General features: G+C 53.7%; 1 protein-coding gene and 1 non-coding gene across 11 annotated transcripts; both read right to left on the bottom strand.

The window, feature by feature from the left end:
- Nucleotides 1-1,924: 1,924 nt before the first annotated feature.
- LOC118757917 (U6 spliceosomal RNA) lies at nt 1,925-2,028 on the bottom strand. Its single transcript, XR_004995428.2, has one exon. It is a non-coding gene; the product is annotated as a U6 spliceosomal RNA (small nuclear RNA).
- Nucleotides 2,029-9,157: 7,129 nt separating this feature from the next.
- On the bottom strand, nt 9,158-51,574 carry BIN1 (bridging integrator 1). Of its 10 annotated transcripts, XM_058664345.1 has the most exons (19): nt 51,173-51,574; nt 30,184-30,264; nt 26,599-26,653; nt 26,416-26,510; nt 26,030-26,125; nt 25,262-25,369; nt 24,672-24,764; nt 23,052-23,137; nt 22,824-22,899; nt 22,475-22,557; nt 18,785-18,932; nt 17,981-18,109; nt 13,746-13,853; nt 13,401-13,424; nt 12,157-12,264; nt 11,351-11,440; nt 11,005-11,115; nt 10,723-10,824; nt 9,158-9,694 (listed from the first exon to the last, which is right to left on the bottom strand). In XM_058664345.1, exons 1-19 carry the CDS (start codon nt 51,254-51,256, stop codon nt 9,587-9,589), a joined length of 1,785 nt encoding a protein of 594 aa, XP_058520328.1. In that variant the 5' UTR covers nt 51,257-51,574; the 3' UTR covers nt 9,158-9,586. The 10 variants fall into 10 exon arrangements, with proteins under 10 accessions (XP_058520328.1, XP_058520329.1, XP_058520320.1 ...); XM_058664346.1 differs by lacking the exon at nt 24,672-24,764 and having other exon boundaries at nt 51,173-51,570; XM_058664337.1 differs by lacking the exons at nt 12,157-12,264; nt 13,401-13,424; nt 13,746-13,853 and having other exon boundaries at nt 51,173-51,569.
- Nucleotides 51,575-122,005: the final 70,431 nt, after the last annotated feature.

Genomic DNA, 122,005 nt, shown 5'->3' on the forward strand with positions numbered 1-122,005 from the left:
TTAGCTGTGTTTGTTGTCAACTCTTTTCCTTGAGCACCCGTGACTGTTTCTTAGGCTCAGCCCTTCTCGAACAACTCCTGATTTTTTTTTCTTCTTGGGGTCAGATCCTAAGTATAGAAACCCCATTACAAAATTAAAAAAAAAAAAAGAAAGCCTTTTTTACCCTGAAAACGTTCTTTGACACTCCCCAAGTGTGCCTGGAAAGTCACAAGGTTTGTTCTTTCCCCTTGAGGGAGCATGAGCAGGAGGTGTTGGGTGCGACTTGGCTGATGCTTCCGGATCAGGGCTGCCTGGACAGAGCTGGCCCATTCAGACACGCTCAGTGCAGGGAGGCCCCGCAGGTTTGTCTGAGTCCCCTCCATGAGAATGCTCACAACTAGTGATTTCCAGGAGAGACTAGCACTGTCTGGGACTTCAGTGTTGCTGCTTGCTGAGCAGTTAGCCACAGTCCTCAGCGTCTACAAAGAGTCTTCATTCACTCTGTGAGTCTGGTACTGAGGCAACAGGCCTGAATGGGCCTCCATGTGGGGCTGGACTCCATGTTAGTTGAAGCACCTGGCCCCTCTCAATCTGTAAGACTGTAACTCAGCTGGGGAAACCATGCCCTGTTAGGCAAGAGTGCTCAAACCCCTGGCTGGGCTGTTCAGGCATGACCAGGAGAAAAATCAGTTTCACCTGGTACAGCAACAAGGTTATAACCTAAGGTTCCAGGTGTGCTCCAGGGGATGAGCTCCAGGGGAGGGTGACAAGTTATTGGGCTCAACATCCTAGCAAATGAAAAAGACATTCAGAAATGCCAGCTGAGGTCCCTCACGCAAATGACCCAAGAGAAGCAAATTCCAGGCCCTTGGCGACTGCACAGATGCTTGGTTCTCTGAAAACTGAATCAAGCAGGCTGTGAGGCAGCAAACGTGCCCACCACATCCCCATCCACTCTCGGGCCAAACCTACTGGCAGCCATCATTTTGAGGTCCAGGATGTTTTTGGTAGATGATTACAGTCCTGGGTGGGAGAGAAGACTGTTCAAAACAATTGTGGGAGGTTTGCTTGTAAAGATTTATTTCATTTATTTGAAAGGCAGGACAACAGAGAGGGGTTATGAGGAGGGAAAAGAAAGAGAGAGACCACTGGCTCATTCCCCCACATAGCTGCAACAGCTAAAGGTTTGGATCCAGCTGCAGCCAGCTGCCAAGACCTCCCCTGGGTCTCACCCAGGAGCAGCAAGGACCTGAGAACTTGGGTCATCATTTGTCAATTCCTCTGCATCACGATAGTGGTCCCTGTGGGCAAAGACTTGGCCAGCATCCTCCCAGTGCCATTCTGGTACAGCTTGTCTCATTCTGTGGGAACACCTGCCTCGGCTAACCTGGGGCTGGGCTGTCCCCTATCTCTGCTTGGCCAGCAGTGCAGATGCTTCGAGCCCCTCACCTGTCCAAGGCAATACATTTGAGTCTCACTCAGGAAAGCATACGAGCCTCTCTAAACTCCATTCTCAGTCAAACCAACTCTGGCAACCTGCTGGTCCCTCATTAATCAGATAAAAATGTTAGGTGTTTCTGTTTGCACAAAATGTGTGCATGCTGAATACCTGACCTCCTTTTTCAAAGATTTCTTTCTTTCTTTGAAATGCAGACTCACAGTGGGAGAGGCAGAGACACAGAAAGAGAAAGACAGAGACAGAGGTCTTCCAGCTGCTGGCTGACTCAAACATTCTAATAGCCACAGCTGGACCAGGCCACAGCCAGGAGCTTCTTCGGGTCTCCCAAATAGGTGCAGGGGCCCAGGGACCTGAGCCATTCTCTGCTGCTTTCCCAGACCATAAGCAGCGGAACTGTATGGCAAAGTGAAACAGCCAAAATTTGAAATGATGCCTATATGGGACGCTGGCACTGTAGGCCATGACTTAACTTGCTACACCACAATGAAAAATATGAAACACTTCCCAAATGTGTGTGTCATCCTTGCACAGGGGCAATGCTAATCTACTTGGTTTCATTCCAGTTTTAGTGTACGTCCTGCAAAGCGAGCAAATAATTTCACCTTTTAAAAAAAAACTGTCCTAGTGTGGGTGTTTAAGCAAGCAGTGAAGACCCCCAGCATTCTCAGTCCCAGAACCTCACTTCCATTCCCAGCTCCAGCCCTAGCCTCTAGCTTCCCACCAGTGCAAACTCCGGGAGGCAGTGGAGAAGACTTGGGTAACTGAGAGACCTCGTGTGAGTTCCCCGGGGTGGAGTGAGGGGATTCTGGCTCACTTATGTCCAGCTTTCAGGTTGACAGTTTTCGTGGCTCCTGTGACCAGCATTGGGCAGTCATGTGGCAGAGATGGGCACAGTCCTCACTCCCACTCATTAATGGTCTCCAGGCAGGCAGAGACCCTAACATGGCACCCAGGGACTGCACAGGAGTCAGCCTGGTCCACAAATCATGGCAAGTGCCAAGACATGTGGGCAGATTGGAGTGGACTCAGAGTGGGCAGCTTAGCCCCAGGCTGGACATTTGGGTCCTGTGATGGGTGTGGGCTTGGCTGGGAGAGTGAGTGGACACTGCCCTGAGCGGGGCTCAGCCACAGCACAGGCGAGAAAAACCAGCAAGAGAAAGTGGGCACAGGGCTCACCTGTGTTACTAGGACAGCTCTTCCAGGCAGGGGTGATGATCAAGGCGGCCAAGGTCAGAGCATGAGACCCTGCTTAAGGGACATGGCCTTGTGTCGGATGTGGAGACCATGAAGGGTGGAGACTCGGAGTAACATGGTAGGAAGTATCAGAAGTTTTACCCTGGTATCAACATAGTAGCACAGCAAATTAAGCTGCTGCCTGCAATGCCAGCGTTCCACATGGATCCACTGGTTCAAATCCCGGCTGCTCCACTTCCAATGCAGCTCTCTGCTAATGCACCAGGGAAAGCCATGGAAGATGGCCCAAGCTTGAGCTCCTGCCATGCACATGGAAGACCCAGATGGAGTTCCTGACTCCTGACTTCAGCCTGGCCCAGCCCCAGCCGTTGAGGGCACCAAGAAGTGAACCAGCAGATCAAAGATACATATCTCTCTCTCTCCCTGACATTCGAATAAATACATACATAAATAAATATTTTTTAAAAAAACAAGCAGCTTCACCCTGGCAACCAGGCCCACTCTGGATGGGCCAGAGTGCTGGCTCCCCTGTGGCCTTGCAGCAGCAGTGTGGACGGCAAGGTCTGATCCAGGGGGATGCAGGTGGGAGGAGGAAACGGACACAGAGCTGCATTTTTGAAGAATTGTTTATAAAACACAATGCCAGGGAGAAACAGAGATGTTCCAGCTTCTGGCCCACTCCCCAGATGTCTGCAATAGTCAGGGCTGGGCCAAGTCAGGAGCTGGGAATTTTATCCAAATATCCTCCACATGGGTGGCAGGAGCCCAAGAACTTGGAGCATCCTCTGCTGATTTCCGGGTATGTTAGCAGAGTGCTACACAGAGTAGCCAGGCCTGGAACTGAGCCTTGCTGAATAGGACATGGGTACCCCTAGCAGCAGCTTAACTCACCACACTGAAGTGTGCCCGCAAAACTCCTTAGGAAATGGAACTAGAGGACTTGGGACTTGAAGTTACAGAGCTATGACGGGGTTGTCAGAAGGATGTTCTCAGGCCAAGCTGAGCCCTCTCTGTAATGCTGACCCTCACCTTTGCCCTCCGGCAACCTCAAGGACTTGATCTTTGTCCGCTCGTGTGATCTCAAGGTCACAAGATGGCTGCTGCCCCTCCAGGCATGTGCCAGGGCCAATGGCTGCAAAGAAGGACTCCGGTGGTACACAGGGGTCCCCTGAGCAAAGTCAGCATCCAGTTAGGAAGGAGACGGGGACTGTGCTGGACTGTGCACCTGTGCCTTGAAGTGTCTGCCCTGGGGAAATTACAGAGGAGAAGTCCAGGGGTGGCCAGGCCAGTTCATGAACATCAAAGAGTTGAGACATCTGTGGACATTGTAGGGGATGGGCAGTGAGGCGGCTGAGGTGTGGGTGAGGACGCTGCCCTGAGCCATGGAGTTGCAGCCGGCAACCCACAGTGGGGTGACCTTCAGAAGCTTCCTGGAACTTCTGCGATCCTGCTGTCCAGAAACTTCCTGTCCTTTGCCAGCATTTGGACAAATGCTTGCTGGCTCTTCTTTCTTTCTTCCTTTCTTTCCATTCTCTCTCTCTTTCTTTCTTTCTAAGACTTATTTTAATTGGAAAGGCAGATTTACAGAAAGATCTTCCATCCGCTGGTTCGTTCCCCAAACTGTCACAATGGCCAGACCTGAGCTGATCCAAAGCCAGGAGCCAGAAGCTTCTTTCAGGTCTCCCAAATGGGGGCAGGGCTCCTAGGACTTGGGCCTCCTCAACTGCTTTCCCAGACCACAGGCAGGGAGCTGGAAGGGAGGTGGTAGCAATTGGGGCAAGAACAAGCACCCATATGGAATCCCAGTGCATGGGATGAGTTTAGCCACTAGGCTACCATGCTGGGTCCCTCTTTAAAGATTTCTTTATTTATGTATTTATTTGAAATGTGGAATTTCAAAAAAGGAGAGTAGATGCAGAGCGAGAGAAAGAGAGAGAGAGAATCTCAATTTGCTGATTCACTTCCCAAATGGCCACCATGACCCAGGTTGAACTAGGCCAAAGCTAGTAGCTAGGGGCTTCTTCCAGGTCTCCCATGTGAGTATTGGGGCCCAAGCATTTGGACCATCCTCTTCTGCTTTCTCAGGTGCGTTTGCAGCAAGCTGGATGGGAAATGGAGCAGCCGGGACACAAACTACTGCCTATATAGAATGCTGGTGCCACAGGCAACAGCTTAACACACTGCACCACAATGCCGGCCCCAACAAGTGTTTCTTATGGATGACAACTAAATGGTGTTCCCAGTACTTTTAATCACACAGAGGATCTCTTCAATTCACTATGACTTCCTGAGCTGTCCACAGGCAAGCACATGCCTTCCATCTTCTGTGCCATTTCCTGTATATTTGCTGTGAAAATGCATTAAACTGTTTAACAAAACAAAACCTAGGTGTCAAAATAAGAATGGGGGGTGTCAACTTGCCTACTGGTGGCTTAGCTCTGGGAGCTATTGGGGTCAAGCTCAGGACACCAGGGGCTCATCCTGTTTCTAGCAGAGAGCTGTGCCTCCTTCCTCATTGCCTCTGCAGCTCACACAGGAAGGAGGCCCTAGATGGCAGAGCCACTTGCATCAGCAACGCTCCAGGTGCACGGACCTCAGCCAGCTGGGATGAGGGACGTGACTCGTCCCCTCCCCGCTCTGCCCCATAGCCTGGATGCTCATCTGTGGCCAGGGACTCTCACTGTGCCGTTTACTCTCCATTATACAGAGAAGGGCCTGAGCTCAGGAGTCTGCTCTCCTGCATGACCAGCTTCAGCGCTGGGATGATGCAGGTGCGTACAGCTCGTGCTCCCCATAGTCACCAAGCCCTAGGGACCCCAGAGCAGACAGGTGAGGCCAAGGTCTGGGCTGACTTTCCCTTTCCATTGGCCTAAAGGAAGGCACCCAGCATTTCCTCAGTAGCACATGACCTAAAACTTCCTCCTCCTCTCCCTGTAGTGCTCGTGGTCCCTGGCCACCCCTGAGACACTCTCTTCCCATCCCTGTTAGCTCTCCTGCAGCCCCTCACCTCTTCTCTGCTCCCCCTGCCTCCAGGGAGACTGTGAACCCCGCAGGCTTCTTCACCTTGCCCACTTTTGCTCTAGCCACTCATGAGTCCACCACACACACACACACACACACAACATGCTGCCTCGCCTACTGCACTGGTCCCTCAGAATGCCAGTGATTCAGTCTGTTTTCTGTCACTGGAATATCAGAGCCTGGGTGACCTAGAAAAGAGGTATGCTAGTACTCATGTCTGGAGCTGGTAACTCGGAGAGCATGACACTTCCATCTGTGTGGCTTCTTGTCAGGGCCTCCAGCTGCATGACCACCTGTAGAGGAATGGCAGGGATCCTAGAGCAGGGCAGGAAGCAGCAGAGAGCCCAATGGGTACTCACTCCCACGAGAATGAACCCTCGGCCTGGACAGCGTCATTGATCTGTGCCTGCGTGTGGAGCTCTTAAAGCCCCACCGCCTCTCAAAACAGTTCATTGCAAACCAAATATCAACACAACTTCTGGCAGGGCCAAATCAAATTCAACCAGAGCTTCCTGATAACCCTACAGGCTAAGCTGGGCCAGCCTCCTGCATGAAGGAAGGTGGCAGCTCCTGCTTTTTGTCCCTAGGGCCTTGGACACAACATCAAGCAGCACCTGTTATGGCTGTACGTGCCCTTGGGCTGCTTCTCTTCCATCATCAGGTTTAAGAATCACAGCTTGATCTTGTCTGTAACCTCAGTACCTACCAGGGAAATGGTGAGTGAGAGTTCGTGAATAAATGAGTGACTGGGTGAATGAGTGGATCAGTAAGTGGATGAGTAAATGAGTGAATGAACCAGCAAGTGGACAGGTCAGTGAATGAATAGGTGGGTGAAGGAGTGACTCTGGAACAAATGAATGTATTAATGATTAAATGCAAGAGTAAATGAGTGAATACCTGATGGGAGGAGTGAATGAGTGGGTGAGTGAGGGAAGTTTAGAAGACTGGACTTTCACAGGGACAGAGCTTGCGTGGCAAGAAAGTCCAGGCTGTCTCTCCTGTCCATGAACGCCACAGGGCAGGTGTTGGGCAGGAGGCCAAGGTGTCAGGTGCATTTCCCTTCTGAAACATGAAGGCTCAGACCTGTAGGAATAATGGTCAGTCTTGGGCTGCACTTGAGGCTACCCCACAGACTGGAGGAGTGAACACTCTGTCACACACTCACCTCTGTTATGCTCCCCGGTCCCATGACCCTTTCTGGAAACCACCATAGAATGAACTGTCACCAGTCTGAGCTCCTAGTACCTATCTCCCACCTCTCCTTGGAAGCCATACCCTAACTTTGGCCCAGGGTCCCCCCTCCTGCCACAAAGCCAAGGCCCTCCTTTGTTTGTAGTCTGTTCATCGTGGGCCCACCACTAGACCCCACTCTCAGCCCAGCACGATTCAGTACTGGGAACCAACCCAAGTCAGAGACCAGTGACACAAGGCCTGCTGGGGGCTGCCACTGGGGAACCAACAAAAAGACCATTGCTCAGGGGACACGGGTACATGACTCCTAGCCTGAACATGCATCTGGCACTGAGGGCAACAGGCTGACTTGGCAAAGGTACCCAAGTTGGCTCACCTCCATGGAGGCTGGCATTTGGGGGGTGGGTGAAGCAGGGGCACAGATTCTCCTAAGTATCTGAGACAGAATTGAGATGCCCACCTGAGCCTGCTTGCCAACTGCAGCCAGACGAGGGGCACAAGCTGAGCTGGACAGAGTGCCTTTCTGAGCTAGGGGGAACAGATAAGAGGTAGAGCTGTGGGTCCTTAAATCCCTGTTTCTCAGTGTCCAACACAAGCCAACAGGTCCATAAGATACAGAGGAGTAAGCAGTAAGTAGCTTTCCTGGGGTTCCTGTGGGTTTCCACAGGGATGTCATCACTAGGTCTGGTTGGGATCCAGGAACAGGCAGCAACCTGTGGCCAAGCTTCTCAGCCTGCAAGCCCTCCTGCTCCCACCCCCGCCCCAGGGCATGGGTAGCAACTGTGAGGGCCACCAGCCTTGATGTGAGTCCCAGAACCCACAAACCCAGCCTGCATCCTGTATGTGACCCCTGCCCAGGGGACTGGGCTTGGCCAATGCAGTGAGGATGTTGTGCGTGCATGGCAGACACCACCCACACCTGCCTGCTGCCCTCCTCAGCCCTGGTCTCTTTTTGGCCCAGCTCTTGAGCCCCTCAATCTCTTCAGGCTGCTGAGCCCAAGCTCCCCATCCACGCTGCGCCACCCATCTCAGGTTGTTCCTCTGGGAGCTGAGTCCAGAGCTCCTTCCCTCAAGGAGGTCCTAACTTGGAGCACAGGGCTGGCGTTCTCCTGCCCAAACACCCCAGCTCCCCAGGTCAGAACCCCCATGAGGGTCAGGCGGTGAAGCTCAAAACCACCTGTAGGTCCTTCTGAGAGTGTTGTGGGAAAGGAGCTGGCACTGTGGCTTTAAGCCGTCACCTGCGAGGCCTACATGAATTCAGCTGCTCCACCTCCCATTCAACTGCCTGCTACTTTGTCTGGGAAAGGAAGCAAAACATGACCTAAGTGCTTGGACCCCTGCACCTACACGGGAGACCTGGATGGAGTTCCAGGAGCCTGTCCTTGACTTGGCCCAGCCCTGGCCACTGCACACATTTGGGGACCAAAGTAGCAGACAGATCTCTCTCTGCAGCTCTGCTTTCCAATAAATACATCCATTTAAAAAATTTTTTGTTATGGGAAAGCGAAATTAACTATGAGTTTAACACGTGCAAAAAAAAAACAGGGATGCTAAGTGTGTGTGTGTGTGTGTGTGTGTGTTTTACTATATATCTCCTATTACAAAAGTCTGCACTTGGATTTCTGATTGCTTTGCAGCAAATAAGCTCAGCCTTCTTTCCGGGCAACCTCTGTGAAGCGTCCTTGTACCTCTGCCTCCCACTGAAGGAGAATGTCATTGTCATCCTGGATAACGTGCACTCCACATTTTCATGCTGGAAGTGAAGTAGAGCTTCCTGCTCTGGGCAGCGGGGTGACTAAGGGTCACCCCCAGCCCAGAGCACAGGCTCCCTGAGTTCTGTCCAGCAACAGGAAAAGCCAGGAGGCCCGGGCAGGAAGGCCAAGTCCAAGTCTTAGAAGCAGAGGCAACAGCAAACAGGTTCCCTGGACCCAGCAGCTGTTGTGACGGCTGTGGGCAGCAGAGTTGGCATGACAGATCACCTCAAGGATGAAGAAGGGGCCCAGGAAGCCCACTCCTGCCAGGGACGTCCAGGCCAGGTAGCTGCCATTCACCTGCTCCCACTCTCAGAGCAAGTGTACATACACTGAGCCACATTCTTTCTGCGGGGAAGTCCAAGCTCACCCTGTGCCCTAGAACACTACCCCTGCTACCCTGCCAAGCTCTCATCATAGCTGCCCAGTCAGGGCCAGGACTACATGCCCTGGAGCTGGAAGAAGAGGGAGGAGCAGAGCCAGCTGAGCCCACTTGGACGCTGGCATTGGCCATGGTCTGGCGGACAAGAGTAGGGAGGCCAAAGAAACATACACAGACACGTCCAGGGCTTTGTCGGTTTTGTTTGTTTCCTCTTGTTTTAAACACTGGGGTTTATTTTCAAACAGCACACGGTGGTCTGCGGGGCGGGGCCAGGCTAGGCCGACGTCTGGACCCCATTCAGCAGCCCCCAGCTCTGCCCAGCGGCCGGGCACACATGCGGGCATAGGCGGGGACGCTGGGAGTTCAATGACCAGGGACAGGGATTGGGAGGACACAGCAGCTTCGGGGACTCCGACCACCCCACCACCAGGCTGGCTGGGGCCAGGCTCTCAGTAAAACGTGCTCACCTGTGGTGAGAGAGAGACAGAGAGAGAGCACACCTCTGGGCCCAGGCCTAACCTCCCCGGCCATGTTCCTTTGCTTCTTGAGATTTTAAAAACAAAAACAGAAAACAAGGAAAAAGGAACACATATCCTCCCAGGGTCGCGCTCACTGCACCCGCTCTGTGAAATTCTCGGGGAACACGCCCCGGCACTTCTCCAGCTCCTTGTGCTGGTTCCAGTCACTCTCCTTCACGCCCATGAGCCAGCCTTCATCCTGTGGGCAGAGCACAGCGGGCACAGGTGTGAGGCCCTTCCTCCAGGCGGCACTCGCTGATACTCACGGACACCCACAGCCAACTCGTGGGCACCTCCTCCGGTCTGAACTGCTCTCCCAGCCCCAGGGCCAGAGTTTTTACCATTAGGCGCCCACCAAGGTTACAGCCCAAGGAGGCCTTTCCAGGCCCCCTGGCCATGATAAAAAACGCCAGGGACATTCACTAGTTCAGACCTTCTAGAAGGATCCCATGCCTTCTCCATTCAGCCCTCCATTTCTTCCCCGTCCTTTGCTTCAATAACACCCCCAGCTCCTGCTACCCAGGATGGCAGAAGTGACATAACTGGCTTGGGCTGGACATTCGCTGACCCTAAGCCTAGGGGCTGAGAGCCCATGGGTCTCGGTTACTGCACTCATGTCATGATCCATCTTGTCACAGACCCTACTGATGTCCCAACTGGCCCCCTCTGACACCTGGCTGACCTCTGTGGGCTGGAGGCTAGAGTTCTGCTACTTTAAATCCTACTGAAGCAGGCCTGGCCAACAACACTGTTGGGTCCTTGAAAACTAGGCCAGGGTGGGAACTACCCAGCCCTATGGCTTCAGTTCCCAGCCTAGACCCTCACCACCCGGTACGGCTCCTCCCAGAGCCAGCCCAATGTACACCTATGGACGTGCTGGCCAAATGGACTCCCTGGCAACAAGCAGGGTGAGCCCAACCAGGCTGCCTAGCAGGTGAACAGCCCAAGGTATCATCTCCTGATGACCAGGGCGCCCTGTCACAGTGCTGGCCTGGCACTGAGAAGGACAGCCTAGTCTGTGAGGAGGCGCTGAAGCCAGGGCATTGGTGAGAAGAGACAATAGCGGGGTCCCCTGCCTGCCTGGGACCGGGAGGAAACCAGGATGAGAGAAGAGGCAGGTGCAGAGGGCAAAGGCAGCCAGCTACCAGCATGCTCGGGCTGCTTGTGGTGGGCCTCTGCCACCACCTGTGGGGCCATTCCAGCCACAGCCAGCCCCGCCCCACTCACCTGTTCCTCCGGGTTCTGGAAAGGGATCACCAGTACCACGTCGCCCGCCTTCAGCTGCAGCTCGTCGGTGTCAGTGGCCGTGTAGTCATGCTGTGCCTGTACCTGCACGGGTGGGGGAGGTGGGTCAGAGGCCCTGGAGTGCCCCTCCCCCAGCCCTGCCATGGTAGAGACACAGACAGGCATGCAGAAGGCAGAGGGGGGAACCAGGGCTTCAGGACCACCCTGCTGATGGGGAACAGCACCATCAGGACCCAGAGCTGTGAGCCGGTGGGATTCACTCACCTTGAACATGAAGCCTGGGGGCAGGTCCAGGCGTCCAGCTGTGCTGCTGCCCTCCACGGTGCCGTTCACGGTCGCTGAGAAGGTCTCGACCACCACAGCGGGAAGGGAGGTCTAGGCAGAGAAGCACAGGTCAGCTGGGTGTGTGTTGGGGGGGCGATGGAAGGGGGAGGTGAGACAGCAGGTCCGGGGAGGGCAGGGCCACGGGGAGGGGAGCCCCGCTTGTCCCCAGGCTCCTGGACAAACACATCCTGGACAACACGGACAAAGGAGCGCACAGGAGCCACAGACAGGCAGGCGGACAGTGGGGAAGGAGGGAGGACGGGGTCGTGGGTCCCTGCCGTCTTACGGAGGCTGCTTCGCTTGCTGCCGTCTCCCCAGGCTCCTGGGCTCCGGCCGCAGGCTGGGTCCCCCCCTCCACCTCCGAGGCCTCTGCTGGCTGCAAACATAAATGCCGGCATGGGGTCAGACACCGTGACCAGGGACACAGGAACCGGGCCACAGGCAGGATACACCCTCGCACCATCTGGGGAGCCCTGCACAGAGATAGCTGAAGACAAGGCGCTGGCAGCCACAGCAACATGAGTGATGGGGCTTGGAGAAGTCTGGGACCCACCCTGGGGCACCACCCACAGGCCTGAGCCCCAACACAGCCTCCCCACCGTCCACAGCTGGGCAGGGCCTGTGGCACACGCTCCTCCCAGTCTGAGACTCAGAGCAGGAGCACAGCCCTGGGCTCCGCCTTCTCCTTTAGCCAGCGACAGCTGGGCTGACATTGGCTGATCTCAGTCCTGGCTACCTCCAAGGCTTAGACCCCAGTGATTCAACCTCCCTGTAGAAGCAGGAAGTGTGTGGCTGCTAAAGTGACAATGAAGCATTAACGGAAAATTCTGGAATGTGCCCGGCATAAACCAGCAGGTGCTCAAAAGGCTCCTCCCTGGGTGGTGGTGGGTCGAGGTAGGAGGGGGAAGGTCAGGAATGGCAGGTGTGACCCCAGCCAGGTCCCAGCACCTCTGCCCATCCTGGGGCCTCCTGGTTCAAGCCTGCAGTGACCTGGCCCATCCTGCATTCCTGCTCTAGGCTCCTCCTCCATTGCATAGCCCCAGCGACCAGGCCAAGCTGGGTGGGAAGGAGGAAGGACAGGTGGGCACTTACTTGGGCGGGCCCCGGCTCAGCTGTCTGGCTGGGCCAGGCCACAGCAAAGGTACCCTTGGCAGCACTGGGCTCCCTGGAAGGCAAGCTGCCCGCTGGACTCTCTGTGGGCTAGTGACAGGCCACCAGGAGAAAACAAGGTGGGGGAGGAGGTGGTGCGGGGGAGGGGGCACGGGAACAAGAAAGATGGCGTTGAGTAGCCAGTGTTGGTGGAAAGGGAGTGTGGAGCCAACCAGGGGTCGCCTGGCCACCCCTCTCCCACCTCTTCACTCTGGGCGGGTGCCATTAAGGCTTCCCATGAGCCCGGTCCAGCAGCCTGCACCATACTCATTTGCTTTCTGGGGCCTCCTGGGGTCCTGGGACCCTCCTGGTCCTGGGACCAGGGCTGTGGTGTGGGAGCCCAAGGGCCTCCACCCTACCCCTTCACACCTCCCACTTGGATCAGAAGGCTTCAGACCAAGCCCAGGAAACCCAGCTGTAATTCTGGCTTCATTATCACCCATCACAGGACACCCCAGTTCTCCCAAGCTATCGGAAGCAGATGTCATCCATCCTGTGAGCACTCTGTCCCCAGGCCTCGGCCCTGGCAGGCACAGTGAAACAGTGGCTAAGACAACTGCTGGGGCCACACGTATGCCGCACCAGAGCGTCTGGCTCCCAGTCCCGGCTCTGCTTCAGCTCCCTGCTAAAGCACACACTGACAGCAGCAAACCCGGCTGGAGTTTCAGGCTTCTGGCTTCAGCCTGGTCCGGCTTCAGTCACCGTTCCTACATGAATGGGCACTCCCTCACTACCCACCCCACCCACCTGTGTGGGTCTCTGTGTGTTCCTCCATCCCTCTGCTTCCCAATTTCTTTTCAGGCTCTGGCTTCACCGCATCTTCCCTACCTCACCTTCCTTTCCCCAGTTTCCTCGCCCCTCCCTGCACACCCCAACTCTCCCCAAGACCAGACCTTCTGGATTCCCAGGCCTTCGCTGAACACAAGGCTACAGGGCCACCTCCCAGCAGCAGACACTCCCTGGCCCAGAAACCTGGGTGATACCACTGACAACCCTCATCTCAGGTCTAACTGAGGCTCCCCGACCCTTGGGCCTGCTGCAGTGGCAGTATCAGACAAGTGAGACCCTGCAAAGGGAAGGCTCCCACATGAAGGCTCACACTGCATGTGCAACTGAGCAACAAGCCAGGTGGAGGTGGTAGCCAGGGGGTGCAGGCATATGCAAACCTGGGTGTACACAAGGCTTACCTCCCAGAGATCCCACGGGATTGACTGAGCGAAGCAGTGAGGGGAGGAGAGTTAGCACGGAGGTGAGTTAGAGACAGGTGTGCACAAGCGTCCCCCTGGGAGCCCACCCACTCCCACCCACTCCCACCCACTCCCACCCAGGATCCTGCAGCCCCATACTGAGCACTCCTCAGGGGCTGCCAGGAGACCCAGCAGGAAGGTTTGCGCTGGCCTTCTCCTAAGGTGTCTCCAAGGCCAAATGGACTCCCTGGCAACAGGCCTGCATCAGGACTGGATGGAAGTGGGCCTTCATGGGCAGAATCAGGGCCCAGGGTCCAGGAGCCAGCAGGCCCAGGCACAACCAACCTGACCAGAGGGTGTGGGTGCCTTCACAGGGCTGGCCACGGGCGGGAGGGGGTCGAAGTCCAGGTCCAGCAGGCTGGCCTGCTCCGTGAAAGGGCCTGGGGCCTCAAACTTGACAGCAGCAGGCGAGAAAAGCAGTTAGTGAGGGCTGGTAGCTCTTGATGCGCACACAAGGACATGATACACAGATATGACAACACATGGACACGACATACGCCCAGAACTGGTCCATCCGCCTCACATACATGCCCTACCTAGTTCAAGATCCTACCCAAATGAGGGCAGCCCTCAGCACCCAACTAACCCAGCACGCAGCCCACCCTGGAGCAGCCTCCCCAGGCCAGTGCCCAGCTCCTGTGACCTTGCAGCCTGAGGCACTTCTGCCTCCCAGGCCTCCTTCTCACTTCTGCCTCCTACTCCCTATCCAGGATAGCATAGGGTTGGATGGGAGCATCCCTGGGAGTCCCAACTGAGAGGCCCCGAATGCAAACACCTTACACAGATCTTCCCTAGGCACTCCAGATAGGTAAACAGGTCACCATAGGAGCCCCACCCCTGTCCTCAAGGCTGAGTAAACAGGCTGAGCCTGTCTCTGTAGCCTCGGAAATGTGACTGCAAAGTCAGGTCCTTAATACTAGGCAGCTTCAGAGCACCATGGAGCACCTCTGTCCAACACAGACTTGCCCAGCAGCTACATCAATAGACTTGTCATGAGACTGGGTGCATGGCAGCAATGCATGTGGAACAGGCGCTGGAGACCATGCCTAGGAATGTGCATGGAGCAGGCACACATGACAGGGAACTAGAAATATGCATGGAGCAGGCATTGGAGACCAGAGACCTAGGAATACGCATGGTGCAGGCACTGGAGACCAAGGATCTGGGAATATGCACGGAGCAGGCGCTGGAGACCAAGCATCTGGGAATATGCATGGAGCAGGCACTGGAGACCAGGATCCTTGGAGTGTGCATGGAGCAGGCACTGGAAACCAGGATCCTTGGAGTGTGCATGGAGCAGGCACTGGAGACCAGGGACCTGGGAATATGCATGGTGCAGGCGCTGGAGACCAAGGACCTGGGAATGTGCATGGAGCAGGCACTGGAGACGAGGGACCTGGGAATGTGCATGGAGCAGGCGCTGGAGACCAGGGACCTAGGAATATGCATGGTGCAGGCACTGGAGACCAAGGACCTGGGAATGTGCATGGAGCAGGCGCTGGAGACGAGGGACCTGGGAATGTGCATGGAGCAGGCGCTGGAGAACAGGATCTGGGAATGTGCATGGAGCAGGCGCTGGAGACGAGGGACCTGGGAATGTGCATGGAGCAGGCATTGGAGACCAGGGACCTAGGAATACGCATGGTGCAGGCACTGGAGACCAAGGATCTGGGAATATGCACGGAGCAGGCGCTGGAGACCAGGATCCTTGGAGTGTGCATGGAGCAGGCACTGGAAACCAGGATCCTTGGAGTGTGCATGGAGCAGGCACTGGAGACCAGGGACCTAGGAATATGCATGGTGCAGGCGCTGGAGACCAAGGACCTGGGAATGTGCATGGAGCAGGCACTGGAGACGAGGGACCTGGGAATGTGCATGGAGCAGGCGCTGGAGACCAGGGACCTAGGAATATGCATGGTGCAGGCACTGGAGACCAAGGACCTGGGAATGTGCATGGAGCAGGCGCTGGAGACGAGGGACCTGTGAATGTGCATGGAGCAGGCGCTGGAGAACAGGATCTGGGAATGTGCATGGAGCAGGCGCTGGAGACGAGGGACCTGGGAATGTGCATGGAGCAGGCGCTGGAGAACAGGACCTGGGAATGTGCATGGAGCAGGCGCTGGAGACCAGGGACCTGGGAATGTGCATGGAGCAGGCACTGGAGCCCAGGGACCTGGGAATGTGCATGGAGCAGGCGCTGGAGACCAGGGACCTGGGAATATGCATAGAGCAGGCGCTGGAGACCAGGGACCAGGGAGTGTGCACGGAGCAGGTGCTGGAGACGAAGGACCTGGGAATGTGCACAGAGCAGGCGCTGGAGACCAGGATCCTTGGAGTGTGCATGCAACAGGCACTGAGAATCAAACACCTGAAAATGTGCATGGAGCAGGCGCTGGAGACCAGGGACCTGGGAATGTGCATGGAGCAGGCGCTGGAGAACAAGAACCTGGGAATGTGCATGGAGCAGAGGCTGTCCTAGGAGTTCGGGACAAGTGACCTGCCACACCCTGACTGCATGCTTGGCCAGACCCTCTGGCACAGAAGGGTCTTTCCTGGAGCCATCTTGGGGAGAGCCCTGGATGAGGCAGGAAAGAAACACAGTTTAGCACCTCCTGAGGAATGGGCAACAGCCAAGGCTGCAGCAGCCAGAGACAAGTCTGTGTTCAAGCAGAGTTCCTTCCGGTTGTTGTCCCTACCTCACAGCTTGGACCTCCCCATCTTGCAGGTCGGAGAGAACTCTGTTCAGGCTTCTCCCTCTTGCCCGCATGCCCTGCTGGGAGGGTGCCCGGTCTCCCAGGTGCAGATCAGCTGGCTTCCCTAGTCCCCTCTCCAAGACTGACAGATAAGGATTGGGGTAAGGGGTTTCCTCTGGGCCCAGGCCCACACCATACCCTTCATTAGGGCAGGACAGAGACCTGGGAGTGTGGATAGCAGCTCTCCAATGGGACCATCCCAATCCTGGCAATGCCAGGGGCCAGCTGTTCCACAGGTCAGGGGATAGAGATGCTGGCCCAGTCCCAAGCCAACACACCAAGCCCAGTCCTGGGTCTGCCCCAGTCCCAGCATCTCATCCTTCCTCAGATGCAGCCCAGGGTGGGGAGGTGTCTGTCCCCACCCCCATCCTCACCCCCACCACACACCCTCTCAGTGTTTCCAACCCAGCCAGCAGCTCTACCCCAGTCGCCCCTACCCAGCAAAATCCATATTCAGTACCACCCCCTTCTCAGACTCAACATGTCCCCCTGCCTCCTTGCTTCTGGGGGACAGTCAACCTGGCCACCTGCCCCTGTCCTGGGATGTAGGTCCAAGGCCACCACCCGACCCACTCATGAGTAACTTGGGCTACTCACCACGCCACGGCAGGGACTTTGTTGGCAGCAGCATCACAGACTAGCAGGAGGCCCTTCCCTCCCCACCCCATGCAGGAGACACCCCCACCCTGTTCCCTGGAGAAGGTACAAGGGGGAAATGAGAGAGGCATGCGGTGACAGGGATGGCCAGGCGTGCTCAGGGCCTGGGTGTAGGCAGACTCTGGCCACCTCCTGACAGGGCCTAGCTCTGGCTCCCTGGACAGGCTGCTCCCCGCTCTCCCACCTGCCCCCACCTCAGTACCTCTAGACCGCAGGCCACTCATCTTCACACCTGCCCACTTGCTGGCTGCTGGCCAGACTGTCTTGTTCTCCTGGAGGGCCCCAGTAGTAAGCTGCCCTGGTGGACATCCAAACGTCTCTCCCTACCTTCCTCTCTGCCACCTGCTGCAGCGATTGGCTCAACTACCTCTGGGGCCCTATTGGCCTGTCACCTGCCCAGTGGCAGCCTTGGTTCTAACCCCAAGTCCTTCCATGGGGTTTGAAGCCCACCCTCCCTTAGGGGGCAATGCCTGTCCTCAAGTCCCAGCCTGTGGACACATTCCCCCTCGACCCAGCCCAGGAACCTGCAGGTGGAGACTGCACGTAAGCAGGCCCATAGAGCTCCGGCCATGTCCACCACTGTGAGGACAGCAGAAAGCCCTGTAGGCCTGCATGGGTGGCAGCCAAGGAGGTGCTTCTCCCAAACGACGCCTTGCTGCTGCCCTCCTCTTGTCTGCCTGTGATTGCGCATCTCATGCCTCTTAGGGCAAACGCTCTAGGAGCTGATCTCAGTGCCCCTCCACGCACTCACGGCTCCTCCATCATCCGCCCTCCTGAGTCCCTCCACAATGACCCCTGCTGGCCTGTGCAGAAACTGCTGCCTCATCCAGAGTGCCTGTAGCCAACTGGGCTGTGCTCCCAGCTCCCCAGGCCGCACCTCGAGGTCACCTCTGAGCCGGCCACCACGGCCAGGAGGCAGGCAGGCACCTTTCACCTGAGCCCCTGCACCTGGCCACAGGCCATGCTCCAAGACGGACAGTGAGTGATGGGGGATGACAGGCCAGATTCCTGACCGTGGAGACAGAGGTACCGATATGGATGGAGGGCGGAGACCATGCAAACTAAGAGAGAGCAAGTGTGGGAGGACTGGGCCGCGGCGTCGCGGCTGACCTGGGAAGGGGTGGTCACGCTGATCTCGGGGACAAACGTGTCCTCAAACAGGCTGAGGATCTGCTCCTGCTTGATCTCCTTGGACGGGGTGTGTTTGGGAGGCGGAGGGACAGGTGGGCCTTTCCGGAGCTGTGGGTGGGCCACGGGGTGAGGAGGGGGGCGGCGCGTGGGAACAAGGGAAACAGAGACAGACACTTGGTTAGTCACGTCCCAGGCCATGCCCCCACCCCACCCTGGAGGTAGAGGAAGCCCGAGTCCCACTGCCCCTCAACAGATGATGGACAGCGCTAGGGCCACTGGCTGTCCCCACAAGGAAGACCCCAGTAGTGCTGTGGGGGAAGAGAAGAAAAAGAGGGAGCATCAGGGAGAGAGGCCTGTCGGATGACGGTGGGACAGCTGACAGCTGGGTGGGACCCTGCCTTCTTCCCCCACCACCCCCCCCCCCCGCAGACCCTGGCTCCTCCCCTAGCCCAGCCTCCGCCCAGCGCTGAGCCATGCCTGGCAGGACAGGGCTGAGCTGGATGGTCCAGGGCCCCACACCGTGCCCTGCCTCTCTGTGCCCATGCACCTGGCTGAACTCCTCCCTCCGTCCCTGCAAGAGACAGGCTAGAGAGCCAGCAGGGAAGGCAGGCAGAAGAGAGGATAAAGTTGGAACCACACTCGGGGAGAGCCAGCCAGTCACAGACGGCCCATGGAGCTGGACAAAGCCTCTGGCTCCAAACCTGCTCAGGCCAGAGAGGAACAGCAGTGGGGGGAAGGGATAACGAGGAGAAGCAAGAAGAAGGGGAAGAGGAGTACACGCACCTGAGACGGGGACTTGGGGAGGGTGGCCCCGGGGGTGGCCCCGCTGGCTGGCTCTGGCTCGTGGTTGACCGTGATCTCCGGGGTGGCAGCAGGGGAGCCGTCTGGGGGAGGCGACGGACTCTTATTCCCCTTGGCAGGGGTGTTGTCGCTGTGGGGCAGAACAAGAGAGGAGCCTGATGTGGGGGCAGAAGGGGTGAGGTGAGTAGGTGAGTGTTCATGTGTGCCCCTGGCTGCACATGTGACGTCCGTGCACACGCTTGTGTCCTCTGGTCACACATGACACTGTATACATGCATGTGTGTGGGCCCTGTAGATGTACATATGACATGCACATCCCACAGTTGTATATGTGATGTATTGTGGGTGTACATGTGACACGTGTCCTGTGGGTACATGTGTGATGTTGCGTGTGCACGCGTACACCCCACAGATCTGTGTAGAGTTGTATGTGGGCACATGGTGTGTGCCCGGTAGATGCACCCGTGGTATCATGTGCACACGCGCCCAGTAAATGCAGGTGTGGACCCCACCAGTCCTGTGTGTGGAGTTGTGTGTGGGTCCACGTGTGCCTGAGTGGGAGAAGGAAGACACCTCAGCACAGGCATGCAGGAGTTCCCGCAGGGCCTGCTCTGCCGTCAGGACCGTCGGCTGTACGTCCCGAGGAACCGCCTGCCGCTGGATGCCAGCCCAGCTGCCCTGTGAGCTCCACCGGGCTCTCCCTTGACCATGTTAGTGGGTCCAAGATCCACTGCACGAGGAAGCCAGACATCCTAGAGGCCATGTGAGTCTTCACAGCACACAGCAGACCTTCTGCCCAGAGCCCACCCACCAAAAACGATGCCAACCCCAGCCCCATCACAGCACAGCCTCTCAGCCCTGAAGCTCTCTGTGTGCCCAGTCTAGTGAGCTGTCCGGGCCCAGTGCAGGCCGCAGCAGGGCCAGGGGACGGCCCCATGCTGTCGGGGCAACAGTGGAAGAGCAATGGGCTCTCTCAGCTCCGCTGTGACTGAATGAATCAAAACCAAGCGTTCACTCTTTATGACACTGCCCGCAGCCCGAATGCTCAGGAGCTACCAGGGGGTCTGGCCACCCAGGTCGCCTGGGGACAGGACAGTAGTGGGACAGATACTGTTCACCCCCTTCAAAATACCTACAAGGGTAGTTCAAGAAGTTTCTGGGGGGAAAATGGAATGAAAACTATGCATTAATATTTTAATACAAAAAAATTGTATAGAATCCATGGAGAGGCCAGCAAGTTGATTCAATTGGTTAATCCCCCACTTATAAATGCCAGGACCCCATATGGGTGCTGGTTCATATTCTGGCTACTCCACCTCCCATCCAGCTCCCTGCCTGTGGCCTGGGAAAGCAGTAGAGGATAGCCCAAAGCCTTAGGACTCTGCACCCACATGGGAGACTCAGAGGAAGCTCCTGGTTCCTGGTTTCAGCTCAGCTCTGCCCATTATGGCCATCTGAGCAGTAAACCAGTGGATGAGAGATCTTTTTCTCCATCACTCTCTCTTGTAAAAAAAAAAAAAACAATGCCTTTCTAATAAAAATAAATAAATCTTATATTAAAAAAAAAGAATCCATGGAAAATGTATATCGTGAGAAGCTGGGCATAGATCTCAGTTTCTTGAAGCCAGATAGATTCATGTTTACATAGTCAGTTTCCCACAAGCTTTTCTGAAGTGCCCTCAGAGAAGCACAGAAGCCTGTTTTGCAGGCATGATTTACAGTGCACAGATGGGCACAAATGTTGAAACACAGCTGAGGACGTCGTCATCCCAGATCAGAGGGCACAAGCTCAAGTCCAGGCTTGGCCCCCCGATGCCAGATGCTGTTACCCTGCAGCCTGGGAGGCAGCAGGTGTGGGCCCAGGGATTCAGGCTCCATGTTGCAGGCATCTGAGGTATGAAGTGGCAGGTGTGTGTGTGTGTGTCTACCTTTCAAATGAAATTAAATAAATAAAATACAAAACCTACAGTGCCGCAGTGTTCCCCTTCCAAGCCCCCGAAGACTTCCTGCCAGGCTACTTCCCCAACCCCTTCACACTCAGGTGCACAGTGGTGCAGGCCACAGCCTGGGGCCGCTAAGAGGGTCAGGTCCTCAGTCCACCTCCCTGCTGGCCAGGGACGCCTTCCCACACACAGCCTCCCATGCTCCTCTGCCCCACATCCCCCCCCCACATACACACGCAGGACGCAGCCCAGCAGCCCTGGTCCCGCACCCAGCAACACCACACATGGGGCAGGTTAGGGGTTAGTGGCGCCTGGGAGCGCATGCATGGCCATGGGCCAGGACGCAGGCCTCCAAGGCCCCCAGAGCAGCTCCAGTCACCCAGTACCTGTTCTTCTTTCTGCGCAGCCGCGAGAACAGTTTTGTTTTCTTTCTGTGGGGACGGATGGATGTGGATGCCTTCATCTTGGGGAAATGTCAGATGCTGGGCTGGCCTGGCCCCTTCCCCCTTCATCAACTTGGAGATTGCCCAGAGGCAAAACGCACCCCTAAAAAGGCCGGGCCTGCTTTTGCCCACACATCAGGACCCAGCACCTGCCAAGTGCTCCAGATTGGTTGAGCTGGGGCAGGTCCACCTGCCTTGGGGTGGGGGTGAGGAGGCCCAGGCTACACAGTGCCAGGAAGATGTCAGTTGGTCAGGGGATCAAAGAGGCAGGTGCTCAATGGGCCACCTTAGCCACTTCCCTCAGACCCTCTGCCCAAGCGGAACTGCCCGCACTGCCCTGGCCAGCTCCTTGGCTATCCTGGCTGCTGGCCAGGTAAGCTGGGCATGCCTTCTGTGCTGGTCTCGGACTGCCACAGCCCAGCCACAGAGGATGCAGAAAGAAGCACCACTGAGACTCAGCAACACCCCAGTCATCCCAAGAAGCAGATACAATCAGCCCACTTCACAGACAAGGAAAGCAAGGCTTGTCAGCTCCCTCTGTACTCGTGACTCTCGCATGTGCACATTCACACTCATACATGCATATGTTCTCACAGGTGCACACACATACATGTACACAGGCACACATATGTGCATGTACTTACACACACACAGGTGTACACACTTATGGAAACCCCAGACTGATCCCACAGACTGGAGAGCCAGGTCCTACCCCTCCTCCCCAAGGTTTCCCCTCAGGAAACGGGGATCGCCTGGCTCCCCGCAGAGCCAGGACAAGGACAGGAAGTTGAACAGGAAAAGGCAGTGCCAGCTGTTCCCAGCCCTGAAGAGCTAGGATGCCTCGCAGGAGGTGGCCGTCAGGAGTGAGTGAGCGGTCCCTGCCTTTCTGCCCAGCCAGGATGCCCCCCGGGAGATGGCTGCCAGGAGTGACCGGTCCCTGCTTCCCCGCCCAGTCTCTGGTTCCTTCCTCCGATAATACCTCCTGTTCCATGCAAGCGGTCGGGGCTCCAGGCTCAGAGACCTACAGACCCCAGCTTCCAGGAGACAACCCTGGAAGGGCAAGGAGGTCCCAGGACACTGTCCTTCCTCCACTTGCTGCCCATGCAAGAGAAATTGAGCTGGGAAGGTCCCTGGATCCCCAGGGAACCAAGGAGGGTCCCAGGAAGCAGCCCCCTCTCTCCGCTTGGGGCAAGCCAGGGAGCACCAGGGCACCCCTCCCACACCATCGCCACTCCAAGAGGTGGGCATGTGTCTCTCCTCCACACACACACACCCCCAACACCCACCTGGGCTGGGCCTTGACCGTGAAGGTGCTGCTGCCTTGCTGTTTCTCCAGGCTGACCAGCACGTCATTGAGGTTCTGGTTGAGCTGCAGGAGCAGAGTCGGAGGAAGTGTGAGCAAGCAGGCGAGGCCTCTGGGGCACCCAACAGCCACAAAAACTCCTCAAGACCCCTCTGCTCAGCCCCCATCCTGGGCTCCCTCCCCACAGCCAATGTTGAAAACTAGGCCACAGGGCCCTGCGGCGTGGCCTAGCGGCTAGAGTCCTCATCATTAGGCATAGAACACCAGCAGGGATGGGGAGCTGGGGGCTGGCCCCCTACTGCCCTGTGCCTTGCAGTGGGACCTGGGCCTACCTTACTCATCTCTTTGTGGAAGTTCTCCTCTAGGCCAGCGATGCTCTGAAACGTGTTGACATAGAACCCCACACGGCTGCCACAGGATGGGGAGGGGATGTGAGCAGGTGTCCGGGGAGAGCCCAGGAGCCCAGGAGTGCCCACCCAACTACAGACGCAGGCATGAGATGGGGGGCAGGCCCTCAGGACAGCCTGGTGGTCAGGCCCAGGGATGCCCGCGGGCTGCACCTGTTCCACAGCGAGGGCAGCTCCTCCTGCAGGTCCACGTTCATCTCCTCAAACACCTTCTGTGCTTTGACCAGCTCCTCTTCGGCCTGAGGGGTAGGGCAGGTCATTTCCTCCGCTGGGCCTGTGTCCCAGCCACCCACCCCCTCACGCACCCTGCCCAGCACTCTGAAAGATGCTGACCCATGCTTGATTCCTGTGGCCCCAGAGCTAAATGGAATGGGCTGGGAGGGTGGGGAGTGGGCCGCAGGAAGGGGCAAGGGCTTAGCGCGCTCTGGCACCTCCACCTCCTGTACCACTCGGCCAATGCCTAAAGCCTCCCTTTACCTCCCAGTAGCACTTCCCCAACCATCCCTCTCCATCTCTTCCAATCCTTTACCAGCAGAGGGGCCAGGGGCAGTGGCCCAGATCCCTCTCAGGTATGAGACGCGAGGGCAAGGCCATGGGACAGGGCCCCTCCTGTCTGGCCCCTCCTTCATTGCCACTTGGCACAGAAAACCATACACAGCCCCAGGTTGTGCAGATGGCAGGGAGAGTAAAGCCCGAATCTGTCCTGTGGGCTAGCAGGGAGGCTGTGGCCAGTGTGAACAGCAGCCCAGGATGGACCTGAGGGCTGGGGGTGGGGGGCAGGTGAACTCCAGCAGCCTTGCGATAAGGTACCATCTCCCCATAACTGGCCAACCCCAAAGGCATGCCCAGGATCCCAACAGGGGGCTGGGAAGGGGATGACATTCCAGTACACATGGGACCCCAATGGGAAGGTCAGCTCGGCAGAAAGAGACACACTGTGGCTGGATTACAGGGAGGGAGTCTGAGCAGGACCATCCCCCTTGAGCCACACCCACCCCAGACCTTGCAGAAATCCCAGCTGGGACTCAACAATGAGCAGGGCACAGCCCTGGCAGGTGGACAGAGATAGGCACTTCCTGGAGACGCATGCCCAGAGTGCCCCTTGCAGCACCAGGGTCACCCCAGACACACCTGAAACCCCCAGTGCCCGATCCAGGCCTTAGGGGAGGGATGTGGGAGTCCTATTCAGGCTGCTCTACACAAACCTGCATTTACTTTCTGAAGGGTCTCCAGTGGGACAAACCTCACAGCCCAGCATGGGGTACTGGGGCTAGTAGCTGCTGGCCATATTGGAACCCAGGGTGAGCCCGGGACTTTTGGGGCAAAACCTTCCCTCTGAGCATCCCAGATCACCACAGTGCTGAGTGTCCCCAGGCCAGCCTTGCCATGTCCTCCAGCCCCATGGTGCAGCCCTGCCACGTGCCCTCCGGAGTCACCAGGGGCCCCATGGGCAACTGGTACTTGCGGCAAGCCCCACTCGCGCTGAATCCTGAATCCAGAGTCCAGGATAACCCCAGTCCTAAACTGAGGGCCCAGGATAACCCCCAGGGACCTAAGGGAGCCCCAAGTCTGCCACTAGACAGCTCCTGGGGGCATGTCCCGGAGCGCTTTTTCTGGGTGGCTGGAGGGATGCGGGGATCCCTCAGATTCTCCGCCCGCGGCAGCCCTCGCAGGGCACAGACGACCCGAGGCACCCCAGAAGCCCACGCGCGCACGGATAGAAAGGACTGTGGGGTCGCAGGCAGCAAGTGCGAGGTTAGAAGCCGGTGTCACCTGATTTCGGAGCAGGTTAGTTTGGGCTACGAGGTGAGCCTGCAGTTTGCCTTGGCACCACTGGGGGGCGGCCTTCTCAAGCAGCGAGACAGGCTGGGGGCGGGGTGGGTGCGGGAGAGGAGAGGTGGGAGTGGAGGGCGGGAAGGAGAGAGAGAGAGAGAGAGAGACCGTGGACGTTAGAGAGAGAGCAGAGACGCTGGCGTTAGACACCGCGGACACGGCGGCAGTCCCCCTGTGCAAGCAGAACGTGAGGGTGTTAGTGGAGCTGCGGCTGCCCCGGGGCCACACTGAGGGGTCGGTCACACTGTGGGGTCGCTCTGTGGCATCCTGCCACTGTGCCACTTCTGGGGCATGCCAGGCAGGATCGGTTCCCCTCAGGGAACCCGGTCTCCTCCTCCTCTTCAGAGCGGGAAGACAACCCACCACCACCCAGACCCCATTCAGGGTCCACACCCTGAGCCCAGGAAGTGGAGGTCGTAGGACTGGTTAGCTCAGGGAGACGGGACCACCTTGGAGGCTGGGACCCCTACCTGCTTGCCCTGGCTCCCAGTGGGCAGACCAATGCCCTGGCCCGGCCCCCCAGCCCCTACCTTGGCAATCTTGGCCTCATCCTTCTTCTTGGCCGTCTGAAGGGACTCGTAGTGGTGCCGGGCGCTGTCATAGTCCACCAGCTTGCGCCCCCGCTTGGCAATGCGTGACTGGGGGACAGACACGGGGCGGGGCCATGCTGAGTTGGGGGTCAGCCAGAGCTGGGACACAGACACCTAGCCTGGGGAACCCCAGTCCCCTCCCTGGCTTCAGCTTCCCCTCTTGAACAACCCCTAGAGACCACACCGCACCCAGCAGATGGCAGGTCCCTCAGGCCAGTGACCATCCTGTCAGCTCCCAGCATGCACTGTGCCTGGCCCACACAGGCATGCAAACACGCACACACACCCCTGGACACACAGCCCTGATCAGCGGGCATGCACACACACACATACACACGATGCGATCCCCCTCCCCTAGCCTTGGTATTTCGAGGTCTGAGAAGGTCCCAGTTCTGCAGGGCTGCAGTGCCAGGCCTGGCGGGTGCCTACCCACAGCAAGCACCTAGCCAGCCCTGGCCTTCCCCTCCTCTGCACCCCTAAGGCTCATGGGACTGGTCCCAATTCTGCCAGGGGTATGGTGCCAGGCCTCCTCCTCTTCCACCTCTGCCCCCATCACAAGCCTGTCATGGGACTGGCCATAGCTCTGCAGGGTTGCGGTGCCCGGCTCGGAGATGCCTGCCTGCTGCGGGCCCCTGAGCCAGCCCTGAGCTCCCCCTCCACATGTGCCTCTCAAGGCTGCCAGGCCAGATCTGTCCAGAGGATCCTCACCTTGATGTCGGGGAACTGGCCCAGGTAGGTGTCCATGGTCAGCAGCGCCTGGTCCACCAGCTTCTGGTGGTAATCCATCCATAGCAGGTCGTTGTTCTGTGACGGGCCCAGAGCGTGAGAGGCTGAGCCACCCCATCCCACCTGTCGCTTCCCCCAGGGAGCCTGTGGCTCAGCCCCAGTCCCCAAAGCAGTGACCACAAGGGTGAGACACACTGGTGATGAGTGACATCATGGGACAGTTTTGTGAGCGGTCACACGGGGGAGGGGCAGCCACCATGAATGTGTCAGGAGGAGGGGCAGTGGCGTGCCGGGGGCGGGCACAGAGCTTAGGGTCCAGGGAACGCTCCAGACAGGACTGGGGCCACCTGCCCCAGCGCCTGGCTCACCTCGGCGATTTTGTTGGCCTGGTCCCTGCCGGGCCAGTCGGGTTCGTACACCTCCTGCAGACACTCATTCAGCTTCTTGGAGGCCTCGTGCATGGCTATGGGGCAGACAGGAGGCTGAGTGTGGGATGGCAGCCTGCCCTGCCCCCTGACTTGCACTGCCCTGCCCCACAACCCCTTCCTCACCTTTGACAGATGCCAGGTAGGTCCGGAGATCCTTCTGCAGCCGGGTACCCTCGGTCTGCAAAGAGAAAGACAGAGACAGGGTGAGGGTTCCTGACCCTCCCTACCTCCTGCCATTTGCCAGAGACCTAACCAGGCCCCAGAGGGTTCTCACTACAGCCCCCCTACCCGCTGGCCTTAGGGGCCCTGAGCCCGCAGACACATTGGCTCTGGATCTGTTGTGTATCCTTGCCAGCCCTGGAGGGAAGGCGGGAAGACAGATACCCTCCTGCCCCAGGTAACAAGCTGCATTGGCATGGACAGACCTACTATCCCATAGCCGCGGAAACAGCAGGCAGCCGGAAGGCAGCCAGATGGACTGACTGGCGGGCTCATCATTTGCACAAGTGCAATTCGAGAACCGAGGGTTCCATGGTCATGTGACAGGGAGGGAAGGCAGCTCCCTCAGCACCCACAAATCTCAGCTGCCCCCACTTTCCAGTGGGGCCTGTTCCTCCTATGGTGCCGGCACAGCTGGGTGCACCTGCCAGAGCCGACCCCTCCATGTGCCATCTGCCTCAGTACTACCGTGAATGCCCGACGAGCAGGTGCCAGTGATGTGCCCGAGTGCCACAGAGCAGGGAGCCAGGGAAGCCCCCAAGACCCCAGCCCACAGGCCAGTTTACACTTACCCAACTGGTCCCCTGTGAAGACCTCTGGATCTGCCTCTTAATTATGATAAATGCTGTGACTACGTTACAGCAGCCACATCTGGCAAGGGATTTATTATGCCATGCTTGAACAATTAAAGAGGGGCAGTGGCAGGGGAATACTCCCTGAAACAACCCTCAGACACCAAACTGCACATTTGTTTCCCAGATACGTTCAAGCCCTTGTTGGTGAGATTTGTGGTGGTCAGAACCCCTGAACACAAAATCCCCTGCTGTGGAAGACAGAACCCTGTCCACACAGGATCTCAAGGGCATCTGAGCTTGAAGCTTGCTGATTCAAGATTAAAACAAAGTCCTGTGTACTGCCCATCTACCAGTGCACAGGCTTCCTTCAGTGACCAGGACCCAGGGAAGGGTCCATGTCTCGTTTGTCACAGTATCACATGATGTCACAGATGCCTCCACCTCCAGCCTCCCGCTCCGCCACCCCTGAGCCTGCTCCACATCCCTATAGGCTGGGCTACTGGGCTCTGTCGGGTCACGAGCCGTACCAGGGCCCCTTGTGCAGAGCGAACAACCCAGGGCTGTGAGTGGCCACGTGGCACACAGATGTGCTAGGGCCACTGGGAGCTCTGCTTCCCTCCAGCCCCTGCAACTGACCCCAGGATGGAAGATGTATCCCTTCCCCAGCCAGGGGCCCCCATGCAGCTGTTCCCAGACAGCCAGCACCAAACAGGGAGTGTGCACTTGGAAACTTGCCTCCGTCGGTCCGTTCAACAGGCGAGAAACAATTCCTACCATTCTAATTAGCTCCCCCAGAGCCCAGCTCAAGGGGAAGATTCTGGGGTCTTCTGGGCATACAGGCATAAAGAGGGACTCAACCAGCTGATACCAGCTCTACCTCCCTCCACACCAGTCCCCCCAGTAGGGAATCACCTGTAGCCCCAGCCTTGACAATCTTTCACTCCCTAACAGGGAGAGGCCTTGGGGACAAGGAACTGGACTTCGCCACCTGGCTGACAAAGCACCTGAGCCCAACCTCAGATATCCCCAAGGAGGAGGTGGAGCTTGGCCGACCTGAGAGATGTCTGGGCGGCTTCGAAGAGCGCCTGGGTTTGTGGAGCTTTAGGGTGGGGGGCAGCAAGTGTAGAGTACCCAGGGCCTCCCTACACAGAGACAGAAGGCAGGACCCAAGGTGAAGCTGTGCACCTGGGAGATGGGACGGCAGGTGCAGCAGGGCCCGCCCCCACGGGAAGGGCTGGGAGGTGCAGTCCCTGCCATCCCCACCCCTGACCAGCCTGGAAGAAAGGCAGGAAGAAGTTCCACCTCCAGGCTCCCCACACCCCATCTCCACTCTGCCTTTCCGAGAAGGCGTCCTGCCCTCTGCCAGGGTGTCAGGATGTACCCCATAGGCTGACGAAGGCCACACCCACTGCAGCTCTGTTATAGTGGCCTGACCCCTTACTCTCCCTTACTCTGACCCCTTACTCTCCCTCCCACTTCCATTGCATCCCAGGTCCCATGTGCCCCCATCCCACCGACGCCAGTCAAATCCATGCCAGACTCAAACAAGATCTGAAACCACCCAGGGAAAGCCAGTGGCAACACAGCTAGACGTCTAGCCCTTAGCCCCCTCTAGAGCCACCGCCAAACATCCCTAGCCCCAATCCCCAGGGCACAAGGATCTATGGGGGACTCCCTTATGCCCAAAGCCAGGGGACCAAACAGGGCAACTCCGAGGGACTAATGGAGACAGTCACTGGGGCCAGGCCTGGGCTATCCTCACCCTCTGCCCAGCCATCCTGTCCCAGTGCCTCCACTTCAGTCCCCTACTTCCCATACCTGCTGTGTGACCTGAAAAGTGTGGCTTGACCTCTCTGAGTCACAAATGCCTCACTGCAGTTAATGAAGCAAAAACTGCAAGGCTCAGTCTGGAAGAGTCAACGCGTGGCCCAGGGCAAGTGTCCAACGAGCAGCCCCCATCCCGCACGCAGCTGACCGGCTTCCAGGGGGCAGAGGCAGAAGCTAAAACATCAGAGGCTTGCAGGTGAGCAGGGACCCAGGACCCAGGACATGGGCCACAAAGCCAGAGAGGTCCCATCACGGGGTCTGCCTTAGCCTCAACACCTCCCATTCCCACCATGGGAAGCAAGCCCTCATGACAGCCCCACACCTGCCCAGGGGTGCCCACATAATGGCCCCACGCCTGCCCAGGGGTGCCCGCATGACGGCCCCATGCCTGCCCAGGGGTCCCCGCACGATGGCCCCATGCCTACCCAGGGGTGCCTTTGGGTTGAATCCTCTGGTAGCCTCCCGCTAGCAAGGGCCCCCCAGAGGCTAGGCTGTGCTCCCCACCTCTGTCCAAGCACGCACCCCGTGTCTCCCACAATGCTCCATGGTCCTCTCACTGCTGCTGCCATTGCCCCCTCCCAGAATATTCCAAGACCTCTCAAGAATGCTCCCTCGCCATATCCTAGAATACTCTCTCCTGGCCCTACCCCACAATGTTCCTGTGCTGTCTCCCACAATGTTCCCAAGCTCCATTCCAGGATGTGCCCCAGCCCTATCCCAGAATGCCTCCTGGCTCTATCCGAGAATGCCTCCTGGCTCTATCCCAGAATGCCTCCTGGCTCTATCCCAGAATGCTCTCCTCTCCTGACCCTCTCCCATGTGCTCCCTGGCATCTCCAGCCCCTGGCTAATGAACTGTCGGGGTCCCACTCCAGTGGCAGAGGTTTGGGCAGTGGGCGCCCTCACTGCTCGCCACCCAAGACCAATATTCCCACCCAAGACCATGCCCCCTCCTCCAGGAAGCCCTCCAGGGCCTCCTCAGTCCTGACCCTCCCCACAGCCACCACGAGCTCACCTCAAACCATCTCCCACCCGGCAGTCTCAGTTCCCTTCACCTGGACACCCCATGGCCAGACCAGCCCACTCACCAGCTGCTTGTTGAAGTTCTGGACGCACTGTTCAAACTGCTCATCCTTGGTCTCGTCTGCCTTCCCCAGCTTCTGCAGGACCTGCCAGGGAACAGGAAGGGGATGTGACCTGTGACCCAGACAAGCAGCATCACAGAGACCCTGGGCCCAGGTCCAGTCCCACCCAGCCTGGCTGCTGGGATGTCCCCACACAGAGCTCCAGCCCCAGGGAGCAGTGCTGGGCTGTGAGGCCTGGAGCACTAGCTGGGATCACCTGGGGCCCAGGCCAGGGGAGGCCCCATGCCAAGACAGGGCTGAGATCCTCCCCAGCCCAGTGGGTCCTGGCAGGCAGGGTGCCACTGGTCCAAAAGCCACGGCAAGGCCAGATGCACCTAGATTGCTCAGTGTTAGCCATGGGCACTGCTGCCAAGGCAAGCAGGGAGGATTTTCTGTAGCAGGTAGCAATTCAGAAAGAGGGGACAGCTTACAACAAAAGCTAGTGGGAGGTGGGGGTGAGGAGTGGGATTCAAGTCACTCAAGCCCCACAGGTGGCAGGGGACAGGAGGGATGGACACAGCTCAAGGAACAAGCACAGTGGAGTCTCAGGTGACCTGGGGTGGGAGCATGAAACTGAAACAAAACCTGTGTGAGCAAGATAGCACAAGCTACACCCCGACTGTTCCCACCAGAACCCCAGGAAGGGGTGGGCAGTGGGCCCCGAAAGTCAGTGGGGGGTGGGCAGGGCTGGGGTGCAGCAGTTTAATCCGCTGCCTGTGGCATCCCGTATGGGTAACAGTTCATGTGTCAGCTGCTCCACTTCTGATCCATCTGCTCCTTAATGCACCTGGGAAAGCAGCAAAGGCTGGCCTGAGTCCTCGGGCCCCTGCACTCCCAGGAGGGACCCAGAAAAAGTTCCTGGCTCCTGGCTTCTGACTGGCCCAGCTTTGGCTGTTGCAGCCGCTGGGGGAGTGAACCAACAGGTGGAAGATCTCTGTCTCCTCTCTGTAACTCCGTTTTTCAAGCACATGAGTGTTTTGTTTTTTCAAGACAGAAGCAGAGCTGCAGAGCGTAGCACCAGGCTGCCTCAGACTCACTCACACCCAGGGCGGGTAGAGGAAGGAGCGAGAGGGCAGCTCGGCAGCCCAGGCAGCCTTATCTGTACCACTTGTGTCACCACCTCCCATCAGAGCTTCCTGTCACCAGGTCCTCAGCCCAATGTGCAGCCCGGGTGCCTGGAGCGGCAGGTCCCAGGGCAGGGTGGGGAGGGGAGCTGGCACCCAATGCGGTGTTCCAGGCTCTGGCCTCTCTAGGAAGTCCCCAGGGAAGGTCCCCTGAGCCGGCACAGGGTGCAGGGGCCTCGGCTGGGTGCCCTTCATCTGAAACCCTGCTCCTGGGCTCAGGCCTCAAATGGTCTTGTGCAACAGGCAAGGCCATGAGTCCCAGGGCCAGCACCCAGCCTACCATGGCCATGTGCCCCAGACCTGGGGGCTTGGCCTGGGAGCAGCTGGGCACTAACTGCCTACCCCTGGCCCTTCAGGCTCAGCAAGACACTGGGCCTGGGGCTGCCCAGTCAGGGGTGGCAGCAGCCAGGGTCGGGGTAGCAGGTCACTCAGCCAAGCCCTGGTCTCCCAGCAGACCCTCCAGGGATGGGAGGTGGGATCACATCCCTGGAGCCTGGATCTGCCCAGTCCCCTGCACCTGTGTGGGCCATGGGGAACTCTTGCCCAGTCTGACAGCCCATGGAACTTTCTAGAACTCAGGACCAAGCACAGCCAAGCCCAAGGGCTCCTTAGCCAGCCTGGTACAGCCCCTCTCTCACACACACACACACCTGTTCCCAGCTACACACATGGAGCTAGCTGGGAACATCTTGTCTGGGCATCTCCCAGCCAACCACTCACCCAGGTGCTGAGACCCCCAACCCCCTGATGCCAACACCCTCACCTTCCGCATCATCTCCTCCTCCCGGCACCTGCCCACTGGCCAACTCAACAAGAATCTCTGAGCAAGTGCAGGGTGAGAGGAAGGGGGCTGGGCGCCCGCCCTCACTGCTTCCTCCCGGGGGACCACAGGGACAGGATGTACCTCCTCACACCCTCCCACCGAGCCTTCTGGGAGGGCGGACAAGCCAGCCAGGCCCTAGCCAGGCTGCCTCCCTACCCTCACCCCCTTCCTTGATCCAGCTTTCACCCCCCAAAAAGCGACAGAGAGGAGGGGTCCTCAGAAAGGGGCCAACCCCAAGCCCAGGGGTGTGCTCCCTACATCCCTCCCACACACAGCTCCTCAGAGACATGGGTCACCCGTAAGGAAACAAGGGTTATGTGACCCTCCAGATTGGGTGAGGGGATGGACACATCATGTGGGACAGGATGGAGGTGACCTGGCTCCCTCCCAGCCCACAGGACAGCTCCCTCATGAGGGGTCCACACCTGCCCACAGATGCCAGGGTCCGGGGGTGGGGCCATCTAGTGGCCTCTGGCCACCCAGGCACCACAGCCTCAAGTGGGGGTTCAAGGCTGAGGGCCCTGGAGGCTGGAGGCTCCCTTCACATGTCCTTCCCAGGCCAAAGTTAGGAGGGTCCAGGACACTGTCAGCACCAGGTCGCTCAGCTTGGGGTTCTGCTTTGCCAGCACAAGGGAGGCCTCTCACTCAGATGCCCCAGCAAGACCAGGCTCTCACACAGCCGTACTCCACTGAGGACCCAGTGCATCCGCCACCCCCTAGCACGGGGTCCACACTCAGCTGCTCCCTCCCCCTCCGCCCGCCTGGGCCATCTGTGGGGTTTTGAACTCACTCCCAATGGCTGCTTCACACCCTGGCGTGCATTGTTGCATCTTTCTTTCTCTTTAATTCCAGAAAGTTCTTCCACATACCTACTAACTTTATATACATTTTCCAAATACTTGTTGATTTCCATCCTCTTGAAAGGCCGAATGACACAGAGAGAGATCCTCCATCCACTGGTTTACTGCCCCAAATGACCATAATGACCAGGGCTGGCCAGGCTGAAGCTAAGAACCAGGAACTCCAGTTGGGTCTTCCACCTGGGTGCAGGTACCCAAACACCTACTACTTTTCCAGGTGTATCAGCAGGGAGCTGGATCAAAAGTGGAGCAGCCTGGACTTGAACCAGTGCCCAAAAGGGATGCTGCGTAGCAGGTTATCAGCTATACCTGTAATACCACAGTACCTGTTTTTAGGGAACAAATCAGTCACTGGTAGCCTGGCCCACACTCTACAGTCACCCGATCTTCTCCCTAGACTAAGGCAAGGAGCATACAGACCGCAGGACTTCCAAGTCCCGCAACTGTGCTCATGTGGACGACCCCAACTTGTGCCCACCCTGGTCTGAGCTGTGTCTCCAGGTCACCTTCTGAGTGGTCCTCAGCAGGGTGACCACTGTAACCACATGGATGTCCAAAGCCCACACTCGCTGCTCAGAGCCGTGGGTTAGCCCCATGAACACAGAGCTGTCTGTAGCAAACAGCTGCACTGGTGCCCAGAAGGCCTGGCACACAGAGACTGTTTCAGCCCACCCAGGCCTGCCAGACACAAGCGGGTTCCCTTGCCAAGTGCCTGGATAGAACTCTGCAACCATTCCCAGCAGCGCCAGACCCTGTGACACACCACGGCGTTGATGGGGAGCCGGGGTCTCACAGTGCATGCCTGCCTGTTTTGCACTCAGCGGTATCTTAATCCCACCATCATGGTATGCCAGTGTCCCCAGCACAGCCAGGGAGAGGCTGTGTACAGGCACTAGCAGGTGTTCCAGGCCCAGCCATGTCGTCCCTGCCACGTCCCTTCTGGGGGTAAGTGTGCACCTCTCTCATGGACAGTTAACCTTTGCCTGGGGCCCCCAGCCACCAACTATTACCCCGACTGGATCCATTTGCTCTCTTTATGTGAAAGAGAGTGAGAGAGTGTGTCCCACCTGCTGGCTCAGTCCTCAAATGCCTGCAAGGACCAGGGCCAGGAGCTCACTCCAGCTCTCCCACGTGGGTCTGAGTCAGCAGCACCACCTCCCAGGGTCTGCAGGGAGCTGGAACAGGGAGGCGAGGAGGGGACAGATCTGGGACTTGAACCTAAGCATTCCAGCATGGGTTGAGGATATTTTATGGGCTGGGCCCAACACCCAGCCCCCGCTCCCCACTTCAGAAGGGTTGAATGTTCACAGGCCAGTCTACACAGCTAAGAAGGCACATAGCTAGCACCACAGCAGCCAAGAGCAAGCGCCAATTTGGGAAGCACCGCAGACCCACACAGGGCCAACATCTGCCGGCTGGGCTTGTGTGCGTGCAGCCCAGGGCTTGGGCCTGTGGCCAGTGGCTGCACGCACGGCAGCTTCACTATCTCCTACAGTCCAGGCAAGCGGCACTTCTCCCTCCCTCGGAGTCCAAGGCCTCACACATGCAGGTGTGGACAACCCTGCCCCTTCAATACAGCAACACTGAACTCCAGGGCTGGCCACTCTACTGGGGACAGCTGAGCCTGGTGAGCGGAGGATGGGGGCTCAGTGGGGAGGGAGGCTGGGACCTAGGAATGAGGGGCTGCATGGTCCTGGAAGCTGCTGGCCTTACCATGTTCCTGGGCCTTGTCCCAGCCGTGACCACAAAGAGGAGATTGTGCCCATATGCCCAGCTTCTTACCTGGGAGTTCAGTACCTCCCAGAGCAGGGAGTCCCTGCTCAGCACAGCTGGCCGCCCAACCCCCAGAGACACAATGGCTCAGAAGCAAGATAAAGGTTGAAACATCAGTCTTGGGCAAGAGCCAGAGAATGCTCCGGGCCCCTGGCACTGCCAGGCGGGCACCCCCCCAGATGTGCGATGACCTCACACAGGCGCGCGCGCACACACACACACACACACACACACACACACCCTGGCAGAGACCAGAATGCGGAAGGAGGGAGAGGCAGAGAAAGGGAAGCGGAGATCGCCCGCACCACCTACCGGGGTGAGGGGGACTCCCCACTACAGAGCTGCCCCAGGAGACCAGCTGGCCCCTCCCCTGCACTGCTCTGCACCCCGCTTCCTCAGACTCTTCTCAGGCTGACTGCAGAGCATGGCAGGAGGGGCCAGTGGCTCTGGGGACAGGCCACCTGCCTTTCTCCCAGGAGACAACAAGGACCTTCCCCATGGATATCACCTCCCAGCTGAGGGCACAGCATCTGCCCCTTCCCCTGAGCACCAGGAAGTTCACAGGCAAGGCATGGGAGCTCCTGGACTGTGGACCCCACCCAAAGGGAAGCTACCACCCTCGATGAAGTCAGACTCATATCACCTGGTCGCCCTGAGATGGAAGCTGTCAGCCCCATTTTACAGACAGAGAAACAGAGGTTTGTGGTCCGAGACTCTGAGAGAGGACACACTCTTGTGACTGCAGAGTAGCAGCACGCAAAGTTGGCCAGGAGCTTTGCAAAGAAACGCAAAACCAGAAAAGAACATCCCAGCTCAGGCGGCTCCCAGCTGTCCCCTCCCATACAGATTCCCCAGATGAATCTCTGACCAAGGCCCCGGGGCCCCCAGACAATGCAGTCTCCCAACATTTTTCCAGCCCATCGGTGAGAGCTGCGAAAGTCCCCAGGCTTCCCAGAATCTGTCATTCTTCTTCCTCCTTCTTCCTTCCAGCCATCCTGCCTCGTCTCTGTGACTCGCAAGCCAGAGGACAGAAGGGCGGTTGGGTTTCCTTCCTTCCGTCCTTCATTGTCTGAACACAACTGTGGCCGTCCAGGTCAGCCTCAGGTTGCGACGCAGGAGCCCCCGCAGACAGACGGATGGGGTAAAACTCTGCGTGCAGATGGTCCTGCTGCCCTCTCTGCCCTGCCTGGCCCTAGTAGGTGGGGAGGGCCTCTCCCACACAAGGACCCCCTCTTCAGGGCTGAGAGCTGGACTCTGCCCCCTGAGAAAGAAGGCAAGAAGGGGTGGGGGCAGAGAAGCCAGAGGGTCTCCCCTCCCCTCACCGCCTCTCCAGCTGGAAGGAGGCTGAGACCCCCTAGGGCCGGTGTGCGGCTCACTCCCAGCCGTAAGGCCCTGCCCTCTTCTCCCTTCCCTCCTCTCCTCCTCCTTCTGGGGTGCCTGAAATTCCAGCCAGCTTAGCAGATAAGGCTGCAGTCAGCTACCAGGGTGGAGCTTAGAGAAAGCCAAGGTGAGCTGGGCAGGCCAGAGCAGAGGCAGAAAGGAGCTGGGGTGGCAGTGGCGGGGAGGGGAGGGGGGGCATCAAAGCAGCCCCAACCAAAGCCAGAAGACTTATTGAAGGCCTGTGAGGAAACCCCAGGGTCAGGGGTTAGCCAGGAGAAAGCCAGGACCCCAGGGAGGGCTGCCCCTCTGCCCGCCCCCAACACACACATACACATAGACAAGCCCCTTCTTGGTCATTAGCAAAGGGAAGAGGGAGCTTCCAGGGGGGTCTGACTCAGCCAGCCAGCCAGCCAGTCAGCCCTCCACCCGACCCCTCCCCACCCTCTCCAGCCAGCACTTGAGAGAGCAAGCAGCTCTGCATTACAACCCCTCCAAGCAGCCCCCCTCGCAAGTTCAGAGAGGAGCCCACAATGCCGGCCTGGGACTTGGGCCCTGAGCCATGAAGGCTGGGCGGGGGGGGTGGGGTTGTGTCTTTTGGATGCCCCCTCCAGCCCCGCCACACTATGGAGACCCTGGCCAAAGGGTCATGGGTTCCCTTCCCACCTGCTGCCCAGGGAAGGGGCACCAGGAGCCCAAGGTCACCAGGCAGGGCTTCCTCCCAGGCAATTCCACCTCCCGCTGGGCCTGGCAGGGGACGGGGTGGAGCTCCCTGCCTGCCAGGAGCCCAGAAGCAAATCTGAGGACAAGAATGCAGCAAGACACAGGGCTGAGCAGCAGGTCCCAGGGCTGGGCAGCAGGGCACAGGACGGGGCATGCCGAAGGCAGGAGCACAGGCCAGGTGTAAGGAAGAGCGGGTGGGACACAGGGCCCCCTAAGGCTGAGAATGGGCTGGGCACAGCAAGGCCAGAGGAGCCAAAGGGCAGGTGAGGGGGCAGGTGCTGGACAAGAGGGTCCTGGGCTCTGCTCAACCACCATGTGGCAAGAACACTCCTGGGCCATGCAGCCAGCCCCGTGAGGCAGGGGCTCCCCACTGCACACACAGGGGGACACTTACAGGCATAGCCGGTGACAGCTAGGATGTGGCGGGAGTGGGGGGGAGTTCCCTGGCAGATTTCGGGCAGCAAAGAGCTGACTGTGAACAGCTGCTGGAGGAACATCTGCTGGGGGGTGGGCAGGGGGCAGCAGGGGTCATCATGAGGTTGGGATGTCCAGCAAGTTGTCAGGGAGGGAGTCACAGCAGCCAGCCACACTGTCCCCAGCCCTGTGTGACCAACTTAGAAGGTCAGGTCTAGACAACTGCCTGGCCTCCCACTCTGGTCAGAAAGAGGTACAGGGCGCAGGCCCAGGTTGTGTGACCCAGAGCAAGAATCGCACCTCTTAGAACGAGCCAGTCTCAGCAGGGTAACAAACCCCTTTGGCCGGGGCGGATTTCAAGTCTGAAGCAGGGCTGTGTGAACAAGAGGACAGCACAGAGTAGTGGCCACTGTCCTTCCTGTCCCCTTACCCCATCTTGAACTGGGACTGGCCACTCCCATTCTCCTGCGCCTGGACCCAGGCCTGGTTCGCCCCTCCCTGTGCACCTGTTGCCTGACTCACTGAGGCTTACGTGTGGCATTCCTTGCAGAAGACAGACACCACCCACTCCACCCCACCCTACCCCACCCTGTCCCACCATCCTATGGGGATGGAGGGAGGCTTCGTTCACAGCCCCCTCCGCTCCCTGCAAACCACCATCAACCCTGCTAATCCCGGCCCAACCCAGCCGTAACCACCACAGGAAGCCCCTTGCCACTCCACTTCCAATGCCAAGCCCAATGGCTGCCCACGGGGTGGCACAGGGTGACCGCTGCCCTCTAGTCATGCCTGGTGGGTCCAATGAGGACAGCCTGATCCTGCAGGTACCCGCCCCTCATGGCTACAGCCCTCCCTCCACCCACCTGTCCAGAGATGTCAGCAGAGCGGCTGGCTCCACCTGTCCCCTACATACAAGTGTGGCTGCTATTCTGGGCCTCGGATCAAGACGCTGGCCATCAAGAGCGGTTAGAATCTGTTCCTGCAGCCCACCCATCTCCCACCAGCTCCTCAGCTGAGAGGAGCAACTGGGCCTCAGGCCAGGGTAGAGCTCAGGAGAGAGGAGGGCGAAGGTTCTGCCAGCCACTGCCTACCTCAGTGTCAAGCCAGGGGCTGAGCCATGTGGCAGTGTGACCAGCAACCCCTCACCCCAATCCCCATAGTCTTCAGCAAGAAGCTCTGCTTCCCTAGCCAGGATGGGGATGCTCTGTGCCCTTTCCTCCAGGCAGTCTTCCCTGACTGTACCCCAGCTCCCCGCTGTTCTGTCCCAAACCCACAGTTGTTCATTAATCAGTCAGTCAGGATGCCTGCCCATTATTTTGGATGTTCCCGCTGCTGTGCTATTTGTTACTCAAAGGAATCAGTGCCCAGAGCCAGCTTTAAATAGCCCCTATCAGCCTGCCCACCCACATTCTGGCACACCCCATCTAGTGTGGGTGCTGGGTCAGCGGGTGATCGGCTTGGGAGTGGGGCAAGCAGGAGAGAGTCCAAGGCTGAGGGACTCCCACACTGCCCCCAGCCCCTTAATGTGGGAAGAGAATGGGCTTTCCCAGGCTCTGCCCTCTGGCCAATCTTGCACCCCAGTGACTCTGTATCAGCCCACAGGAGGCATCATCTGAACTTGGAGTGAAGGGGTCACGGGAGGCACCCACCAGCTGCAGGAGGTCAGCACCCAGTGCAACAGGCAAACAGGCAAGTGAGGAGATGGCCCAACTCTCTTGCCCTCCACCAATAGCCTGTGCTGTTTCAACCCTCTGTGGGCAAGATCAGGTCCTGAAGGCACAGAGAGGTGATGAGGGCACAGAGAGGCCAGCCCCTGGCCCATCCACTGGCCAGCATGAAGTCAAGCTTTGGGTTCAAGCCATGCATGCCTTCTGCCTCGACCTGGACCACCAAGGTAAGCCCTTGAGGCCAGCCAGGGGCCCCTCAGGGTCCCACAGCTCCGAGCAGGCCACTGTCCCCACTCATAGGCTCTTCCACGCCCAGAGTCCAGGGCTCACACATCACCCAGACACCTCCGCAGGCAAGTGCAGATCCAGCAAACTCTGCTGCCCATGGACCCAAAATCCCAGAGTCACACAGTGCCTGTGCAAGAGGGAACCCCCCCACCAGCCAGATTCCCACTGGCTGTGCAGCCACCGCAGTACAGACCCAGACTCGTGGTCTAAAGCAGTTTGTCCCCAGAGTCCCCCAGCCAGGAATAAAGTGAGTCCAGCACCACAGCTCTGGCCTTGCCACCCTCCCTGCCTGCCATTCCTCCTACCCCGGGGGAGGCCTCTTCTCCAACAATGGGATGTGGACATTCACCACCACCCACCCCCTCCCGGGTCCCAGGCACCAGCCCAGCATCCCTCAGGGAGTAGATCCCCAACAGCCAGTCACCGTCTTCCTCTGTCCTCAACCCCACCCCCTCAGGCCCCAAGTCTGGATCACAAGCTAGAAATTGGAATCTTCAACCATTGCCCTGCAGGACACACAGAGGGCAGGGGGCAGCTGGGTGCACAACCCCCACCGAGGGAGCACGGCTGGGTCTCTAAGCTGGCACTCCCCACCACTACCAGGATCCTCATGTGGGAACCACAGATGCCCATTTCCCTGTGTCAAGTCAAGGTTAGGGAATTCACCCACTTCAGAGACAGGAGCACAGAGGTTCTAGGTAGGTGTGGGCGCTGGGGAGCTGTTTCTTGTTCAAGCTCAAAGGGCTCAGGGAAGGAAGAGCTGGGATTTGACCTTGGGCCTGGGGCTGGACACCAGGCACCAGGCACTGCAGCCATACACAGCAAGACTCGCCTATCCTGCCGGGAAATGGGGGTCTAGCATGGCAGGCCCCATTCTGTGCAGGAGCCAAGGGACGAGTAACTGAGCCTGGGGCTGTCCTCACTGCATTGCTCGGGCATCAGTTTGGAATTTGGAGGTGGCACAGGCCACTCCAGGCTACTACAGACCGTGGGGGTGGCCTCCTGGCCGGGGTGACCCCAAAGTGCAGCAGCTGTGTCGGTCCCACAGAGCTCAGCCCCCGCATATGCTGACTCAACTCTCCGAGCCACTCCTCAGGCAAGCCCCAGACCCCCAGAGAGCCTGGCCAGTGCTGTTCTAATGTCCTCCCCTTGCAAGACGCCCAGGGTGCCCCAGGCTGAGGTCCTTGCCAGGCCAGGCTAGGACACGGGACATTCTGCTGAGCCAAGCCGCACTGCATCCCTAAGTCCTTACAAGGAGGGGACACAAAGGAAGACATTCCTGGCTGAGTTTTGTATTTCAGAACAAGAACAATATTTGGGCCGTGTCCTAGGTTCAGCAAATGCATCCAATTAACTGTGCATTCTGCTTCTCTGTGCGCAACAAGACGCAGTTCTTCACCATGAATATGCCCTCAAGTCCCCTCCCAAGCTGCTATCACCCCTCTCTCTCCCCTCCCTGCTCCAAACCCAGGCTCTCCTGCCCGTCCTCCTGCTCTCCTAATGGGTGCTAGGTGGGCTGGCACGCTGACCCAGCCCTTCCTCCTCCTCCAGGCTCCTAGTCGGATCCCCCACACACACCCCCACCTTCCTCCTAGGGCCACAGGGACCACACAAAAATCTCTGAGCAATGAGCATCCCCGGCTCTGGGGGTTCACTTTCCCTCTGGTGTGCCAGCCTATTATGGCTCCCAAAACAGACTGGGAGCAAAGGCAGCCCCACCAAGAGATGTCTGCTCTTCAGTCACCACTACCAAACACCTACCCTCTCCTGCCAGGATTTGGGGAGCTGGCAGCAGTACCTGGGAAGGACCACCTAAGGGTGGGGAAGTCCTGAGGGTTCCCCTAAGCCTCAGCATTCCCAGTGACTAAATAACCCCCCCTCCCCAGGCACAGAGAGAAACACACAAGGTGGCAGGTGTAGGGGTTTCTCAACAGGGAATGAACGCCTACTCAAGGCCCACATTCTGGGCAGGAGCCAGTTGTCCCGACGCCATTGACCAGGGACATCCACCCTAAGCTTCCTGTAGCAGAGCCAGGGTCCCACTTAGGTCATTCACACCTGCTCGCCTTGCTGCCATCGGGTCCTACAATAAATGAATGAACAAATGAAGTGACTCCGTGCACCTGCCATGGGAGAGGGGCAAGTGCCCCTGGAAAGATGCACCCTTCAGCCCTGCCTCCTTCTTTCAGCCTCCCTCCAGGAGAGGTGATGCCAACACCCCCCAATTTAGCTTTTTCTGCTTTCACAGAAGAAGAAAGGCACCACAGCTCAATGTCAAAAAGAGCTGTCAGCAGCCCAGAAGGGTTCAGAGCACGGCTGTGGGCTGCTGGGGTTTCCCAAGTCCTCCCCCACCAAGGAGCAAGGATTGTACCCCCCTAGGCAGAAAGTCTCATCACCCAGTTACTGTGGAGGAGTTTGGGGCTCTGAGAGGGCAGACGACTGGCCAGGGACCACACAGCCAGAGGATGCCCTCCTTCTACTCCCTGGCTTAACCCCCCTTAACCCTCCCGGGCATGACCCCCAGAAATTCTTCTTCCCCTTTGTCCACTCAATGCTTCCCTCTCCCTGTCCACCTGCCAGGCATTCCTGGGTCCCAATCCGTGCCCCCAAGTCATGCCTTCACCAGATAATTATCCCTGGATGACAGGGATCAAGGGGGCTGAGCTGCCGTAGGCAGCAGAAACAGGAGTGACACAGCTGGTGATGGAAGGGGGTCTCCCAGTCCAGGCCTGGTCTCTCAGTGATAGCTCAGTCCCCAGGGTCCAGTGGCAAGCACAGGCTGGCCCAAGGCTCCGGCCTCTTGGCTGCAGCCCCAGGGAGGAGTCAAGTGGAGCACAGGATCCAAAGAAAGGAGCAACAGCTGTTGGAAAAAGGGGCCGGGCTGGCCTAGGCTGTCCTGGTCCCTCCCCCCACCCCAGCCCTGCTGAGCCAGGAAAGCTCCAACCATGATGGAGATGACACCAGCTCTGATCCCCTTGGCCATCTGGGTGGCTGTAAATATCCCAAAGAGGGGTGAGCAGCCCCAAGCTCAGCCCCTGTGGTCAGCCCCTCGGAGAAGCAGCCCCTGTATGCTGGACACTCACAGGCTAGGCTGGCCCAGATAGGTGGCGCCAGGACAGTGGTTCCTGCCCTGCCCTGGCTGTCTGTGCCATGCTTCTCCTCGCCAAGCTGGGCCTCCCACGGTCAGGACAGTGATGCAGGCTGAGCCCAGGGCAGGTGACAGAAAAGGACTCAGCCAACACCAAGCAAAGCTGAGAGAGCCAGGATGCACCGGGGTCCTGGGCAGAGCTGGTCCCTTCCAGATAGCCACAGGCTATCCCCAACGCTCATCCACTTTTGGGTCATGCCAAGCACTGTTCACACTGATGCCAGAAACATCCCTCCCCACCCAAGACCCACATCCTATGCCCTTTCAATATCAGCATGGGCACCACCTCCTCCAAGGAGCTCTCCCTGACTGCTCAAGCAAAGAACAGAAATACCTCCAAGCTCCAAGGCCCTCCTCAGCCCCAAGATCATCAGGGGAACAACACCTTGTGTAAGGCAGAGAACTGCTTGCAAGCAGGGGGCAAGTCCACCGCCTCTAGGATATGGTTACCACCTCAAGGTCCTGCCCACAACAGCAAGGCTGCCATGGTAGAACAGGTAGGAGGGTGGGCATGCGGTCCGTCTTTGGGGGGTTACTTCAGTAAAAGACATCTAAGGCCCAGCAAGCAGAAGTCATCCCTTGTAACACCAGTATCCGGTATAGAGCTCTTCCTATCCAGCTCCCTGCTGGTGCCCCTGGAAAAGCAACAGCAGATGACCCACGTACTCGGACCACTGTCACCCACATGGGAGTCCCGGATGAAGCTCCTGGTTCCTGGCTTCAGCCTGGCCCAGTCCCTGCAGTGGTGACCATTTGGGGAGTGAACCAGCAGATGCAAGATCTCTGTCTCTCCTTCTCTCCTTTTCTCCTTCTCTCGGTGTCACTCTGCCTTTCAAATCCATAAATCTTTTGCTAAACAAAAAATTAGGGGCTCACTTTGGTACCCAGTAGGCATTCCTTCAACAAAGCTACTTTGGGGGGGAGGTCCTGAAGGTGAAGAGGCCCAGCCCCCACACAGAGGAATCCCTCCTCAGCCAGGGAGCTGGCTGGCCGGCTGTTGCTGTGCCAGCCGCCCACTCACTCCCAGACAGATCCAGGCTCCAGGACACCGCACTGCAGATGGGAGATGCCTGCAGCTCATTGCCCTTGCGAAGGGCGGGCAGAGGCGGCCGTGGGGGCTGGGCCCAGGATGGGGGCCTCAAGGCCGCCGTCCCATGCTGTGACCCCAATCCCACCCCATCTGTCAACACACCCAGGGGATCTGGGTCAGGGAGCAGGGGAGGAGGAGGAGGCTCAGCAGGGAGCTGTGAACCCCGTCTGAGGGCAGCAGCTCGCTGGCCTAACACTGACCTCCTGGGCCCAGCAATCCCTCTCCCTGGGACCTGCCACCCCACAGCAGAGGGCCAAGGCCAAGCCCCTTTTGGCAGCTGGCCCAGAACCAGACAAGACTCCCCAAGAGAGCCCTAGCAGAGCACAGATCCCCACTCTCAGGCCCCCGGATTTCTATGCTGCCCCATGGACAGCCCCATGCGGCTTACCCAGCACAGACAAGGTGGCATGGAGACAGACCCGGGGCACTCAGAGGCCCATGATCACAGCAACCCTTCACTCCCTACAGCCATGATGTCTTGGGGGGGGGGTGGGAATAGGGGGACTGCTGGCCATCAGATCTGTGTTCCTTATATATAACAAGAGTAATTCAGCCATCAGTATCCACAGGGCCTGGCTCTGTGGATTCAAGCAATCAAGGAAGGAAAATAAGTGGTGGGCGGGTGGGGGGTGTGAAAAAATGCCAGCATTTAGGCAACTACCTGGGTATGATACCCGACTCCAGTTCCTTGCTTCAGATTCCTGCAAGACTAGTGGTTCAGCGCTTTGGCTCAATTAGCTAATCCCCCATATCCAAGCACTAGCATCCCATATGAGCACTGGTTCCCGTCCTGGCTACTCCACTTCCCTTCCAGCTCCCTACTTGTGGCCTGGAAAAGCAGTGAAGGATGGCTCAATGCCATGAGACCCTGCACCCACATAGGAAACCCAGAAGAGGCTCTGGGCTCCTGGCTTTGGATTGGCTCAGCTCCGGCCATTGCAGCCACTTGGGGAGTGAACCAGTGGACAGAAGATCTTTCTGTATCTGCTTCTCTCTAAATCTGCCTTTCCAATAAGAATATATATATATATATATATATATATATATTTTTTTTTTTTTAAAAGGTAAGGATCTGGGGAGCAACAGCAAGGGCTCACATGATTGCATTACTGCCAGCCACGTAACGATTGAGCTCCTGGGTCCCGGCTTCAGACCAGGCCAGCCAGGACATTAGGGACATTGGGAAAGTAAGCCAGCACATGGAGTTCAGCTCTCCTCTGCTATCCTCTCGTCTCCTCTCCTTTCTCCCTCCTTCTCAAATAAATAGGCAAAAACATAAACAAAAATAAAGGAAAGGAGAGCATGTATGGGTGACATGCAAATACTGTACTGTTTTAATTTTTTTTAAGGATTTATTATTTATTTTTATTGCAAAGTCAGATATACAGAGAGGAGGAGAGACAGAGAGGAAGATCATTCACCCACTGGTTTACTCCTCAAGTGCTCACAACAGTCAGGACTGAGCCAATCCGAAGACAGGAGCCAGGAGCATCTTCCGGGTCTCCCACATGGGTGCAGGGTCATCCTCTACTGTTTTCCCAGGCTACAATTAGGGAGCTGGATGGCAAGCGGGGCCGCCGGAACACAAACCAGCACCCACATGGGATCCCGGCATGTGCAAGGTGAGGCCTTTAACCACTAGGCTACCACATCGGGCCCTATACTGTTTCATTAAGGCTTAAGCATCCCTGGGAACCACTCCCAGAGCACAGTGGAAGATTATTGCGTGCACACAGCACCCACTCTGTGTCACACTGGAGCATGGGATGCTACAGGGACCATGTGAAGCAACCTCTACCCCACTAGAGCATGTACATGCACGCCAGGAAAGTCTCTCGGTAGTGGTTAAAGTCCTCACCTTGAATGCGCCCGGGATCCCATATGGGCACCAGTTCTAATCCCGGCAGCCCCACTTCCCATCCAGCTCCCTGCCTGAGGCCTGGGAATGCGGTGGAGAACGGCCCAAAGCTTTGGGATCCTGCACTTGCGTGGGAATCCTAGAGGAAGCTCCTGGCTCCTGGCATCGTCAGCTCCTGCCTTTGCGGCCGCTTGGGGAGGGAACCATCGGATGGAAGATCTTCCTCTGTATCTCCTCCTCTGTATATCCACCTTTCCAATAAAAAAATAATAAAATAAATCTTTTTTTTAAAAAAGTCTCCCCTGTGTGTGCATTCAGCACCGTGGCTATTTCCTGTCCAACAGCATTCAATTAGTATTACCACCTTCTCACACCAAAACACTAGCCATGTGACAAAAGCAAAAGCAGACAGGATTGTATCCCAGAGGAAAGAGCTACTCGAGAGCCCAACACCATAGCCTAGTTGCTAAATCCTCACCTTGAACGCACCAGGATCCTATATGGGTGCTGGTTCTAATTCCAGCAGCCCCTCTTCCCATCCAGCTCCCTGCTTGAGGCCTGGGAAAGCAGTAGAGGACGGCCCAAAGCCTTAGGACCCTGCACCTGCGTGAGACCCAGGAAAGGTTCCTGGCTGCTGGCTTCAGATCAGCTCAACTCTGGCCGGTTGTGGTCAATTGGGGAGTGAACCAGCAGATGGAAGATCTTTCTCTATCTCCTTCCCTCTGTATATCTGCCTTGCCAATAAAAATAAATAAATCTTTTTAAAAGAAAGAGCTCCTAGAGATTCAAGGGGTGGGATGCGTTAACTACCTTGCATGTGAAAGACACCCAGGGCATCTTATCTGTGCTCCTGGCTCTAGACCTGTGCCTGGAAAACCCAGGCCTGCATATGCCCCCGGGGTCCACTCAAGTGACACCACCACCCCATGTCCTCCCCAAGGAGGAGAAAGCAGCCTGCGGGGGTGGGAGGTGCCCAAGAGCCCCAGGGGCCAGGCCAGCCTTCCACAGGACAGGCAGCAAGGGGACAGCAAGCAGCTCTGAGTTAACAGCCTCTGCTGTGAGTCTCCCTTTCCCCAGCGGCCCCAGACAGGCTCCACGTGAGGACAGGAAAGCTCCAAGAGGGCCAGGAGAGCTGCTCAGGGGCAGGAGGGCAGCAGGAGAGGATCCAACCGTATCCCGGCCCCCCTACACCCTCTTTACTACACTAAGTCACTGCTTGGCGTGGAAATCGCCCAATCTCCCAGGTACCCCAAATTCCTCCTCCTCACCCTGGCCTCTGCCATCCCCCACCCTGGGCAGCAGCACCTGCCGGCCTGACCTTATACAAACAGCCCCTCAAGGCTGCACATCTGCGTAGGCCTGCCTTCCATCAGGGTCCTTTCCTTGGACCCAAAAGGCAGCAAGCCCAATAGGCAGTTTTAGGAAAACAGCATGCCAGGGCAGCAGCCCACCGGACGCCCTCTATCCTTGCTGCCTTCTCTTCCCTGTAGACCACAGACTTCCATCAGCCTTGCCCTCACTCAACTCTCCCATGGCAGGGGCTCTTCCTATGCAGGGTCCCTAGGAACTGCCCCGCGGCCCTGCTGCCCCGCTGGAGCGTCAGCCTTCCAGGCCAGGGGCCTTGGCCATTTTCACTGTGCACCCTCAGCCTCTAGTATAGTGCCCAGCACACAGCAGGTACTCTACTTCTACAGGACAAATCGACGAAGGAATAGGCAGACCCCATCAAGGCCTCAGCGATGGTGAGAAGGCAAGCCCAGGGAGAGGAGGAAGATGTGGCCAGGGTCACAGAGCCACTGGGCACCACCCAATATGCTCACAGCAGAACTATCTGATGCCTGAGTCCAAGCCCTCTGCCCACCTGCCCGCCCACACAAGCACACATACTGTCCCCGGGCTGTGACCACATCCTAAGCCTAGAGCAGCTCAGAACTCGGCAGGGATTAGCTGTCTATGGAGGCCTGTAATGGACACTCTCAGGAGAGGGGCTAGCAAGGGTGACCATGGAGGAGGACAGGGACTCCCAGGATGGACTCCCCAGCATTTAATGGACACATCTGGCAGAGGAGGGAGAATCTTTGTCAGCCAGGTTTCATAAGGAAGGTCCTGTTTGCCAGGCGGAGCTCCCAGCACCCATGTGTGCTCCATAACCAGAAGGGGGATTCGGAGATTCTAGAAGCTTGGGACAGAAGTCCTCTCCGAATAGGTCCCAATCAGGAGCCTGAAAGTGAAGGAAACCAGCTCACCCTCCACCCCCATAGGGTGTGATCTGTGAAGGAAGGCAGAGGGGTTCTCTCTAACAACCCCTGAAACGTGTGGATTTCCCCAGCAGCCAACCCTTGACAGCTTCCAGCTCACGTCTGACCCACCCATGCCTCCTCTGCAGGAGAGCTGGTGACCTTGCCTCTCTCATTCCCAACTCTGAACCCTGGGGCCTGACTGTGTCTCCTGGAACCCCTTCTGCTCATAGCCCCACACAGGCCGTTTGGCCCTACCTCCTCCGCCCCACCCCTGGAAACCAGCCCTGAGCCAGCAATCTTCCCTAGGCAGAGAGGAAAGAAGAGGGGGGCTCAGGGAGGAGGACTCGGGGTCCCTGCATCTAACCTCCCCACCCACACCCCATTCAGAGCACCTCTCCAGCAGGGAGATGAACCGTCCACCATGAATAACCGAGGGCAGAGGGAAGCAGCTGGCACAGGGTGGTAGCCAAGAGGGGCTCAGGGAGCGGCCTCAGACACCCAAGGGCAGAGGTAGCCAGCAGATGGAGGGGATGACAAGAAGCTGGTGGAGGACAACAGCTGCGGACTGGGGGTTGGGAAAGGGGCCGGGTTCCCACAAACTCAGTGACCCAGGGGAGCAGAGCCCATGTGGCCTGTGCCTGCATTCCAGGGGTCCCTTCCAGGAAAGCTTCTTGCAAGTGTGTCTACTCTTCAGGTTAACTGCAAGGAGAAGGCCCCAGGGCATGGGCTACCGCGGAGCAGACCAACATGGCTATGGCTTGAGACCTCGCGCACCCACATGGGCTTGGTCCAACTCCCAGCAGGTGTCAGGATCCTAAAAATAACCTCCCCTGCACTTTCTTCTAGGAGCACCTGCCAGCCCTCCACCCTCCATGGCCCATGGACTGGCCTGCACCCCCTTCACTCCCATACTAGCACTTTCTTCCCTCCTGTAATCACCTGCCCAGCTCCAGTGTCCCACGCTCCTCCCTCCAGCCCACTCCATGAGGACTCCTACGTGGCAGCCCTCCAGGGGCCAGGGGGTGAGCTCCCGCTCCCTTCCCCTGTTCTGCCCCAGCTGTCCTTCTCAACCTCTAATCCTTTCTGTCATCTGACCCAAGTCCTACCCTAAACTGGCTTTGCCCAGTCATCTTCGGAGGCCCAAAAATGGACACAGTCGTTATACAGAGTTAAACGCAATGGGAAGATGACCTCATGGCACCCATAGGCCCTAGTTCCAGGCACGCACTCTGCACCCCCCACACTGGGGACAGCTGGGAGGCACGGAATGTGAATGAGCCCTTACAGGACAGAGCTCTGTGTGGGCCACAGACACTGCCCCCTGCCTAAGTCAGCATGCAGGGGCTCAGCCCAGGAAGTAGCACACAGCAGATGTCGGGCAGGGAGTGTCAGAGGAGGGAGGATGGAGGGGGCGTTCAGCACGGCCTGGCCCTATCTATAAGCCTGTGCCAGGCCAAGCCCCAATAACTACCCATGATGCACCTGCAGGAGCTGGGTGACTGCCCGAGACACACTCTACTCCATCTGCCCAGGTGGGCCAGGGCGTAGCCACCATCTGGGAGGCCACAGAGACACCCATCAGGCCTGCAGTCCCAAAGGGCAGGCTGCCCTTGACCTCAGAGCCACCCTCTGCGTCTCAGACTGAGAGAGGACAAGTGGGAGAGAAGAGTAGGGGCTGCAAGGTGGGACCCTTCCTTCCACATGAAGGTCCCCCCACTGAGGGCGACAGGGGAGCTGGAATGGTTCCACGGCTCATGCGTGAGGCAGAGGCAAGGTGGGGCCAGTGGCCAGACTGCTTGCAAGGCAGCAGGATGGAGTCCACAGGAGTCAGGCGTAGAAGCAGCACCCCCTCCAGAAGACACTGAGAAAGCAGCCGACTTAGGGGTACCCAGTCTGTGACACGGAAAAAGGCAGAAGAGCCTGCAGCCAAGAAGGCAGTGGGTGCAAGGAACAATGCTTTCAGGGAGAGTCAAGAGGCCTGCTATGCGCGGAGGGTCCCCAACAGTGCACAGGTTCTGGAAGCATCCGCAACTGAGCAGCTGTCAGTCAACTGTGGTCAAGGAACAGGGGCTGCAGAGAGAGGGAGGGAATGCAGCCTACTCTGAGAACCACAGCAAAGACACTGCAGAGAAAAGGCAGCTGGGTGGGAGGTTAGGAGGTGGGGTGTTACACTCAGCAAGAGCAATCCCAGCTCCCCATCCATCTCCCTGTCCTCCCTGCTCCCCAGGCCAGGACTGCAGGCACCCTCAGGATTACCCTGTGGCTAGGGAGTCACACCAGGGTGCCCAAAGCCCTGCAGGTCCGCTGAAGACCATGAGGGATTCCAATCCCTCTTCCTGTCCCGTCCCCACCCCCTCCAAGCAGGGAGGGGGAGTTGAGTATGGCCAGATCTGGAGCTTGGCTGCCGTCCTATCCCTGATCGCACACCCACCCACCCACTCAGCCAAGAACACAAGGATGAGCAGCAGCCCCCTCCCTCCCCGTCACGTGGTTGCACCCCTGGGGGGCCCAGTCCGCCGGTCCCCGCAGCACCAGTCACTGTTTATAAACAGCCTTAGAAACAGACACAGAGCCTGCGCCCCCCCACCCCCCGCCCTTCGACTAGCCCGCAGCGTCAGGGGCCACCCTGTCCAAGGCAGGGACTCTGCAATCTCAGATTTCAGGATCGGGATCAGCAGGGGAAGTGGCGTCAGCAGCTGGCGCGATCCAATTCAACACACCCGAGGATCAGGGGGCTGGCCGGCCCAGACCCCCGCCTTCCCCTCGCCCGGAATCCCTCACAGCTCCTCCAGCACACGCAGCAAGTCGCCCACCCCCAGGCAGCTCCGACTCATCTCCCAGACCCGCAGGGAGTCGCATCCCGTGAACAGGGCTCGGTTCCCCGTGGGCGCTCCACGCCCCTCCCGGCCCCAGTCCCCCGGGGCGTCCGCAACCAGCACCGCTGTGGCCGTCACCGCCACCCGTTCCTGGACCACTGGGGACCACGCGGGTACTCCCGCTCCCTCGGGTGGCTGCAATCCCTCCCGGAGGGGAGCTCGGCCCTAAGCCCCCGGTGGGGCCCTGCGGCAGCTCCCAGGCCGCAGGCACCTCCCAGGAAAGGAAACCAATGGGAAGGAGGCCACCGCAGGCGCTGGCAGCTTTGGCCATCTGGGGCTCTGGTGGCTCCGGGGTCGCATAGACAGGCTGCATGAGCACGGAGCCTCAGGGCGGGGGTCGCTCCTGCGCCTCCCAGACTCCCGGGCTGCGGCCTCCGGAAAGGGGGCAACCCACACCGCGCGCCCGGACTGGAGCCCGGAGCAAAGCCGCCACTTGTCCGCAGGCGAGTGGAGCAGGGACAAAGCGACTGGAGGAGGGGGTGGGGGTGAGGAGACAGCTGCGCCCTCCCGGCTCCTGTCCTGGGCGGGGAGGCGAGCACTAGACACGAAGAGGGTGCGCAGAGAGCCGGTGGGTGCAGGCTGGGGACCCCCGAAGACCCTAGCCCTGGCGGTCCCGAAGGTGACAGCGCCGGACGCCCAGCGAAGGAAAGGGACAGAGAAGGACAGGTGTCCGGGGCCCCCGGCGCGCTCACCTTCTCCTGTGCGCGGGTGAGCTTCTTCTGCACGTTGCTAGCGATCTTCCCCGCCGTCACCCCCTTGCTGCCCATTTCGGCCATCGCGGCGGAGGCCTCAGCCCACGGCGGGCGCCGAAGTCGCGCGGGGAGGCCGTGCGCACCGCGCTCCCAGCCCCCAGCCCTAGCCCCAGCCGCGCGTCCGGCCCCGGCTCCGGCTCCGGCTCCCGCTCCGCGCCGCGCACCACACGGCCCGGCCGACTGACGGGAGGCGGAGCGTGCGCCCGGCGAGCTACGCGGGGACCGAGGGAGGGCCGCGCCGAGGGCGGGGGGAGGGGACGGAGGGGCCGGGCCTCGGGCGCGGGTCAGCGCCCCCCGCCGGACAAGACACTGCCTTTTAAAGGGCCACCCTGGCCGCGGGGCTCGGCACTGAGGCCCTCGGGGCTCTGGAGGAGCGCGGGGCCGTGGTGACGGCGCCCCCGCGCCGGGAGCTGACGCGGCGGTCCGGAGCGCGGCGCCTCCTGGGGCTGGGCGTCTTCGCTCCTCCTCCCGCTGCTGGCACCTCGGGGCAACCAGGTGGAGCAGAGGGAAGTTCTGTGCCGCGGGAGCGCCGAGCCGAGCTCCCAGGCTCCCCGGCTGCGTGGCGAGCGCGGTGCGCGCGGTCAGCCGCCCCGCAGCGCCCTCTGCCTGCCCGGCGCCTCCCCCTGCCCGCCGGCAGCCGCGCAGGTGCGACCTCAGGGCCGCCCGGGCGGTGCCAGTCCTCCAAGTTGCCGCTAGCAAGCGAACGCTCGGCCAAGCGCCAGCTGCGTGCTTGACACGGGGCTGAGCCAGGCTGTAGCGGGCAGGGACACCTGCAATCCACCGGCTAGACGCACCTGCAAGCGGGAAATATCCCTGGTCCCACCTTCCTCGCGGCGACTAGGCGATTCCGGTCAGCCAACGTCGTTTACTCTGTGTTCACAGACACTAACCTGAGCCCACTGATGCCCGCCCCCAAAGCAAGTCATAACTGGGCTGGCTGGGTTTTGTAGAGATGGCTTAGCCCTGTCCAGTGTGTGGACAGGAGCCAAAGCTGGTGGCTGTGACTCCCCCAGGGCAGTCAGGGGGACGGAATTATGGGTGGAGAAGGGGGAGGTAAGGTTCTTTGGGAGACGCCCTGGGTGGAGCACTCACAGGACATTATACAAATGCAGAAGCTGGGAGTCCAGGAGCGAGAAAGATCAGCCTGAGTTCTTGCTGACACTTTCTCTCTCTCTCTCTCTCTCTCTCTCTCTCTCTCTCTCTCTCTCTTCCTTTTAACATTTATTTTATTAATCAAAAGGCAGAGTTACAGATTGAGAAAGAAAGGTCTTGCATCCGTTGGTTCACATGGCCATACAGCTGAAGCTGGGCCAAAGCCAGGAGCCTGGATCCGGATCCCGGTCTCCCACGTGGCTGTAGAGCCCAGGCACTTGGTCCTTTTCCGCTGTTTTCCCAGGCCATTGTCAGAAGTGGAAGAGCTGGGACTGCAATGGGAGCTATCAGGGGATGCTTCAGCAGCAGCTGCCCCACGATACAGGCCCCAGACTGGCTACTCACGTGCTTCCAGATGTTAGTGCTTTGCCGGGGCTTTGCTGGGGATCCACCCCTAGGCCCCCACCCAAAAGCTGGGTGCTGGCTCTCCTGGAAGGCAGGACACTTCGAGGATCTACAGGCCCCACGTCCCACAGCCTGGGGTTCTGAGGCTCCATTCGCTGAGAAGCCCATCAGGCTTTCACCTGGTGATCTCTTCCCTCCTCAGTTTGTCTCTGTGTTTTTCTAGTCATTCTCTCCAAGCCAACACTCCTCCGTGGAAGGGGGAAGCCAGTCGAGTCACACCCCCCACCTCCTTGAACTCTGTTGTTTCAGAATCTTGTGGGTCAGAAAGATGACGGTGTCCACCTCCAGACAGGGGTCAGCTGTGGCTGCTAGGTGATGGCAGGCGCCGGCGGACCAGTGCCAAGACAAGGTAGCAGCATGGACGTAATGCTCATGGGATGTTTTGGAGTGAAAAGGAAGAAGACAGGAAATTACACATACCCTGTCCTTGCAACCACAACGAAATAAATGAGATGCCCATGAGCACAGAGCCTGCTGTGCGTAAAGGAAGGAAGTAGACATTTAGGGCAAGGTGTTGTAATTGGCTTTTTCCCTCGGTTTCCTAGACATTGAGCAAATGCTACATTCAGCCTCTTAGCAATGCTACATTCAGCCACAGTTCTGTTTTTCAGGAATGGGAGTCCTCATCCAACCTCTGGATGCGGCTCTTAGACGTGAAGTTTTTTTTGCCCCCATTTCTTTTTCTTATTTCCCCAATGTTGTACGTGCACTCTTTTTTTTCTTTGCCATCAAAAATAAATCATTTTTAAAATGCAAACGAGGAACCTGGCCCCCAGGACCGGTGCTGGGAAACCGCATTGTGGTGGCAGCAGACAAAGCAGCCAGAGCTGGGGAGAAATGTTGGCTTGCCGGCTCGCTTGTGTTTCAGATTTTTAGAGCAATGCTAGCTTTGCAATGGGACTGAGAGGAAGTTGCAGAGATTTCCTATAGGCCCTGGTCCGCAACAGACCACACACACACACACACACACACACACACACTGTGGTGGGGCACTCCACCGCTGCAATGTCACAGTAGTGACTGCCAAAAAATCTTTGCGCTCTGCCTGCCCATCACCCACCCCCCAGCCCCTCTCAGTCACCTGCCTCCCCCTTGTCAATCACCAACCAAATTCTACACGGTTCTGCCTTTTCCCCGAATGTCAGACTCGGAACCTATAGCAGAGAGACTTTACGGGTTTCTGCTTTTCTGATTGATAACGTGTTTATGGTTCATCCCCCACTGTTCGCAGCTCAAAAGCTCATTTCCTGAAACACAGAGCAATAACCCATCGTCATGGTACAGCGTGGTCTACCCCAGCACCTAAGAGAAGATACCTTGACTGCTCACAGCCTTACGCAGTCGTGAATAAAGAGTGCCCATGTGGACACAAGGACCTGATGCCCTTGGGTAGATGCCTATCAGGGAGAGTGATGGCAGGAACACACAGGAAGGTGTGTTTAGCATAGCCAGGAGCTGCCAACCTGTCCTCCCAAGTGGTGGGCCCCTTCTGGATCCCCCCCCCCGGCTGAAGCAGAGAGACCCTCAGTTCATAGCCCGCTTGACCACCGCACTATCGGTGTTCTAGCTGTTCTGAAAGGCATGGCGTGGTACGTTCTCGCCTGGGGATGAGAAAAAGCCCTGCCCTGAATTCCCTTCTGTAATTCTAGAATTAACTGAGAGGGTCTGGGCTGGCACTGCTCTGTCATTATCAACAGTATCATCATCATACTGTCTTGTAAACCAAGATTACTTTGCTGGAGCAAAGTAGCAAGCTAATCCTATGTCTGCAATACCAGCATCATATATAAACACCCGTTCGTGTCCTGGCCACTGTATTTCCTAATCCAGCTCCCTGCTCATGGTCTAGAAAGGCAACGGAGGATGGCCCAAGTCCTTGGGCCCTTGCACCCACATGGGAGACCTGGAAGAAGCACCAAACTCCCTGACTTGAATCAACTCAGCTTAGATCAGTGTAGACATTTGAGGAGTGAACCAGCAGATGGAAGATCTCTCTTGTTTCTCCCTCTGTAACTCTGCTTTCCATGTAAAATAAATCCTTTTTAAAACAACTACTTCGCTTACACACTTCCACTATCAGAACAACCCTGTATCCCATAGAACTAGGATCTTTTTAGAAAGTAAAAAGTATTTTTACAGATGTAGATACAGAGAATAAGGGTTTACCTGGAGGCACTTGGCAGGTGGGTCCTCTCAGGTCAGGGGACTTTGGGTATCATCCCCTTTAAAAAAGTTCTTTATTTCAATTGGAAAGGCAGATTTTTACAGAAAGAAAGAGAGATGGAGAGAAAAATCTTCCATCTGTTGGTTCACTACCCAGATGGCTGCAATGGCTGAAACTGAGCTGATCCAAACCCAGGAGCCAGGAGTCAGGTCTCCCACATAGGTACAGGGTCCCAAGGTCTTGGGCTATACTTGACTGCTTTCCCAGGCGACAGTCAAGGTGCTAGCTGGGAAGTGGAGCAGCTGAGACTTAAACTGGTGCCCGTGTGGGATGCTGGCGCTTGCAGGGGGGTGAATTAACCAATTGAGCCATTATGCTGGGCCCATGAGCTTCACCTCCTGCAGAGAGCTGACTAGCAGAACCCGTTTCTTCAGGGCAACCTCAGTGTGGTATGGTGGACAAGAAGGGGCCCCTGACTCATGCACGCCCTCCTTGGATGTGTCAGTTACAGGGGGCAAGCTCGATTGTAACATGAGGGCTGGTTTACTAAGGAAATCATGAACAACTCGCGTGAAAGCCCCTGGCATGGGAGGTGTGACTCCGCTCAATGCCAAGGATCTTCTGGGCATCACTTCAGTCCGCCGTGCTGTGTGTTGGTGCTTCTCCACTGTGTCCTGTGCTGTGACTGCACATGATTGGAGTGTGTCCACCAGGGCTCTGTGGGCTGCCAATCTCGGGCTTCACTGAAGCAGTGTAGAGGAGAGGTGGTGATTGGATCCTGGGACCATCACGCTGTAGTTTACAAGAGCAACTTAGTCCTCAGGGTTGGCATAGATGAGGCCACGCCTGTATCTTACCCCTTCTGCATGCTGCCATCCCTCTGTCCCTACCACCCCCTTCTGTTTCTCTGCCATCTTAGGAGACAGCCAAAAGGCCCTCCCCCAGTGGCCAACCCAATGGGTTTCCGGGTTCCAGAGCTGGGGGCTAAGATGAGCCTCTTCCCATTACACACTGTGCAGCCTTGGGTTTCCTGCAACAAGAGTCCAAACACACCTTGGGCTGAAGGAGCAGAATCTCCTTGGGCCTGGCCTGATCCCCCACTCGTAGGATCCAGAAGCTTCTCTTTCCACAGGCCTTGCCAGTGGTGAGGATGGGCATCATGACCTGCCCGCGACTGGTGTGCTCATCTCGTGGAAGATTTGGCTGCAGGGCAAGGCCAGCAAGACTAGCTGCAGGGCAAGGCAGGCAAGAGTGGAGCCAGAAAGCGATGGCAACAGAAACAGAGAGAAAGAATGAGTGACGTCACTCGAAAACCAGGTCTCAGTCTCTCCTAAATCCTGCCCATTCCTACCGGCAATGACCCAGCTGTCCAGGAACCACAGTTGGAAGACACTTGACTATTAAACTGTGATTACACAGGCATCCTTCTGGAGGTATCCATAATGCACCCCAAGTGTTATTTGGTATATTGGAGTAGCCACTACCTGGACCCTGTTTCTGACTATGGGCAGGTTTGAGTGACAGAGGGATAAGAGGCCATTGCTAGTCAGGATGAAGCAAGACTGCCATTGACAACTACACTAAGACAAACACACACCAAGTAAGTGGTGGAAATTAGGAGGGCAGAGTGCACACTGGGTGAGGTGAGCTAACATCTGTCCATCTCTCCTTAGGCTAATCCCCACAGAGACAAAGGGGCCTCCACCCGCCCCCAGAGCCCTCCAAACGGCCCCCTCCTTGGGGCTAACACGCCTGCTGGCACTGCTGTTTCAGTCCATCCGGAGGTGCCTGTGGCATGGGCCAGTGACTGAGTCACAGGCTGCTCCAGGGTAGGGGCGAGGCTTCCGGGGACAGGAAGGCACACGAACACCAGCACAGGAAGTGTGTCCCAGCACCACCGCTTACCAGAGGAGCAGCTTGTAGGTTCTCCTCTGTGTCTCCCAGTCCTGGCGGACCTCCACCTGCCCCATGGTGTGGTCAAAAGAGAAGTCAGTGACAAGGACAGAAAGCAGCCTGCTGATCGTGTGCCCTTGGCCCACTCACTGCCTGAACCTTTCATTTAGTTTTGAAAAGGTGCACTTTTATTTATTTCATTTTTTTAGTTTGAAAAGCAGAGTGACACATGCAGATCGTCCATCCACTGCTTCATTCCCCAAGTGGCAGCAGCAACCAAGACTAGGCCAGGCCAAAAATCCAGGAGCAAGGAATTCCAGTTGGGTTTGCCACATGCGTGCGGGGGCCCAAAGCACTTGGACCATCCTCTGCTGCTTTCACAGACACATTGGCAGGAAGCTGGATTGGGAGCGGAGCCGCCAGGACTCAACCCAGCCATCTGATGTGGGAGATAGACCTCCCATGTCATAGCTTCATTCACCACACCACAACATGGCCCCCGTCTGCTCCTTTTGGATGGAGCCCCGATATTTGCCAGGCACTTGCTTCACAAGGGCAGGCCCAGGCTTGGGGACTACATCCAGTATCTCCATGAAGCTGCTGTGTGGCCTGTATGGCTAGCTAGGACAAGGTTTTGGCAGCTTTACAGGCAGGTAAATAGAGGACCAGGAAAGCAAACAGCCCTTTGCCCACTCTCCTTCCCCAGTAAATCACTGCTTAGCTCCACCTGCCCATTGCCTGACCTTAACTTCTTTGTATTATCAAAAGAGGGGGAAAATGACTTACTAAATAAAGTGGAGAGGTAAAATTTCCCAGGATGATGTGCAGTAAGTCTGTTTATTAGTAAACACACTCAAAGCTGTGGGACTGAAAAGAGGTCTGCCCAATTGCTTGAAAATAGGCTTCATTTGCCAAGTTACTTCCCTTTAGCAAGGTGATATTAGGGTGTGGAACAAAAACCTTACACAGCCTCACATGAGGAGACTTACAAGGATACATCACAAAGTTAATGAGAAATGGTATTTAAAAATAAGAGCTGATGTTCTGGTTCAGTAGGCTAAGCTGCAACCTGCAAAGCCAACTTTCCCTATGAGTGCCAGTTGGAGTTCCAGTTCCACTTCTGACTGAGCTCCCTGAGAAAGCAGCAAAGGATGGCCCTACTGCCAACGGTGAGAGACCTGGAAGAGGCTCCTGGTTTCCACCTGGTCCAAGCCCAGCTGTCAGAGACACTCGGAGAGTGAATTAGCAGATAGATCTCTGCCCCTTGTTCTGTGTCACTCTGCTTTTCAAATAAACAAATCTGAACCCGGCCCAGTAGCCTAGTGGCTAAAGTCCTTGCCTTGCTCCTGGCCGGAATCCCCACTTCCCATCCAGCTCCCTGCTTATGGCCTGGGAAAACAGTCGAGGACGGCCCATGTGGGAGACCTGGAAGAAGATCCTGGCTCCTGGTTTCTGGCTTCTGATCAGCTCAGCTTCAGCTGTTGTGGCTGCTTGGGAAGTGAACCCGCAGATGGAAAATCTTTCTCTTTGTCTTTCCTTCTGTCTGTAACTCTGCCTTTCCAAAAAAAAAATAATAATAATTTTTAAATAAATAAATCTTCTATATATTTTTTAAAAATTAAAAGATTTACTTTTTTTAATTGGAAAACCAAAGTTACAGACAGAAGGAAAGATGGAGTAAGAGAGAGATCTTCCATCATCTGGTTTATTCCTCAAGTGGCAGCAATGGCTAGAGCTGAGCTGATCTGAAGCCAGGAGCCAGGAGTTTCCTTCAGGTCTCCCATGTGGGTGCAGAGTCCCAAGGACTTGGGTCATCTTCCACTGCTTCCCCAGTGCGTAAGCAAGGAGTTGGATTGGAAGTGGAGCAACTGGGATACAAACTGTCATCCAGAGGGGCTGCTGGTGCTAGCAGGGTGAAGATTAGTCTATTGAGCCACAATACCAGCTCAACAAGTTTTTTTTAAACCATACAAACAGTGACAAGCATGGGGGAAGAAGTTCAAATGTCCTTTGTCTTCAGGGAGATGCAAATTGGCACTGCACACTCATAGTTGACATCAAACTTTGGTGAGAACGTGCAGCAGGTAGAAGTCTACCCACACTCGCTCTCCTTCTTCATGATGAATTCTTCCTTTTCTTTTGATCTGTTTCTTCTTCTCCATCTTCCCTAATTCATGCAGACCTAATGGGGACTCATCGACTCATCTACCCTCTGCATGTCCCTGTGGCTACAAATCACTAACCATGGTAAACAGGGCCCCACCTCCAAAGCTCATGCAACCAACCAGCCAGGCCTGGATGGGCCCTGAAACAGGTGGGGCTCCGACTGTGTCTGTCCCCTAACTCTATGGCATTCTCCCACTAGGAGACAGCACAGGTGTTCCCTCATCCCCGGAGCCTTCTGTCACCACCGTCATGCAGCCAAGGATGGAGAGACAAGGCACAAGGACCCAGTCCTTGACTCTGACTGACCCTCAGTGAGTGTGCTGGTCACACTTGCTTGCATAGAAGCAGCACCTCCTGCTAACATCTCAAACTGAGAACGACAACCTTGACGCTGTGTTGGTTGTCCTTGAGTGAATGTGGCACTTGGTTTGAGAGTTGGGAGGGACTGGGTGTGATTGTCCCTGAGCTGGAAGCACAGGGTAAGACCCTGGAGCCGGGGTCTCAGCACTGGCCAAGCTGGAGGTAGCCAAAGTGGCTCACATGCCTGTCTCTTCACATACATCCCACCTGTCACCTCTATCTAATCCTTGAATGTTTACTTATTAAATACCTACTTGAAAGGCAAGACAGTGAAATACAGAGAGCTATTCCTTCCACTGGTACCTTTTTTTTTTTTTAAATTGGAAAGACATATTCACAGAGAGAAGGAGACAGAGAAAGATCCCCTCTGTTGGTTCACTCCCCAGATGGCTGAAAAGGCCAGAACTAAGCTGATCCGAAGCTAGAAGTCAGGAGCTTCTTCCAGGTCTCCCACACAGGTACAGGGGCCCAAAGACTTGGGCCATCCTCCAGTGCTTTCTCAGGCCATAAGCAGAGAGCTGGATTGGAAATGGAGCCGCTAAAACACAAACCAGTGCCCATATGGGATGCTGGTGCTTGAAAGTGGATTAGCCTGTTACGCCACTGCACCAGCACCTGACTGGTTTCTTTTACTACCCACAACAGCCACAGCTGGGCCAAGATAAAACCAGGAACCCCAAAATCCCTCCAAGGTCTCCAGCATGGGTGGAAGGGACCCACATATTTGAGCCACCTGCTGCTTCCCAGGATGCATTTGCAGGAAGTGGGATCAGAAGTGGAGGAGCTAGGACAAGGTCTGGCACTTGGATATCAGATCAGGATACGGATGTAGGTGTCGCAGGCTGCCCTGTAGCTCCAGCCTCCTCGGGTACGGAGTTTTATGAGCCACTGGCCACATTTAGCAGCTTTTCTCCTATTGACATGCATGGCTTCTGAAGCCAGCACCTGCACCCCCACCAGGACCCCGCAGCTGAGTGCTAACTGCCTGGACCCTGGGCAGTGGACAGAGGCATACAGCAGGTGGCTCACATCGCTCTGGCTGGTGACATCATGCTCACGTGTCTCCCGACAGGGAGGGCACAGCACATAATCAGCACTGTGTCCTTCCAAAGTAAACACCCGACAATGTCCAATTCAATGGGTTCCACACGGCCCCAGCGAACACACACACACACACACACAACAATGCTGCCTCCAGTAAGAAGATGAACGCATCTGAAGCCACAGTGCTGGCTGGGCTGGCCACACATGTACAGGCTTCCCCAGCAGGGCCCCCACCCCCTACCACGACCTCACCCAAGCTTTCCCAGACTGTGTTCCAGCACTCCTCCCTGCATGCTGGGACCAGGGACCACTCTCGCCAGCCCCTTCTTGTACCTGCTGCCCAGGGCAGATGTTTCTGAAACCTTGCGTGTGACTGTCAGGACCTCCTGCAGGCAGAATCTGCCTTGTCCCAGGGGCCCCGGTCAGAGCTGGGGTTTCTGTCACCTCCCCATGCCTCTAGGGAAAGACTGGGCCAGGCGTGCTCTCTCTGTATCTCTCTGAACCTAGAAGCAGCTGAATTCTCTCCACTTCCTCTCTGGTTACCCCACCATGCCACCATAAGAATAGCTTTCTTGTCTGACAGAAGGAAGTCTTGCTCTAGGCCCCTCAGTCTGCTGGTTTATAAATAGGCCCAGGCTCTTAAACGTCAAAAGCCAAGAATTTCACCCATATCTGGAGGCAATGAAAGCGGAAAGCTCGTCTGGCTGAACCAGGGAGAGCAGAGGTTACAGGAACTACAGAGGGCAAAGCATGGGTGAACCCTAAACATTGCCCTGTGGTTGTCCTGCCCAGCTATACGGACAAACAAGGGCTTGTTGTAACTTTCGTGAAAAAAAATAGAATGAAAAAGCAAGCTCTTCCGGTACAGAAAGATCTACAATCCATGCAACACATTTTTCAGGAGCTCATTGAAGATGTGTTTTTGCAAGGATTTCAAATTCCTTATATACCAAAATAAATTTATCTTTGTAAAAAGCACACATTTATTAATTTCGAAGATAGAGCCACAGAGAGAAAGGGAGAGAGAACAAGATCTTCCAACCACTAATTCACTCCTCAAATGCCCATAAAAGCCAGGGTTGAACTAGGTCAAAGCCAGGAGCTGGTAACTCAATCTGAGTTTTCCACATGGCTGGCAGGGACTCAAGCACTTGAGACATCAGCTGCTGCCTTGCAGGTTGTACTAATATTAACATGAAGCTGACTCTGAAGAAGACAGGCTCTGAGTTGAGCCGTGGGCGTCACAAGCCATGGTTTAACTGGCTGTACTGCCCTTATCTTATCAAACTTATCTTTCAATTCTGTTTTCTGTTAACATTTTTGGAGTACCTTGCGTATGTGACAGTTTGAGCAAACCCCAGTGAAAACTTGGAGATGTTTTTCAAGTCACGTCATTCCAATCTCTCTCACACACACACATGCACACACACACAAATACACACTTACACATGCACACACGCACAGGCTGCATGCAAATACAGAAACAGGCTGTTTCTGGTGACATCTGCCTCCCAGGCAGTGAGTGCTCCCCAGGCTACAGGGGCTGAGCAAGAGGGAATGTGGGGGACACACACACACAGAGAGAGCACAATGGACCTGGCCAGGCCCACAAGGAGGCCCAGGTCTGGAAGGAAACAGCCTGCACTGTTGGAGTGACTCATAGAGATAATGGGCAGTCACGTAAGAAAGTATGTCCAGGGCTCAGACATTCCCAAGGGACGTGGCAGACACACACACACACACACACACACGGACTGCCTGGGAGGAAAGCGGCTGCCCCGTGTGGGGCCTGCAACAGGGGAAGGAAGGAATGGGTACTCAGCAATTGCATCTGCCTGGGCCTGGGGTGGCCCCTGCAGCCACCCCCAAAGATTTACCCTTTCTGCAATGCAGGCCTCGGCAGACAGCTGCAGGAAGATTCCCAAGCAGTGAGCTTACTGTTGGCCCAGCAGCTGGGAGAGCTGGGAGGCAGCCCCAGGCGAGGCCCACCCTGCCCCAGGGTCCAGGTGGGGTCACAATTTGGCAGTCGGAATCAAGCCCTGTTCCAGGGATCCTTGGAGGAGACCTGGCCAGCGTCTGAGCCACTGCGGTGCTCTGTAATTGTGCAAGCCTGCCGAGTGCTGACACACGTAAGGTGTGTGAAGTGACAATTTATTTACTGGGTGAGAAAATGAAAGCACACATATACACACCCATGATCAAGTGTTGCCCCACACACAGAAATCCCCATCAGGAGTGGGCAGTGGGCCAGGAGACTAAAAGAGAAGAGATGGGGTTACGGGAGACAGAGAGAGCAGCCTTTCCAGCCTTTCCAGCAGTGTTCCAGGGCGTCAGAGAGCAGAGACAAAGCACCTCCCACTGTTGTCTCTTTGATGAGGTTGGGGGAGGGGCCTCCAACCATGCCATATAACTCCACCAAACTCCACATCTGTATTTCCACACATCCTCCCTCAGGGCCCAGATGAGACAAGTGCATCCTAACATAGGGGGCATTTTGATTAATAAGTAAAAAGATAGAGACTAATAAAAGAGAGACTTGTGGAGAGAATCAAGATGGCAGAATAGGGTAAGGACACATTTAAACAGACAGAGAAACATTAGCCAATGTGAAGCAGAGAGGGCACATTCCAGGAAATAGGAGAGGACAGAACAACAGCAGAGGGGTACTTGGAGGCTGGCAGACACAGGAAAGCAGCAGACACAACAGCGTGATGTTGCAGTGACGGATACCCCAGCAGCACTCAGCAAGTCGCAATCTGAATTGCACCAGCAGCTGGAACTCCACCAGCAACCAGGAGGGAAGGGACATCTACCAGGAGCTCAGGAGGTGAACCAAGACAAAGAACTGCCCGTCCTGCTGGTCTGTTTGATTTGACCAGGAACAGAGACAGAGCAGCAGATCCCAGACAGGCAGTGCGGGAACAGGGTGGATTTCACAGTCCAGTCCACCCCCTAGAGCCAAATCAGGCGTCACTGTCTTTAAGGAGGCAAGGGCTATGGAAGTACTGTGCATGCACTGAGCTGGGAGTGAATTTATTTCTAGCTCAGTGAACTGCAACAACGTGGCGTCCTATAGGTTCCACCCAAGATAGGTCCAGGTAGCCCTCAGAGCAGACAGCCAACAGATCAAGAACTCTAGTTGTGGCACATCAGGTGCCATTTCTTATGCTCTGACAAAGATTTTAAGACTGCAAGAATAACAGTGAACTGCGCATGTGCTGAGCTTGGCAAGAACTCACTGAGCTCAGTGCATTGCACTGGTGCCACAGGAAAATACTGATTATGGCATTGTATGGGTCAAAACAGGTCTGTGTGGCGCTCAGAACTAACAGCCAACAGGCTCCAGCAATATCAGCACCACCAACAACCTAGCTATATAGGACTCCTGGTGTCTCCTTAATCCTGGGACCTGCACCAACCGGATGTGGGAAAAAGGCTGTAAAAAAAAACAGTGCAGCCTCAGCACGGGATTACAGGAGATGGAGAGTGGTGAGCCAGGAGCTGGGGCTATGGAGACCATGGTGGAAATCTAACTTAAGAACCCAGACTTGGAACTCGCTGCAGGGAGTGGCACAGGTGACTGCAAACATAGAACTGTGTACCAATTGCAATAAGTAAAATTGAACTGTAGACCTGTGGGTGACACAGCTTAAAAACTTGCCACAAGAAGAAGACTCTGCTAAAGTCCTCACCTTGAAAGCCCCTGGATCCCATATGGGCGCCGGTTCTAATCCCGGCAACTCCACTTCCCATCCAGCTCCATGCTTGTGGCCTGGGAAAGCAGTTGAGGACGGCCCAATGCATTGGAACACTGCACCCGCATGGGAGACCCGGAAGAGGTTCCAGGTTCCTGGCTTCGGATTGGCGCACCACCGGCCCGTTGCGGCTCACTTGGGGAGCGAATCATCGGACGGAAGATCTTCCTCTCTGTCTCTCCTCCTCTGTGTATATCTGGCTGTAATAAAATGAATAAATCTTTTAAAAAAAGAAAAAAAGAAGAAGACTCTGCTAACCAGAAGTACAACGACCAAGAGCAAAAGCAGAGACAAAGGCACAAAGAATATTACTGAAGACACCCCTGCAAAGGAGCAAAACTCTATGCCAACCTCAGAGTTAACTGAGGAAGAAATTGAGAAAATGGGGGATACAGAATTCAAAACACTTCTTACAAAGCTTCTTATCAACGAGAAGCACGTAAAACAGGCATTCAGGAATTTAAGGAATATGTCACACTGGAAATGAATCAAAAGAAAGCCAATACATTAGAAATGAAGAATACAGTGGAGCAAACTAAAAGTACAGTGGAGAGTCTCCAAAATAGAATGAAAGAGGCAGAAGAAAGAATCTCAAAATTAGAAATATTTCCTGGGCCCGGCGGCGTGGCCTAGTGGCTAAAGTCCTCACCTTGAACACCCCGGGATCCCATATGGGCGCCGGTTCTAACTCCGGGCAGCTCCACTTCCCATCCAGCTCCCTGCTTGTGGCCTGGGAAAGCAGTCGAGGATGGCCCAAAGCTTTGGGATCCTGCACCCGGGTGGGAGACCTGGAAGAGGTTCCTGGTTCCTGGCTCCGGATCAGTGCAGCACTGGCCGCTGAGTTCACTTGGGGAGAGAATCATCAGACAGAAGATCTTCCTCTCTGTCTCTCCTCTCTGTATATCTGACTTAGCGATAAAAATAAATAAATCTTTAAAAAAAAAGAGATTTCCTGTCATCGGGGGAAACAAGCGAAAAGCTGGAAGCAGAGCTGGATCAGGCCTAAAAAAGTATTCAAGAACTGAAAGACACTATTATAAGGCCAAAAATAAGAGTTATGGGAGTCCCAGAAGGTACAGAAAGAGCAGCTGGTTTTAAAATGTATTTGATGAAATAATAAAGGAAAATTTCCCTCAAATAGAGAAAATATTGGGAAACAAGATCCAGAAGGGTCACAGAACTCCCAACAGCCTTTACCAAAAGCAGTCTTCACCAAGACACGTGATCATCAAGCTCTCTTCAATCGAACATACTGAAAAGATCCTTAAATGTGCACGTGAAAAAAATCAGTTGACATATAAAGGAATGCCAATTAAACTCACAGGAGATCTCTCACAGGAAACTCTACAGGCAAGAAGAGAATGGAGTGACATATTCCAGATTCTAAAAGAAAAAAATTGTCAGCCCAAGATAATGTACCCAGCAAAATTTTCCTTTGTCTTTGAAAATGAAATAAAATTCTTCCACAGTAAAGTTAAAAGAATATGCCTCTTCCAAATCTACCCTACAAAGGAAACTTAAAGATGTGATCTTGACAGAGAAAAAGAATAGCACCCACCAAATCCAAAGGCAAATGTGAAGAACATCCCAGTAAAATGACAACAGAAGACTAAATCAATGAACAACCCATTGCTAAATGACAAGACCAAATTACAATCCATTCATATTAACCCTGAATGTAAATGGCTTAAACTCATCAATCAATGTTATAGATTAGTCGACGGGATTAAAAAACAAAACCCAGTTATTTGTTGCCTACAGGAGACACATTTCACCAATAAAGATCAGCGGAAACTACATCTCATGAATTTTGAATTGTTGTTGTTGTTAGTTTCACCTCTTCAAAACACTTCTGATTACATTCTTCAATGTCTCATAGATCATAGAATAGCATCATTTTCTTCAAGAAGGTTCTTGATTTTCTTTTTCATTTCTTCAGCAATACATTAGTCATTTGTAGCATGTTATTTTTTTTGTGGGTTTTTTTGGAAGATTTATTTATTTTCATTACAAAGTCAGATATACAGAGAGGAGGAGAGACAGAGAGGAAGATCTTCCGTCTGATGATTCACTCCCCAAGTGAGCCGCAACGGCCGGTGCTACGCCTATCCGAAGCCGGGAACCTGGAACCTCTTCCACGTCTCCCACACGGGTGCAGGATCCCAATGCTTTGGGCCTTCCTCGACTGCTTTCCCAGGCCACAAGCAGGGAGCTGGATGGGAAGTGGAGCTGCCCGGGATTAGAACTGGTGCCCATATATGGGATCCCGGGGTGTTCAAGGTGAGGACTTTAGCCGCTAGGCCATGCCGCCAGGCCCTGTAGCATGTTATTTAACTTCATGGTGTTTTTAATCTCTTTTTTTCTTTCTGTTGTTGATTTTGTTTGTGGCTCTTCATTTAAGGGGATGTATAATAACTGCATAATGGAGACTATCATATCTAGCAGCTTGTAATTTAACTTCATGGCATTGTAGATTTCTATTTTTCTTCCTGTTATTGATTTTGTAATGTGGCTTTTCATTTAAAGGGATGTATAGTAACTGTGTAATGGAGATTTTCATATCCAGATGTGAGGATACAATACAGTATGCACCTTTACTTCCAGACAAAGATGGATTCCCAATGAAACTGTTTACTATATCTTGCCAATAGGATGCTGGACTCTCTGCCATTGTCCATGCCTGCAATGATGGACATATGACTGTGTTTTTTTCTTTAAGATCCATTTATTTTTATTGCAAAGTCAGATATACAGAGAGGAGGAGAGACAGAGAGGAAGATCTTCCGTCCAATGCTTCATTCCCCAAGTGACCACAACGACTGGTTCTGTGCCGATCTGGAGCCAGGAGCCAGGAACTTCCTCCAGATCTCCCACACGGGTACAGGATCCCAAGGCTTTGGGCCATCCTCTTCTGCTTTCCCAGGCCACAAGCAGGGAGCTGGATGGGAAGTGGAGCTGCCGGGGTTAGAACCAGCGCCCATATGGGCTCCTGGCGTGTTCAAGGCGAGGACTTCAGTTGCTAGGCTACCGTGCCTGGGCCAGACATATGGCTGTGTGTGAAGAACTATACTATATAATGATGCAGGGAAACTCAATGAGGGGGGAGGAAACTGGGAGAGAATAAGGGAAATCCCAGGGTCTTTGGAACTGTATCATAAAATGATAATAATAATAAGTAAAATTAAAAAAAAGAGAGAAACTTATAGTAGACTTGCGATGTCCAGCTCAACAGACCTCACTGACTGCACGCCTAGCCCCTATCACCATGATGGCTACAGCTGGCCTGAAAACCTCACCTCCAGCTGCTCCCACCATGTCTGCCTCACTGGTTCTGGCTCATTTTTCCACACCCAGGGACACCGGCTGGGCCAGCACCTGCATTAGGAGGAGGTCCCGGTTTGCTCCACCTGATGGCTCTCTGTGCCCTCTGCATCTTCCTTCCTCATCACACAAGCCCAGCAGCCCCAGAGGCCCAACTGTGCATTGTGAAGGAGATACAGTAGAAAGCAAGCAGGGGAGAGGGCAGGAGCGTGTGAGGCCCGCACTTTCCCAGACAGAGGGAGCATCTTCTGGAACATGCGCAGCTGGAGTTACCTGTGTGCGCTCACGGCAACCAGACTGTGAGCACAGAGGTTTGGGAGGAAGTCCGTGCAACTGAGCAGACTGTTCGCCTGAAGAAGTCCCCTTTGGAAATAATGACAAATACACAGGAAGAGATAACATCGTATAGAGCGGTCCCTGTACCCTTCATCCAGTTCCCCCGATGTGGCATTTTCACGGTTATACCACTATCTACACATCAGGAACTTGGGGGCTGCTGTTGTGGTGCCAGCATCCCCTGTGGATGTCAGTTCCAGTCCCAACTGCTCCCCTTCTAACCCAACTCCTTGCCTGTACACCCGGAAAAGCAAAGGAGGATGGCCCAAGTTGTGGGCCCCATACCCATGTGGGAGAGAGACCCAGAAGGAACTCCTGGTTCCAGTCTTTGGTTAGGCTCAGCTCTGGCCATTGCCGTCCTTTGGGGAGTGAACCAGCAGGTAGAAGATCTATCTCTCTTTCTCTCTCTGACTCTGCCTTTCAAATAATAAAATAAATCTTTTAAAAAATAGGTCAGCAGACTGACGTTGATACGAGCTCTACCCATCTTGGATTCAATCATCTGTGTGGGGGAAAACATCTGGGGGAAGAATCGTATCTGTGCAGAACATGTTGACTTTCTCAGTGCCGTCCCACAACTGGACAGCATCGCAAGCACTGACGGAAGACTGCCATTGGGATATCAGCCATCTAGAGGCTTTTCAAACACACAGGAGAACATGAGTAGATTCTAGCCCATCCTGCACCACTGTGTGTGAGGGATATAACATTTGCAGATTTGGGTTCCCACAGACAAGCCCAGCACCCAGTCCAGGCTGCTACTGAGGGCACCAACACAGCACCCTCTCATTTTATCTATGTGTGGATTTGCAATAACCACCCCCAGGATCATGAAACAAGGACTTTCCCAGTGCTACCTTTTCAGTTCTTTCCTCCCCACACACACCCTCCTGCGACCCCAGCAACCACAGACACAGTCGCCATTCCTGTGACCTTGTCACTTCAAGGATGTTACATAAGTGGAATCATGGAGCATGTGTCATTTTTAAAAAAAAATGATTTTATTTGGGGTTGCACATTGGTGTAGTAAGTTAAGCCTTCATCTGTGTGCTAGCACCTCATATGGGTGCCAGTTTGGGTCCTGTTTGCTGCACTTTCAATCCAGCTCCCTGCTAATGCATCTAAGAAAGCAGTCAAAGATGACCCAAGTTCTTGAGCCCCTGCACTCCCAAGGGAGACCCCGAAGACGATCCAGGCTCTGAGCTCTGGACTAACCCAACTCCAGCTGTCGTAGCCATTTGGGGAGTGAACCAGTGGATGGAAGATCTCCCTCTCATCCCTTCTCTCTCTCTCTCTCTGTAAATCTGCCTTTTAAATACAAATATTTATTTTATTTGAAAGGCAGAGTGACAATGAGATCTTCCATCTGCTGTTTCACTCCCCAAATGCCTGCAACGCTCAGGGCTGTGCCAGGCAGAAACCAGGAGCCAGAAACTCCATCCAGGTCTTCCACGTGGGTGGCAGGGATCCAAGTATTCAGTTTATCTGCTGCTTCTCGGGGTGCATTAGCAGGGAGCTGGAGCAGAAACACAAAGTACTGGGGACTGACGCCTCAGTGTAACAGATAAAGCTGCCGTCTGCAGCACTGGCATCCCATACGGGCTCTAGTTCAAGTCCCAGGCACTGTACTTCTCATACCGGTCCCTGCTAGTGAACCTGGGAAAACAGTGGAAGATGGTCTAAGTGCTTGGGCTCCTGCCAGCCACGTGGGAGACCCAGATGAAGCTCCTGGCTTCAGCCTGATGGCCCCTAGCCATGTAGGGAGTGAGCCAGTGGATGGAAGAGCTGAAGAGCTCTTTCTCTCTCTTTGTTTCCTTCTTTATTACTCTTTCAAAATACATTAAAAAAAAAAAAAAAAGGAAGATAGTCCTCCAGTTCTTCTGCCTTCACACACAAACTTATTATGACACTCTGGTTTATAGATGCAATTTCTTGCTGATTTTGATAGAAATCTCACCGCATTTTGAGGTGAGAATTGACATTTCAAGGCAAGCCTTCTAAATTGTGTCTTCCATGTGTTGAATGCTTCTTGGCCGTCTTTCAGCAGGATTTTCTATGTAGACACCACATCCTCTACAGGTAAGGGAGCTTTATTTGTAACTTACTGGGTCCGATGCTGTGACTCAACTGACTGATCCTTTCCTTGTGAGCACCAGGATCCCAAACGGATGCATGTTCATGTGTCAGCTGTTCCACTTTCCATCCAGCTCCCTCTTTATAGCCTGGAAAAGCAGCAGAAAATGGCCCAAAGCCTTGAAACCTTGTACCTACATGGGAGACCCGGAAGAGGTTCCTGGTTCCTGGCTTTGGATTGTCTCAGCTCTGGCTATTGCAACCATCTTTTTGTCTCATTTGCTATAAAAATCTGCCTTTCCAATAAGAATAGGTAAATCTGTTTCCACTCACTACCTCTATGCCTCAGTGTCCTCTTTTTGGCTTACTGTTGGACAGCAGCGTTGATCTGTTGGTTCTAAAGTGGGCATTTTCTCTCATTTCCCAAAGCTGAGCGGTCAGCCTGTCATCACTACGGAGCGCCATGCCAGCCGAAGGTTTCATACAGATGTTCTGTATCAGGTTGGGGAAGTTCCTCTCCACTCCTGTTGTTCTCTAAGTATTTTTGTAAAAAACATAAGAAACCATAAGGGCCATCCTCCTCTGCTTTCGCAGGTCATAAAGAGGGAGCGGGGTCAGAAGTGGAGCAGCTAGGACTAGAGCCAAAACCCGTATGGGATGCTGGCACTGCAAGGCAGAGGAGTAGCCTGTTGAGCTACCGTGGCCTCTTTCTGAGTATTTTTAATCATGACAGGTGTTACATGTTGCCACATGCTTTTCCTGAACCAATTATTATGATAATAGATTTTTAATCTTTTCAGATAAAAAGTATAGGAGGCATCTGCTCAGCCCATTGGGCTTACCAGTTCCATTCTATGAGATTCAGTGTTGATGAGTTCTGAAATGAAAACTAAAGCCGTCTAAGACCTTTACTCCAAATTGCTACAATTTTGTCCTTTGACAGCTGTTAATATAATAGATCTATCATTATAGATCTATACTAACTTTTTATTTATTTGCAAAGTGTTACACAGAGAAAGGAAGGGAGGGAGAAAGGGAGAGACACCTTCCATCTGTTTGTTCACTCCCCAGATAGCCACAATGTCCAGCTCTGAGTGGGCCAAAGCCAAGAGTCAAGAGCCCACATGGTCTCCCACATGGGTACAAGGGCTCCAACACTTGAGCCATCCTCTGCTGCTTTCTCCAGACCTTTATCATGGAGATAGAATGAAAGCGGAGCATCCAGACCACAAACTGGTACCCATATGGGATGCCAGGTAGTAACAACAGCCCCTGATTTTTTAATATTGAACCAACTCTACATCCATGAGATAAATCCCTCTTGGTCATCACATAGAGTTTTTTTTTGTTTTTGTTTTTGTTTTTTTGTATATTGGGGAATTCTAACTGCTACTCTGTTGTGAAAATTTATTGTATCTGTATTCCTGCCACATGTGGTCATCTAAACATTTAGCATTCACATGTTCTGAGCAGATCTTCTGGGCACATCTATTTGCCAGGGAAGTTGACAAATGTTGGCTTGACCCCTCAGAGTTTGTCTTTCCCATGACACAAGAAGTTAAGGGAAGGGCAGACCAGAGCAGGCGGAGCTGCCCCAAGGGTCCTATTCAGGACAGGTTCCTCTTTCCTCCAGCTTGTCCATTCTGGTTGTAGTTTGTGGGATGCTCATCTTCATGGCCCCAAGCAGGTTGCTGTGTCTCCTGTGTCGACCAGAAGGGGAAGAGCACAGAGGAAAGGCTGAAGTTCCTGGAGCCCTCCCAGTGTGTCCCGCCCCAAAGACCTTTCAGAAGCCCTACCCATAAATGACTTCTGTTTTCATCCTGTGGGCCAGCAATGAGTCACATACTGTGATTAACAGTGTGGGAATTTGGGGGAGTATGCGTTCATGCAGAAGGCACCATGGTCACTGAGCTGACAGTGTGGAGGCAGAATGCTGGCAGAAATGACAGAATGACACAGAGTGGAAGAACACACACACAAATACTGAGGGAAAGAGTGAGAAAATCTCCCATCCACTGATCCATTCCCCAGATGGCTGAAACACCGGGGAGTGGGCCAGACTGGAAGCCAGGAACCTGCAACTCCATCCAGGTCTCTCACTCGGGAGGGGTGAGGATCTTCCACTGCTCTCGCTGCTTGCCCGGACGCATTAGCAGGGAGCTGGATCCAAAGCAGAGCAGCCGGAGCTCACGCCGGTATTCCTTTGGGATGCTGGAATTGTTGCAAACAATGGTTCAACCCTCTAGACCATGATGCAGGGCCCCAGCGTGCTCTTCCCATTGTAAAGGTATATTTTTTCATTGCACTTAGCAGGTGGACTGCAAGGTGATTATATGGCACCATGAGTATCCTGATCAAGCCTTCACGCATGAGCCTTCCCAAATCAGTGAGTTTACTGAGGATCAAAAAATGGGCATTTTCTAATTCTAGCATGTCTTCTACATTTCCCACTGAAAAAGTAAACATGCTTTGATGTTTTCTCTTTCCAGAATAACGAATTGGGGTCATAGTTCTCAATGATGTGTGCCCCAGTAAACCACATCCCATAGAGCCCCCTTCCAGCTTTCTGCCCTGTGAGCTTACAAAGATACCCACTACAAACCAGTGTGATGGGGTGCTGCCAGTCAATGGTTATCACCAACTTGTCAGGCTGACAGCTTGGAAATGGCTTTCGTGGCCCCTCCTACCTCCTACTATGCTGGGTTAGGTTAGTTAACTATAGAAAAACTTAAGACTCCAGCAGTTCCCTTCCTGCCTCCTGCACTTAAGTAATTGAATACATGGAAACTTTGTTCTGTACAGCTCTCAATCTGCTTGGAGGATAAGAGCTTAAAAACCCCTGACTTTGTGGGGTACACTTAAATAAGAGAGTGGTAGAATTATGACCCCATATGAAGGATTACACCATTGTAGTGTAATGGGGAAAAGCTGTCGGGCGATGGGAGTTGGGGGCGGGGGGAAACCCAGCCTATACGAAATTGTACCACATAATTCAACATTCAAAATAAAAAAAAAAAAATATATATATATATATATATATATAAACCCTGTCTTTGGCCACTCATAGCAGTGGCTCCTGGAGTGTAGCAGGCAACAAAGTGTGCTCTAGCTGGCACTCAGCTCTGGCCTCGATGGCTCAGTCTCTAGACTGCGGGTAATAGCATCCAATGACAATCACCCAGGTGCGGTGAGTTCTTAAAACACTCAGTCCTCGCATACCTCCCCTCCCCCGCCCAGGAGCCATCCCCCACTGCTGCTAAGACACACATAAGAAGGAAAATAATTTTTCTGCCATTACTTAATGTATACAGTTGAAGAGTGTGAGACAGAGCACACTTGACAAGTGTTGGATATTAGGAGGAGCCTATATTGGCCAAGCTTGGCCACGGCAGCTCCCACTACACTCCAGGAGCCAACCGCACCCGGCTGCCAAAATGAGGTATTTCTAAGCTCTCACCTTGCAACAGATTGACAGCCGAACAGGACAAAGTTTCCATGGATTAACTGTCCAGAGGTAGGAAGAGAGCAGCTGAAGTTTCCCTATAGTTTTATTAATCTGAGTAGCACACTAGGAGTCAGGAGGGGTCAGGTGCACAGAGCTTTCGGAGCCGTTTCTGTGCTGTCAATGATCTCGAATGGCGGGAGGCAGAAGGGGGCTGGGCACACTGAAGGAGACTCCAAAGTCGGTTTTGCAGATTCAATCAACTTGAATGCCCTGAGACGGGGCAGGAAAGGCAGAGGCAGAACCTCTGTTTAACCTGGAAAGGGGTGCTAGCTATTCAGCCAGCTGTGCCCTATCAGAATATTTCAATGTTTTACACTAGAAAATTCACATTAAAAAGTCATACTTAAAGGCATTTTCAATTCAAATTAAACACTACTATGTTTTCCCCTTTGATTTTATTTTTTTTAATTAAACTAAACATTCTGGTATAGCTAGTATAAACACTTGTTTACTTTTCTGTTAGCATGTAATCCAAATAGCTTTAAAATTATAATGCCTGTGTTACCTGAAGGAATTACATTATTCAGTGAAGATTTGTTACCAATTTTTTCACCATTGAAAATGTGGGCATGGGCCTGGCACAGTAGCCTAGCAGCTAAAGTCATCACCTTGCATGCAATGGATCCCATATGGCCACAGATTCGTATCCCAGCTGCTCCACTTCCCTTCCACCTCCCTGCTTGTGGCCTGGGAAAGCAGCTGAGGGTGGCCCAAAGCCTTGCAACCTTGCACCTGTGGGAGACCCAGAAGAAGCTCCTGGCTTGGAATCAGCTCAGCTCTGGACATTGCGGCCACTTGGGGAGTGAACCAGCAGATGGAAGGTCTGTAAATCTGACTTTCTAATTAAAATAAATAAATCTTAAAAATAAAAAAAGAAAAGAAAGAAATATAGGCATAGGTCCTGAGGACGGCTCAACATCTAAATTCTCCCTTTGCAAAGGCTGGGATCCCATGTGGGTGCAAGTTCATGTCCTAGCTGCTCTACCTCCCATCCATGCTGGAGTTCGCAACTCGAGAAGGGTGCGTGGATGAGGCACAAAGAGAGAGAGAGAGAGACGGACCACTACAAGTCCATGATCATCGTGGACAATGCACAAAAGCTGTCTGCTTTATTTATACAGAACCAAACTTTTTACGTCATGGTCAAGTGGGTGTTTCTAAGGATAATTCTGCCATTTGTTTCACCTTAGAGCAGGATGTTATCCATCCTGACCCTGTGGTCAGGAAGTTCTCAATAGATGGTGCATATCAATCAGAAATACATTCCTACTACAATCCTTATTCTACAACTTAATCTTGAATCAGTTAAGGGAGGAAATGCATCACAGAAGGGAGGACCTAAAGATCAAAGAAAGAGGGAAAGAATAGATTCCCACTACACCTGGGGACTTTACACCCTTGATTAGCATATGGTCTATGGGGACAGCAATAATAAAAGGCCCTTTTGCTAAAACGGTATCAGCAACATCAACTTCCAAGCTCACATTGCTAGTAAACATTAACTTTGCAGAGGCAGACAATGTCTAAATAGATTACAGAATTCTCAGTGGGATTGTCCAGTGCCCATGCAAAGGGAAGTGGAGCTGCATTCAGGTGGTTGTAGAGACATCCAGTGGACCCTGCCATACAGCGGGAAATTCCTTGCTGCAATGGAACAATACTCTTCATACCTTCCTGTCTTCCACACCCATCACACGGACCCCAGCACATCCAGTTCCCTGCTTGTGGCCTGGGAAAGCAATGATGGATGGCCCAAATTCTTGGGACCCTGCACCCATGTGGGAGACCCAGAGGAAGCTCCTGCCTCCTGGTTTCAAATTGGTTCAGCTCTGTTCACTGCAGCCGTTTGGGGAATGAACCAGGAGATGAAGATCTTTCTCTCTGTCTTTCTTCTCTAAATAAATCTTAAGGAAAAAAAGTATCACCGTAAGTCTGGTGTTGCAGCGTGGCTGGTTAGGCCGCTGCGTATTCTGCATATCCTAGGAGCTAGTTTGAGTACCAGCTTCTCCATTCATGATCCAGCCCATGTGCCTGGAAAAACAGCAGAGGATGGTCCAAGCCCCTGAAACCCTGCAACACTTGGGAGACCATGAGGAAGTTCCTGGCTCCTGGCTTTGACTTCACACTGACAACAACCATTTGGGGAACGAATCAGTGGGAAGGTCTTTGTCTCTTCCCCTCTGTGTAACTCTGATTCAAATAATTTAAAATAGATTTTTAAAAAAATCACCCCTCATGTTACTTTTTTGTTGTTGTTCCTATATTTTTTTAGATTTGCTTATTTTCAAAATAGTGTAAGAACTACCAGGTCTTGGGTCCAGCACTGTGGCATAGTAGGTAAAACCAACTCCTGTAGCACCATATGAGCTCAGGTTCAAGTCCTAGTTGCTCTACTTCCTATCCAGCTTCCTGCATATGGCCTGGGAATGCAGCAGCAGATGACCCAAGTGCTGGACCCCTAGACCCAAGTGGGAGACCTGGACGAAGTTCCTGGCTCCTGGCTTCCGACTGGCTTAGCTCTGGCCATTTTGGCCATTTGGAGAATGAACCAGCAGATAATAGATTCTCTCTGTCTTTCAAATAAATACACAAATCTTCCCCCCAAAAGTTACCAGGTCCTATAATATTAAGCATAAAGTCTAAAATTTTATATTTGCATCGAAGAAACATAATCAAAATAGGTCATAACTGATGGCTGCCACAGTAACCAGAGGAGGGCAGAGCTTGCTTCCAGCCCAGTCCCAGGCTGCAACCCGGAACTGACTGCGAAATTGCGAAACTCTGGCGGGCAGCGGAGGCAGTGAAATCAATGCTGCACCAAAGAAGGGCCGAAGCGACCCCCGCACCCCACCAGCTTCCCTGTTGAGGGAGTTTAAAACCCCCTTGCATGACTTTCCTGGCTTTTCTCACCTCTGTAGCTCGCTGCTTCACCTGTGACCGCAGTTCCGTGAAATAAACACTCATTTTATTTGTTGGGCTGATATATTCCTTCCCTGGTGGTGGTCGGCAAATCTTATAATAATTTAAATTGAAGATAATACACTGCAGCTAATTGTAGACTTTTCTTTCTTTAATACTGAGAAACCATGCCAACTGAGCTTTTAAAAAATCCACAAATTGCAGTTTTCAAAATTTCTCCGTAATGAGTGATTTCTTTATATGTTGTGGGATCATCCTGGCAGATTTAAAAATAGCAATTAAAAAAAAAACAAAGCTATTTTAAAAATATAATCTGAACAAGTGACGTGTCATTTCTCTTTTGAGCAACGACAAATACAGCCGGAGGCCTGGAGTGGCTCCCTGGGCCGCCTCCCTGCTGGTGGCCTGAGGGCATGTGACCATGTGTTGCCATGTGGAGATCCTGACATCTCCTGGAGGCAGCTCCTGCGGCTGCTTCAGTTTCTGGGTCACGCTGGTCCGCTGGTCCGGTTTTAGAAAGAGTGCAGACAACCCAGGGAGAGAACAGGTCTTCCACCTGCTGGGGCTGCTAACAACCAGGGGCCTCCCCAGAAAGAACAGGTGAAGCGGAAGGAGCAAGATGCACCCCTCCTCCTCCCCCTGCACCAGTCGGAGCAGCTGGGCCCACCGCACCTGCACAGGATGACCCACAGCCGACTCACATCCATCTGGGCTGACCAGCGTTCCAGCTCCCACGTCTCGGTTCTGCCGCCCGTCACAGATCTCAGCTGTGTATCACACACTTGGACAGACATGTGCTTTCCCACAGCTTTGCCTCACACCTGTTCTTCCTTCATCACTGCCTACACACCGGATAACTGGAAGTCAGGCCCTAAGAGCAGGGAAGGACTCTCCCAGCCGACTCTGCCCTGACAGACATCCATGGTTTGGAGCAGAGCACGGACCAGCCAATGGTCGCACATCGAGGCGGTTCAACCTCCTGCCCAGCCCTGAACTCTGCACTTTCTTGTGTCTGCCAGGCCCTCTCCTGAAAAGACCACTTGATCTTAGCCAAAAGGCCAAGAAGCGATTCTTGAAAAGCTCACAGGCAGAAGGCGGCGAGGCAGCCTACAGCTGCCTCAACTCACTCAGATCCCTGACCCCTGGGCCCTTACCACGTCCCCTCAAGAACCTGGGAAAGTTAAATGCTTACCTGCCCAGCCGCCCCTGCAACTGAGCAAACACCGGATGCAGCTCCGGGCATGAGGCCTAAGTTGCCTACCGTCTGAGTTGCTCTCCTTCATTAAAGGGAAATAGGCAGCTGGCTGCTTCACTTCCTTGAATGCAAATACAATGTCTGGAGCCACAGCAGGTCTTTTGTGATCGTGAGGCAACAAGCAAAAGCAAAACTCTGGGATTTGCCGATGAGATGGCTGGCGCTGACCGGTCTGTATAGTTGCCTGATTTGCAGAATCCTATCACATGACTGAGCCTCTGTAATTAGGAATTTCTACTTCTTGTAGCCAAAACAAACAAACAAAAAAATGATGCATGCACATACTGCTCACAAAACAGGTTCGATTCAACAATTAGCCTAGCCCAGCGGCGTGGCCTAGCGGCTAAAATCCTCACCTTGAACGCCCTGGGATCCCATATGGGCGCCAGTTCTAATCCCGGCAACTCCACTTCCCATCCAGCTCCCTGCTTGTGGCCTGGGAAAGCAGTCGAGGACAGCCCAAAGCCTTGGGATCCTGCACCCATGTGGGAGACCTGGAAGAGATTCCTGGTTCCCGGCATCGGATCGGTGCAGCACCGGCCCGTTGCAGCTCACTTGGGAAGTGAAACATCGGACGGAAGATCTTCCTCTCTGTCTCTCCTCCTCTCTGTATATCTGACTGTAATAAAATGAATAAATCTTTAAAAAAAAGCAATTAGCCTAAAAGACATTGTCCCCAATCTGCAGGAATTCACAGGGAAGGATTTATTTACATTCTTCAAAGGGGCATTACACCCCAGTGGGTTCAGCCATCGCTTATGGTGATATCATTCCATGTCTGGGTGCCAGTTTAAGTCCCAGCTACTCTGATTCAGATTCAGCAGTGTAAGATGGCCCAAGCATTCAGGCCTCTGCCATCCACGTGGGAGACTCAGCTGAAGCTCCTGGCTCCAGGCTTTGGCCTGATCTGCCCTGACATTGTAACCATTTAAGGAGTGAACCTCTAAATGGAGTTTCTCTTCTCTCTCTCTCTCTCTCTCTCTCCCCCTCCTTCTCTATCTCTCTGTCCCTCCCTGCGATCCTTTCAAATAAGTAAATAAACCTTTCTTTACACATTATATTCTTCACTCAATTCTGTGTGAAGATGGGGCGAATAGAGGCTCAGAGAAGTGAAGGTGTTGCATCCCACCCGAGCCTCTCCCCAAGAAGTGCAGCCCAGGCAACTCTGCTAAGCAGCAAAGTTTGTTGAGGAGTCAGATAAACAGAGCAGCTGGCTGGGGTCAGCTCTCCTTCCCTTCGGAGAGTGACTTCAAAGTAAGGGTTAGATGGGTTTTTATGGACAGGGTGAGTTACACAGCCATGGGAACCAGGTGAGTTGGACAGTCACAGGAGGCAGCCATAGGAACAATGGGTGAATCAATCATACCCTGGAACCAAGATTTGCTGGCAGGGCGCGTTGTTCCTTGTGACCTGGCCCGAAAAGCTGGAAGCTGCCGGAGCATTTTGTACAGAAGCATAAAGGGCAGGTTAGCAAGCTTATGCAGGCCTGAACCAAAGTGACTCCATTTTGTGACCAGATTTTACAAAGGGAATAGGTTAAGATCACACAATTTTTTTTTATTTGATAATCTTTACATAGTTGATCAGGGCACAAAGGGTCGAAGACCATTGTTTCCACATTATCATCATTATTATTATTATTTTCTGTATCTGGGGTAGGGGGAGATAAAGGGAGAAGCCCCACTCAGCCTCCCACCCATCCCGGGTCCCCAATTTGGGTCATGCGCCGAGGGTCCTGCTCAAGTGGTTTTGAGAATTCAACAGTTCTGAATTGCTGCCAATCTCAAGCACAATGAAATCTTTCCAGAATCCACAGGCTGACATAGTTCACCTTAGAGTCTCCGTTTACCCAGATTTTCACTGCCAACACATGGCTGGGGTAGTTGATTGACTTGTTCTGTCCTCCATCCTCTGTTGTGGTACCAGGTGTCCTCTGCAGGTTCCGATGGACTGCCATCTCCTCCATGTGCACCTGGGTATGCTGTCCATTGCTCCGTCTGAGCCTCTGAGGAGGCTCAGCTTTGACACTTGCGCTCCACAGTCAGACCGTGGAACCTGCAATTCTCTTCATGGTTGGGGTTCTGAGATCAGCAGTTTAGTTGGAGGGATCCACAAAGAAACTTCGTCTGAGGTGATCCCAGGCCTGATTCTTGGGTCACACAATTCTTACAATGACACCAGACCCAAAGACCACAGCCATGAGACCAATCAGAAGTTCTTTCAGGCTTCTTTCCCTGGGATTCCCTTTCCTCTTTGAATGGGAACCTCATTTGAAAACTGCAGGTTGCAAGGAATGCTGAAGGGAAATGCAGTTAGATGGGAGGAGAGAAATGGGGGGATGGGCAGGGCAACGGGGAGAGACAGAGACAGAAACTCAGAGAAGGGCCCAGCACGATGTCTCAGTGGTTAAATTCTCATCTTGCATGTGCCAGGATGCCATATGGATGACAGTTTGTGTCCTGGCTGCCCCATTTCCCAACCATCTCCCTGCTTGTGGCCTGGGAAAGCAGTAGAGGATCCTGCACCCTTGTGGGAGACCCGGAAGAGGCTCCTGACTTTGGATCACCTCAACTAATTTCCACCACTTGGGGAGTGAACCAGTGGATAGAAGATCTTGCCTTTCGTCTCTCCTTCTTTGTGTAAGTCTGCCTTTCCGACAAAAATAAGCAAATCTAAAATTTTTAAAAAGGAAAGGAAAGGAAAGAAAGGAAAGGAAAGGAAGAAAGGAAGGAAGAAAGGAAGGAAGGAAGGAAGGGAGAGAGAGAGAGAGAGAGAGAGAGAGAAAGAAAGAAAGAAAGAAAGAAAGAAAGAAAGAAAGAAAGAAAGAAAGAGAACAGGCGAGCATGAACAGGAACACAGAATAGCCAGCTCTGACCTGAAGATCTGCACAGTCTGGAGGGTGCCTGGGGCTCTCGCTACCGCCCCCACCCCAGCCAGAGGCAGCTCCTTAAGCCCCAGGACATCTCCTTGAGTAGGCATGGGAGGGGGAGATGCCTGAGAGAAGGAGAACCCAGATCCTGGCCAGCGGTCCCACACTGAAATGATCTTTTTTATTCCCTGCACTTCTCTGAAAAACGAGACTTTCACCTTAAACAGGATGTTTGAAACCCACTCTGTTCTGCTTTTCCAAACTCCCTTTCCTCCTTTGTACTCTCAGCGGAAGCAGCCAAGGAAGAACAGAGATGGGGAGCAAAGGGGAAGAGGGAGGAAATGTCTGGCACTGATTGGGGGCCCCTTCCTCTCCAGGCTAGAGTTGCTGGCCCCTGCCCCTGGAAGATCCTCCCTGGACACTCTGGCCACTGCTTCTGGCCAGGGCAGGCACCTCCCATTCTAAAAACTCTGTTTTGAGCATGGGTTCTGAGCATCTACTGTGCTACCATTTTGCTTACATTTTTAGTGCTGGTCAATGCCCGGCTGGGCTCATCCTGTGCCATGCGTGGCTCTCACCCACTTCACAGAGGAAGTCACTGAGGTAGAGAGTAAAGGAGTGACTTGTTCCCAGGTGACAGGGCAGGCTCCATATCTGACTCCAAAACCGATAACCCAAACCAGGAGCAGGTGGCTCTGGAGTGATTGCAGTCCCTACGCTTATCTTGATTGAATCACACTCTTGGGCCTGCCTAGTGTTTTAATTGTCAACTTCCCAGTTGTAGGCAACTGCCCAAGATGCCTTGTACCTACACAAGTGTTACACTGCTGGGAGAAAAGTATCTAATAGTTGGTGGACATTCTGGGCTTGGTTAGTACCAATATGTGTTCACTAAACCAATGTGCCAACATAGTTGCCTATTCTATTATTATTATTATTATTATTATTATTATTATTATTATTTTAGATTTATTTATTGTTATTGGAAAGTCAGATATACAGAGAGGAGGAGAGACAGAGAGGAAGATCTTCCATCCGAAGATTCTCTCCCCAAGCGGCCACAATGGCCAGTGCTGAGCCAATCCAAAGCCAGGAGCCAGAAGCCTCCTGCAGGTTTCCCATGCAGATGCACAGTCCCAAAGCCTTGGGCCGTCCTCAACTGCTTTCCCAGACCACAAGCAGGGAGCTGGATGGGGATTAGAACCGGCGCCCATATGGGATCCCAGGCATGCAAGGCAAGGACCTTAACCACTAGGCTATTGTGCTGGGCATTATTATTATTATTATTATTATTATTATTGTGGCACTCTGTGGTGGCAGGCAGAGAACACTGGATTAGGACATGCCCCTCCCAGCCCCCAGGCACACCGCATGCCACTGTGTGGTTGGATGGGAATGCACATTACCCTGAGAGGATGGTTTGGGGACGTGTTAGACTGGAGGCCACCAAAGACATGGTTGACCAGTGAGGGGTGACATCTGGGGATGTTCATGGACTGGGTCACTGCACTCACAGGTAGGCAAGGGAGCTGAGACAGGATGGTTTAAAGCATGACTGGGGCAGACCAAGGCACCCACCCACATAGGAGACCTGGGCTGGGTAAGTAGCATCGCCTACCAGCACACATGGAAGCTGGGGCCGGGTGGGGGGGGGCATGCCTGGCTGGGCTCATCTGCAAGTTTCAGAGCAAAGGACAGGCCACATCAGGCTGGGCTGCATCACCCATTAGAAGGCAAGAGAACTGGATCGGGGCAGATTCTGTAAGGGACTTGTGGGCTTGCTTCTTTAAGACTGTAGCACCTGCCAGTTTGCACAAGAGCTGGGGACAGTGACTGGCCAAGCCAGGCTAGACCACAAAAATCACCAAAACTCTCAGAAGCCAGGACGTAGAGGAGGCCAGGCTAGGCCAGGCTGCAGCACTTGCTAGCACGTGCAAAGGCTGAGACTGAAAGCAGACCATGCCAAGTGGGACCATGGCACCTGCCAGCACATGTGAGATCTAGGGTTGAGGGTGAGCCTGGTAGAGGAATTTTGTGGACTCCTTCTCTAGGCTATAGCTCCCATTGATGGACACAAGAGCTGTAGCTGGGGTGAGCAAGGGTCAGCAACTCTACAGCACCTATTAGAATGCATGTGTGCTGGGTCTGGGGGCAGGCCAGACTGGGCTAGGCCCCAGCATTCACTGGTACTTTCAAGAGCCAGAATGGATGCAGACCCAAGTCCCAGAGCTGGGAATGGGCCTGGAGGGAGAACTTCAGGAACTCTCCTGCTAGGACACTGCTTCTACTGGTGAACGTGAGAGCTGGGACTGAGGTCAGGCCAGTCTGAGCAGGGCTTGGTATGCAGGCTGTGTTTAGAAGTGAGCCATGTGAGGAGTGATTCAAACATCTCATTTTTGACCTAGAACTACTTCCTGCTTCCCCTTCACAGGACTCACAAAATTTGCACAGTTCTGATTATCCACCAACAAGATATAACCTCACGGTGTCCTACCTGAAAACCTCACCCAACGATCTCTTGCAGCACCTCCCCTTAGTCCCCACCCATCTACCTACCTGTGATTCAGATCATCTCAGTCACCAAACCCTTGAGGCCTACCCACAGCCCCTCCCAGTTCCCCATACCCCCCACACCTCCAGGCTCACCTAGGTTGTATAAAATGAGCCTCCATGTGTGTCCCCATCCTTTTTCCTTCTCTCTCCCCAGTCCTCTCCTCCTCCATCTTGCCCCCTTCCCCTGCCCTGGCAGCCCCTATCCTGCCACCGTGGTATGAGATGTTTCCCTTCTTGTTCTCTCCCCCTCCAACCTCCTTCCCATTCCTACCTTGTTGGAATAAAGAATTAAGCATCTCACTATGTCTGGCATTTTGGCTTGTGGTAAACTTATCGCTAAAAGAGGAGTTACTGCAGGAATTAGCTGCACGTACATTAGAACAGGATGGGTAAAGGCCAGCCAGGCTATGAAGCAGCACCTGCTGGCAAGTACCAGGACTGAGTGTGAGTCATAGTAGGCTGGATCGAAGCTACCCATGCAAACACAGGATCCAAGGCTGGGAGTTGGCCTGGTAGGGGAACTGTAGGCACTCTCCTGCTAGGCTGCAGCTCTTGCTGGTAAGCACAAGATCCAGGATTGGGGACAGGCTGGGCTGGAGAAGGCATGAGCACCTGTTGGCATATGTGTAGGCTGGATCTGGGTGAGCCGAGCTAAGCTGCAGTACCCTATAAGTGTGCACAAGGACTTGATGGGATGTGGGCCAGGCCAGGCTGTCATAGCACGTGTTGACACTTGTGAAACACAGGGCTGGGGGCAGGCCTGGTGGGGGTTATTGGGATCATTGATAGCAGAACAGGTTAGACAACTCTTCCAGCCAAGCTTTGCAGCAAGAATCTGGGTCTGTGGCTGTATTAAGATGGACTTAGCCAAGATTTTCTCAGTCCTGGAGCAGTAAAGCTAATGATGCCTCAGAACTATCAAAACCATTCAAGTATCACCCTTTGAACAGTCTTCCCCACATATGGGTCTCTAAGGCATCATCAAATAATTGTCTCCCATCCCAAATGCTGATGTGATTTCATAGCATGGAGCAGCCCTCTCTCCTTCCCTCCCTGCAGACACAGGAGAAAAAAAGAAAAATAAGTAAACTGAAACATTTGTCCCACCCACCTTCCTCCATACTTTGACTCTCCCATCCTAATCAGAGGCCTACATGAGCATGCATCCTCCCCATCTATGTAAACAATATTAAAATTTAAATTTTAAAAAATTTTAAATGAGAATTTGATTTCATGAGCCCGGTGCAGTGGCTTAGCAGCTAAAGTCCTCGCCTTGAATGCGCCAGGATCCCATATGGGCTCCGGTTCTAATCCCGGCAGCCCCGCTTCCCATCCAGCTCCCTGCTTATGGCCTGGGAAAGCAGAAGAGGATGGCCCAAAGCTTTGGAACCCTGCACCTGTGTGGGAGACCTGGGAGAAGTTCCTGGTTCCCTGCTTCAGTTCAGCGCAGCACTGGTCATTGTGGCCGCTTCGGGAGTGAATCATCAGATGAAAGATCTTCCTCTCTGTCTCTCCTCCTCTCTGTATATCTGACTCTGCAATAAAAATAAATAAATCTTTCTTTAAAAAGAATTGGATTTTCGAAAGAATATCAACTGAATCTGAACTGTGGTTATGCAACAAGGTGGAGAAATCCATTATGGGGGGAGGGTTTGGGGAGAGGTGGGGGAAATCCCAGTGCCTATAACACTGTGTCACGTAATGCAATGTAATTAATAAAATAAAGGAGATTAAAAAAAGAATTTGATTGTCAACATTCAGCAAGCAGGAGAGATCATGTAAAACTTACTTTTCTGTATTTTCTGGAAAAACAGCTCCTGCCAGAAACCATCAGCTATGCTGAGGAGCAGCTGGTCCCTGGCCAGCAGTCTTTTCTATCTACTTCTTAGTGCACCTTCAACACCCTAGACAGGAGTCAAACGCCATTATCCTCCTGGTCCACTCCACTTACTCATGGTGTCCATGTGGAATGAGAACAAAGGAGTTTGTGAGCCTGCAGCTGCTTTATTGACACATGGGGGAATGGGAGGTTGGGGGATGCATGAATGGAAAAAAGGGTAAATGGATGAATGGGTGGATTTACAAACCAATGGATGGATGGATGGAAGGATGGATGGATGAATGGATGGATGGATGGGTGGATGAATGGATGGATGGGTGGGTGGATGGATGGAAGAAAGGATGGATGGATGGAAAGATGTGTGTGTGGGTGGATGGGTGGATGGATGGATGGGAGGGTGGATGGACAGGTAACTGGGCAAACAGATGACAGACTAATGAATAGACAAACACTATACCTGGATGGACAAAAGGGTGAATGGATTACAAACAGGTGGATAGGTGGAGGCTGGAAGGACAGGTGAATAGACAAGCAGAGGATGGATAGATGAACGGATAAATTTGGTGGAGGGATGGAGAGAGGGATGGATGGATGGATGGATGGATGGATAGAACTGTAACTAAGTACAGAGTAACAAAATTACAGGAGTTGGTTCTTCACACAATCAAGGCTGCAAATTGCCACAGTGCCCAAATGTATTCTGACTGCAGCTACATGACATTTTTCAGGCCACTTGCGCAAAGCATAGGTTATGTTATGCTCCCAGGTTAAATCACTGCCTTACCCTTTCATCGTGCCCTGGGGATTCTGTAGCCTCTTCTCTTCCAGGCAGCCAGAGCCACTCAGTGGAGGTGGAGTTAATCTCTCCACCTGCAGGTCTTCTCAAGGACAGAGTGGCAGGTGCCTGACTGACTAGTTTTGGCCTTTATCACAGTCACCCCAAATATTTGTTTTTCCTTCTGCATTTTCTGCGAAACCAGTCTCCATTCTATGTAGCTTCATTAAAAATCACAGACTGGAGTGGGTGCTGTGCGTAATGTGCAAAGCCACGGACTGCTGTGCCTGCATCCATATGGGCACCAGTTTGAGTCCCAGTTGCTCCACTTCCAATACAATTCCCTGAAAATGGCCTGGGAAAGCAGTAAAAAATGGCCAAAGTTCTTGGTCCCTGCACCCATGTGGCAAACCTGGAGGATGCTCCTGTCTCCTGGCTTTGGATCAGCCCAGCTGTGGCCGTTGCAGCCATCTGGGGAGTGAACCAGCAGATAGGATCTCTCTCTCTCTCTCTCTCCTAACTCTGTTTTTCTAGAAAAAATCACAGACAGTCCTCACTAGGGAGGATGGCCATGCTTGACATTGATTATCTGTTATTGTTCTCCTGCTGTTCTCACGTGTCGACAGAGCAAACTTCCTCTTTCTTTTACCCTCAGACCTGGTCGCTGTTTTTATATTTGGCACCATTGCAAGCTTTTGGTAGCGGATGGGTGGATGGATGGATGGATGGAAACATGGCTGCATAGATGGACACACAGATGAAGGAATGGATGGAAGGAAGGAGGGAAGAAAGAGAAGGAAGAGTGGGAAAGCAGAAATGACCCACTATAGCTCCACTGCCTCCCCAGGAAGTATCTATACATGACCCAGCACCTATCAGCAAGTCACCAAGCCCCCATCATGCTCCAGGATGTCTGTCCTTGCCTGCCAGCTTGGCTATAATCTCCGTCCCCTGAGACCTGAGTTCTCAGAGTCCCCGGCTCCACAGGTAACTCACCCTTCATGCAGCAACCCCTGTGGGAGCATTGCTGGGCCAGGAGAAGGCAGGATGTAATACAAGGTCAAGCTGCAAAGGCATCAGGGCATGGCAGGGAGACAGGGAACAGTGGGTGTTAGGCTATGCAGGACAATGCTACGTGGGCCCAGAGACTGGCACCGGTCAAAACAGGAGAGGCCCATGCACAGGTGAGCAGAGAAGAAGTTGGTGTTGAAGACAAGGAAAGATGGAGAGCAGGTGGCACTGCAAGGTTGGTTGAGCCATGAAGAAGATGTGCAGGAGTGTAAGCAAGGCCTGAGGGGAACTGGAGTGCAATGAACGCTGCCAGCTTTGCCTCCATTTCCACCTGGGAGGGAGGAGGCACGCAAGGATCAGGGTGGGTCTGATGCGTACTTCTGCACTGTAGGCCAGAGAAAGTCTGTAAGTGGACACAAAGGTCACCGACATGGCCGCATCCCAGACAGGGAGGAAGGCCAATACCTACTGGAAGAAAGATTTGGGCAGGAAGGACGCTGCTTGGGCAGTGTAGAGGGGCTGTGGTGGGGAGCTGGCACCCGCAGGCAGGGCAGGGAAGGGGAGAGAGGCAAGCCTGGGACCACTTTGAACTGCTCTTCATCTGAAGGCCAGGACAGCAGTGTGAGCAGTGGCTAGGAGCCCATGTTCAATGTCCCCTAATGCCTGCCAGTCCCGATCTGCAAGGGGCACTGGCCATTAGGCCGGTGGGAATCTTGCCTATAGCCATTGGAGTCCCAGTGCGTTCACAGCACCTTGCTGCAGAACCAGGCCCAAGCTATTCTGCTGCCCCCAAGACAGGTTCCCACCTGTTCCCCACCTCCCCTCAAGGGCCAAAACTGCCACATTCTCCAGAGCAGAAGTCCTGCCAAAGTCAGCTCAGGGTCAGTGTGTGCTTCCCAAGGCAGCAGCCAAACAAGGTCCTACTGTCAGTCAGGCCCAGGGCAACAGCTGGACACCAGGACGCTCACAATCAGCCAACAACTCAGCTTCCCAGGGCCTGGCACCTGCCCCTGCAGCCACCGGAACCTGCTGACTGACCCACTGCCAACCTCTTCCTGAGGCATGGGCGTTCATGGCACCCACCCCCACTGACTTGTCTGCTGGCCAGGACTGAGAAGGGTACACTTAGGCATTAACCCTGCTGCTGGAATGTTCCCTCCACGACTCGGACTTTGAGTCCGAAGTGCCCTGTGAACTGGGGGCCAGGCTGGCTGGAAGACACAACCCCCTTGCCAAGTCACCCATAGCCTGCCCCCACCATGGAGGCCCTCACCCACCATCTTACCTCTTCCTTTCCCTTCTTTTCCTTGACCTCTTCCTACTAGCCAGTGCACCTGTGAGCTGCCTGCATTTTGGTGCTGCCCTAAACAGGAACTCTGCAAGGGTGAGGACAACGCAAAAGAAGGCCATGGTTGCCCTTGGTGCTACCCTGTCTCTGTCCATTTCCCCTGGGTTCACCCTCCACTGCCCCCATTCCAGAGATGTCAGGGGCTTTATGAGGACTTTCTGGAACAACACACAACAGTGGCGCCAATGGGGTAGTAGCATTTTCTACTCAACTATTTCTTGGCGGTAGGAGAGGCCTAGCTTAGCTGGCTGCCATTATATAATCTGACTGGCCTTCTGAGTTCTTTACAGATCTTAGTCATTTTCCAAATAACTCTCTTGGGCTATCTTGGTAGAGGGCTGTTCTGTTACTAGGTATGGTTTCAGCCCATTCCGGTCTAGGCTTTTTATTTCTTTTTGGGTAAGGGAGGTCCATGTTAGGAGACAGCCCAGGTTCAATAGAGGATGGGCAATGCCATTCCTCATATGAGCCCCAGGCGCCCAGTTCCCTTCCCTGGGAGTAGCCATGTTAGCAGGGTTCTTGTGAGCTCCCTCCTGCCCCAATGCTGTGCAAGATGGAGACTCACTGTGTGTTCCCTCTGGGTCTTAATTGTGGGAAGCAAAGCACCCACTGTGTGTACCCCAAGGTCTCCGTTGTGGGCAGCAAAGCTCCCACTGTGTGCCCTCCAGGTCTCTGTCATAGGCAACAAAGCACCACAACCACTGGTTTTAGATACAAATTTGGGTTGTGGGATTCCTCAGTCCACCTCTGCTCCAGCCGTGCCCAGGAACTCAGCCACAGAGGCCTCAGAGGCTGGAGAGGGGTAACCTGGGGGATTCTCTACTCCCAAGCCCGACCCCGTGCTAGGATGACCTCAGTGCTGTGCTCCATTGGGATGGTTGGCCAGATGTGCCACTTGCAGTCTGTCCAGGAGCTTTGGACTTCCTTCCAGTATGGGTGCCTCCTGTCTCCAACATCACAGTGAGCTGGGCAGGAGCCCCCGTGGATGTTTGTGATCCAGCCTCAGGATCCTGTAGATTCGCTCTGGTCAAGGTCTCCCTGGAGCTCTGCTTGGCTTGTAGGGGTAGGGCACAGGCCTAGTGTGTAGCACAAGAGCTACAATCACCATAGTCATGTGCTTAAGCTGCCAGAATCATGAGCCTCTCCCACTATCCCACATATAGCCAGGTCAAGTTTTCCTGTACGTTCTTTTAGCTGCACAGTAGTCCGTGGTAAGGATGCACCATTCTTAAGGTGGCCCAATGCCTGTTTAAACAACACAAATGCTCACCCATATCCTTTCCTGTTTGGAGGATGGCTGGGTCTGATCGGTGTTATCAAACTGCACCAATGAAACAAGTGACTGGGCTGGCAAGAGGAGCGACTGCTCCCGTATTCACGCCCAGGAGCACATCCATGTTCTCTGGGTTTTGCTGGTACAGTAGGTGAGACAGTACTCCACTGTGATTTTTTTGCAATTTTAATTGTAATTTATTTTGTCATTTTCATTTCAGCTCTTGTCAGTTCCATGAAGCATCCATTTTGCCAGCATAGCCAACTCCAAGGTCAATGTGTTAAAGGCAACCCCATTCTTCTCTCCAGGACTTAGATTTGACAAATTGAAAACCACCCATTCCGTCACTCCCCATCTCCCCCTGCCCAGCCCCTGGAAACCACACTATGGTGATGCTGTGAATCTGACCTAGGATCTCCCAAATATGTGTCCATGGGTGACCGTCTGATTTCACTTTGCTTCATGTCCTCAAGGGAGCGGCCGTTTAGTTTAACAGGGAAGGCACCTCCATCCCACATCTGATCCTCTGGGCTTGGGGCCCAGCTCCAGCGCCCTGGCTCCAGCCGCCTATAGATGCATGCCCTGCAATAACGGCCGTGGCTCGAGTGCTTGGGCTCTTGACACTCAACCTGCGAGACCTTGGCCTCTGGCCTATGTGGGTATTTGAAAAGTGAACCACTGAATGGGAGCTCTCTGTCTTTCTCTGCTTCTCAAGTTGGTCCTCAAAGTTCATTTAAGCCACAGCATCGTCAGGATTCCCTGCCTTCTCATTGTACGTGTATGTGGTATTTTGTCGATCCATTCAGCCCTCGGTGGACAGAGAGCTGCGTCCACCCTTCAGTCACTGACAGTGATGCTGCTGGGAACACGGGAGTACAAATGTGTCTTCTGGACTCTACTTTCTTTTTTTTTAAGATTTTATTTTTATTGGAAAGTCAGATATACAGAAAGGAAGAGAAACAAAGAGGAAGATCTTGCATCCATTGATTCACTTCCCAAGCAGCCGCAATGGCCAGAGTTGCGCCAAGCCAAGGCCAGGAGCCAGGAAACTCTTCCAGGTCTCCCACAGAGGTACAGGGTCCCAAGGCTTTGAGCCGTCCTCAACTGCTTTCCCAGGACTCAAATAGGGAGCTGGATGGGAAGTGGAGCTGCCAGGATTAGAACCAGCGCCCATATGGGGTCCCAGAACATGCAAGGTGAGGATTTAGCCACTAGGCTACTGCACTGGGCCCCAGACTCTACTTTCAATTTTGGAGACTATGGACTCAGAAGTGGAACTGCTGAATCCGCATGATGATGATGATGATGATGATTTGGGGGGGATTGTTTGCTATCACAGGAGCACTGTTTACATTCCTGCCACCAGTACACAGGGTTCAAACTGTTAGTTCCTGCATTTGTAAAAGCCATCCTGTGCTCTAGAACTCCACTGGGTCTCCCACATGGGGCAGGGGCCCAGACACTCGGGCCATCCTCCACTGCTTTCCTAGGCCATTTAGCAGAGAGCTGGATGTGAAGTATGAAGCAGCCAGGACATTGAGCCAGCACCCATATGGGATGCTGAGATTGCAAACAGCAGCTTAACCCCATGTGCCACAACACCAACTGGATGTGTTTTCTACGGAATTGTTAGGATTTTCTAGATACAAGGTTCGTCATCTGTGAGTAGAGACTAGCCCATTTTCTTCATCCTAATTTGGATGCATTTATTTATTTTTCTTATCTACTTGTTCAGCTATTAGGATTGACGTAATGTGGTTTTCTTTTAAGATTTATTTTCATTTGAAAGGCAGATTTGCAGAGAGAAGGAGATACAGAGAAAAAAAGAGCTTCTATCTGCTGGTTCACTCCCCCAAAGGCTGCACTGGCCAGAGCTAAGCCGAACTAGAGACAAGAACCAGAAACTTCTTCTGGGTCTCCCACATGGGTACAGGCGCCCAAGGACTTGAACCATCCTCCACTGCTTTTCCAGGCCTTAAGCAGGGAGCTGGGTGGGAAGTGGAGCAGTCCGGACACGAACCAGCACTCCTATGGGATGCCAGTACTTGAAGGTGGAGGATCAGTCTGTTGAGCCACGGAGTCAGTCTGAGCTGAGATAATCATGATCATCCTGTTTGTGTAATGCCTTGCTTTGAATTGTCTGTCCTATGTTAAGCCATCCTTGTATTCCACAGTCAGATGCCCATCACCTGTGGTGTGTGACCCCGTCGTGCTGTGGCATTCAGCTGGCATTCTACTGAGCTCTCCATCATCACAGTTAAACCTCAGCACCTCTCACATGTGTAAGAGCTGTTTCTCATTTCACTATCACTGGGCTTCTGACCTCGTTCTTGCTGATTGATTAGAGCTCTTTATAGATTAAGGAAATGAGCCTGTCATGGGAGTCATAAGACAGTGTACTCATGGTTTTTTGACTGCTCGTGGGCTTTGTCCTGTGTTTTTAGTATATTTATTTACTGGCCACAAGTGACAGACAATAGTTCCAAGCTGGCAGAGCCGACGTATCCCCCACCCCAACAATAAGACCTTCCATCCGGGTGATGTGAGAGCTCTCCATTGGCAGGTTCCTTCCACTAGAACTTGAGGCAGCCTGTGTCTTCCGCCTCAACCAACAGAATGTCACAGAAGTGACATTTTCAACTGTTGGGTATAAAAAACAATCCAGCTTCTGCTTGGCATCTTTGTCGTGGGACAGCTGCCCTTGGCACATGGCACAGGGAGAGACCGCAGAAGAGGGGTCCTAGCCAGCAGCCCTGAAAAGCCACCCGACAAAGGCTTAGCATTAACCAGCAGAAAGGTGAGTGAACAAGGCTTCCGGTGACCCCAGCTGTACCTCCTGGCCTTCCAGCTGAGGCCTCAGATCCTGCAGAGGCGGGTAAGCCTAACCTGTACCCGTCTGCACTCCCGGCCCACACGATCTGCGAGTGATCATTATTGCTTTAAGTCACTAAATTTAAGTCACTAAATTACTGCTTTAAGTCACAGAAATTTTGACATGGACATAAATAATAATACACACAAGACTTTGTTTTTTTCTTTTTCCGTAGCTAAATTTAGTCATCTTGGAACTAGCATTATGACACGGTGAAGCAAGTCACTGCCTGGGACACCGACGTCCCATGTCAGAGCATTGGTTCAAGCTCCCGGCTGCTCCGCTTCCAATCCAGCTTTCTGCTACCACACCTGGGAAGTCAGCAGAAGTCGGCAGAAGATGCCCAGGTCCGTGGACACCTGCTTCCCTTGTGGGAGAACCAGATGGAGTTCCTGACTTCCGGCTTTGGTGTGGCCCAGCTCTGGCTCTTGCAGTCATCTGGGGAGTGAACCAACAGAGAGGTCTCCCCCCTCTCTCCCTCCTTCCGTAGCTCTGCCTTCCAAATACATAAATGAATTGGAGGATTGAGAGAGGAGGAGGGGAAGGAGGGAAGTATGGTATTTTCTTAGAATTGTAGCTATGAAATATAAGAAATCTGTTCACTATTAAGGAAAATAAAAAAAATAAATCTTTCAAAAATAAAACTAACCAACTTTTCTCTCATTTTATCTAGATTTGCGCCACACTTATTTTTAAAAAAATACCTTTTCTACTCCAAGGGTGTAAAAGCACGCTGTCATACAGTTTCATTTTCCAAACTAAGGGCGGGGTCTACTTCCCATCTACTAGAACATGATATATGCAGGGCAGGTGCAGTCTCACTTTGTGTAGCAGGCTGCACATTTACAAACCCTGATGTTAGGTAGTCCGCATCCTCCTCACTCAGACCTCTGGGAGCGTCCCCATGTGTGTTTGGGTCTGTTTCTAGACTTTTACTTTTCTTCCTTTAAACAAACTATCTCTCCACGTGCAAAGACTGCACTGTCCGCACTGTTCGTGCAGCTTTGCAATGCGTTTCAAGAACTCACTATTCTTTTTTTTTCCTGGGTTTCCTCCCTCCCTCCCCTTTTTCCTTTTTCTTGTGAGCTTCATGTATTTCTCAAAGTCAACTTCCAGCATTTCAGCTGAGTGTGGTATTATTCAGAGGTTGCCTCTGGTTGTGCGGAACCCACACTTAACCACAATGATGTCACGAAGAGGGAAGCTGGTTTTCCTCTGGTAGGAGAGGGAGAGGAACCCAGAACCCAAGCAAGCCCTGCCACCCCAGACACGTGGGTTGATCCTCCTGGTCTCAAGGAGGCTACTCCACCCCCACAGGAGGGCATGAAAACTAGGACAGGGGCTGAGGTGGCTGGACAGAGAGACACCCAACAACATCCGTGAGGGCTGCATAGTTGAGCTGGTTAGATGGAACTAGGCTTTAATACCCATTGACATGTATGAGAGCAGAAGGGGATGTGGGACAGTCTGGACTAGTCTGATGCACATACTGGCAAACCAGGGCAGGGGGCGGGTCTGGTGGGGGTTATTGTGGGTCGCTTTGACCAGGCTGCAGCTCACACTGGTTTGTGTGAGGGACGAGTGTGTGTTGGGCAGAACCAGGCTGGACTGTAACACCCATTGGTTCCAGTGGAAGACAGGGCTGGAGACAGGGCCAACCCAGCAATTGCAACCACCAGCTGATCGGGGCGATGGACTGTGCCGGGCCCTGTGCTTGCTAGTACATATAAGAATCTGGTCAGGAAACACCTCAGACAAAGTTTCTTTGGAAATTCCCCCAATTGAACTGCCGGACTCAGAACCCTAACCATGAAAAGACAGAACAAGTCAATTAACCACCTCAGCTATATGTTGGCAGCGAAATACTGGGCAAATGGAGACTCTAAGACAGACTATGTCAATCAGTGGATTCTTCAACGACCTCATCGTGCTTGGAACAGCAAGACTGGCAGCAATTCATAACTGTTGAACTATCAAAACCACTTGAGCAAGACCCTCGGAGCATGCGCTACATACGGGACCTGGGGCAGGTGGGAGACTGAGTGGGACTTCTCCCTTAAAAACCCCCTTTTATCTCAGATATATGAAGGAAACAATATGGAACTAATTGTCTTACCCCAAAAAATAATAATAAAATTTTTAAAAATGAGAAAAAAAAGGATGCTACTCCACCACAGGCCTCACGTCCTCATCCGCAGCATGGAAAAAGCCGAGGGCAGATGGCTGCTGAGCCTGTGCTGCCCCAGCCATGTCTCTGCTAGAATCCAGGCTGTCCCTCGCTGCCAGGACATGCAGGCAAGGGAGCGGGGCAGAGCGCACTCAGCCAAACAGCATCTCAGCAGCAAGAAAGAGGAGGAGGAGGTTGATGGTGTCCACCCAGCACTGCCCAGCCACAGAGCTCAGTGGAGGCCAACAAACAGCTCAGCCCAGACACACCATTCCCCTCTATTCATTCACTCCAAATGACTCCTGCTGGCAACCTCAGGCTCTTCTCCTAGACACACATCAGCATCTCACCTTTTGCCTCACTTTTGTTTGTTCTAGCATGTCTAATGGTTGCTGTTCATGTAAATGCCTAGAACTTACTTAGTTCTGTGTATTAACTTTGTATGCCATCACCAAGGACTCTCCCCAGATGCCAAAACCTGTGGGTGCTTGAGTTCTTTATTACAAGGGTCTGGTATGTGGGCACCCCTACACATATCCTCTTGTGAGCTCATAATCAGGTCTAAATTCTGTGTAAAGCTTAACACAGGGTGACGGCCAGCTAGGAAGGTGTTACGTTCTATTATTCATGGACTAATGACAAGTAATGAAAGTCTGGACATGCTCGGCACAGAAGCAATGTTTTTTTCCACTTTCAATCCAAGGTTGGTTGAACCCTGGCTGCAGACACTAGGGGTGTGGAGAAGACACTAAAAGCCACACATACCGAATGCACCCATCATTAGCTGCAGTTTCTGATATTGAGTTGTCCCAGTAATCATTCATGATATATACAAGTAATAATAATAATAATAACGATACCTCTGTTGGAGCCAGCATTGTGGTGCAGCACATTTAGCTACCACTTAGGAAGTCAACGCTCCACACAGGTGCCAGTTCGAGTTCCAGTTGTTCTGCTTCCAACCCAGCTCCCTGCTGATGTGCCTGGGAAAGCAGCAGAAAGATGGACCAAGTGTTTGGACCCCTGCACCCTCGTGGGAGACCCAGATGGAGTTCCAGGCTCCTGGACCAGGCCCAGAAGTTGCTGCCATTTGAGGAGTGAACCAATAGATCTCTGTGTGTGTGTGTGTTTCTGTGTGTGCTCCTACCTCTATCATTCTGCCTTTAAATAAATACATCTTTAACAGTAATAATAATAATACCCCTTTCTCTCCAATGTCGAGTTCCTGAATCAGGGCCAGTGCTGCAGCACAGCAAGTAAAGCTACCACCTAGTGCTGGCATTCCACAAGGAGGCAGGTTTGAGTTCCAGCTGTTCCACTTCGGATCTAGCTTCCTATTACACTACAATGCCAGGTCCTGGCGTTTTTATTTCTAAGATCGCAAATATTTTATTTTCCCAGAATAACTTTGTTCTTTAAGATATTTATTTGTTTGCAAGACGAAGTTACAGATCAAGAGGGAGAGAAACAGAGAGGGAGAGAGATCTTCCACCCACTGGTTCACTCCTCAAATGAGCATCATGGCCAGGGCTGGGCCAGCCTGAAACCAAGAGCCAGGAGTTCCATCCAGATTCTCCCACGTGGGTGGCAGGGGCCCAAGCACTTGGGCATCTTCATTGTTTTTCCTAAAAGTGTTAGTAGAGAGCAAATAGGAAGTGGAATAGCCAGGACTCAAAACTGTGCCAATGTGGGATATGGTGTCGCTGGCTTCAACACTGGCCCTTGGAGTAACTCTGAAGACAAGTAGGCTTCTCCCCAATGTGTGATCTGTCAGCACTGCCAATTCTGCTTCCTCAGCGGCAGTTCTTCTGGAGTCTCGTGAGCCCCCCACCACCCTAGGGTTCCTTGGGTATCCCCAGGACGCTGCAGAGACCCCCACCCCCAAGGAGGCCTTTGCCGGGCACAGCCAGCCCTCGAACTTGGACCTGAGAGCCTCAGCACTGTTTGCAAGAAAAGCCCTCCCTTCTAAATTATTCAATCTCAGAGACAGAAAATGATCTGAGACATGGCCTCTTTCTTTTTCTACTTTTACTGCTTTCACTTCCTGTTCCTCTTTGGAGTGGAAAGCAGGAGGGGTGGGAGAGAAAACAGAGGAAGACAGGCACTCCCAGAAGGGAGCCTGTCAGTCTCCCTCACTCCCACCACCCCAACACTTGGGCTAAGGCCTGAGCAGCATGAAAAGCATGCCCCCACAACGTGCCCCCCCCCCCCCGCCCAAGGGGTTATCCCAACCCTCGTGGTGACTTGGGATATGATCCTCACGTTAGATGGCATTACCGGCTGGCATTGTGGAGTGCCCATCCCAAGCTAGGAGCCATGCCAATCCGTTCACCACCCCCCACCAGGAGACCAGGCTCCTTATTCAGTCCTGTTCTGCCAGATGTTATTCCTGGGACTGAATCTGACAGTACGGCTGGAGTCCCTGTGACACCAGATTCAAACTCCTCCTGCCCCCAGTCCTAGCTCTGGCCGCACAGTGAGTTCCTGGGCTGTCTGTCCACCCCGCACCGCCAACCTTGGGACAGACCTTTCTAAGGCTCAGCCTTCAGAGGCAGATCTTCCCTTCCTTCCAGGGACTTGGAAGAAAAATCAGGAAGGATGGCAGCTCCTAAAACGTTGCTCATTTGGGGGCTAGCACAGGGTCACAGAGGGTTAGGGTCACTGACCGTAACACTGGCAGCCCATACGAGCACCAGTTAGATCCAACTCCCTGTTAATGCACCAGGGGAGGCGGCAGAAGATGCTGCAGTGTTTGGGCCCCAGTTGAAAGGAGCTCCCGGGGCTTCACTGCGGCCTGGCCTGTTTGGAGAGGGAAGTAACAAGTGGGAGGTGTGTGTGAGGGAAGGGGATGGGGGGTGATCCTCGCTATAAAACTGCCTTTTCAATAAATTATCCTTTTAAAGAAATCATCCATCCATCCATCCAACCATATGTCCACTCACTCATTTATTCAGCACAGTGTCTTTAAACGGCTAGCCTAAGGCAAACCCTGGGTAGGTGCTGGCACAACCTGGGGGAATGCACAGCAAACCAGGGTCCCTCAGAATGTGAATGCATTGCCTGTCACCTCCCCTTTGCAGTCAAATGTCACTTAAATCTGAATAAAAAAAAAAAAACAATTCAGTGCCACCTTTGATGTCAGCATCCCATATGCCCATGATGACCCAAGAGCTTGGGCCCCTGCATCCATGTGGGAGACCCAGAAGAAGCTCCAGGATCCTGACTTTGACCTAACCCGGGCCTGGATATTGTGGCCACTTGGAGAGTGAACCCACGGATGGAAGATCCCCATTTATCTCTCTCTCTCTCTCTCTCTCTCTCTCTCTCTCTCTCTCTCTCCCCCTCTCTCCCTCTCTCTCTCCCTCTCTTTCTCTCCCTCTCTCTTCCTGTGTATATGTGTTACTCTGCATTTCAAAAAAAAAAAAGCTTAAATAATCAGTTGCAAAATAAAATTTATCTACCATCCATTTTTAAGCAACTACTAGATTCCTAGGACAAAAATATTCAAGTTATTGAACCTAATAAATCAACTGTTAGATATTTAATTTCAGTCCAAAGTTAACATAAAAAAAAAACTTCTGAAACACTAAAATTCAGAGTGTGGGAAATTTTGCTTTGGAAGAAATTATCTTCATTGCATTTACTGCATCAAAGCGCTAATGGGTTTGCTTTTTTTTTTTTAAACTCTAATGGTCTTCCTGAAGGTTTATAATATGATCTAACAATGTATTATGAGACAGAATGACAGTCCAAAAAAGGCACTGATGTTGAGATTGCAAATATCTGATTTCTTCCCTCTAGGAAATATGTCACAAAGAAACCAAACACTTCATGAAATCACATGTTTCTGTTTTTGCAAATTATGCATTCTTGAAATGTTTGTTTTCATCTATTTAAAAGGCCAAACAAAGCAAGACAGGGCTGTCCTAGCTGCTACTTCAGTCCCCAAATGGCCACAACAGCCAAGGGTGGGGCAGAGCAAAGCCAGGACCTGAGAAACCCATGTGGGTCTCCAACATGGGTAGCAAGGACCCAAGTACTAGAGCCACCGTTTGATGTCTTCCAAGAATATTCGCAGGAAGCTGGGTGGAAAGCAAGGCAGTAAGGCATTCTGATACGGAATAATAGGTCTTACATAGTGGCTTACCACAGTGCCCACGTTCAAATTAGGCATTTTTATTTTACCCAAACAAAATAAAATCATCATATGAGAGAGCTATCTGTGCCCCCATGCTTATTGTAGCTCAATTCCTAATAGTTAAGATATGGAGTCAACCCAAAAGTCTATCAATGAATGACTGAATAAAGCAAACGTAATATATATGCACTGTGGAACACTACTCAGAACAATATGAAATCCTGACTTTTGCAACAGCATGGGTGCAACTGGAAACTGTTATGTTTGGTGAAATAAGCTAGTGTCCAAAATGCAAATATCATATGTTTTCTCTGATAGGTGGTAGTTAATATAGAATACAAAAAAAATCAGTAGGAATGAAAGGATCCCTTTGGGACGTGACTGCTGTGTCTAGCTCATGTTTAATACTCTAGTGGAAATGTGGTCTTGCAGTTTTCTTAGTCTTGACTTGTTGAATATTACAATTGGTGGCAAATTAAGCCTGGGTATACAGAGTGGATTAAATTTGTGTCAGGGAAAATACTGCTGAAGAAAGAAACAAGAGGGAGAGAGATTGGGCATAGCAGAAGAGCAAGGGGGTTGTGCTGTCTTATTGGAACTGCATCTATGGAGTGCTTGAAGTCTGCTGTCTTCATGTTAGCAAAACAAAAGAAGAAAATCCAAGGGACTGTAGGAATTTGTCGCAACACATCAAAAGGAAATGCATCAGAGTTTCTCCCTGGGTAAGAATTTGCAACAATTACTGAAACACAGCAATGTCGTTTGATCATTTTAATCAGAAGAGCAAAAATTAAAACCTCACATGGGGTGGGAAGAGGAGGCCCTGAATTCTTTGGATCAGATCTGCACCCAGCTTCCATTAATAAGTACTCAGGACACTGAACTAAAATATCTACCCCCTGTCATTCTCCTTTGGAGAAATGAAACTCCTGGTCATAAAAATAGCCTTTGCATGCTGTTAGAAGGGAAAGGAATTTTTTTTGAAAAATGAGAAGCAGAAGGAAAACTGCCGCAAGCCAGGGTACATTCAGACAAGCACCAAAGTGCTGCTGGCTGCAGACAGCCCAGGCCTGGCTCCTCAACATCCTGGGCCCCCCGCCCAGCAGGCACAAGGGCTGGTGGACTTTGAGGGGAAAGCTGACTCTGGATGCGGCTGTGAGTAACTCTAGAAGGCCTTGACATTCTGAGTCATCCTGAGCTGACCTGATTGGAACAAATGAGGTGTGCCCGTTACAAACCGGCTGTCTTCTCAAGTGTCCCAGCCCTCAGGACTGCTGCCAGCTCCTGGGTTGGGAGGCATCAGCAGGGAGGATCCCCCATCACCACCCAGAGTGACAGAACCACCCCAGGATGCAATCAGCAGGTGCTGGTAGCTCCAAGACCCTGTTGTACCATCACTATAATCTTTTATGTTAATCATAAAAGAATAAGACAGAGCAACAATTTCCAAACTTGATCATCCGTATTTCCTAAGATGGTGATGAAAAATGCCAATGCTGAGGTGAGCATCATGGCACAGCAGGTTAGACCATTAGTTGGGATACCAACATCCCACGCAAAAGAGCCTCATTCAAGTTTCTGCTCCTGGATTTGACATGGCCCAGCTCTGGCTTTGGAGAATACTTGGTTAGTAAACCAGGAGACAGAAATGCGTGTGTGTGTGTGTCCCTCTCTAGTTCTTCATTTTGAATAAATAAATGTTTAAAATAAAAATAAATTACCCAGACCCAGCCCAGACATGGGCAGCTGATGACGCTCCCCACTGGGAAGGGGCCTAGGTGTTTGTGAGCTCGTCCACATCTGGAAGCCGCCACAGCAGGCAACCCCAGCTCTGAGCGACAGGTGTCCCCTGCCCTCCAGCTTCTCTGCCTCCTGGGAGCTGTCGCTGTGCCAGCTGGCCAGCTGGGATCAAGTGCTCCACTCCCAGGCTGGGGTGTGGTCCCATCTAAGCACTGGAACATGGTGGTCCCCAAAGGAAACTGGGGTTGCGGTGATGGGCAAGGGGGATGTTAGACAAGTGACAAACAGCGGATGTCACTTTCCATCTGGCAGCTCACCTTGGAGAGCATCAGCAACGAGGAATTTGGTAGACAGCAGGGAGCAGAAACCCCCCCGTTCTTTGCTCTGTAGTTTCCCCCTCCTCTGCAGGATCTGTCCTTCCCCTCCCCATCCTGGACAGAACCTCCCTGCCTCGGTACATGGGTGAGAACCAACACCTGACCCAGGTCAGCCCAGAAGGTATCAAGCACATGCATTAGATGAATGAAAATTTCTATTACCATACCCTTCAGTGTGCAAAGAGAGTTGGTATGTCATGGAGAACACACACACACACACACACACACACACTCTTCTTTTTAAAAACCAGAGAGCCAGAAACAGACCACTAGGGACAGGCAGGAACCTCCCACCCACTGATTCGCTTCCCAAATACCCACAACAGCTGAAGCTGGACCAGGCTGAGACAGGAGGCCAAGGACTCGATCTGGGTCTCCTTTGTAGAAGGCAGGGACCCAAACACCTGAGCCATCACCTTCCGCCTCCCCAAGTGCAGAGTGGCAAGAAGCTGGAATCGAGAACAAGCTGAAACTCCAACTCTCTGTTCATCAGCCACATTCAATTTCCGTCCACTGAGACACCCAGCCACAGGGGATTGGGGCATGCAGCCCTGCTCCCTGGGGGATGGGCATTAGGGGCCACAAGGTAGTCCCCAACAAGCTAAAGACCCCTCCGCTGCAGGTCTAACAGCAAGGCCCAAAAGGCACACATACGCAGGAGCTATACCACGCGGCTATACGCAGCAGCTCACCACGCGGCAGGAAAACTCAGGATCCCTGTGGCTGCACGTCCTACAGAAAGACGAGCTGGCCGGCCCCTCAGCTGTGCTGTCAGGCTCTGTTCCCAGCTAGCCAGGCTCATCAGAACTTACATTGCAGCCGGGCATCCGAGCCCAGGGTCTCCAAAAAGCAACTCCTAAGAGTGTCAACGCAGGGAGTGTGAGTGCATCTTGCCCACGCGTCCCCTACACACCCGGAAAGGACACATACACCAGCGAGTCAACCCTTCTGAAAACTCGGGCTGGCCCCCACAAGCCTCTCTTGGCACTGTTAAGGGCAGCCAGTTCAGGACTACAAGCTTGCTATTTGCCTGTCCCATTTCATTCCCCACTCCCTGAGACTTCTGACCCCTTTTTTTAAAGGTTGCTGAAAGGAGTGGATTGCGTCATATATTTCTCGGTTAGGGTGCACCGTCAAAATAGGCAACAGGGACACAAGTAAAAAGGCCCTTAGCTAGGGTGTGCACACAGTGAGGGCTAGGACTAGGGTTAGTGTTAGGGTTAGGGTTACTGGGCTCCATTGGTACACGCAACCAAGATACAAGTAAACGAACCTTTCAGGAGGATGCAGGAACAATCCCACACGGGCCCCAGGTGGGCGCCATGACACAGGGTTTCTGAACAGTCACCTCTCCGAAGCCTCCAAGTTTACAAGTCATGGGGCATTACATTGGTCGGGCCTGTGAATGACAGGGGTCTTTGCCAATAGAAACGGAGAGGAGGATGAGCAGGCCAATCACAACTCCTTTAGGGGCAGGTCCAGCAGTGTCAGTGGGTGTCTGTGCCACCTGCAAGGAGACTTGCTACCTGCCAAATGCCTCTGGGGTCGCCACCTGGGACACACCTGCACACCAGGGTCGGTGCCCACCACACATCTAGAAACCCATGCAAAAAAGTAGCCTGTGCACTGTGGGCACCCAGTTCTGACCGCTGCTGCGAAGTGGAAGCTGCCTCACTGGGGATCCCTTTCTGGGATTCTCCCAAACGTGGTAGTCCCCAGCCGAAATGTCAACAAGCAGCTGGTGCGCCTTCTGGAAGCTTCCTTGTTCCTTTCCCTTCCTCTTATTTTTTTTCCTCCTTCTTGCTTCTTCATCATGTTCCTCCTTGGAAAGATTGCTCGTTCTGTCTCTCTCTCGCTCTCTCTCTCTCTCTCTCACACACACACACACACACACACACTCTTTAACCCTCCAACCCTGATTCCTACACGTCAGTATGTGCAGCAGGCCAGGCCAGTCAGTGACATACCCCAATCAGGTTCTCATATACACTTATGGATGCTGCAGCTTAGCTCAGCTCACCCCACACCATGAACTAGTCCACACGTATGACAACAGTGCTGCCAGCCTGGCCAGCCTGGCCACTCCAGCCCTGGCTCTCAGGCATACCAGCAGAGGAGTGCCCACTGTCTCCCTACTAGGCCTAGTCCCAGTCCCAGATCTTGCACTTTCCAGAGACTACTGCGATGCAGTCTAACACGACTTGCAGCCGGCCCCAGCACTTGCTGGTGAATGCAGCAGCCTGGCCTAGCCCAGCCCTCCCCTAAACCCAGCTCACATGCAGGCTGCTGTTGGTTGCAGTCTTGCCTGGGTTCTGTTGCAGCCTGGTCTGCCCCTAGGCCCAGCTCTCATGCTCATCAGTGGGAGTGGTGGCCCAGCAGGGGAGCTCCCACAGCTCCAATGCCAGGATTGCTCCCTCCTGCAGGAGACTCGGGTGTGCTAGTGGATGCTGCAGCCCAGTGTGGTATAACCTGCCTCACCTCGGCATTTGCCGGCAGGTGCTGTAGCCTGGTTTGACCGGCTTACCTGAGTTCCAGCTCATACTGGTGGGTGCTATAGCCTGGCCCAGCCCAACCAGCCCCCAGTGCAAGCCCTACTGTGAACCTGCAGGTGTTGTGTCTCAACCTGGCCTGGCCTACACCCCATCCTGAGTCTCACCCCTGCCAGTGAGTGTCACAGACTAGCCCAGCTTGGCCTGCCCCCGAACCTGACCCACATGTATGCCCAATGGGTACAGTAACCTGGCCTGGCCTGCTCCCAGCTTCGGTTGTTGAGCTCACCAGCTGGGACTGTCCCATCAGGAGAGTTCCCCAAGCTCCCCATCAGACCAGCTTCCACTCACTGATCTCACGCACACTAGTGGGTGTTTGACTCAGCCTGATTGGCCAAACTCAAGTCCTGACCTTCACTGGCAATTACTGTGGCCTTGTCAGAGCAGCCAACACCCATTCTGGCTCTCTCCAGTGGGTGCCACAACACAGACCTACCTGGCCCACCCCCAGACCCTGCTCTCCTGTGCATCAGCAGGTGCTACAACTTATCCCAGCTTGTCACACATCCACTCTGGCTCTCGTGAGCACCAGCAGATACTGGAGCCTAGCCCAGTCTGGCACATGCCCAGACCTGGCTCACATGCACACCAAGAGGTGTTCTAGCCGTGCTCAGCCAGGTTCATGGCCATTCCCGGCTGTTGCTCTCACCAGTGGGAACTGCATCAGAGCCTGGGTGTCCCCTCAGCTGCCCTACTATGTTGCTCCCAACCACAGATCTTGTACATGCTGGTTGCACTGACTCAGCTTGGCATGGCCTAATCCCCATCTTGGTCCTTGCCGTTGGATGCTGTGGGCTGTCACAGCCTGGCCAGCCCCCAGTCCCAACTCTTGCTGGTGGGTACTGCAACCTCAGCCTGCCCAGTCTGTCTACCCACAGCTCTCATGCAAACCAGTGGGTGTGATAGCCTAGCCCAACATGACCCACACCCTGTCCTGGATCCTCTGCATGCCAGTGTGCTGAGTTTGGCCCATTCTTGCCCAGTCCACACCCCAGGCCAGCCTACATACCTGCTGACAAGTGGATCAGCCTTACCTGGTCTGGCCCCCACCCAGCCCTGACTCTGCTCTATACTGGGCTGTAGGAGTTACAGCCCAGTAGGGGAGGTCCCCAAGTTCCCCCACCCTGCCCATTCCCAGACCCAGATCTCATGTGTGTCAGTGGGTGCTAGGACCCTACCAGCATAGTCTGTCCCTCAGTATTGGCCTTTGTGTGTTGGTGGATGTTGCAGCCCAGCCTACTTCACACCCAGTTCCTGGGTGGGCCTGTGGATGCTGCAGTCTGGAGCAGTCCAGGCTGGTCTCAACCCCAGTTCTCCTAAGTGTTGGTGAGTTCATGGCCATGCCTAGCTCAGCCCACCACCACCAGCAGCTCTGGAGCGCACCAGCGTGTCATGCAGTTCCACCGGGGTAAGCCCACAAAGCCTCCACAGACTCTGCCCCAGACCTGGTTCTCTCATGAGTCAGTTAGTGTCTTGGCCCAGCCTAACACGGCTCACCCCCATCCTGACACTCCTGGGTGGGTACTGCCAGGCATGCCCCCAGCCCTAGTTTTTACATGCACTGGTGGGCAGTGGTTGATACCAACTAGGCCAGCTCAGGTCTCCCATGTGGGTGGGTACATTGGTTTGACCTGGAAAGGTGCTCTGGTTTCCCTCATCCAAACCACCCAGTCTCAGCCCCCTCATGCTGCTGCCAGTGCAGTAGCCTGGTTGCTGGAAGGCCCCAGGAGTCATTCCTCACCTGCAACTTACTCCCTCAGAAGTCCTCCTTCCCAAACTCCTCCACACCCCTTTCCCTGGGCAACCCACAGCCCCCAGGCCTACAAGCACATGGGTCCCAGAGCCCAGTCTTCTGGCTGTGTGGCATGTCTGCCTGGGGCCCTGCCTGCTTATCCAGGGCCCAAAGACATTCGTATGCTGGTCTCCAGACCTCATCTGCGGGGTGTTGGTGTTCTGCTCTCTGTTCCACACATATCTTTCTTTTTTTTTTTTTCCCAAAGAGTAGACTAGACTAGAGCAGGTAACTCTGCTGGCTCCCTGGCAGAGTTAATACAGAGCTGGCAGATGTGGCCCAGGGTGCCCGCCAGCTGCCAGCTGCTCTTCTCCAGCTGTGCAGCGCTTGCCTAGGAACAAGGGAACCTGTCATCGTCTGCAGCTGGGTGTGGCTTGTGTCTATTGACTGAATTCATCTGAACTGAACACCACATGCTACGGCCTTGTACTTAATAACTCAGCTTATCTCTAAAACATAGGGATTTAAAAAATAACCATAATGCTGTAACACCTAAACACTGAGCAGTGATTTTCATCTTATTCGTGTTCAAGCTTTCAATCGTCACATCAATATGTATATGCATATTTTAAAGATTGATTCATTTGTATTTGAAAGGTAAAACTATATACAGAGAGAAGGAGAGACAGAAGGAGAGAAATCTTCCAGCCACTGCTTCACTCCCCCAGTGGTTGTAACAGGCAGAGCTGCCCTGGTTCAGAGCCAGAAGCCAGGAGCTTCTTCTGGGTTTCCCATAGGGGACCAGAGGCCCAAAGACCTGAGTTATCCTCCACATACTATGCCGTGATGCTGGCCACTCATAAATACATATTTTTAACTTTTAGTAATTTGAAAAGGAAGGAAAGGTTATATAGAGAAAGAAATAGGAGGAGGAGGGAAGGAGCGATATCTCCCATCCACTGTCTCCTCTCCCAGCAGCCCCAAAAGCTTGGACTGGGCCAGGCTGAAGCCAGGACCCCAAAAACTCCCTTTAGTCACCTGTGTGGTGGCTGGGCGCAATCACTTGGGCTCTCTTCTGCTGCCTTCCCGGGTGCCTCAGCAGGGAGGGAGACAGGAAGTGGAGCAGCCAGGACTCGAACCAGCACTCATTTGGGAGCCAACGCAGCAAGAGATGGCTTCACTCCCTGCTAGTCCCAACACCAGCCCTATAACTGTTAGGTAGTTTGAATCAGTTCAAATCACATTCATTGCAGTGTACTGATTTGTCTCTTGTGTTAGGGTTCTCTCTCCCCTCCCTCTACCTCTGCTTCACTCTGCCAAAAAATTTTCCATGCAACTTATTTGCTAGCAAGACTAAACTATTGTCTTGTGGCGTTTCCTGGTGTGGTGTCACTTAGTGTGCCCCTCTGTCCTTGCCATTCCTGGATTTGCAGCTCGACCTCCAGGCCACCCTCTCTCCTGGCTGACCTCGTTGGGCACAGAGCTGGCTGCCTCCTCTGCTCATCTCCAGGCTACTTCCGCACTGCCTTTGGGGCTGGGTTGCTGCTGCTGAGCAGTCTCAGGTCAGTTTCTTCCTACTCTTCAGGCAATCCGTCCTTTGTCCTTGTCTCAGCATAAGGGCTGGGAGCCTGGCTGCCTGAGCAACCAGAAGGCCAGAAGGAGGTGCGAGACACTCGCAGAGAAGAGATGAACTTAGCAGGGACTCATCCCACAAGGTCAGCATGTCCTATCTGCTGGCTGTGCTGTGGGGACTCAGCCTTATCAAGAGTCCCAGCCGGAGACACTGACACCAGGCAGGGGGTGGCCTCCTTTTCCATGCAGCCATAGAGAACGAACACACAGAGGTGTTCTCCATTGTGATCTTTGTGTACAAAGCATGTTCTTTTTCATCCTTCCAGTTGTGAAACTGACACACTATGGTGCAGTCGGTCTTGGGGCTCTGGCTCCAGCTCTTCATACTCACTTTCTGCCAGTGGTCCCCATGGGAGTTAGCAGGTGACGGATCCCTGCCACTCCCCACAGAATGTTCAGCTCCTGGCTTCCGCCACCCAGCCAGCGACTGTGGCTTGCTCACTTGTTCTGTCTCTGCCTCTAGAATGATGGCGGCGGGGGGAGGGGTGTTTGACAGCATTGTGACATAGCAATAAAGCTTCCATGGCAACATCAGCATTCCATCTAGGTGCCAGTTCATGTTCCAGCTGCTCTACTTCCCAACCAGTTCCCTGCCTATAGACTGGAAAAGCAACAGAGCCCAAAGCCTTGGGCCCCTGCACCCATGCGGGAGAACTGCAAAACGCTGCTGGTTCCTGGTTCCAGACTGACCCAGCTCTGCACATTGCAGCCATTTGAAAAGTAAACCAGCAGATGGAAGATGTCTCTCTCTCTCTCTCTCTCTCTCTCTCTCTGACTTTCCAAAATCAATCAATAAATAAGAGTCAATGGCTTTAGGCTCCACCAACTTTGCGGTTGATAAGAAGCTGCATGTTAGGTTAGGGCTGTGGAAAGGGCAGATCCACACAAACACAAGGAAAGGAAACGCACTTCCTGTTCAGGCTACATATTTCTTCATTGTCAACTTCAAACAGCACATGGGTGCTCTTTCTTTTGTGGCTATAATTCCAGGTTTGCTGAGTTTCAAATGGTTCCACATGACCTATCAAGATCCCAGCTGCAGGCTGAGAGAGCTGTGGGCTCAACAGACAGCCCGAGCCCAGAAGCTTGAGTGTCTCCTGGTGCCAGGGTGTTTGGATGTTCCTGGGCACACCAGAATGCCAGCGTTCAACACTCAGGTGCAGCTCCTGAGTCCAGCTGCCCACCACTGCCACCCTAGGAGATAGCAGGCAGGGACTCAGTAGCTGGGCACCTTGGTGGAGATCCTGTTTCCCTGCTTTGACATGCCTACCCCTAACTTTGGGGGGCTTTGGCGGAACAAACCAATGGACAGGAATTCGCTCTCTCATAATACTATTATTAAAACAAAAACGATATACTGCAACATATTCAACACCACAGCAAACATGAGGCAACAGCTGTCCCTCAGTGCACAGATACTCTGGAAACTTCCAGAAACATAAGAAAACTCTTCTCACTCAGGTTCATTTTTTAAATTAAAGATTTATGTACTTTTATTGGAAAGGCAGATGGCATGATCTTCCACCCACTAGTTCACTCCCCAGCTGGCCATAATGGCTGGAGCTAAGCTGATCTGAAGCTAGGAGTCAGGAGCTTCCTCTAGGTCTCCCATGCCAGTGTAGGGTCCCAAGTCTTTGGGCCGTCCTTGACTGCTTTCCCAGGCCACAAGCAGGGAGTGGATGGGAAGTGGAGCAGCCAGAACACGAACTGGCTCCCACATGGGAGCCCAGTGTTTCCTAGGTAAGGATTTTAGCCAACTGAGCCATCATGCTAGGTCCCACTTAGATTACTTTTGAAGCTCAGAGTGATTCTGTCTCATAAAATATGTAACGTATGTTCACATGCCTTAACTATTTTTAAATTTATTTTTATTGGAAAGGCAGATATACAGAGGGGAGGAGGGACAGAGAGGAAGATCTTCCATCCATCCCCAAGTGGCCGCAATGGCAGGAGCTGAGCCTATCTGAAGCCAGGAGCCAGAAGCTTCCTCCAAGTCTCCCACACGAATGCAGGGTCCAAGGCTTTGGGCCGTCCACTATTGCTTTCCCAGGCCACAAACAGGGAGATGGATGGGAAGCGAGACTGCCAAGATAGGAATCAGCACCCATATGGGATCCCAGTGCATGCAAGGCAAGAACTTTAGCCACTAGGCTACCACACTGGGCTCTGCATAACTATTTTTTAATGAAGCAATAAATAAGAATCTAAACCTCTCAGTTTCAAACAAGGAAAGTACCTGCAGATGCTCATTTGAACAAAAACTCCCTGGTGTCCTCAAGAATTTTCGATTAGAAAGGGATTCTGGGACCAAGATTGTCCAGACCCAAGCTTTGACACCAACCTTAATCTGCTAGGCCAGTGGGCACGTGCCCAGCTGCTCGTTGGGCACTGAGCTTACACCAAACACAACAGCAAGGGCTAAGCACTGAAGCGGGGTCAGACACAGCTAAGGAGTTCAAGGCCAGGAGGGGCCATGATTAGGTGGCTGGATGACTGTGTCCCTCACAGCCAGCACTCAGGCACCACCCGGGGGTCTGCCAGGATGCTTCCTGATCAACAATGGATCAAGTGGACCCACTGCCATGGGTGGTCCCCTCCCGATGCATGGCTTTGTCCAATCTGAGAAGGGCCGCAATAGGATAAAAGGCCGCACGGCGTGAACCAGGCCTTCTCCTTGCCTCCTCTCCTGCCCTCGTGTGGGAGTCACACCTGGCAGGTCCTGTGCGCTTGCCTTTGAACTCAGACTCAATTACAGCACCAGCTTTGCTGGATTTCGAGTTCACAGGGAATAGATGCTGTGACTTCTCATCCTTTGTGAGCCGGCCAGCCAGCACCTCACAATTTGCATCTCAGTCCATGATTAGGACTGATATAAATAGGCAGACAGAGCTGCATCTGAAGACCTAAGTCTTTCTATCTATAGAACCAGTAAGAGAAGTGAAGAAATAGGTATGGGTTGGTAAGTAGATACACAGATTATAGAGATGATACACAGAAAGAGACTGAAAAATAGTTACATGCAGGTGGATATATCTGTAGGTCTGTAGCTATTTATTTATGGAACCCATAAATGGGGCTGGTGTGGTGGCAAAGCACATTAATCCTTTGCCTGGAGTGCCAGCATCCCAGATGGGCATCAGTTCATGTCCCGGCTGCTCCACTTCTGATCCAGCTCCCTGCTTGTGGCCTGGGAAAGCAGTTGAGGATGGCCCAATGCCTTGGGACCTTGCACCCGCGTGGGAGACCCAGAAGAGGATCCTTGTTCCCGGCTTCGGATCGGCGCAGTACCGGCCGTTGTGGTCACTTGGGGAGTGAATCATTGAACGAAAGATCTTCCTCTCTGTCTCTCCTCCTCTCTGTATATCCGGCTTTGTAATAAAATAAATAAGTCTTTTAAAAAACTGAAGAAAGGCAGGGAGGAGGACAGAATTGCCAGGTCACAGTGATGTCACCCTACACGTGACTTGGTCGGGGGCTGGCACCTGGCTCACCCTCAGGGGGCTGTATACCTTCCCTTCTCCAACTCGTGCAGGACTTGTTCATGGCCTTTGCTGAACAAACTCTGCCGTGTGTGGGAAATTGTTTTGGAAAGCGTTTATCCTGTTCCTGTGAGGTCACAACAGTCACAGCATTGACTTTTGACAATCTCTAAGTCTGCAGAGAGATTGCCACAATGGCCTCCTGTCACCCGCACAGGAATCCCGGATGGAGGCCAAGCTCCCGGCTTCAGCGGCACCCAGCCCTGCCTTATTGTGGCCTTTTGGGAAGTGAACCAGCAGAGGGAATTCTCTCTCCCTTGCTCTCTCTCTCTCCCTCTCTCTGTAGCTCTGCTTTTCAAATAAATAAGTAAATAATTTTTAATGAAGTTGATAATTAATCAATGTTATTCTTAGTTGTCCCAGCCAGGATCAAAATAGACACCATTGTTACTTGGAAGAGATGTGATGTTTGGGCAGGGATCTGGGATGTACATTTTAAGAAATGTTGGCACTGACCCTTGGCCTCTGGCTAGGAAGGCAGCTGGTCCCTGGGATGCAGGAGCATGGACACAAGGTGTTACTGATTCATCGGGAGGTACCGCGATGCGCTGCTGTTTGCCTCAACCCTGAACAATGCAGAAATGATGTCACCCTCATCCTTCTCAATGCATCAAGAAATCCGAGATAGTGGCTTCAGGACTATCTGTGTTCAAAGTCCCTCCACCTGATGTGGCGTGGCTGTGTGCTGAATCCTGGCCCTCATCTGTAGTCATCACATTTAGCCAAAATCCCACACATGTTTGAAGATCAGCTATCCATCCCAACTAAACCTTTTCCTCTTCCACACTAGTTTCTGATCTGCATTATAACAGTGCATTTATTACAGTAGGAATAAAGCGATAAGAGAGGCGGCAGGGGGATGGGGTGGTGCAGTGGTACAACTGGATAATCCTCCACCTGCAAGCACCAGCATCCCGTATGGATGCTGTTCATGTCCTGAGTGCTCCACTTTCCATCCAGCTCTCTGCTTGTAGTCTGGGAAAACAGTGAAGGATGACCCAAGTCCTTGGGACCCTGCACCCACATGGGAAACCCAGCAAAAGCTCCTGGCTTCAGACTGGCTCAGTTCCAGCCATTGTGGCCATTTAGGCAGTGAACAAGAGAATGAAGGATCTTTCTCTCTCTCATTCTCTCTGTAAATCTGCCATTCAAATAAAAATACATATTTTTTAAAAGACACCAAAGAAAGTTGGCCTGCCTTCATTTTTTTCCTAAGATTTATTTGAGTCACACACACACACACACACACACACACACACACACAGAGTATGGGGGAAGGGGGGGTCTTCCATATGTTGGTTCACTCCCCAAATGACTGCAAAGGCCAGAGCTGGGCCAGGCCGAAGCCAGGAGTCAGAAGCTTCCTCCAGGTCTCCCACATGAGTGCAGGGTCCCAAGCACTTGGGCCATCCTTCACCTCTTTCCCAGGCCATCAACAGGGAGTTAGATCAGAAATGGAGCAGCCAGGACTAGGACATGTGCTCACGTGGGAGGCCGTCGCTACAGGTAGCTCACCCTGGCTACTGGAATCCTTGAGTCTTCTGGTATGAGGGTTGTTTTCACAGATAGAATTAAACCATCTTGGGGGTCTGTGGGGACATCTGGGTCATGGAAAGCATCCCTTGAGGAGGCACTATTTAAATTCAAACCCCAAACAAAATAGGAGAGAGTCAGTGGCTGTGGATGAGAGCGAAGCTGAGGCCATTCCTGGCTGAAGGGACAACAAAGGTCCATCGCAGGTGCCCGGCACAGGGCCCGGCGGCAGTGGGCGGGCGGAGAAGCGGAAAAACAGGCTACGGGGCCTGGCTGTCAGAGGCTGTGAAGTCACAGGTTTAGATTGTCCCCTGAGGGCAGCAGGGAGCTCAAACAGTGGAGGTGGCGGTCTTGTGCCCTGACAGTGCCAGGGCTGCCAGAGGAACAGCTGGATCCCAGCCAGCTGCCACCGCTGTGAGAGGCAGAAGCCCCAGAACCAGGCTGAGGTCACGGTTCATTCCCTCGTGGCACTCTGCACCTGGCGGGGGTCGGAGGGGAGGCTCTGTCATCACCACGGGTCAAAGCTGCCCATCTGACAGGGGTCAGAGGGGAGGCTCTGTCATCACCAGGGGTCAAAGCTGCCCACCTGAGGGACAGCTCCTGCCTTGTCACCACTCCCTAGGGCACAGCAGACCTTCTCCAGGCGGATGACTCACTGGAGACACAAACCAGGGACTGTGAAGTCACGGTGGGAGTGCAGCGTAGGCCCAGCACGGCTCTCCAAGCCCGCTCAGGCTGGCTTCCTCACGCTGTCACTCTTGGCAAGCGGACCTCACTGGAGGCCTTCCAGGGGCTGGAGCCAAAAGCAAGCACATTTTCTCTTCCGTTCTTATTTCTTAGAGTGATATCACAAAGAAGGGAGGGGCAGTTGCGTGGGAGAATGTCCATATGTTTGGGATGGGGGAGCGGGCAGAGTGCTGTGCTGTGTGTGGATAGTTTTGGTTTTGTTTTTGCTTTTTAAGATTTATTTATTCTTATTGGAAAGGCAGATTTATAGAGAGAAAGAAAGATCTTCCATCTGTTGGCTCACTTCCCAAGTGGCCACAACGGCTACAGCTGCGCCAATCCGAAGCCAGGAGCCAGGAGTCTCTTCTGGGTCTCCCACGTGGGTGCAGGGTCCCAAGGCTTTGGGCCATCCTCGACTGCTTCTTCAGGCCACAAGCAGGGAGCTGAATCTAAAGTGGAGCAGCCAGGACCTGAACCAGCGCCCATATGGGATGCTGGTGCTTGCAGCAGAGGATTAGCCAGTTGAGCCATCACACCAGCTCACGTGTGCACTCTGATGGTACTCACGCATGCACACACATGCAGCCAAACATTAGCAAATAGCACAAGCTCTTGGTAAATCAATAAAGGGTGCCTCCCGTAGTCTGCTCTCAGCGTTCCTGTAGAACTGGGATATTTTCGGAATTAAATTCACATTGAGGGGGAAAAAGAAGCAAATAGTAAAATTTCACCTCACAGTTCTATCCTTGTCTTCAGCCTAAGGGAGCTGGGCTTATAGTCCATCTCCCTGGGTCTTCTAGGCCACCCATCTTCTAGAGCCTTCTACAACTGCAACCTCATGGAAACTAAAACGCAATGGTAAGGTGGGGATAGTGTGCAATCCCATCAGGCTCAGGTCCCCACTGCACCACAGCTGGGCGCACTGGCTGCTTCAGGGTGTGGTCTCAGATGGGCATGAGAGCTCAGGCCAGCAAGCCAGCGGCGAGTCAAGCCCAAACTTCCAGTGCCTGAGCCTGCCTTCTATGCCGTGTGCTGAGTCATGACCTGTAGTGGTCCGACTGCCTGTGGCCCATCTTAATGAGGTGATTGGCTTCTGGCCACAGCTGCCTTGTGGCTTCCAGGCATCACTGTACCTAGTGTCCTGATCCATGCATTTAATTCTCTGCAAGCGGCACTGAACAGTTATTTGGTGCAAATGTAATCAGAGGCACCTTGGGGACCTTTTGCTGAGATCCAGACACATGCAAGAACCTTGTATGCACTGTCTTATTTAACCCTTATCAGGCACCATTCAAAGGATAGTCACAAAACCCCTGGAAAAAGAAAGAAATGAAACACTTATTTTACTGCAAAATAAGAAAAATAAGATTAAATCCATGCATATATTTTCTTTAAAAAATAAAGATTTAACTGAAAGGCAGAGTTACAGAGAGCATGAGAGGGAGAGACGGAAGGAGAGGAGAAAGATCTTCCATTCAGTGGTTCTCTCCCCCAAATGGCTGCAGCTGGGCCAGACTGAAGCCAGGAGCCAGGAGCTTCTACTGGGTCTGCCACATGGGTGCAGAGTCTCAAAGCTTTGAGCCATTCTCTACTGCTTTCCCAGGCCACAAGCAGGAAGGTGAATGGGAAGCGGAGCAGCTGGGATACAAACCAGTGTCCTTATGGGATCCCAGCAAGGCAAAGATTTAGCCATTGAGCCATCACACCGGGCTCACAAGAAACATTTTTCTAGGAACTTTCTGATTATCTCTGGCATGCTGTAACTGTCCTGGCTTTCCCATAAAAACCTCAGGGTCCTTGGGGGCTTGCTGAGGCCAAAGGCTGGGAAACATCCAGGCCAAGACAGAGGCCAAACTCCTGGGTGCGTCCCCAGCTCGATAGAGGAGACGGGCTGCCGGGACAGCCGTGCTTGGCTCATGCCTCCTGCCCAGCCACCCTGGGGTGGCACTACTCTAATGCACTTATCCAGGAACCCCGAGCTCCCCGGGAATCATCTCTCAATGGAACCCACGTCCACGCCCTGGAGGAGGGGATGGCACTTCCCTCTCTGCGCCTCTTGGCTGTAGATGCCACGTGTTCTGGCTGTGTTTGTTCTTGCACAGGAAGCAACTTCAAACATCTTTGGGTAGGGGTGGGGGACGGCCCCTGATCCCCACCCTCCACTGCTGCTCCAGTCCCACGTTCTGTCATGACTCAAACCCGGGGGGGACCCAGGATGGTCCCAGGGAGTGATGTGGCAATCCTAGCTTTGTAATCTAAAACCCATACGTGGGGACATTGACACAACCACCCACCACGCAGCTGCCAACTCACACCCACGCCGCGTGCCTGGGCAGCACTCATGGCACCTGCCCCACTCTCCCCGATTGCCAACACTTGCTCACACGGCAACAGGTGCTCTCTGTGCAGAAGGAAATCCATCCCACATCCGCCTCCACGCAGGGAACGGGCTCTTCAGCAGAGTCCTTGGGCAAGGATTTTATCACACATAGAGCTGAGTGCTCAGCCACCGCCTCCGTCCAAGCGAAAGCATCTAGAGGGACACAGCCCTCCCTCCAGGCCTGACACACTCAGGGTCTCCCTGGGCTACCCTGACCCCGCGATCCCTCACGTTCATCACCCCTCAGAGCATCGCGGCGTGATTCTGCCCCGTGTATTGGCCTCACTCCTGACACCACCAGACAGGCGGAGGGAACCCTGACAAGGATGGCTGGGGAATGAAGCCACTGGATCGCTGCAAGTTATGGGCAACAATATGCAAGACTGGGGTGTGAAAACCTTCCCTCTTCCTCTCTGTCCCTCCTCCTCTCTGTATATTTGACTTTGTAATAAAAATAAATAAATCTTTAAAAAAAAAGGGGGGGGGGCCAGCGGAGTGCCCTAGTGGCTAAAGTCCTCGCCTTGAACACCCCGGGATCCCATATGGGCGCCGGTTCTAATCCCAGCAGCTCCACTTCCCATCCAGCTCCCTGCTTGTGGCCTGGGAAAGCAGTCGAGGACGGCCCAAGGCTTTGGGACCCTGCACCCGTGTGGGAGACCTGGAAGAGGTTCCTGGTTCCCAGCTTCGGATTGGCACAGCTCTGGCTGTTGCGGTTCACTTGGGGAGTGAATTATCAGATGGAAGATCTTCCTCTCTGTCTCTCCTCCTCTCTGTATATCTGACTTTGTAATAAAAATAAATAATTTTTTTAAAAAAAAAAAAAAAAACAAAGAAAACCTTCCCTCCACAGAGCCCCTGGAAACGCCAGGTCGAATGCAAGGGTATGACAGGATCTGGCATGGTGGCACAGCAAGTTAAGCCACCCTTCACAACACTGCTATCCCAGTCTGGAGTGGCAGTTCAAGTCCCAACTACTCTGCTCCTGAACCAGCCCCTGTTGGTGCACTGAGGAGGTGGAGGACGACCCCTGCCACCCATGTGGGAGACCTGATGGAGCTGCTAGCTCCTGGCTCCAGCCTGGCCCTAACCCCACTGTTGTGGCCATTTAGAGAATGAACCAAAGGATGAAAAATCCTCTCTTTACCTAGCTCTCTCTCTCACTTCCATTCTGTCTTTCAAACAAATAAATCTGGAAAAGAGGGGCTGATGTCATGGCATAGCAGTTAAGTAGTTAGCAAAGCCTCTGCCTGCAGCGCCGACACTCCGTGTGGATGTTGGTTCAAGTCCTGACTGCTTCACTCCCCATCCAGCAACCTGCTTGTGGCCTGGGAAAGCAGTAGAAATGGGCCAAAGCCTTGGGACCCTGCACCTGCATGGGAGACCCAAAAAGAAGTTCCTGGCTTCAGATCGGCTCTGGATCGGTAGAGCACCGGCCGTTGCGCTCACTTGGGGAGTGAATCATCGGACGGAAGATCTTCTCTGTCTCTCCTCCTGTCTATATATCTGACTTTGCAATAAAAATAAAAAAAAAAAAAAAAGAAAGAAAGAAAGACGGCTCAAGACCCTGCCACACATATGGGAGACCAGGGTGGGGCTTCAGCTCTGCCTTCTGCCTGGCCAGCTCCAGCTGTTGTATCCAGCTAGGGAGTGAACCAGTGGATAGAAAATATCTCTGTCTCTCTCTCTCCCTTCAAAATAAAGGAAATAGAATTGTTTAAGAAAAATACATGTCTGAGTTTCCCAAAAAAAAGTATAAAAAAAAAAAAAAGGATTGAGGCCCAGACATTTTGAAAGGTACAGGATTTTGCATTGTTACCATCAAAAATTATCACAAGTTCAGGGAATTAAAGAGGCATAAGCAAATTATCTGACCACTTCAAAGGACAAGAGTCCAGTGCCAGCCACACTGGACTGCATTTCCCAGGCGAGAACCCATCTCCAAAGCCTTCCTCCATCTTCCAAGCCAGCCACTTCGCGTTTCCGCCCGCTCTCACCGGGAGCCCCTGTGAGCCTCTTTGCCTCCTTCTCTTCCACCTGCACAGGCCTCTATGGGGCCAGCAGCGCAGTCAGCCAGTCTTAAAGTCCACTGGTCAGCAGCCCCAACTTCACCTGCAATCCCAATGGCCCCTGCCATGGAATTCGGGGCATTATGGGCTCTGGACACTAGATGGCGATGTTGCATAACAAACTTGTAAGCCTGGGCAGTCTGGGCTGCCTGAGCTGCGGAGAGGATTTCCTAAGCAAACTGGAGAGATGTGGAAGAAATATTCCGGAATGCAAATCACAGCAAAGAGAGACACATTTTGAAAGAAGTGAGATGCGGAATGCAGAATGAGAATGCCCAAAATGTTTAGCAGTAACTCCGGAAGGAGGACAGGAAGCAGCTGAAGAAAAGCAATATTCCAGACCAGATGAAGAACAGGACGCTCCCCAGGGCGTTGTTTGCAAACCAGGAAAATAAAAATGAGAAAACGCCGAGACAAGGGCAAAGGATGGATTACCTGAAGAGTAGGAAGAAACTGACCTGAGACTGCTCAACAGCAGCAACCCAGCCCCAAAGGCAGTGGGGAAGTAGCCTGGAGATGAGCAGAGGAGGCAGCCAGCTCTGTGCCCAACGAGGTCAGCCAGGAAGGAGGGTGGCCTGGAGGTCGAGCTGCAAATCCAGGGATGGCAGGGACAGAGGGGCACACTAAGTGACACCACACCAGGAAACGCCACAAGACAATAGTTTAGTCTTGCTAGCAAATAAGTTGCATGGAAAATTTTTTGGCAGAGTGAAGCAGAGGTAGAGGGAGGGGAGAGAGAACCCTAACACAAGAGACAAATCAGTACACTGCAATGAATGTGATTTGAACTGATTCAAACTACCTAACAGTTATAGGGCTGGTGTTGGGACTAGCAGGGAGTGAAGCCATCTCTTGCTGTGTTGGCTCCCAAATGAGTGCTGGTTCGAGTCCTGGCTGCTCCACTTCCTGTCTCCCTCCCTGCTGAGGCACCTGGGAACGCAGCAGAAGAGAGCCCAAGTGATTGCGCCCAGCCACCACACAGGTGACCAAAGGGAGTTTTTGGGCTCCTGGCTTCAGCCTGGCCCAGTCCAAGCTTTTGGGGCTGCTGGGGGAGGAGACAGTGGATGGGAGATATCGCTCCTTCCCTCCTCCTCCTATTTCTTTCTCTATATACCCTTTCCTTCCTTTTCAAATTACTAAAAGTTAAAAATATGTATTTATGAGTGGCCACCACCACTGCATAGTATGTGGAGGATAACTCAGGTCTTTGGGCCTCTGGACCCCTATGGGAGACCCAGAAGAAGCTCCTGGCTTCTGGCTCTGAACCAGGGCAGCTCTGCCTGTTACAACCACTGGGGGAGTGAAGCAGTGGCTGGAAGATCTCTCTCCTTCTGTCTCTCCTTCTCTCTGTATATAGTTTTACCTTTCAAATACAAATGAATCAATCAATCTTGGGCCCGGCGGCGTGGCCTAGTGGCTAAAGTCCTTGCCTTGAACGCGCCGGGATCCCATATGGGCGCAGGTTCTAATCCCGGCAGCTCCACTTCCCATCCAGCTCCCTGCTTGTGGCCTGGGAAAGCAGTTGAGGACGGCCCAATGCATTGGGACACTGCACCCGTGTGGGAGACCCGGAAGAGGTTCCAGGTTCCAAGCTTCGGATCGGCGCGCATCGGCCCGTTGCGTTCACTTGGGGAGTGAATCATCAGACAGAAGATCTTCCTCTCTATCTCTCCTCCTCTGTGTATATCTGGCTGTAATAAAATGAATAAATCTTTAAAAAAAAACAAATCAATCTTTAAAATATGCATATACATATTGATGTGACGATTGAAAGCTTGAACACGAATAAGATGAAAATCACTGCTCAGTGTTTGGGTGTTACAGCATTATGGTTATTTCGTAAATCCCTATGTTTTAGAGATAAGCTGAGTTATTAAGTACAAGGCCGTAGCATGTGGTGTTCAGTTCAGATGAATTCAGTCAATAGACACAAGCCACACCCAGCTGCAGACGATGACAGGTTCCCTTGTTCCTAGGCAAGCGCTGCACAGCTGGAGAAGAGCAGCTGGCAGCTGGCGGGCACCCTGGGCCACATCTGCCAGCTCTGTATTAACTCTGCCAGGGAGCCAGCAGAGTTACCTGCTCTAGTCTAGTCTACTCTTTGGAAAAAAAAAAAAAAGAAAGAAAGATATGTGTGGAACAGAGAACAGAACACCAACACCCCGCAGATGAGGTCTGGAGACCAGCATACGAGTGTCTTTGGGCCCTGGATAAGCAGGCAGGGCCCCAGGCAGACATGCCACACAGCCAGAAGACTGGGCTCTGGGACCCATGCGCTTGTAGGCCTGGGGGCTGTGGGTTGCCCAGGGAAAGGGGTGTGGAGGAGTTTGGGAAGGAGGACTTCTGAGGGAGTAAGTTGCAGGTGAGGAATGACTCCTGGGGCCTTCCAGCAACCAGGCTACTGCACTGGCAGCAGCATGAGGGGGCTGAGACTGGGTGGTTTGGACGAGGGAAACCAGAGCACCTTTCCAGGTCAAACCAATGTACCCACTCACATGGGAGACCTGAGCTGGCCTAGTTGGTATCAACCACCGCTCACCAGTGCATGTAAAAACTAGGGCTGGGGGCATGCCTGGCAGTACCCACCCAGGAGTGTCAGGATGGGGGTGAGCCGTGTTAGGCTGGGCCAAGACACTAACTGACTCATGAGAGAACCAGGTCCGGGGGCAGAGTCTGTGGAGGCTTTGTGGGCTTACCCCGGTGGAACTGCATGACACGCTGGTGCGCTCCAGAGCTGCTGGTGGTGGTGGGCTGAGCTAGGCATGGCCATGAACTCACCAACACTTAGGAGAACTGGGGTTGAGACCAGCCTGGACTGCTCCAGACTGCAGCATCCACAGGCCCACCCAGGAACTGGGTGTGAAGTAGGCTGGGCTGCAACATCCACCAACACACAAAGGCCAATACTGAGGGACAGACTATGCTGGTAGGGTCCTAGCACCCACTGACACACATGAGATCTGGGTCTGGGAATGGGCAGGGTGGGGGAACTTGGGGACCTCCTCTACTGGGCTGTAACTCCTACAGCCCAGTATAGAGCATAGAGTCAGGGCTGGGTGGGGGCCAGACCAGGTAAGGCTGATCCACTTGTCAGCAGGTATGTAGGCTGGCTCGGGGTGTGGACTGGGCAAGAATGGACCAAACTCAGCACACTGGCATGCAGAGGATCCAGGACAGGGTGTGGGTCATGTTGGGCTAGGCTATCACACCCACTGGTTTGCATGAGAGCTGTGGGTGGACAGACTGGGCAGGCTGAGGTTGCAGTACCCACCAGCAAGAGTTGGGACTGGGGGCTGGCCAGGCTGTGACAGCCCACAGCATCCAACGGCAAGGACCAAGATGGGGATTAGGCCATGCCAAGCTAAGTCAGTGCAACCAGCATGTACAAGATCTGTGGTTGGGAGCAACATAGTAGGGCAGCTGAGGGGACACCCAGGCTCTAATGCAGTTCCCACTGGTGAGAGCAACAGCCGGAAATGGCCATGGACCTGGCTGAGCACGGCTAGAACACCTCTTGGTGTGCATGTGAGCCAGGTCTGGGCATGTGCCAGACTGGGCTAGGCTCCAGTATCTGCTGGTGCTCACGAGAGCCAGAGTGGATGTGTGACAAGCTGGGATAAGTTGTAGCACCTGCTGATGCACAGGAGAGCAGGGTCTGGGGGTGGGCCAGGTAGGTCTGTGTTGTGGCACCCACTGCAGAGAGCCAGAATGGGTGTTGGCTGCTCTGACAAGGCCACAGTAATTGCCAGTGAAGGTCAAGACTTGAGTTTGGCCAATCAGGCTGAGCCACACACCCAGCAGTGTGCGTGAGATCAGTGAGTGGAAGCTGGTCTGATGGGGAGCTTGGGGAACTCTCCTGATGGGACAGTCCCAGCTGGTGAGCTCAACAACCGAAGCTGGGAGCAGCCAGGCCAGGTTACTGTACCCATTGGGCATACATGTGGGTCAGGTTCGGGGGCAGGCCAAGCTGGGCTAGTCTGTGACACTCACTGGCAGGGGTGAGACTCAGGATGGGGTGTAGGCCAGGCCAAGTTGAGACACAACACCTGCAGGTTCACAGTAGGGCTTACACTGGGGGCTGGTTGGGCTGGGCCAGGCTATAGCACACCCACCAGTATGAGCTGGAACTCAGGTAAGCCGGTCAAACCAGGCTACAGCACCTGCCGGCAAATGCCGAGGTGAGGCAGGTTATACCACACTGGGCTGCAGCATCCACTAGCACACCCGAGTCTCCTGCAGGAGGGAGCAATCCTGGCATTGGAGCTGTGGGAGCTCCCCTGCTGGGCCACCACTCCCACTGATGAGCATGAGAGCTGGGCCTAGGGGCAGACCAGGCTGCAACAGAACCCAGGCAAGACTGCAACCAACAGCAGCCTGCATGTGAGCTGGGTTTAGGGGAGGGCTGGGCTAGGCCAGGCTGCTGCATTCACCAGCAAGTGCTGGGGCAGGCTGCAAGTCATGTTAGACTGCATCGCAGTAGTCTCTGGAAAGTGCAAGATCTGGGACTGGGACTAGGCCTAGTAGGGAGACAGTGGGCACTCCTCTGCTGGTGTGCCTGAGAGCCAGGGCTGGAGTGGCCAGGCTGGCCAGGCTGGCAGCACCGTTGTCATACGTGTGGACTAGTTCATGGTGTGGGGTGAGCTGAGCTAAGCTGCAGCATCCATAAGTGTATATAAGAACCTGATTGGGGTATGTCACTGACTGGCCTGGCCTGCTGCACATACTGACATGTGTAGGAATCAGGGTTGGAGGGTTAAAGAGTGTGTGTGTGTGTGTGAGAGAGAGAGAGAGAGAGAGCAAGAGCGAGAGAGAGAGAGAGACTGTCATAGGAGGAACATGAAATAGAGGAGGAAGAAAAGCAAGAGAAAGAAGGAAGAAGGAAGCTTCCAGAAGGCGCACCAGCTGCTTGTTGACATTTCGGCTGGGGACTACCACGTTTGGGAGAATCCCAGAAAGGGATCCCCAGTGAGGCAGCTTCCACTTCACAGCAGTGGTCAGAACTGGGTGCCCACAGTGCACAGGCTCGTTTTTCAGTGGGTTTCTAGATGTGTGGTGGGCACCGACCCTGGTGTGCAGGTGTGTCCCAGGTGACAACTCCAGAGGCGACTGGCAAATACAGCCAGTGTCTCCTTTTGGCGGCACTGAAACCCACGCCGCCCAGATACTGCTGGACTAGCCCCTCAAAGAGCTGTGATTGGCTAGTACAGCCTTATCTCCATTTTTGTTGGTCAACATGCCTGTCACTCACATGCCCAACCAAGCCACTGTGCTGTAACTTGTAAACTTAGAAGCAGAAAAGTGGCTG

The sequence above is a fragment of the Ochotona princeps genome, chromosome 5 (genome assembly GCF_030435755.1).
Source record: "Ochotona princeps isolate mOchPri1 chromosome 5, mOchPri1.hap1, whole genome shotgun sequence".
NCBI lineage: Eukaryota > Metazoa > Chordata > Mammalia > Lagomorpha > Ochotonidae > Ochotona > Ochotona princeps.

Excerpts from the sequence above, each read along its gene's own strand:
- BIN1 (XM_058664345.1), bottom strand. The coding sequence starts at position 51,256 with ATGGCCGAAATGGGCAGCAAGGGGGTGACGGCGGGGAAGATCGCTAGC. Across the intron at positions 23,138-24,671 it reads CTAACCTGCTCCGAAATCAG|GCCGAAGAGGAGCTGGTCAA; the intron begins GTGACACCGGCT and ends CCTACCCCTCAG. Across the intron at positions 22,558-22,823 it reads TCCACAAAGAGATGAGTAAG|CTCAACCAGAACCTCAATGA; the intron begins GTAGGCCCAGGT and ends CTGCTCCTGCAG.